The sequence below is a fragment of the Adiantum capillus-veneris genome, chromosome 10, assembly GCF_014529385.1.
Source record: "Adiantum capillus-veneris isolate H3 chromosome 10, ASM1452938v2, whole genome shotgun sequence".
Lineage (NCBI taxonomy): Eukaryota > Viridiplantae > Streptophyta > Polypodiopsida > Polypodiales > Pteridaceae > Adiantum > Adiantum capillus-veneris.
The window spans coordinates 83,378,900-83,523,078 of NC_140940.1; the positions used below are offsets into that span (position 1 = coordinate 83,378,900).

Sequence of the window (144,179 nt, forward strand, 5' to 3'; positions counted from 1 at the left end):
ACTGTGTGCTAAATGAAAATAAAATTGACTACTCTAGAGTGACCTAGAGATAGCTTCAGATAACGAACCTAAGTATGTGGTTTTTTCTAGTCTAGCTTGCCTCATCCTCAACAATGGCGCCAATTCTAACTCGGGGTCACTCCAACTTGCCTATATCTTGTTGGAGTAAAGTAGAAACCATAAACAAAATTGCCAATACATGGGACATTGCTGGCCCGAGTGGTGCATGTATACTCCTATTATGTCTATCTATTGTTGAGATGAGTATTCTAATCTAGATATCCATTGTTAGTGGGTGGTTATTTTTATGTGATTGACTTGGACATAGTGTAGGGAAACATAGTGTCAACTATTGCTAGGATAGCCTTGTCAATTGTTTGGTCACATTGTCGAATAACTACATTGTTGTTGGAAAGACCTATTGTTGAGTGTCATTGTCATAAAGTTTATGTCAAGAGGATAGTTGCTAGGGGCAAGCCTTGCTTATGGCTCCCCTTGGGTGTATGTCCTCTAGCCATGTTAATTGCTACATTGATAACCTGGGATAGGCATGTGAAGCCATGTCTAGAGTCAAAATCTCTAGAAGGATGCCTTATGATGTCAACAAGCATTTCACAAGATACCTCTCTCTAACCTATATATGGAGGCTCATCACATACACATCCTCAATCTAATGAAATCATTATCTTTGATCATGAATGCATCTCTACCCTGTCACCCCTAAGCAAACACATCTCACCAAATACAAAATTTAGAGGAACACGCCCTTCCTCCACTTCCAACCAAATGTTGAAGGTGACAAAGATTGCCAATATTGCAAATAAGTGGTTATTAATCTTGACACAAAACTTAATGATACTATTTGCATTCTTCACCATACTCCAAATGGATGCAATCTATGTAGCTTATATGAATGCAATGTCTTGAATATTGTGAAGGCCTACCTCGTACCATGCAAGGTTTGCGTACAAACATACTAAGAACTGCTTGTGGCAATGAAAGCTACATGATAATGTGGCAGGCACTGACTTTTAATTTGTGGGATATACTTGACATTGAGAGAGAGAGAGAGAGAGAGAGAGAGAGAGAGAGAGAGAGAGTTCTTCTATGTATGTTATGGATATATGTGCATCTTTGAGTCATAAGTTCAAGACAAGTACAATGACACATATTTTACCTCGGCATGAGAAAGAATAAATGCCACCCTTGATCTTTATAGAAATGAATACATACTTGAAAGGAGTAATAGATGAGCAAATGGCATGTTTGCACATATGATCACAAGTTCAAATGAGGCCTATTTCTCATTTTCTTGAACACTTTTGGTGGAAGTTCTTACCTTGAAGTTTAATAAAAAATTCTAAGAGCTAATAGCATTAGTTTCTCAGAAGGCAGGCCTCCTGATCTTATCACTTGTTGAGTTCCATCATTTTCAAAGAGGTTGATAGTTGAGATATTTGCTTCACTAAGGCACAATCTTTTTGAAATATTTTTGCCTCTACAAGCAAGTAGATTGATTGAATGTAGGTTTTGGACACCGAGGAATGGTTTTCTTCTGCCTTGCAGCACAATGTGCAGATGAGGGTACAATGATAGGAAGGAGCCACAAGTTAGGCGATGCTCTCGAGCACGGATTAGTGCAACTATATCTTAAAACTGTGACACAGCCTGAAACAATAGAGTTGCCTCACTAAGCTGAAAACAGAGTAGGTACCAAACCGGAGGCAAATTACAACTAAGCCTTGCTTGTGAGCATGCATGAGGCTTAGTTACTCAACATGTAACTCGTATCTACGCCTCAAGTGAGCATCACCTTAGCTATGAGCACTTGATCAAAAGTTTTGATTCAAGTGCTAGAATCACCTCCGTGGCCATCAATATAAGTACACTTACCGCAATGGTACTCCTGGATTTTGTTGGAGAGAATGGAACCCACTACACTTTCACCTTGAGGAAAGAATGAAGCACATGTTTAACCATTACTGAAGTCTTCCTTCCAAGTCCAATGAATAACTCATGTCGCACCCACTAGACTGCAACAAAGATGGTGAATAATTTGAAAAATTGGCGACGTCCTTGAAAGGCCGAGGAGGATTTTTAGGCACCTCGATGGATCCTTCAAGATATTGCACGACCCGACTCATGCTTGGCCTTAGGAAGGGGTCTTCTTGGATGCACCACATGGCCACAAGAAGGAGATCTTGTACCTGGAACATTAATCCAAAGATGGTAATAATCTTCAAGGTAATAGCAACATAACAATCAAGTTTGAATGGTGCACTTCCTTTCAGCAAAACTTCTTCTTTAAACGAAAAATTAAACCACAAAAGAACGTGATCTCCTTGTCATTTCATGTCCCCCCACCCCCCCCTCTCTCTGCGCACGCGCGTGTGTTTCAGCACGAAGCTGCCACTAGCTTTCTGCTGCGCCCTGCTGTAAGCTTGTCGTTTGTAGATAAGTCCCTTCCATGTTACTTCCTTTCTTTTAGGCTTTCTTTGTTTTAGAAAGCCAACGTGAACCTTTACCTTGTTTCATACGCAGATAATTAAGTATGGTCACATATGAAATTGGTTTTCATACCCGTGCCTCAAAAAAACAAGGTGAAGAGACGCTAAGGCTTGCTAAGTTAAGGGGGGATGGGATTTATAGAGAGTAAGTTTAAATAAGTGCTTACAATCACATGGATTTTTTTGGTGAAAATAATATTCATATACATATATACATAATCACAAATGGTTTATATATAAGGAAAGGTCCCACTTAAATAATAAGATGAAAGGTGCACATTACACATTATCATTTATATATATATATATATATATATATATATATATATATATATATAATAATTATTTATTATATATCAGTTTATATATTAGAAAAAGCTCCACAAATAATAAGGTGAAAAGTGTACATTGCACATTCTCATTTGGAAATTAAAAAAAAAAAACGTAAAAAGTAAAATAAAAAACACATTGAAAAACTAAAACAAACGAATATTTTAACGTCTTCATGAAAAAGGAAAATTTAATAAGCATAGAGAATAATAAAACCATTTAATAAAATGAATCTTTTGTGAAGAAACACTTTACATCATGTATAAAATTTCTATGAATATAATCTTTTCTCCTTTGTTCTCTAAAACCTTTTTCAGCATACTAAAAAAATGATGCAATTTTGGGAAATAGCATTTGAAAGGACATGACTTGGGAGTGTTTGGTTGTATGCTTGAAAAATACTGTTGTTGGAACTCCCAGCCCATACCTAGATGGTTATACGGGAGGAGTATTAAGAAGTCAAAGCAGTGGTTACTCTTAGCACCTCCAAACGACGCATGCTGCGGTTTGGGTGGCGTTTGGTTGTAAAAGGCCTTTATATCTCCCAGCCCGGACCTTTTTACATTATGCGGGAGGAGTGATGAGGGAGTCGTTGAATATCTCCCGGCCCGAACTTTGTTAAGTTATGCGGGAGAAGTGTTCGTTGGCGACTTTATGTTTCTATGTCTTGTAACATGCACATGTGAGCATTTCTGTTGCATTGTGATGTGCCAACCATTGAATATTCCTAATTGGATGATATTTCCTAGCTATGTAATTTTAGTGCATCAAGACACTCGTGGAAAATCAGTGCGGTCTGGGTGTGATGGCTAATTTTCAGAATATCAAGAGTTCCGATCTGGACGAAAGTAGAAGCCAACTCCTTGATCAAAAGAGCCGAAAGGAGAGGCCAACTCCTTGATCCAAAGAGCCAAAAGGAGAAGCTAACTCCTTAACAAAAAGAGCAAACTAATTGTCTCTCGAAATGTCCCTCGGAATGACCCTCGGAAATTTTTGAGCTAACTTGAGTTGTTTTGCAGATATGGTGCAATCCGGACGATTACTTTCTTTCAAGAAGGGGGGATGTCACAAATTGCTGACGTGTCAAGCCCTGAAGAATGGAGCCAACTTGCGGATCACGGCCAAAGGCCCTAAACCCTAAGAAAAACAAGCAACAATAGAAGAAGAAGTCCTACCAACTTAAGGGGACTCCGTCCGATGGGGCCCTAGTGACATAAAGGAATTAAAATAAAGCAGAACCCACCCACACATACACGTGTAGCTGATGACGTGGCAGCAGTACGGACACTCCGAAAATTACGTTGACAGTGCTGGCGTGGCAGGCCGTACGGATTTCCGCGTTTTGTGTTGACTACGGACGTGGCAGTTGTACAGATTTTTGTAAATTCCATTGACAGCTTTTTGGCATTGCTTTTGATCCAAAAGCTTTTGAGTTTGAAGGCTTTTCATGTAAACTGCTTTTCATAGGCCAAGGGCCTTTGAATATGAGGTTAGGGCTCATTCTCTCGCATCCTTCCTGGAGAAGGTGTAGAGTCTGGAGTACCGGCTTGTACTGTGTTGAAAGGGGCACCAAGGTTTGGGGCCAATACTTTCTGGGGTGGAATTCTGCCACTCCATGTCGCGTGTTGTCTCTCTATCTCTCTCTCTCAGTTCAATTGTTATTGAAGTGCTAAAAGTTTGTTCAGTTTGTTCTTTTCTATTGGCATGTGGTGCCCGTCTTGTGACAAAGGAATTCGCCTCCAAGGAAAGCATAGTTATTCAGCAAGAAGAGGATTCTGAGAGCAGAGTAGGAAAAGAGTCGCAGGGTTGCCATACCCTGAGTTTGGAAGGTGAAATCCAGAGGCGAGAACCTTGATTCTCAAGGATTCGGATTTTCCACGGAATAGGATTCGGCCCTAGGAATGGGAAGTTGAGGCTTCCAGGAACCATCAATTCTTATTCTAGAACGAACGTAATAATACGTTCGGTTCAAGTGCTTGTATAGACTTCTCCTCAGTAATAAAGATACTATTACGGGAGGGGACCAGGCAATCTTCTGGTCCCCAGTACTGTGTCATCTTCTCACTCACTCTCTATCTATCTATCTATTTCTCTCTATATCCTCTGGCTTCAGTATTAAGTGATAAATTCTATTTACCCAAGTATATTTTATAAGATTATGCGCTCCTGTTTGTGACATCTCCCCTTTCAATGTCATGTACATGTCATCACGCATACTGAGCATCTCTATGTCCAGCTCTTTCCTTATATATGTATACATAGCAATTCTATAATTCTCCACAGATGCATACACACCTATTTCTCAATGTCTCCCCTCATAAGGTTCAACTCCGTCTTAATCATCACCTGTACCTTAGGCCATCCTTTACCCTGGATAGTTTTCCGGCTCTAAGAGAACCGGCGACAATGTGTTGTCTCGACTTTTTCGCGTAAATGTAACCTTTGCTTTGGGCGGGGTTTGACATGCATCTGGATCTCCGGTATTGTCTGGTAGGGTCCATCATCTGTGATATGTGCCAATCAAACTCTAGGCCTATGCGAGCAAGTACGCCTGATGCCGACACACAAGCGGCCTCCCAAACCAAGTTCCCCCCTTGCTTGCAGTAACCAAGCACCCCCCTGTTTGCTTTATTTGTAGCTTGTCAAAACAATCTATGGCCTGGATAGAGAATCTGGACCTTACGATTGGAGCAGCCTTTGTCGCGCACGAATGTGGAACCTTACACAAACCATCTAAGATGGGGCAGTGGAGATGTTGCTATCGCTGGCAGCTACGCAGATGTAGGATGTATCTATGTTGAAATTATTTCAGCAGCTTAGGCCTCTGGCGCGATCTGTTTTTGCCAATTTCTGTGTTGCGTTCTGTCCACAACGAAGGCTCTTGGCTGCATGCAGGGCTGCACTCTGCGCCCCCTGTTACATACGGTTGCTGGTCATACCCTCTTCTGCTCAGTTCGTCGAAATGCCTGATGTGAACTTGTGTGTGTGTGTGTGGGGGGGGGGGGGGGGGGATGCTATATTAACGTCTTCAGAAGGCCAAAATGACCTATGAGACCACAAAGTTACAACAAGTACAATGTCTCGGTAAAAAAGAGTGGGGTGCTGGAAAAATTATCAAAAATCCCTACCTACTAGATGGTGATTGGTGGGGGGGGGGCTCATACAAAGGTTGATACAGGGCTGAGACAGAAGTGATACAAGGGCATATACAAGAGTGAGCATGATATTCAATCCTCATCAGGATCACAGTAAGTCCATCATCGGTCGCTGGCGGATCTCATCAATCGCCTCCATGGTCAATAGTATGTTCGGGCTTCGTGCATATCGGGCCGAATCTTACCCGAATCTGCTGATGTAGTCTCCGCTGCTGTTGTGTAGTCCTCCTCAGCCGTGGGCGCCTGGATCTCCCGAGCTCAGTCGCTTGGTCGATCAGCGTGCCTCTAGTGTGAGGAGAGTATGAGCTCTGTTGTGGTCGCTGCACCTCCGGCTGCACGATATCTTCTCTATAGAAGAAGTCTGTGATCCGTCCCTGAAACTGCTAGCCTCTCCTCTCAGCAAGCTCTCTCTGTGTCTTCGTAGCTCTAGCAAGAACAATCCCAGACATCTCTGGTCCTCCCCATGACTCTAGAAAGCGGTCCAAAACCCTCTCTGAACAAGCAATGGAAACTGGGCAATGGCATACATAGTGCAACTCTGTCTCAGCCTCCGTATGACATAGGGGACATGTCCTGGCCTCTGTTGACACTCAGATGTATCTGCCAATCTCCACCCGAAGCTGGTGCGAAGGTGTGCATATCTGGTCAATAGCACGCCGTATCCTGTGAGATAAGTGGGTGTCCATGTACCTGGGCCTCACCACCAAACCATCCTCAGTGAGCTGGAGAAGATGCTCCCTATAGAAAGCCATCTTCGTGCCCAATTCTTGTGTCGGCTGAATCCAAGTCCTCCTGATATCCAGCTGAGTTATGTCTTGGCGAATGAGCCTGGTGATCTCGGACTATGTAAGAGTCAGAGAGGGGGCATCCAATGAGTACTGGAAGGGGGATAGTCTGTCCATGTTGAATCCATGTAGCTCAAACCATGATGTCATCTCTCCATACCAGCATGTCATGTCTCCCTGCAAAGCTAATTCTCGAGAGGACTCAAGTGCTAAGCGGGTATATCTATCTTTGGGAAGGTCCCACAAACGGTGTATAAAGGAGACTGATCTCGTAAGCGCCTCAACCGCTATGGGGGGGGGCAGCTAGCTTTGCTCGAATAATGTCATGGCTCGAATAATGTCATGTGGTACTGAAGCCTTGGCTCTAATAAGCCATGCAGTCATAGAGACCAGAGGCTTCTCCATACCTCCCTATCCATTAGTGCAACCTTTCCTCCCGTGGTGGTCCACGGTGATGAGCGTGTGGCGGTGTGTGCAAGTGATGGAGCACGCGAAGATGTGCAGTGTGTGTGCAGAGAGGGGTGGCGAAAGCCAGCAGGAGCGGAAGCGCTCGCAGAACGAAGAGGGAGAGAGAGAAAGCTCACGTTTTTGGGGAAAACTCAATACCTGAGTTTTGGGTTTTCCCACTTTTATTATAAGTGACCTTTAAAAAATGTGTCCACGTTCAATATGAATCTGAACAAAGTATAAAAATGTACAAAAAGGGGTTATTTAGGCCTTTAACGCAACAACCTCCCACTTAAAGGCTTAAATGACGCCTTTAAGTTAACCAACTCCCACCAGCTGTATGCAATGCTCATGTTGAGCCTTAGCAAGACTCTTGGTGAGAACATCTGCACGGTTATCCTATGTATGGATCTTAGTCAAGTTGACTAGACCATCCTCCAATACCTATCGTATGAAGTGGTACCGCACATCTATGTGTTTGGTACGTGCATGAAACATGGCATTTTTGGCTAAAAAGACAGCACTCTAGCTATCACAACCCCGGGTGTATGAGCAGGCATGCCAAAGTTCTTTTACAAGTCTGCCCAACCAAATGGCCTCTTTTGAAGCCTCTGTGGCTGAAATATATTCAGCCTCAGTAGTACTCAATGCCACAATTTTCTGTAACCTAGAACACAAAGAGACTGCACCACCAGCAATGGAAAATACATATCCACTTGTAGATTTCCTGGTATCCATGTCACCTGCCATGTCTGCATCACAATATCCCTGCAACTTTAAGTCACTTTTGCCATAACAGATACACTTTGATTGTGTACCTTTCAAATATCTCAGAATGCATTTGACAGCTTCCCAATGCGCTTTGCTAGGATTCAACATGTATCGACTAACAATTCCCACTGCATAAGCAATGTCGGGACGAGTGGCAACCATAGCATACATAAGAGAACCACAAGCTGATGCATAAGGGATTCCCTTCATTGCTTTCAATGTTACCTCATCCTTTGGGCAATCTGCTTTGCTAAGCTTAGTGTATGGAGGTAAAGGTACTCCAAGAGGCTTAGCATCAGCCATATTAAACCTATCAAGTACTTTTGCAATGTACCTTTCTTGAGATAAAAACAACAATTTTAGCTTTCTATCTCTTTTAATACGCATGCCCAAAATATGTTCTGCATCACCCAAATCCTTCATAGCAAATGTTGCATTTAGCTTACGTTTCAGAGCATCAAGACTAGTCTTATGTTTCCCGGCAGGCAGCATGTCATCAACATAGAGAACAAGTATGATGGGACTACCATCTTCATCCCTTTTCGTATACAAACAATGATCTGCATGGTTGCGTTTAAAGCCTTGAGACAGCATAAAAGTGTCAAACTTCTTATACCACTGCCGTGATGATTGTCTCAAACCATACAAAGCCCTTTTCAGTTAGCATACAAGTTTCTCACGTATAGGAACTACAAAACCTTCAGGTTGTTTTATGTATATGTCCTCTTCAATGTCACCGTGCAAAAACGCTGTCTTTACATCCATTTGATTCAATTCCAAATCAAGCACTGCAACGAGAGCAATAAGGACACGTAAAGTTGTAAGCTTTACAACGAGAGAAAAGATTTCTTGAAAATCAATTCCTTCTTTCTGTGCATATCCTTTTGCAACCAATCTTGCCTTGTACTTGGGTTTTTCATCCACAATCTTAATCTTGTATACCCATTTGTTAGGAAGAGCCTTTCTCCCTTTAGGCAATGGCACAAGATCCCAAGTATCATTTGCATACAAGGATTTCATTTCCTCTTGCATTGCAAGCTCCCACTTACTGCTTGACTCACATGTCTTTGCCTCTTTATACGTAAGAGGCTCTCCCTCATCTGTCAACATAACATGGTGTAAAGAGGGCTCAAAGCACTATATCAACCTTCTGACACGAGTAGACCTGCGTACCCAATGTTCTACATTCTCGAGCACACGTTCTACATCAGGAGGCAACTCATTTTCAGCATGCTCATGCTGCTGAAAATCATTTTCAGCCATGACAGGTGGCTGTCCATCCTCATTTGGAGCAGCTAAATCATGTCCTACCTCTTCTGGCTCAAGGTTAACCGGCTGATTATCAATTTCAGCTTGCGTTGACGCATCCTGAGGCTCTTTTTCAACGTCAATAGGTGGCAAGAGAGACTGAAATTCGACCGATTTCTTGTCAATTTCAGAAGATGTAGCATTTTTCAGCAATTTAGCCTTATTGAACACTACATCTCGGCTGCGTACTACCCTCTTAAACTGAGGCAACCATATCCTCTACCCCATTTCACCCTCTTCCCCATAACCTAAGAAGAGTCCTTGGATAGACTTGGCATCTAGCTTTGTCCTCATGTCATTACGAACATGGACAAAAGCCTCGTAGCCAAACACTCTCAAATGATCATAAGAGGCAGGTTTGCCAGACCAAACCTCCTCTGGAATGTCATTTTTTAGGGTACTGTTAGGAGAGCGATTGCATACATGAACTGCAGTTTTCAAAGCCTCTCCCCAAAACCCATGAGGGAGATTAGCCGTGGACAACATGCAACGCACTCTCTCACATAAAGTACAGTTATACCTCTCAGCCACACCATTAGAAGATGGATGATAAGGGGCTGTCAACTCCCTTTTAATCCCATATTCTTCGCAATAATGCTGAAATTCAGCAGACGTGTACTCCGCCCCATTGTCAGATCTCAGACATTGAAGCTTACTACCCTTTTGCGTGGTCACAAAAGCATGAAACCTCTTAAATGCATTAAATGTCTCACTCTTATTCTTTAACAAATATGCCCAGCCTTTCCTAGTGCAATCATCAATGAATGTAACAAAGTATGATGCACCACCAAAAGACTTAACAGGCATTCAACATACATCGGAGTGAATTAAATCAAGAGCATTAGCTTTGCGCGAGACACCAGAATAATAAGAAGACTTCCTTTGTTTACCATACAAACAGTCACTACAAAAATCTAACTTGGTGCCCTTTACATCAACCCTCTTCAAAGAGGAGAGCACACTAAGTCCCTTCTGGCTCATATGGCCAAGTTTTTTGTGCCACAACTCAAAATGAGAAGCAACTTTGGCCACTGCAAGAAACCTGTCAGGCAAAGCTTTGCCATGTAAATAGTACAATGTACCACTCCTGCATCCCTTGACAATGAGCATTGATCCCTTAAGCAACTTCCATGAACCCCCAGCCAAAATGGTTGTATAACCCTGTGCATCCATCTGGCCAACAGACAATAGACTCTTGTTGATGCCTGGTACATACCTTACATCTTTAAGCATAAACTCTTGGCCATTGTTTAATGCCAAGCGCACAGTGCCCATTCCTTCAATGTCAGAAGCATGGTTATACCCAAGGTAAACCTTGCCATACTTGCCTGCATGATAAGAAGCAAAACACTCCACAGATGGAGTCACATGAAATGAGGCACCCGAATCTACTATCCAAGACTGTGTAAGGCCATCATTTGCACTTAGCAATGCATCAACCACATCTCTACGTGAGATAAGCATGTCTTCTCCATTTGCTACAACAAAATCTGAGGGGCATGAAGCTGCAACCAAGATCTCCTCACTGTCGGATAACTCTATGATAACCACACTAGAGGATACATTGACATTCTCCGAATCCTTGGAGGAGGTACCTGCTGATTTTTCCCCTTTCTTATCCTCTGTCTTCTTCTTCTCCTGTGATTCCTTCTTTCTTTCTTGCTCTTTCTTGAAATACCTGCAATCTGGCTTCTTATGGCCTTTTCTGCCACACTGATAACAAGTCACATCCTTATCCCTAGACTTGCTTTTGCTCTTGTTTTGAGTCTTGGTACCTGTATTTTGCTTCTGACTTCTGCCTCTCGCATTGTAAGCAGAACTGCCACCTTCCCCACCACTAGACTTGCGTCTAATTTCCTCATTTAAGATGGAGCCTTGGACTCCATCATATGTGAGGTTGGGGCTATTACTCAAAGAAACCACAAGCGTTTCCCAAGAGTCTGGCAAAGTCATCAACAAAAATATGGCTTTCAACAGGTTGAAGCCCAGTATCCTGTAGCTGACTCATAACACTGGTGAAAGCACTTAAGTGCTCAGAAGCCGACTTGGCTTTGTCAAGCATCATGTTCACCAGTTTGTGCATCAAATGCACCTGATTCACAGGGGTGGCATTCTGATAAGTGGCCTTTAACTTATGCCAAATTGCATGTGCACTGTCCAAGCCCTTTATGTCCACCAGAATGTCATCGGTCACACCCATTTTGAGGTAGGCCTTTGCCCTCTTGTTGAGCTTGGCCTAATCCTCATCCGGCATATCCTCAGGCTTTACAGCCAAAAGGGCGTCCTCACAATCCTTGAGGAACAAAATCCCCTGCATCCTGTTCTGCCATAGGTCGAAACCTGTATCGTCAAATCGCTTGATTTCCATCAAGCTCTTGGCATCAGACGACGAGGAAGTAGAGGCCATTTGCACGGATAAATATGCAGTAGAAAGTGTCTACACAAAATCTGAAAATTTCTAGTAATCACAATGTACAGCATGTTGCATACAATGTGCTGAAAATTTCAGCAATTAACAAGTATCCCCAATGCGTACTTGCATAAACCCACAAAAGACGTATATAAACCTCAATTTAGTGAGTTTTGGGTTTTCCCACTTTCATTATAAGTGACCTTTAAAAAATGTTGAACCTGGACAAAGTATAAAAATGTACAAAAAGGGGTTATTTAGGCCTTTAACCCAACAACCTCCCACTTAAAGGCATAAATGACGCCTTTAAGTTAACCAACTCCCACCAGCTGTATGCAATGCTCATGTTGAGCCTTAGCAAGACTCTTGGTGAGAACATCTACAGGGTTATCTTGTGTATGGATCTTAGTCAAGCTGACTAGACCATCCTCCAATACCTGTCGTATGAAGTGGTACCGCACATCTATGTGTTTGGTACGTGTATGAAACATGGCATTTTTGGCTAAATAGACAGCACTCTGGCTATCACAACCCAACACGGGTGTATGAGCAGGCATGCCAAGTTCTTTTGCAAGTCTGCCCAATCAAATGGTCTCTTTTGAAGCCTCTGTGGCTGAAATATATTCAGCCTCAGTCGTACTCAATGCCACAATTTTCTGTAACCTAGAACACCAAGAGACTGCACCACTAGCAATGGCAAATACATATCCACTTGTAGATTTCCTGGTATCCATGTCAACTGCCATGTCTGCATCCCAATATCCCTGCAACTTTAAGTCACTTTTGCCATAACAGATACACTTTGATTGTGTACCTTTCAAATATCTCAGAATGCATTTGACAGCTTCCCAATGCGCTTTGCTAGGATTCAACATGTATCGACTAACAATTCCCACTGCATAAGCAATGTCGGGACGAGTGGCAACCATAGCATACATAAGAGAACCACAAGCTGATGCATAAGGGATTCCCTTCATTGCTTTCAATGTTACCTCATCCTTTGGGCAATCTGCTTTGCTAAGCTTAGTGTATGGAGGTAAAGGTACTCCAAGAGGCTTAGCATCAGCCATATTAAATCTATCAAGTACTTTTGCAATGTACCTTTGTTGAGATAAAAACAACAATTTTAGCTTTCTATCTCTTTAAATACGCATGCCCAAAATATGCTCTGCATCACCCAAATCCTTCATAGCAAATGTTGCATTTAGCTTACGTTTCAGAGCATCAAGACTAGTCTTATGTTTCCCGGCAAGCAGCATGTCATTCACATAGAGAACAAGTATGATGGGACTACCATCTTCATCCCTTTTTGTATACAAACAATGATCTGCATGGCTGTGTTTAAAGCCTTGAGACAGCATAAAAGTGTCAAACTTCTTATACCACTGCCGTGATGATTGTCTCAAACCATACAAAGCCCTTTTCAGTTTGCATACAAGTTCCTCACGTGTAGGAACTACAAAACCTTCAGGTTGTTTCATGTATATGTCCTCTTCAATGTCACCGTGCAAAAACGCTGTCTTTACATCCATTTGATTCAATTACAAATCAAGCACCGCAACGAGAGCAAAAAGGACATGTAAAGTTGTAAGCTTTACAACGGGAGAAAAGATTTCTTGAAAATCAATTCCTTCTTTCTGTGCATATCCTTTTGCAACCAATCTTGCCTTGTACTTGGGTTTTTCATCCACAATCTTAATCTTGTATACCCATTTGTTAGGAAGAGCCTTTCTCCCTTTAGGCAATGGCACAAGATCCCAAGTATCATTTGCATACAAGGATTTCATTTCCTCTTGCATTGCAAGCTCCCACTTACTGCTTGACTCACATGTCTTTGCCTCTTTATACGTAAGAGGCTCTCCCTCATCTGTCAACATAACATGGTGTAAAGAGGGCTCAAAGCACTATATCAACCTTCTGACACGAGTAGACCTGCGTACCCAATGTTCTACATTCTCGGGCACACGTTCTACATCAGGAGGCAACTCATTTTCAGCATGCTCATGCTGCTGAAAATCATTTTCAGCCATGACAGGTGGCTGTCCATCCTCATTTGGAGCAGCTAAATCATGTCCTACCTCTTCTGGCTCAAGGTTAACCGGCTGATTATCAATTTCAGCTTGCGTTGACGCATCCTGAGGCTCTTTTTCAACGTCAATAGGTGGCAAGAGAGACTGAAATTCGACCGATTTCTTGTCAATTTCAGAAGATGTAGCATTTTTCAGCAATTTAGCCTTATTGAACACTACATCTCGGCTGCGTACTACCCTCTTAAACTGAGGCAACCATATCCTCTACCCCATTTCACCCTCTTCCCCATAACCTAAGAAGAGTCCTTGGATAGACTTGGCATCTAGCTTTGTCCTCATGTCATTACGAACATGGACAAAAGCCTCGTAGCCAAACACTCTCAAATGATCATAAGAGGCAGGTTTGCCAGACCAAACCTCCTCTGGAATGTCATTTTTTAGGGTACTGTTAGGAGAGCGATTGCATACATGAACTGCAGTTTTCAAAGCCTCTCCCCAAAACCCATGAGGGAGATTAGCCGTGGACAACATGCAACGCACTCTCTCACATAAAGTACGGTTATACCTCTCAGCCACACCATTAGAAGATGGATTATAAGGAGCTGTCAACTCCCTTTTAATCCCATATTCTTCGCAATAATGCTGAAATTCAGCAGACGTGTACTCCGCCCCATTGTTAGATCTCAAACATTGAAGCTTACTACCCTTTTGCGTGGTCACAAAAGCATGAAACCTCTTAAATGCATTAAATGTCTCACTCTTATTCTTTAACAAATATGCCCAGCCTTTCCTAGTGCAATCATCAATGAATGTAACAAAGTATGATGCACCACCAAAAGACTTAACAGGTATTCAACATACATCGGCGTGAATTAAATCAAGAGCATTAGCTTTGCGCGAGACACCAGAATAATAAGAAGACTTCCTTTGTTTACCATACAAACAGTCACTACAAAAATCTAACTTGGTGCCCTTTACATCAACCCTCTTCAAAGAGGAGAGCACACTAAGTCCCTTCTGGCTCATATGGCCAAGTTTTTTGTGCCACAACTCAAAATGAGAAGCAACTTTGGCCACTGCAAGAAACCTGTCAGGCAAAGCTTTGCCATGTAAATAGTACAATGTACCACTCTTGCATCCCTTGACAATGAGCATTGATCCCTTAAGCAACTTCCATGAACCCCCAGCAAAAATGGTTGTATAACCATGTGCATCCATCTCGCCAACAGACAATAGACTCTTCTTGATGCCTGGTACATACCTTACATCTTTGAGCATAAACTCTTGGCCATTGTTTAATGCCAAGCGCATAGTGCCCATTCCTTCAATGTCAGAAGCATGGTTATCCCCAAGGTAAACCTTGCCATTCTTGCCTGCATGATAAGAAGCAAAACACTCCACAGATGGAGTCACATGAAATGAGGCACCCAAATCTACTATCCAAGACTGTGTAAGGCCATCATTTGCACTTAGCAATGCATCAATGACATCTCTACGTGAGATAAGCATGTCTTCTGCATTTGCTACAACAAAATCTGAGGGGCATAAAGCTGCAACCAAGATCTCCTCACTGTCGGATAACTCTGTGATAACCACACTAGAGGATACATTGACAGTCTCCGAATCCTTGGAGGAGGTACCTGCTGATTTTTCCCCTTTCTTATCCTCTGTCTTCTTCTTCTCCTGTGATTCCTTCTTTCTTTCCTGCTCTTTCTTGAAATACCTGCAATCTGGCTTTTTATGGCCTTTTCTGCCACACTGATAACAAGTCACATCCTTATCCCTAGACTTGCTTTTGCTCCTGTTTTGAGTCTTGGTACATGTATTTTGCTTTTGACTTCTGCCTCTCGCATTGTAAGCAGAACTGCCACCTTCCCCACCACTAGACTTGCGTCTAATTTTCTCATTTAAGATGGAGCCTCGCACTCCATCATATGTGAGGTTGGGGCTATTACTCAAAGAAACCACAAGCGTGTCCCAAGAGTTTGGCAAAGTCATCAACAAAAATATGGCTTTCAACTTGTCATCAAAAGGTTGAAGCCCAATATCCTGTAGCTGACTCATAACACTGGTGAAAGTACTTTAGTGCTCAGAAGCCGACTTGGCTTCGTCTAGCATCATGTTCCCCAGTTTGCGCATCAAATGCACTTGATTCACAGGGATGGCATTCTCATAAGTGGCCTTCAACTTATGCCAAATTGCATGTGCACTGTCCAAGCCCTTTATGTCCACCAGAATGTCATCGGTCACAGCCATTTTGATGTAGGCCTTTGCCATCTTGTTGAGCTTGGCCCAATCCTCATCCGGCATATCTTCAGGCTTTACAGCCAAATGGGCGTCCTCACAATCCTTGAGGAACAAAATCCCCTGCATCCTGTCCTGCCATAGGTTGAAACCTGTACCGTCAAATCGCTTGATTTCCATCAAGCTCTTAGCATCAGACGACGAGGAAGTAGAGGATTTGCACGGATAAAAATGCAGCAGAAAGTGTCTACACAAAATCTGAAAATTTCCAGTAATCACAATGTACAGCACGTTGCATATAATGTGCTGAAAATTTCAGCAATTAATAAGTATCCCCAATGCGTACTTGCATAAACCCACAAAAGGTGTACATAAACCTTAATTTGTGTACATAAAATTAGTCCAATTCTGAATTTTCTGCAAATTTACTGTTTTGGCGCATCAATTTGCATCAAATGGACCTATTTTGAGTGGAAAAAGCAAGGGGCATTCACGGGAATCGATTTAGAACACCTGCGTTTTGCTGTTTTGACCTATAATTTTTTGGTTTTTACCTGTTTTGACCTAATTTCAGCCTATTTTAGGCTGTTTTGGAAACCCTAATCACCCTAGGTGACACCGGAAGCAAGGGGCTTCGCGATGAAAGCGGAAATTTGACGCGAGAGAAGCCTTTCACCTGCTGTCCAGCCTCCTGCGCAAAGCTTCTGAAACCCTAATCTGGCTCTGATACCAGTTGATGAGCCCGTGGCGGTGTGTGGAAGTGATAGAGCACGCGAAGATGTGCAGTGTGTGTGCAGAGGGGTGGCAAAAGCCAGCAGGAGAGGAAGCGCTAGCAGAATGAAGAGGGAGAGAGAGAGAGCTCACGTTTTTGGGGAAAACTCAATAAGTGAGTTTTGGGTTTTCCCACTTTTATTATAAGTGACCTCTTAAAAATGTGTCCAGGTTCAATATGAACCTGGAGAAAGTATAAAAATGTACCTTTAACCCAACACACGGAATGCCCCCATATCTTAACTCCGTATAACAATGCAGAAGCCACCAGAGTGTCAAAAAGCCAGAGCTTCGTCCAAGGCTCCTGAAACTAAATCTGTGAACACATCCTCTCTAATCCACCCAATGCTACATAGGCTCTGGTCAATCTAGTCTCTGTTGCTCTCCTCAATGAAAATATAGGCCCAATAAAGATCACCCCCAATTAAGTATAAGCATCTGTATACTCCACTGTCTCATGACCGTATGTGAATGCCAGTGCTGATCTCCTAATCCACTGTGGGTGGTGTTAAACACCATAACCTTCGTTTTGCCAAGGTTGACAGACAAACCACTATCATGAGCAAACTTGTGCAATGCATCCAAATGACACTGCATCCCCTCTAGAGAGTCAGAAAGCAACACAATATCATCAGCATATAACAATAGTGGAATCCATGTCCCTGCCAACTGGGCACCTCTATCACCATCTCTCTCAATGTAGTCTGAAACCTCATCCACATACATACCAAATAGTGTAGGGGAGAGAGAGAGAGAGAGAGAGAGAGAGAGAGAGAGAGAGAGAGAGAGAGAGAGAGAGAGTCGAATCTGCCAGGAATAGCAAGAGGCGGCGCCTAGTTTTTGCCCTTTTTAATAGCAAATGGCTGCTATTAAGTAGACAGCCGGGTAATTTTCAAAAATGGTGTGAACCTCCATGAAAACTTATGAGATGAAAATTATGCTTGCACAAGCACAATCCACGCGTCCTTGGAGATGCGATGCAGACATAGAGTCCTTTACGAGAAAGCATCTGCTTTCTTCGAAGCACTCAAAAAGCAATGCAATTCCTCAGCTTCTCAAAACCCATCGTCATTCAAGTGCTTGCATCCTACGCATAACTCATCGTCAGTCCAGATTTCCTACTCAAAGTGTAGAGTATCTCCTACTGATGCTCCCATCAACCATCCTGTGACGCATCGGAAATATCCCACAAGTCTCTCATCTACCGAACTTAGGGAACAATTCCTTAGCGATCATATGTCACCCAACATATGACGAAGATGTCTGTTCCTAATGGCTTACTCAAACTTGAATATCTACAGTTCCTAACTTAACAGTTCCTTTTTTTTTTCCGAGAAAAAGATCCTTCTATTAGTTAATGAAACTGCCCATAGGGCTACAACCACCTTTGCGAGAGAGGGCTAAAACAAGCATGATGGGGAGACTCTCCCAATGAAAAAACATCAACTGTACAAAGAGGCTAAATCAAGAGATGGGAGGAGAGAAAAGCCACACAGGTGGTCGGTAGTGCCATCTAAGTACACCCTGGACCATGGTGTAGAAAGGCCCAGGACACCAGAGTCGAAGGAAAGCCTCTCTACGCTCCCGCATGCGGTCGGAGCTGCCCTGTAGTCTCTCGAGTTGTCCTCTGAGAGTGTGGATCAGCTCTAGGCAAAGATCGCGAACAGTCTTTGCGGGTGGCACAGGGCAAGCCTCAAAGATGCGGAAGCAACGGGCCCGCCAAATGAACCAGAGTGTCAGGCCACTGATGAGCTCCCAACACTCCTCTCTCTCACTGCACCACTCCTGTGGAGTGAGCTCTGTGGCAGGCTGGAGTGTAGGTCGTCCCCCCTACATCACTATCATCCTGCTGGTGGCAGATAGCTCAAACTGAAATGCCGGGCCCGTGAGGGTGGACCAAGCAGCTGCTCCCCAAGTGTACTGTTGAGCCGTGGCAAGAGCGAGCATCAACTGAAGAACACGAAGCCACACCTGCTGTGCCCAAGGACAGTCCCAAAGACAGTGACGCTGACTCTTCACAAGATGGTCACAAGCTGCACATGCGGCCGAGAGACCACTATGCACTAGCCAGCTCCCAACTGCTGTAGCTCTGTGTGCGACCAGTCATTGAAACAAGGTGACTCACCTCGACTGTCAGGAATCCCACAACCTCTCCCAAAAGACTGCCGAGAACTCAGCTGTGAGACCCTCCTCCTGCCAATGAGGTGCTACAGCGGGGCGAGCCTCTCTCTCTGTCTTGCTAGTATGTGACGTCCCAATCAAACAGTGTACTGAAAGAAAGGGACGCCTGGGTGGTCTGTAGAAGAGAAAGGGTCCCTCCAAAGCCACTCTCCAGGATCCCATTGTACTCGTGCCAGTGGACAGCACTCCCAAGCCCACAGTCTCCAATGTCCAGTCTCAAGAGTTGCTCAGTCAGGATCGATGACACAAGTCCTCCCACGATGCCCACCACTCGCATCCTGTGAAAATAGCACTCTGCCACCTGCGGGGCCTCTACTGCAACTCGCTGTAAGCGTCCCTCACCCTGTAACTCGAAAAAAAGGGAGGGAACAGTCTCTGAGTAGGCCATGGACTGAGATGAGAACCTCCACTCGTGTGAAGGCTCCCATCCACCTGGGTGCTACTGGCTCGAGAGGTGTGAGCCACTCAGCTAGAACTGCCTCTGAGATGTCCTGGCACATGCTCTGCACCCCTCTCATGCCCTGTAGCTCGAAACCCTGCAACTCCTCTGATAAGCCTGAAAACTCTAACCAGTCACCTAAAGAGCGCGCTGGATCCGCTACCATGGGACCCCAGGAAACATGACGCCGACTACCAACCAAGTGGCCTCTCTGAGTGCTAACCATGGGGTTCCGAACAAGGGGCTGTCGTAGGCGCTCCTCCGTGGAAGTAGGCTGTCGCTGCTCCAGGCCTCACCGCAAGTGCTCCCAGATTGAAGCAAACTCACAGCGAAGCGGTCCTCCAGTCTCCTGCTCAAACCAACTCTGCGCATCTCTGTGAAGATCTATCTGGTCGAAGGTCGCCAGGGGCCTCCAGCCTGAGGCACCCTAGCACGAAGCCACTGTAGCAAGAACTCCTTCCAGGGCTCCTCACCTGGAAGAAGTCCTTTGACTATGAACTTCCCAAGAAGGGCTCTGCTCTGCTATGCTCTGTTGGGTCAGTGATCCCAAGCCCTCCTTGTGAACAAGGAAGAGTGATGACCTGCCAAGCCACTTTGGCTCGGGCTATCTGAGTGTCACGTCCTGACCAAAGAAGTTCCCAATCAGCCTCTCTACCTGGCTGATACAAGAACTCGAGAAGATCTAGCAAGAAGTGATGTACCACATAGTCGCCAACAACATCTGGTTGGCCACTACTACTCTGCCAGCCAAAGAAAGTCGTGTTGAGCTCCAGTGTAACAACTTCCTCCTGATAGATAGGAGGAGGGGAGCAATCTACTGCTTGGGAGACAAGTCCAGACCAACGTGACAGCCCAAGTACCGAGCTGCAGTCCCTGGGGGAATCCACCTGAAACCCTCACCTGGCATCCAATCGGGCACAGGAGCACTACCAATCGAGAAAGCCACTGTCTTTCTCCAGTTGATCAATGCGCCAGATGCACAACAGAAGGTCTCAAGAGCCCGCTTACACCTGTGAATGTTGGCCTCCTGGCCATCCAAGTACAAGGCTGAGTCATCAGCAAACTCAACATCCAGTAGCTCATGTCCCCGAATAGGAAGTGCTAAGCCCCGCAAACCAACCTGTTGCGCCACCAAAAACCTGCTCATCGCCTCAGCATAGAACAGAAAGAGGAAGGGGGCAAGAGGGCAGCCCTGTTTGACTGAACGTGTGAGCATGAAACGATCGCCTCTACCTCCTGACAAAAGTACCTGACTGTGTGCTCGTCTGTACAAAGCTGACACCTCTCTGAGAAGCCCATCCTGCATAGAGTGCCCTCCAGAAAGTCCCAGTCAACTCTGTCGTAGGCCTTCTCAAAATCGAGAAGAAGAATCACAGATCCTCACCACGGAGCCTCGCTAGGGCAGAAGCCTCCCAAAAAGTAAAGATGTTGTCAAGGATACTACGCTCCTGACAAAACCAGTCTGGGTCCAATGTATAAGGCTCTCTAGAAGTGGCTGGATCCTCAAACTTAGAGCCTTGGCAAGAATTTTGTAGGCTAAGTTGAGGATGATGATGGGGAGCCACTGTCGAATCTCATCCAAGGAGCCACCCTCCTTGGGAATGAGGTAGATCAGACCCTCACTCATGCTGTCAGGCATCTCTCCTGTGTGCAAGATGTACTGGAAAGCACTACAGAGATCAGGGCCAAGCAAGTCCCAGTACTCCAAGAAAAAACTGGGAGTCAAGCCATCCTCACCTGGACAGCTACCATGGGGGAGTGCACTAAGAGCTGTGTGCAACTCCTCAAGCTGAAGTGGAAGCTCAAGTCTCTGGCGCATCTCCTTAGTCACAAGGCAAGGCATCTGTGCCAATACCTGCTCCCTGCATGCATCCTGACTCTCTGACTGAGGCTCTGTAGATAGTAACTCACGGTAAAAGTCAGTCAACTGCATGCATGTCCCCTGGCTCAGAAGCAACTGACCCGTCGGACCTCCTCAACTGACTGACCTTGACATGCGTATGCTGAGGTCCCACTACCTCGAAGAAAGCACCAGTCACTCTGTCTACCAACCTGCGTCCACTGAGATGCCTGTCGGTGAAAAGCAAACTCATGGTGCTGCTCCTTTGTGCTAACAAGCTCTTGGCGAGCCTGCTATAACTGCTCCTCCAACCAAGGACTGTCTGTATGCTGCTCCTGCATCCTCTACAAGGAAGCAACGCCCCGTCTGAGACGCTACTCCTCCTCTCTCGTTGCAGTCAGGCGAGTCAAGGACTCTTGGAGAAAGAAACGACTAAGCCGAGCTAGTCCTGAGGCCACTCTGTCAGCAGGAGAATCCTGCATGTCCAAGCTCTCTGTCCAGAGAGCCTCTACTCGCTCTCTGAGTGCAGAGTCCAGCAAGACCCTCTCAGGGATGCGTAGCATCGTGCTCCCCCGCCTCTGCCTATCTGTCACTGTGAGGATCACTGGTGCATGGTCCGAGAAGGAAGTCCCTGCCAGGATGCCAACTATCCCACCCAAGTCACAGAAAAAGTCACTAGTGTAGAAGCGATCTATCCGCGATAGATTCACTCCTCCCACTCTGCGGTCCGAACGAGAGAAGGCCAGGCTGTCTGGGGGCCTCACAAAGCTAGAGTGCTGCCACACATCCGAAACTCTAAGTCATACAAAACCTCTCCCAAGCTGCCAGCTCAACTCCCTGCACAGTAGCGTGGCTACCACCAATCCTGTCAGAACGGTCCTCCGACATGTTGAAGTCACCCCGAATGCACCACTGCTTTGCTTGCGGCAGAGACTCAACAATCTGTGACCAAAACTCTGCTCCTAACTTAACATTTCTATTGTGTACAAACGTAAATAGTCCTAATTTCATTGAAATGAAATAAGAAAATAGCCAATTTAGCAACAGATGTAGTCATCCCACAATATGATGAATGAAGTAGTCGTCGTTAAGTGCAAGTAAAATGATTGCAAATGGGCGACTCAACTGGTGGCGGTTGTGGAAGATTTAGAGTGATCTGCATGGCAATTTCTTGCTTTGCAGGGTCTTTCCCATGGCTTTACCTTGCCGAGGTTGCCAAGCTATGGCCGGCTAGGGCTAGCAGGGTACTCTGATACCATGTTGGGTAGCATAGCCCCAAGGCTGAGGAAGATGAAGGAGATCAGAACACGAGCAAAGATAGAAGAGAAAGAGGTTACGTACAAGCAATGATAGAAGAGAGATGTATTAACCAAAACTTTACATATCTCAAGAGTTATGGTGTCCGACCACCACTATCTGCATGTGATCCTAGCCTCTAACCTGTTACATGGTTGAATTGCCAAGGGTATGGGCTCTGCTCCATAAGCACGCAAGCAAGTGTGGGTGCTAAAACACATAGTATTTGACACACACGCAACACTCTCTCAATAGGCAGTCAACTAAGTAACAGTCCAAGCATCTGTAATTTGCGCAGCAAATCACAGCAATGTTCGGACCAATGCTGATGTGGCAGTGTACGGAGTTTTTGGCGTGGCACACCTTATGCTTTCTGGGGGACAGTTATTGATGCAGGTGCTTTTGAGCATAGCAAATGACTCTTTAAAGTGCTTTTCGGAAATTGTAAAAAAACAATTGATTTTTTAACTGCTTTTGACCTTGCACATATACCTCACACACAACAATTGTAACCCATTCAGTTTTCAATAAAGTAAACAAAACTTCCGAGGCTGCCTATTTAGGCCAAACAATTTCCAAAGAGGAACTCTGCCTCTTCAAGTGTTGCCTCTAGTAAGTGTTCAAGCATAAAGTCCTCGGTTGTTTCAGTATTTTTCCGGTTGCTTAAGTCTTACAGTGATTTTCCCGTTCCACTTAGCGGTGTTTTTCATCAAATGGTTGCCGAACCTGACTTGCACCACCTCTACCAGTGGATCTGCCTCCACTACTTCCTCTGCCTTTGCCAAGGCTATTTCAGATCTTCCACAACTATGATTACTGCCCATATTATCCGCAGTAGGTGGTCCCTCTTCCTCAACCAAAGACTTCAAGGATGCTGGGTCTACAATAAAGTCCTTCACCTTCTCGAGTGGTCGCGAGAAAGAAAGCTCTTCAATTCTTCAGCAGTTTAACAACATCTACTCTCTTGGCAATTATACAGAAGAATCTAAGACCTCATGTGCTGCAGCTTTTCTGCGGTGGAGAGCTTTATCAACCAAGCCTCATGCTCCACAAACATGGCAAGGCTCTTGCATCTCCCTTTAACGTACAACTACTTGCCAATTGGGGCAATTTAAATATAGTTTCCAATGACACTCTCGACGATTATAATCAAAGATTTTGGTATGTATAATTGCTAGTTTCTTTCTTGAAAAATCTAACATTGTAAGATCACTGTGAGCGTTACACTATTAATTTACCTTCACCATGACAAGAGTATTGTCTCTCCAAAAAGATCACCACTATATAATAACTTATGAACCGTAGCTTCCTCACCTCACTCCAAAGCAAAGGGAAACTCTTCAACACGAAGGCTTTGGATATTTCCAGACAAGTGTCAAATTTTCCTTGAATAGAGAGCTTGAGGAGGTATGTGTGGAGCAACCTCTTGGTTTCATAGTGCCGGGCTCTTGTGACAAGGTTAATAGTTTGTGGAAGGCTCTCTATAGTCTGAAGCAGGCCAGACGAGTATTCACTCTCTGTATGCGTTTAATGCTTTTAAACATAGAAGAGCTGCAGTCAATATAAACTAGGTGCCCAGGGTGTTGAGCCTGAATATTTTCCATAGCTTAGCCTTGATCATGAAGTTGTAACATCACAAACGTGGTATAGTACAACACAGTTGCCTGAAAAGTAAACTGAATTATAAATTCTTCCAAAAAAGGAGTAGACTACCTGTTGGAGATTTGATTGGTGCGCAATGCGATGATCAAGAACTTGAGCAGGGGAAGCAACATTTATGAAGGCCCAGAAAGGAAAGTAGGCTTGCTCAGAAGGCAGCTCCTCTTTGAAGTTTGGACGACCGGCCACAAGCTCGAGAGCCACCATGCCAAAGCTGTACACATCAAACTTTGTGGAAAGACTGCCCTGCCTATTTTCCCAAAACTCTGGGGCCACATAACCAGGGGTACCCTTTAAATTACTCACAACTTTGCTCTCCTCCCTCTTGATAATCTTAGCTAGACCAAAATCTGATATTTTCGGACAAAAAAATTCATCCAGCAGTATGTTGTGGGGCTTCAAATCACGATGTATTATCTTATGCAAGCATTCCTCATGTAAATATGACAAGCCCCTTGCCACACCCAAGGCTATATCATACCTTTCCTTCCAGTTCAAAACAGAATCCACAACAAGAGTCTTTCCAGGCCTGTCAAACAGGTGTTTCTCCAAAGAACTGTTTGAGATGAACTCGTACACCAAAATTTTCTTTGTTTTTTCCATGCAAAACCCCACTAATCTAACCAAGTTAATATGATGCAATCTGCCTAAAGTTTCAATTTCTCTCAGAAACTGCCAATCAGAATGCGAAGACTCTTTTAGAACCTTCACTGCTATGACTTCACCAGTTGAGAGTTCTCCCTTGTAGACAATTCCAAAACCTCCTTGACCTAAAATAGCTGTGAAGTTCTTTGTTGCTGATGCCAACGTGGAATATGAGAAGCTAACAGGAGCCCCTGCAAGACCATGAAGCTTATCTAGCTTCACTATGCTGCCTCGTGATCCCTCTCCATTATGCCAAGCAGATCGCGATTTTCGTAAAGCAATGAATATAATGACCATTATTACAACACCACCTACCAGCAATGGCATCACTAAACCCAAAAACTTTTTTGAAGTGCTACACAAGGATCCTATGCAACCTGCACAAGAACCATGGGTTATCATCACTTGATTGCAACAATGAGACAATCTTAGGTGCTTTGATACTCAGGGAAACACTTGAGGCAAACAAAACAATTGTGCAGTAAAACAGAAGCACTTCATTCCTGAGCACATCAAGAGTAACATGCTGCATCTCTATTCTGACATGCACCATCTGCAGAAATTTGAAGGAAGACATCATACAGAACACATTTTCATCTACTGCAGACATAGTGCAGTCTACTAGGACACCGTGGACAGGTTCTTAGGTTCAGTCAACTCCACTCAACAACAAGTGCTCTGAAAACAAGTAATGACTTACTTTTCTGTTTAGAAAAAACTGGGGTTCCCACTGAGCCTCTTGTAGAATCTGCAAGTACAAAGCAAAAGTTAATGAATTGTGTGTTCGGAGGCAAGAGTTTCTTTACCTGGAATCTGTTCACTTAGATAGATAGGTGGCTTACTTATAGATACAGGAGCAGTAGTTACGTTGGATGCAAACTCTAGGATAGAATAGAAAGTGTTATAAGCATCAGTTCTCTGTTGCAAAGAAACAGGTTCAAGGGGCCCACCATTAAGAATGATATTGACTTCTTTGAAGCCTTGACTTTGTGAAAGAATGGCTTGATGACAAGAGTACATTGCTGGAGGTTGCGGAGTCATCCAAAACCATAAGGAACCTCTAAAGCTTAGAACAGGGTTTGTCGCGACCAACTCAGGATAATTGATTCCATCAAATCCTAATGCAACTCCCATTGGCCCATAATTTTCATTCCTGGAAGAGGCTTGGCACTTCAGAATTACATACTCAAAAGATTCAGGAAAAACGCAATGTATTAGAGAATATGGCTCTCTCATTACTAACCAAGCAATCTGTAAAGGGCCTCTACCATAATACTTCTTTCCTGACGCACACTTCCATTCTGAGGAGCTACTGCAGGTTGATGATGACTGGTCTGTCGCCTCAACAAAGCAACCACCTTCAACATAACAAGGTATCAATTCTATATTTTGTGCATCCTGGACAGTGCTTATATTGTCGCTGTTTTCTGTGAAGTATGTGGTAAGTTCCAAATAAGAAAGGCGTTTTAGGTTTTGTATCCCTAATCATTGTCGATCCCACTATACTTATAGACGAAAGTTAATAAGGTCAAAATGCAGCAAGTTATGGAGCCAAAGTACAGAAAGAAAGAAAGAGAGGCAAAAGAGAAGTCGCCTATGAGACAACCATGTACAGGCGTAGATGTGTCAGAGACTGTAGATGGATGTGTGTGGTATACAAGGCATAAAATGGTGAAGGGGGACTAGATGAATCTCTAGTTACTATGGTGCTCAATGCATATCTATGTGCCTAGGAGAATACAAAGGAAAGAGGCTTCCAATGTGAAACGACGGTCATAAAAAATCACAATGTGCATGCCAAAATTCAAGGGTGTTGAAATCGAACAAAAGAACGATGGAATCGAGCACAACGTTGTGAAGGATTTGACAGTGACCTCTATAACACCTCCATATTCATGTGATACTGTGCCATAGCCCCAACTCTCATCATTCATGGAAGATTAAAAAAACACTAAATTTCGGGGAAAAAAACGGAAAAAAAACCTCTCCATTTTTTAGCATAAAAGCTACAAGCTTGACATCGTCTCAACAGCCTTACATATGCAAAATGGGGCTCATAAGCTGCTTCCAAACATGCACATAAACTCATCAAAAACCATTCCAATCAAGACTTATACAAAACTCATAATGTTTAACCAAAAAAAAAAACATGGATAACATGAAAAAACACTCCCATTCACATGTGTAACAAAGGGCTTTTACTGACAAACCCGAGTCGTAGACACACATAAAAGAGAGCTCTACTTTTCACAGCTTTCGTCACTAGACAACTTGAAGAAGGGCACAAGAGAGCTCCCCTTCAGGCAACTTTTATCACTAGACGACTTGAAGAGGGGTGAAAGTGCAGAGGTCCACACCATAGTTACCCAAAACGGGAAATCGAAACGGGAACGGGAAACGGCAACATGCATGAAATGCCATTCCCTGTTTCTCACGGTTGAAACACGGAACGGGGAGCCGGAACGGGAAATTGGGATGGGAACGGGGAACGGGGACCTGAAAATGGCCATTCCCTGTAACTATGGTCCACACCCATGGTCATGGCCCGTTTAAGGAGAGAGAGTCAACTCAAGGAGCGACCCTCGCGCACACACGGGCACCCCTCGAGCACCCACCACCATTGCAGGTTGTAACGACACGGGCTTCTTCCTCCACAACTAAAAACCCAAGCTCACTCATGACCAAAAACTGTTGAAAGTTCGGTTTTCCGTACATTTTTAAAGCCCTTTGTCAATTTTTTGAGTGCACAGACTCAATTGTACAGAAACATCAAAGCAATGTATGCTGTGCAGCTTTCGCTCATGCATAGAAACACCTGGCACACATGGTGGCGCTCTTTTGGGCATGCCTTACATGAGAAGATAGATGCTACTATTGAAATTAAAGAGCTGCTCATTACAAAGTTACAAGGAGCTGACAAAAACAGCCCCTAGAACGCCGAAATGGCATCCTGAGCATATACGGGTGGAGGAAAAGAACAAGAATGGCCAGATGTTCTGGGTGACTACCTGTCACCAAAACGTCGTGTTGTGGAATGGACCGGAAGGTGAACAATTTGTCCAGGCATCTCTCCGGATTAGTCCAGTCGGTCCCAGTTTCTCCTAGGGACAGGCGCTAGGGAGTGGGGGCTGTTTTGTGGCTGTGCCCGGCCAGTGTGAGGTAGGTTTCTCATGTCGTGTTCTGTCTAGCCATGTTTAGCCTTAGGTTTTGGCTCAGTTCCATGGCCATTAGGCTCCTGCAAGGTGGGAGTATTTTTCCCACACCTGCCAGTATTTTTCCTTGTAGCCCACAGGGCATCTGTAGCCTTTTTCACCTATTTTCCTACATTTCCCAGGTCGTGAGGGCTGGCTGTTGGCTGACCGACCTGGTCTCTCTCAGGTATATAGGAAGGGCAGGAGCGCTGGAGGGAGGCAATGTGGTTGCAGGCTTTGGGAGCACAAGGCGCCCCTGGGGGCAGCCCTAGGAGGTGCAAAGGGCAGATGGGGCATGCAGCCCTAGCGTTTTTCTCCCTTGCACCCAGCATTTTTCTCCCTTTGCCAGAGGGTAGCACTCAACCCTAGTGTTTTAGTGCTCAGAGATCTTCTCCACGGTGCAGTACCTCCTCAGGGCAGCCCTTCACATGCCTTGTGCCAATGCAGTGGCAGATTTCCTCGACCGAGATCCACATCTAGATCCTGGCTAGATCTAGATCCACATCTAGATTTAGCCAGGAGGAGATGCACCAGATCTATGCTCTCAGAGCATGTTGGAGGTGATGTCCATGTGGAGACCGTGGCAATGGTCCCGTGTGCAAGAGCAGTTGGCAGTGTCAATGGCAGTCGCAGTTGTGTGCACAGGGAACGGGAAACGGCAACATGCATGAAATGTCATTCCCTGTTTCGGATACTCACATCTCAAACATGGAACGCGGATCCGGAACGGGGACCTGAAAATGGCCATTCCTTGTAACTATGGATACGACCACCTGGATGCTCTGATGTAGCTGATCTAGTGCGGTTTGGACATGGTTGAGAGAGAAGAAGCTTGCTGGTTTTTCCTGTTTTTCTCCAAGTTTGGGGCAGATTTGGTATGTGGAGGCCTTGGATTCTCGTCTACGACTTCCCCATTTTTGCCCTTGATTACCCCGACCTCTCTTCACTGAGGGGAGCCAAATGGAGGCTTCGGGATGTGTAGCAGTGCTGGATTGCTTTTGTTTCTTCCCAAATGGATTCATGTTACTGTGCCTTCTCGCAAGGGGAGCATGCATGCGGTTGTTGGATCCAAAGGGGGAGATATTCATTCCCAGCTTCTTCTTTAGAGAGAAGTGTTTGGACAGCAGCAGGATCTTCTTCCTCACTTCTGGAGGAGTTTCCTATGGATGTGTTTTATTCAAGGAGATGGATTAGCAGATTTGTTGTGCCTTTTGCAAATGCACATCTTTCTTGGAATTGTCGATGGAGCTACCTATCCGATGAGTAGCAAGTTGATGATTTAGATGCACTCTTGTACCAGATTGTGGATTATGGATGACAGAGGGGGATCACTTCCCTTCTTGAAGTAGAGGATGTTCCATGTTTTTGTTAGATTTACACCACTCTGCATAGTCTAGGTTGCTCCTAGTCAAGGCACCCATTTTGTCCGGGCGCCCACATATATTTCCATATATCATTTTTCTGTTGGGTCGTGGGGATTTTTATCAGGCTGCCCTGCCTCCCCTTGGGCACCTATTTATGGGGCCAAGGGATACCCACTTCCACATCTCATCTCACAGAGATCTCAGATCTGATTGTACTGAGGGTTTTCTGCTCATGGTAGTCATGGGGATACTGATCGCCCCCTCTTCCTACATCTTGCGTTTGTGGTCTACTCTTACTCTCTCTCTCTCTCTCTCTCTCTCTCTCTCTCTCTCTCTCTCTCTCTCTCTCTCTCTCTCTCTCTCTCTCTCTCTCTCTCTCTCTCTCTGCCGCACACGCGCACTCACATGGTATCGGACGCCAGTTCACATGGTATCAGTAGCTTCAGGCTCTGTCTGTTCTGAGGTGCTACATCGCATCAGGTTCTTCTCTCAAAGGCTGGATCAGCCAGTGTTTTTGCAACTGGAGCCAGATCTGCCAATGTTTTTATATCAGCCAGGCAAGCACAGAAATGGGAGCCATTTCTGTTGCGAAGGACCTCACCTCAACCTGCGTTTTTTGTAAGAAACATCAGATCTGCTGATTTCCCTGCTAGCGCTACCATTTCTGGACATCTTTGTCGCGGAAAAACCCTCCTGACCCATTTGCATTTTTGACCTTCATCTGCGTTTTTGGGTTTTCAGTCCATTTTCAGCGGTTTAATTGGTCACTTTGTGTCGTTGACACCTTCCACAAGTTGTTGGGCACCTAGGGTACCCATCAAGCCTCTGTTTTATAAGCAAACATAAGGTTTTTGGTGCCAACAAGTGCAGCAAAAGTGGACTGCAAATTGACCTGCGTTTTTGCAGTAGGAGGGCATGCAGCGCTCAGCTTCTGGACCCCAGATCTCGCCACCACCCACCCGGCTTTGCATCTGGAGCATTGCCGACGAGTATCCTCTCCATCTTCATCAGATTTCAGCCATTACCCCATCTCTGTTTTCAGCCCATCTGGGGCAGTGACAGTGATTCACTACCCTTCCCTACACCCTTGGCACCACTCCGGACTCTACTGAGAGTGTACGAGCACGCTGAAAATGTCATGTGACACATCCAACCCTATGTGTCCGTGGACAAGCTACAACATGTCAAGGGTTCAGTCAGTCCAGTCAGTCTAGCTTAGGAAGTGTTCTGGCACTTTTGTGAGTCTGTTTGCAGACCGTGCATGACCAATCACTTAGAGTAGATGCATATCCTCTGGTTGCACACAGCATGATCATCAGCATCACCATCAGAATCCATCAGGAGAATTTTCCAGCGCATTAAACCTATTTTCCTTATTTTTGACATTTTTCACTTATCATTTTTAAGTGACTTTTGTTGGAAAGTAGGTAGGGCAAATTTATTAAGTTTGTATAAGTAGAAACCTAGCGCTAGCACTTTCTGACAGAAGAGACAGCAACACCATTTCTCACAGGCAACTTCTCAGCAGGACCCCAAGGACCTCTAGCGTTTTTGCTCCACAGCAGATTGGCTAGCGTTTTTGGACAAGAACTCAGATCAGCCAGCATTTTTGCTTTTGCATCAGCCTGGCGACTAGACCATTACAAGGCCACCGGTAGCAGCAGAAGACAGAAACCAGCCCTAGCGTTTTTGGATCAGCCAAAAACCAAGCGTTTTTGCAGATCTTCGCGACAGAAGCAACAGTAGCATCAACGTTTTCAGTTTTCAGCAGTCAGACATCGCAGTAGAAGTCCCGAACCTCGCAGATCTCACCTTCCTGCAGCAGATCCTCGTCGCACGGTCAGATCCAGCGAAGTTTACAGATTCAGCCCGGAAAACGCAGATTTCAGCATCTACGTTTTCAGCACGTCATCGCCGCATCGTCGCCATCGACATCGTCATCGACATAGAGTCAGAATTCAGCAGATAAAGATTTGCAGATTTCAGCCCTTGGCATTTTCAGATTTCAGCCCGTCTCGTCGTCGTTGACATCGTCGGCAAGTCCAAGCATTGTAGAGATTTGTGCAATCATAACTAGACCGCTCTCGCCATAGAGAGTGGGGCCTTTGGAGGAGGGTTTTGACAACATTCTGGTGTCGTATTCTCTTCTCTCTCTATCTCTCAGTCTCATGCACATTCGTTCACAGTGTTCATCCACTTTGTTTGTGTCCATTGCACTCTCTCACTAAAGGAACAGAAGGCTCTCCCTTCCGTAAGTAAAAGAAACCCTTGAGCACAGTTCGGAGCATTCATCTTGAGCAACGTTCAACATTCATTCCGCTGCACCTAACAATGATATCAGAGCTTTGACAGTGTTCTGTATCACTCAAGGAAAGAACCACAAGAACCACATAATTTTTTTTGCTTGTTGAGGTCGCAGGTAACCCAAGTCCTATTGGGCGTGTCGATTCCTAATCGTGTTTTTGAAGAGTGACAGGAAACCTAGGAAAGAAGGGCTTGTCCAGCCTCCGCTTGTGCCTCTTTTCACTCATTGAGAGAGGACCGTGCACTTAGCGGCAGGCCAATCGACGTGAGGCGGGAAAAAGCAACCTTGGTGTGAGCCCAAGGCCGCCAAGGGGTGCGCCCGCGGAAAAGAGCAGAACTTGGGTGAAGAGAAGCAAGCGAAAGAAGAACCTCAAGAACATCAAGACCTCAAGACCCTCAAGAACCCACGAACCCAAGACCCACAAGAACCCAAGTTCCTCGTGAACTTAAGAACCCAAGACCACAAGAACCCACAAAAACCCTCGACTTCAGTGGATGGTCATCGCTTGGAGGTGATGAGCATGAGAGAGGCGACGAAGAATTTTCCCCACCAGGAGGTTTTTTTGACCCTCCCCCTTCCCCATCTACGCCAAGGATTGCACTAACTCCTATGGAGGCTTTCGACAAGATGATGATGGACAGGAAGTTAGAACGAGAAGCAAGAAAAGCAGAAAGAAAGGCCGACGTTGAGCGTGAGCGCGAGCAAGCACACTCGGAGGCCGCAGAAAGAAAAGCAGAAATAGAGTGTGAACACGAAGAAAGAATGGCAACCATAGAGCATGAGCACAACGAAAGGAAAGCCGTCTTGTTCCGACTCTTTTCTCAAGTGCAAGCACAGATGCCAGAGATTCGGGAAAAGGAGACTCTCTCAGTCTCTTCTTCTCCAAAGCAAGACGCATAGGAACTACATGATTTGCATAATTATGATAAGCATGATGATTTGAATGATTATGATAAGCATGATGATTTGAATGACAATGATAAGCATGATGATTTGGATGACAATGACAAGCATGATGATTTGCATGATCAAGATGTGATTTCTCACAAGCATGATGATTTGCATGGTGATCAAGATGTGATTTTTCACAAGCATGATGATTTGCATGAAGATGATGTGATTGTTCACAAGGATGATGTGTTAGTTGATACTTTCTCTAGCGAAGCTAACCTCGTTTCAGATTTGATCAATCAAGAAGAACCGATCTTGGCTCTCGAGCCGAGGTCCACAGAACCCCCTCAGGAAGATTCGATCAATCACGAAGAACCGATCTTGGCTCTCGAGCCTAGGTCCAAAGAACCCTCACAGGAAGTACTATGTATTCGAATGATTAGTCAGCACGCATTGTTTGAGTGTTTCATTCGTGATCGTTTCCTGTATTTTAGTCAGCGTCTTTATGTGATCCCTTTTCCTAGGCATGACATATTGTACATTGAGCACGTTTCACTCATGAATGAGCACAGATGTATGCGGATTATTCATGAAAAGCTGAAAAGTATGCATTCAAGGAAGTCACATTCCATGTCTCTTCCTTGGCACGACCCAGTTGTAGAAAGAGCACAAGAAAGATCGAGCATCAAGCATAGGCATTTCCATTGTGTTTTGCCACAATTGATTGATTTAGATCGGAAAGACAAGACTCGATATCATTGTTTGCGTGTGTTTGATGAACGGTTTGGCACTCCGTCTCTATGTTCATCTACATTGCATGCATAGTCTTTAGAGAAGACGAGTTTTTCCACTCACTTTACATGGAATAGGTATGTTCATGTTTTTGTGTTGGAAGTGGTTTCGGGAATTTTTAGCCTCAGAGATTCTTGAAGATGGTAGGCGCATGACTATGGACAAAGATGAAGCATCGAAGGAGCCACAGAAGACTTTGTATCGCTTTCGGCGCGGCCCAAAGAAGCAAACGTTGCAGACCTTTATGAAGTTCAAGTATTGCACAACCCACACCTCAGAGTGGGCCGGCGAAGAGTCCTTTCGAGGATTCCGGATGTTGTTGGCAATCTCCCTCGACGCCATACATTTCGGTACTAGTATCTCACTTTGAAAAGGAGGGGATGTCATGTGACACATCCAACCCTATGTGTCCGTGGACAAGCTACAACATGACAAGGGTTCAGTCAGTCCAGTCAGTCTAGCTTAAGAAGTATTCTGGCACTTTTGTGAGTCTGTTCGCAAACCGTGCATGACCAGTCACTTAGAGTAGATGCATATCCTCTGGTTGCACACAGCATGATCATCAGCATCACCATCAGAATCCAACAGGAAAATTTTCCAGTGCATTAAACCTATTTTCCCTATTTTTGACATTTTTCACTTATCATTTTTAAGTAACTTCTGTTCAAAAGTAGTTTGTATAAGTAGAAACCTAGCGCTAGCACTTCCTGGCAAAAGAGGCCATAGGAGCATTGCTCACAGGCAACTTCTTAGCAGGACCCCAAGGACCTCTAGCGATTTTGCTCCACAACAGATTGGCTAGCGTTTTTGGACAAGAACTCAGATCAGCCAGCGTTTTTGCTTCTGCACCAGCTTGGTGACAAGACCACAGCAGATCAGCCTAGCGTTTTGCATTACAAGGCCCCCGGCAGCAGCAGAAGACAGAAACCAGCCCTAGAGTTTTTGGATCAGCCAAAGACCTAGCATTTTTGCAGATCTTCGCGACAGAAACAACAGTAGCATCAACGTTTCAGTTTTCAGCAGTCAAACATCGCAGTAGAAGTTCCGAACCTCGCAGATCTCACCTTCCCGCAGCAGATCCTCGCCACACGGTCAGATGCCGTGAAGTTTACAAATTCAGCCCGGAAAACGCAGATTTCAGCATCTGCGTTTTCAGCGCGTCGTCGTCGCATCGTCGCCATCGACATCATCATCGACATAAGAGTAAGAATTCGGCAAATAAAGATTTGCAGATTTCAGCCCTTAGCATTTTCAGATTTCAGCCCGTCTCGTCGTCGTCCTCATCATCGTTGACATCGTCGGCAAGTCCAAGCATTCTAGAGATTTGTGCAATCATAAGTAGACCGCTCTCGCCATAGAGAGTGGGGCCTTTGGAGGAGGGTTTTGACAACATTCTGGTGTCGTATTGTCTTCTCTCTCTATCTCTCAGTCTCATGCACATTCATTCACAGTGTTCATCCACTTTAATTGTGTCCATTGCACTCTCTCACTAAAGGAACAGAGGCTCTCCCTTCCGTAAGTAAAAGGAACCCTTGAGCACAGTTCGGAGCACTCATCTTAAGCAAAGTTCAACATTCATTCCGCTGTACCTAACAGAAAATCGCTGGACAGCAACGTTTTCATCCCTCGCAGTTGTATTTTTGGGTGGACAGCAACCACATGGTTTGTGTTTTTCACAAAGGATGAAGTTACCTCCTGCCAGGACACCATCTGGTGGTGATCCGTGCGGTGTCTCTGTGACTATTGCAGCACACAGTATCTTCGACATCGGCTTGATCATCTACGGGCGTACGATCCTTGGGAGATCCATTCATTCCAGCCATCATTCGCCGGTTGCGCTGTCACGTGACACATCCAACCCTATGTGCCCGTGGACAAGCTACACCATAATAGGGTTTCCATTAGTCCAGTCAATCTAGATTAGAAGTGATCTCGCACTTTTTGTGAGTCTATTCGTAGACCGTGCATGCCCAGTCACTTAGTATAGATGCATATCCTTTGGTTGCACACAGCATGATCATAAGCATTCCCATCAGAATCTATTAGAATCAGTTAAGGGATTTTTCTAGTGCATTTAGCCTATTTACCTATTTTTGATATTTTTCACTTATTATTTTTAAGTGACTTTTGTTGGAAAGTAGGTAGGGCAATTTTGCTAAGTTTGTATATAAGCAAACTAGAGCTAGCACTATTTGGCAGAAGAGGCAACAAGAGCCAAGCTCAGCAGGTAACTTCTCAGCAAGACCAAGCCTTGGTGGATCTTCCCTCTAAGTAGCAGATCCCCCTTCCACTAGCGTTTTTGGAAAGCATCACAGCCTGGCGTTTTGCATCATCACACCATTGCCAGCAAGTCCCAGCAGATAGCGTTTTTGCATCAGATCTCCCTGCAGACAGCAGCCCACAGCACCTGGCGTTTTTGTCATCAGCATACCTAGCGTTTTTGGGAGCCCATGACTGGCATTTTCAGCAAATACCACCCACAGTAATGCAACGATTTTCAACAATGAAATAGTTGCACATTCAACCCTCAAAGAGTAGCAGATTCAGCCCGGAAAGACCATCAGTTTTCAGCCTTGAAGAACCTCAGTTTTCAGCCCTAAACCTGCAGATTTTCAGCGACAAAGACCCACAGAAAACAGCCCCCCAAATCAGCGTTTTGGACTAATCTCAGATTTCAGCCCATAGCGTTTTTGGACAGCAGTAGAAAGATTGCAGATTTCAGCCCTTAGGTCGACTTCATCATCACCGTCGTCATCGTCGACATAGCCTAGACTTGCATCAATCTCATGCATTCCATTTGTACCAGATTGTGCAATCATAAGTAGACCACTCTCGCCGACAAGAGTGGGGCCTCCGGAGGAGTGTTTTACAACGTCTCTGGTGTCGTATCTCTCTTCTCTCTCTATCTCTCAGTCTCATACACTTGCACGCACAGTGTCCATTCACTTTGTTTGTGATCATAGCATTCTCTCATTAAGAACGGAAGGCTCTACCTTCCATAAGAACAAAAGGAACCTTGAGCACAGTTCGGAGCACTCATCTTGAGCAAAGCGCAAACATTCATTCCGCTCCACCTAACATTGGTATCATAGCTTTGGCAGTGTTCTGTATCACTCAAGGAAAGAACCACAAGAATCACAATAATTTTTATTTTTATTTTGCTTGTTGCGGTCGCACGAACCCAAGTACGCTTGGGCGTGTCGATTCCTAATCGTGTTTTTTTTAAGAGTGACAGGAATCCCAAGAAAGAAGGGCTTGTCCAGCCTCCCCTTGTGTCTCTTTTCACTCATTGAGAGCGGACCGTGCACTTAGCGGCCAGCCAATTGACATGAGGTGGGAAAAAGCAACCTTGGTGTGAGCGCAAGGCCGCCGAGGGGTGCGCCCGCAGAAAGGAGTAGAACTCGGGTGAAGAGAAGATCCTTCTTAAACACGGTTTGCAAGCGAAAGAAAACCTCAAGAACCCAAGTTCCTCGTGAACTTAAGAACCAAAGATCATAGTGCATGGTCGTCACCCGAAGCGGAATGGATACTTCGCTCGATCTCCATGGCCACTTGAGGATACATCTCGCTGAGAGATTCTAGTTCCTCATGATAAATTGTTGTTAGTGCATTGATCTTTAGACGCCTAGAGAGAGCATCTGCAACTGCATTCTTCGTTCCAGAAGTATGTAAAATCTGAAAATGGAACATTGAAAGAAAGTTGGCCCATCTCATCTGCTTTTCTGATAACTTTCTCTGTGTGAGAAAGTAGCGAAGACTTTGATGATCTGTCTTGATAATAAAATCAGCTCCTAATAGATAGTGTTTCCAAATGGAAAAAGCATGAATTACTGCCATTAGCTCTTTCTCGTATATGGAGACATGCAACTCTGCATCTTTAAGGCGCCAACTTTCATAGGCTATCGCGTGACCCTCTTGGTTCAAAACTACTCCTACACAATCTCCAGATGCATCGCAGTATACCTCGAAAGGTTTGCGAAGATCAGGGATGGTGAGAACAGGTCCGTGACTGAGTAGATACTTAAGCTTTTCGAAAGCTTGTTTTTGTCCAGATCCCCAATGGAATGGAATCCGCTTCTTTGTCAGGTCACGGAGGGGACCTGCTATCGCGGCAAAAGCTCGAATGAAACGCCGATAATAGGAACAGAGGCCAAGGAAACTTCGTACATCATGTACTGTAGTTGGCGTAGGCCATTCTACAACTGCTTGAATCTTATCAGGGTCCATTCTCACCTGATTGTGAGATACCATATGGCCCAAATAGTGGATTTCTTTTAGAAATAACTCACTCTTCTTAGCATTCACAAATAATTTGTGTTTGCGTAATTCTTCAAACACTAAGGCGAGATGCTTATAGTGTTCGTCTTCCGTCTCTGAGAAGATTAAGACGTCATAAAAAAAAACGCCTGTGAAGCTTCTATATGAGTGGAAGATTCTATCTATCATTCTGTTGAATGTGGCTGGTGCATTAGTGAGTCCAAAAGGCATCACTAAGAATTCATACAACCCGAAGGTTGTTCTAAATGAAGTCTTATGCACATCTTGAGGAGCTATGCGGATTTGATGATAACCGCTCTTCAAGTCTATACGACTAAAAAACCTTGCTCCTTGTAACTTTTCAAGAATGTCGTCAATCCGAGGGATTGGAAATCGATTCTTGATTGTGATCTTGTTTAGAGATCTATAATCTATGCACATGCGGAATGTGCCATCCTTTTTCTGTACTAGCAAGACAGGTGAACAATATGGGGAAGTACTAGGCCTTATTAAGCCCTTCTCCAAAAGTTCGTTAACCTGCTTGAGAATTTCCTCTTGCTGCATTAGACTAACTTGATAAGGGGGCTGATTTGGAGGAGAACTCCCTGGGATCAAATCAATTGTATGATCCTCAGGTCGCGAAGGTGGGAGTTCATTTGGAAGTTCATCTGCGAAGCAATCTTTATAACTTTCTGATAACTTAAGTCTTTTTTGCTCTAAAGAGGAAGAAAGTTGTGAAACAGACACATCTCTCTCTCTTGCAAAAATCAAGTACGCTGAAACACACTTTTTCATTTCTTTCTTGATGGCAATGTGATTGGCGATAGGAATACGCCAATCACCTGCATCTGCAAGTACAAGATACTCATTTCCTTTATGAGCAAAGGATAAGGTTTTTTGAACATAGTCCGGAATGGGATGCATCTTGTAGTGCCAAGGCATTCCCAAGATAACATCGCATCCTTCAAGTGAAGCTAGTAAGAAAGACCCTTGATCTTTGTAGTCGTCGACCTTTAGATTCAACTTCCCTATGATTGGAGTAGAGTTTGAGTTCTTCCCTTTGAAAGCAGATTGTGCTTGAATAGAAACTCCAAAACGGTTGGGCTGCAAGTTCAGGTCATCAGCTAGCTTGGTAGAGATGAAGTTGTCTGTACTGCCAGGGTCAAACAAAATGAGAGCCCGTTGGTTGTTGATGCTACCCCATGCTTTAAGAAGAGCTCTTTCTTTTCCATCCTTGGTTGTATTTCCCTGTACATCTGGGACTGCATTGGAAGAGGGTGGTTGTGGAGGTTTGGTAGGACAGTCACCCTTTATATGACCAACTTGTCCACACTTGAAGCATCTTTCTTCACTAATGTAAGTTCGCAACTCAGCAGGAGAGAGATATCTCCCTTTCTTGGGCTGATTTGGCTTTGCTTCTGCTTCGGAGGCGGTTCTTTTCTTCTTTTGAGAAGAAGAAGTAGAGGTAGGCTGCTCATGGAGAGCCTTCTGCTTGGCATGGTAAGTGCTTTGCTCCATCTTCCTGGGAGTACCCTTGTCATGTATTCCATCAGCTATGCGGGCTGATTCCATAAGTATCTGCAAGTTACCTCGAGGGTAAAGCTTCATAGTCTTTTGCAAGGCTTCATGCAATCCTGCTTCAAACTTGCGCATCTTTTCCGAATCGTCAATCTTCTTGAATGGAGTGACTTTCAAGAGAACGTCCCAAAACCTATCCACATAGCGTAAAATAGTTTCGTTCTCCGACTGTGAAAGTCGATCCCATTCTTTCTTTACCTCTTCCTCATAGTCTGGAGGAAGGAACTGTGCGTAGAACTCCTTGAAAGCAGTCCAATCTTGGGGTTTACGATCTTCCAGGATAAGGGTTAACCACCAACTGCAGGCGGTGCCTTTCAGGTACATATTAACATGGCGAAGCTTGGATCTTTCTTTAAAATTCCCTTCAGCAAATGCAACTTCGAATTGGCGGATGAAAGCCAACGCTTTGTCATTATCACGCCGCCCATTGTAGGTGTCTTTGTCTCCCGACTTGAATGTTTTCTGCCTGTGGTGCTTCTTCTTATGATGCTCCTTCTTTCTATGCTTAGACTCCTTATGGACAGGAGTCTTTTCCCTTGAATGCACTTCTTGCTGCGACGGATCTTCCAGGAACATGTCTTCCGGAGCAACTATGTCATCCAGATCCTTCATGAAAGAGACTGAGGGGAATCAGGGGGATCCTGCTCTTGAACCTTTGGGTTAAACGGCACATGACGTTCTGGAGGTTTCCTGTGCCTCTCGTGCATGCGGGAGGTTCCAATCAAAGGATCTTTCCTTGGTTCTGGCGCCTTTGGGTTCTGCGGGATTTCTCCCGACCCCATCGGCATTTTCTCCTTCCCTTTCTCAAGAGTATGGAGAATCTTTTGGACTTCTGGATGGGAGAGAGCTTTTTGCAACTCTTCCACCTGCTGTTGAAGGAGAGAGAACTCTATCTCGCGTCCTCCCATTTCTGCAGTCTGCCAAGAGTCGTCAATCCCTTAAGGAAGAGAGAGATGACCTTGCTCTGATACCATTGTCACAAAAATACGGAAGCGAAAACTGACTGTTAAATGCAATTTATATACTCAAGAGACTTTGGAGAGAAAGAGAGAAAGCTTGACACATCATTGGGGACCAGAAGATGGGCTGGTCCCCCCCCCATAAAGAGAATATCTTTATTACTAAGGGAGAATTCTTTACAAGCACAGGAACGGGGCGAAAGCCCGTCCTCTATTCTTTCTTGTCCTTCTTCTTCTGTTGACTGAGAGAGTAGAAGAACTGCTCTCCTGACTACTAAGAGGATCTTTCCTCTTCTGTGAGATTTTGGGAAGCTCTCGTAGAGATGAGAGTCTATCACATAGTTACCCGGAACAGGAAATCGGAACGGGGAACGGGGAACGGCAACATGCATGAAATGCCATTCCCTGTTTCGGATACTCATGTTTGAAACACGGAACGGGGATTCGGAACGGAAAATTGTGATGGGAACGGGGAACGGGGACTTGAAAATGGCCATTCCCTGTTACTATGGTCTAAGATCCACAAAACTCATCGAAAGCTCTCAAAAACGAGAGTCTATCTTCCGCTAACTATGTCTCTTCGGACATAATCATTCCTGCAGTCAACCCACGAAGAAAACATGCAAAACACACGCACACACGCTTGCTGTAATTTTCTGCACATAACCAGAAATTGTTACCTGAGCGCATTCCAATGCCGAAACGGAGGTCCTTTTCGCAACGGAAATGCTCCAAAATTTGTGTGTGTGTATAGTAGGTAGAGAGGAATAGTTTCCTACTAAAGCTTTGCTAAAATTCACCCTAATACAAGTGATTAGGGGCTGAAAACAGAGAATTTACAGCAGCTAGTAGAGAGAGAAAAAGAGTTTTCTACTACTTTACGCGATGAAACTTCTCCCACAGCTGCCTATGCCCATGAGAGGCCTTGTTCTAGGCGATGGGTGCACAGAGGCTCCACATACACCACAAGGTGCTGCTCTCAAGCTTCAATGGAGAGCTTCACTGCGTAGAGGACGTTCAACTTAGGGGGGGTAGTGCACTGCCAACCTGGCAAGAGAGGGAGGGGCTGCTCTCTTATAGCCTCCCAGAAGAGGGGGCGCTAGCATGAAGAGAGAGAGTGAGAGAGAGAGAGAGAGAGAGAGAGAGAGAGATTGCATGGGAAAGTGTGCCAAGTGACACACTTACTTTAAAATTTAAAAACCATTCAACTTTTGACTTTAAAAATCCTATGCTAGTTAATGAAATGTGCAATTAAGTGCACAACTGTACACATAGATGCAACCAATTAAATTGTTAGCTGCTCCCGAGCGCAATGCCGTACCGACATTGCTCTGGCATTACCTGTTCGCACTTGTCCGGACATTTGGTCCAGCGTAAATCATTTAAGAATACTTTAACTAACTTATCCTAAGGCCGTAAAATAATCAGGCCTTAGGGTTAATATTCTAAGGACCCCATCTCATTCCTGTGCTTGCACTAGCGCGCGTAATTTTCTGAGCCTGAAATCTGAGGCTACTATCTACCCCTCATTGAAGACCCAATTTCCCAATCGCTAGGGCTTCAGGGTATTTTCTGCTAGGGTCTCCCTGAGGTACACTGGCCCAAACTTGGGCGCACCTGAGGCCCCAAAACTGCACACAACTAATTAGATAATTCTTTTCTCGTAAATAAATTAATTATTTACAAAGTCCGACTTAATTACAACTTGCCTCGAAATCCGAACCAGCCAAAGATCGGGGGAGTTCCTCAAGTGGCGCAAGCCAAGATGCGGATTCCAACCATCAAGTCACAGAGAAGTTGACTTTCAGTAAGTATGATGGTAAGATGGATGCTACGGTTATTCATTCTTGGTTGCATCAATTTATTGCTTATTTTGCGACAACTAAGAAGACAAGAAATAGCAAAGTTTTTACAGCAGCCATGTACCTTACCGGTGATGCCATTAATTGGTACCACGCATTGCAAGAGACACAGTTAGCCGTGCACCTAGAGGAAGCCGACAAACTCACGCCCCTTTCCTTCAATTGGGCTGATTTCCAAGACAAGCTTAAGGCGCGGTTTATGCCGACTCAGTACCTCGCACGATTGAAGGATGATTGGTGCGCTCTCAAGCAAAATGGTATACCGGTTATGTCTTTTTCTAATCGTGTTTTGCCATTAGGTACCCAATTACGCAAGTCGGATGATGAACGTAAAGAGGCAATCCTTTATGGATTGGACGAGTATATCAAGTACGATGTCGAGGTGCTCGATCCAATCGATCTCAACAAGGCGGTAGTGATTGCTCTCGCAGGGGAGATGAGGCACAACAAGGGAAAGCCTAAGGAGAACGACTTCCACAACTGCCTCGCAGACTTCTCAGAATCCTCAGAACGGTAATAATGGTAAGAATGGTAACTCTTCTAACCAATCTTCCAACATTCTCTCAGAAAAGAATTCTTCCAATGAATCTAAGGGTAAGGCTAACACAATTGCTAAACCTAAGCTTACTCCATATGAAAAGGTAGCACAAGGAATTGTAGGAGGATACATCACGTCGGAAGAGCAAAGCACTTATTCTAAGGAAGGTCGTTGTTTTCATTGTCACATTAAGAGTCACATAAAAAGAACATGTCCTAAGCTTGAATCGAATGAATCTAAAGAATCCACAAAACCGACTTCCTCTGTCAATGTAATTAATGATAACACGAGTGTGTCCCAAGTTTCTCATGACCCTCCCATTGATGATTCTCTCATTAAATGTTATGGTCATATGACGGGGCAGTGTTTTGTCATATTGTTTGACCCAGGTAGTATGCATGACGTGATCAGTCCCTCTCTTGTTGAGAGAGCCCGCCTAGAAGTTAGTCAAAGATCTCCTATCAAGGTCTCTGGTTTTGTTCCCGGTATGGACGCTCTCATCACGGAGGAGTGCCTTGATGTTTTTTTTTTGCAATTCAACAAGCTGCCTTCACTAGAAGATTTGTTGTCTCTCCTCTCTCAGGATGTGATATGATTTTGGGCATTCGATGGTTTCGTGATGCTAACCCTCTCATTGATTGGGAGGCTAACACTTTTACTCTCAATGCCAAAAGTGATCCTCCCATTGTCATTCATGGAGAGGACATTGTTCATTCTCCATCTCTCATTGCTAATATGCATGACAAGATTAAACGGATTCATGAGAAGGAGACTCTCTCGGTCTCTTTTTCTCCAAAGCATGACACACAAGATTTGCATGATTGTGAGCAGCATGATGATTTGGATGATAAAGACAAGCATGATGATTTGCATGATCAAGATGTGATTTCTAACAAGCATGATTGCATGATCAAGATGTGATTTCTCACGAGCATGATGATTTGTATGACCACGATGTGATTGTTCACAAGAATGATGGGTTAGTTGATACTGTTTCTAGTGAAGCTAACCTCATTGCAGATTCGACTACTATAGTTTTCAGCCATAAACACGTGCTGTTTTTTCCTCTGTTTTCAACCCACCTGGGGTTGTTACTTTGATTTATCACCCTCCCAAAACCCCTTGCACCGCTCAGGACAGTGCCGGAAGCGTACGAGCACACTGAAAACCGCTGGACAGCAGCCTTTTCATCACCTCGCAGTTGCCTTTTTGGGTGGACAGCAGCCACATGGCTTGTGGTTTTCACAAAGGATGAAGTTAGCTCCTGCGAGGACACCATCCGGTGGTGGTCCATGCGGTCTCTCAGTGACTGCTGCAGTACACAGTATCTTTGGCATCGGCTTGATCGTCTATGGGGTGTACGATCCTTGGGAGACCCATTCTTTCCAGCCATCATTGGTTGCGCACTCTAGAGGGGGTGGTGACTTGTAGTTTGCTATGGAGAAACCTATGCACTCATCAAAGGAGTTCACATGAGATATGGCCATGCTCATGGCATATGGAATTCCGACATTCCCAGAGAAGACACCACCATCTTGGGTGGACATACACTTACCACTTGACCTCAACACGTCAGATCACTTGCTTCCACATGAGCATCTACATGGACTCAAAGAGAGGATCATGGATCTCTTCTTGGACAGGTTCATTGCTTGGATCTACAGACTGAAGTGGGACTTCAGTTCTTTGGACTCTCTTAAAGAGTTTAACTGCAAGATGCGGGTGATCAGGCATCATGCGACTACATCCGGAGTCACCGGGAGCCTGGCTTGGATGGTAGTGCAGTTGCTCTTCTACACTCCTGATCATTTCGATTGCTACCTTCAGAGTTGCTTACACTCACCCTCGGTAACCTTACAGCAGACTTATCCCCCGACCTGGGCAGTAGGCCACTCCCAGCTCATTCACATTGAGAGCCACACCGACAGGCAGTTTGGTGGCGGCGTTTGCACGGATTTTGTTTTGGTTGACACTAGAGGATTGGAGGGAGGAAATACAGGCAAGACGGCGCAGACAAATTGGTCTGGCCTTTCCTCTTCTTAGAGGATCTTCACAACGTAGACTGCTCAGTCTGGCTTCCCTACTTCTAAATAATGATTACGGTGCAGACAGCTTGGTCTGACCACACCTCTTCTCAGAGGCCCTACACAACGCAGACTATTGAGTCTAGCTTTCCCCTCATCTTGGATTACCCTACCTACTAACACGACACCATCCGGTGGTGGTTCGTGCCGTCTCCCGGTGACTAATGCAGCTTACGGTAGCTTCTACAGTCCAGACTGTTTAGTCTGGCTTTCCTTGTTTCGGAGGGCGTTTATGGCGCAAATTGCTACATCTGGCCTTCCTGGAGTTTTACACACCTTAGCCACGTGGCCACACTGGTTACACGTTCATGCATTGACAGGCTTCCGGTCATTCTCATGACGACTCCAGAGCTTCTCCATTTTCTCCAAACGGTTTGACTATAGACACCACAGATCCTATTATTGGGCAGGACACTTGCAGGTCTATTGGCACTTCTTCACACTCAGCTCGGGACCTTCACGCAATATCTTCACCCTGTATCGGTGGAGTACAACAGTTTTCTACACTGTTCGTGACGGCACTTTACCATGGAGATCTCTCGAAGGTTGGGACACCGCAGATTGCTGTAGACAATGCATCATTTGCCTCACATCTTCGACTTCATGCGGTTTGTTCAGCATCAGGTGCTGAGAGGGGGTGTTAGATTTACACCACTGTGCTGCTTCGCACAAGTCTAGGGCACTTCCATGTACGGCTAGTATCTCCGGGCTGGCCACCCATAGCATAGGTTGTACCTTGTCTGGTGGCCCGAGTTTGGGGCCGACCGCCCACTTGAGTTGGGCGCCCACCTTGGGCACTCATATATATGGGGCCAAGGGGTACACATTTTATTATCATCTGATGTATTGAGGGTCTCTTGCTCTGGTAGTCAGTGGGAGGCTGATCTCCCCCTTTCCCCATCTCTGGGAGTTTGTGTTCTCTGTCTCTCTCTCTCTCCTTTCTCACGCTTCCGCACACATGCACTCTCACCTTTTCTCTCGCAACCCTCGCTCACTTTCGTCTCCCCCCTTCCCCCTGAGCCCGGCTCAGGGCCTGTTCCTCGGCCGTCGTTTCAGCAAGAGTTCGCCCTTTTGCCTTCGCCTTCCCTCGCTGTAGCAGACATAGTTGGAGGCTTGTGCTTCAAAGGGACTCAAATGAAGTCCCCTCGCCCGACCCCGCCAACCTCACCATCCAACTTACTCTATCGTGAGGAGAGCAAGCGAGCCTCGTAGTAGAGGTGGAGCACCTTCAAGCCACCTCTGTCATCTGCAAGATTAATGGCAGTCGTCCCAGTCGAGGAGAGGTACGCGACCTCTTCCAGGCCCGCCTCCTAGCAGAGGTGGGGAAGATCATTGATATCCAACTTCTCGGGCGAGGATGCTACCAGAGAGATTTTGAGACTCCCGCGTTGGCTGCCAAGGTCATCTCAATGAGCCCGTTGTCCATTCGAGTAGTCAGAGCCCATTTCCGACAGTGGCGCCATGGATTCAATCCAGCATCAGATATTCTTCTCAAGAAGGCAGACTTGCCTATTTAGGTTTGCTTTCCTGGCCTATGGAGGGAGTACCTACCGCTTCTTTCCAGGATTGGTTCCGATGGCGCCATGGATTCGATCCAGCATCAGATATTCTTCTCAAGAAGGCAGACTTGCCTATTTCGGTTTGCTTTCCTGGCCTACGGAGGGAGTACCTACCGCTTCTTTTTAGGATTGGTTCCGAGATCGGGACACTCTTGGAGACCCCGTGCACGGCAGCTTCAGTTGCAGCCAAGGATGCCGGTGTGCCTTCAATTCACGTTCTGGTTCGTGACACTCAACACTCTCCCTAAGGTGGTCCTTCTACCTAGGGTGAGTGCGGGATGGTTACGCCACAGGGTGGAGTATTTGGGACTCTTGAACCAGTGCTTCATTTGCGGGCAGATGGGCCACTTAGCAAAGGCCTGTCGTCGCAGGAGATCTCGACCCATAGCACTTTGCTGGTACCCCAACAAAGACTAGCGATCCGCCAAGAATGGGCTCGCCACACTGCCCCCCCTGTTTGCCGACCTCCTGCAGCTCAACAGCATTGGGTTCCGACAGGGAACCGTTTTGACCCCCTTCAGCAGGAACCCCCTGAGGAGTCCCCCTCCACCTCAACTCCACCACCTCCCCCCCCCTCCACCTTCAGACTCCTCTGTTCCACCGCCTCCATCTCCACCCCCACCTCCATCTCCTCCCCTTTCCCAATTGGGACCCTCAGACTCATCACCCGACCCCCCTCATACTCCTCCTCCGATGCACGGGATTGGACACACATCCACAATGAGACGATCTCTTGGTAGTGATTTCCCTACGAGTCGCATGGCTCGAGAGGGACGGCCCACCTGAGGACGCCACTTCTGGTTCAAACCTCTCGTTTTGCAGCAATCCCTTGCGGTTTGACCAGCTTTGATATTCGCAAACGATGGGACTTCTTCGACTACAGTTTCACACGTTTCCTTGGTGACCCCTCTTCCGACCTGGAGGAAGCTTGCTTTCGAGTTCACGTTCTCTTTCTAGCAGCCCGAGGCACTGAGGCTCTGGATACAGTGGTAGGTTTCTCCTTTTCGCTGTGCGGCAGGGATCGTACACAGTGGACCATGCACACAATTCTTGACTGGCTCCAGGTCCAAGCTGTTGAGTTTTGCACCACACAAGGGACCTAGGGGTGACAGACTTGGTACAGACACATTGGCCTCTAGCCAAGTTCAATGTGACGCCGCCGGATGTAGCAGGATGTAGACACTTTGTGGTGCACTTGTTTGCTGACACTCAGAGGCCCCCTTGCTATGTATTTGTACATGAGGATTCTTGGACAGAAGATGTAGCCCTACGGACTGCATGCTCTGCTTGGGGTGGGACAATTACTTCATATGCGTTTGTCTAGAGGTCGCTCGGATGCAGATTACTCCCTAGCCAAACCAGCCTCAAAGATAGCAAGATTGGTTGTTGTTATAGCATCGGTCTTTCTCACTGACCCCATGAGGATTGTCTCATGGAATGTACATGGTTTAGGTGGACCTCCAGAGGGGCTGCTTGTGACAGGAGCTTCAGAGATGCCTTGTCGGTGGTGAGATTGATATTCTTATGCTACAGGAGCACCATCTCTGTGAGAGCCGCGTTAGACAATGTGGTCAAATTTTGCGTGGTCGCTATGAGACATTTTGGTCAGCTGCATTTGGGCCTGGATGTATCCAAGGAGGGGTATGTATGACTATTGCGGACTCATGGCAGCAGGCCATTATGGACATAGGTATTATTGTGTCATCAGGGCTCACTGGATTACTATGCAAGTTCAAGGATACCTCATGGGTTTCTTGAACATATACGCGCCCACTGTGCCAAATGCACGAGTAGAGTTTTGGTCTCATACTGTAGAGTTTTTGCCGCATGCAGAGCAATGGTGTGTTGAGGGAGACTTCAACATGTTGGAGGACCCCTCTGACAGGATTGGAGGTGGCCATGCTACTGTGCAAGGGGCAGAGTTGGTAGCTTGGGAGTTTAGTATGACTTTGAGGGTTTCCGATGTTTGGCAGCGCTCAGGCTTTGTGAGGCCCCCGAACAGTTTGTCTTTCTCTCGCTCTGATCGTAGAGTAGGAGGAGTAAATCTATCTCCAATAGATCGCTTCTACGCCAGTGACCACATCTGTGACATGGGGAGACATGTCTGCACTCTGGCAAGGACTGTAACAAATGCGGAATACAATAAGGATCTAGTAGCAAGGAGAGTAGAGAGATATACGATGCAAAGTAGATTAGTGGCAAATCAAAAACTTTCGATTAGCACACTATTACAAAGTGATGGCGTCATCCACCCATGCACTCTCAAGGTAGAGCTTAGATGGCGATTTAGACAACTAGAGCAAGTAGGAACACAAGGGACTAACAATCCTTATATAAGGATGTGTTGTGTGCATCAAGTGTACACACCATTCTGCCGAATTACTAATGAGAAGGCCTCTTATATAGATATAAGGGAGCCTCTAAACGCCCATGTGCAGCCATCCTTAGATAGCCAAGTCCAAGTAGGACTCTCCCATGCGCCCATGTGTAGCCGCTTTTGGGTAGACAAGTCCTCCTAGAAATCGGCCATCGGTCAAGGAAATCCGGCCACCGGCCAAAGACCATCGGCCACCGGACAGCCATTTTCCGATTGTCTTCCGGCCGTTGTCCGGCCAAGATATTCCAGCGAAAAGGAATAATCCCCCAGGGTTGCCCCTGAATTTGCTCCGTACCATCCACGATCACAAATAGAGATCTTATCAGCGTACAAAGCTGGAATCCACCAAATATATGTGCACCATTGGCTTCTCCTCATATGGGGGCCTTACAAACTGTGCAACATATATTGTGGTGGCAAAACTGAGAGAGGTGGACATTGCAAGTATACCAACAAGGACTACTTTTTCTGACTATGTGCCAGTGATTCTCACTGTGACTGACAGACAGAGGAGGGGGAGTGCGATGCTATGCATCCCTTAGAGAATCTTGATGGATCCAGAGTTTAGAGAGCGTGGAGGCACTTTGGACAGAGAGCTTGGACACGCAGGACACCCCTGCTAGTAGAGTGGCCCCTCAACTGGCTGAGCTTAATCGCTTCTTTCTCCAGGAGTCTACAGCTCGCTTGGCTACAGCCAGGGAGGAGGAGAAGCGCCTCCGACGGGGCATTGTTTCCTTGCAAAGGATGCAAGAGCAGCATCCAGACAGTCCTTGGTTGGAGAAGCACATGCAACAAGCTAGATAGGTTAGCTAGCATTGAGGAGCGGCGTCATGAGTTTGCCTTCCATCGGCAGGGATCTCAATGGACCCAGGTGGGTGTCAAGAGTTACTGGGGAGTTTTTTGAGACGGTGGGGCCCCGCCATGCGCACACCTTTGTCAACCAGTTGAGGAGACCCGACGGGTCAATTGCTTCAGAGCCCGAGGATATGCGTGCAGTTGCTACTTTTACCGTGACCTGTTGTCAGCTGAGCCTCAGCCAAAGCGCCAAGATACATGCAGAGAGCAGGTTTATGCACAAATGCCTTGCCTTGTTACTGAGGAGATGTGACAGAGACTTGAGCTTTTCCTCCAACTAGAGGAGCTCCATGAGGCCCTCAGAGCACTCCCCCGAGGTAGTTGTCCAGGGGAGGATGGTTTGACTCCTAGCTTTTTCTTGGAGTACTAGGACTTGCTTGGTTCAGATCTTTGCAGCGCATTCCAATACGTTTTTCACACTGGAGAGATGTCTGACAGCACGAGTGAGGGCATGATTTACCTTATTCCCAAGGAGGGAATAAGGCTCCTTGGACGAGATTCGACAGTGGCGACCCATCACCATCCTCAACTCAGCCTACAAAATTCTAGCAAAGGCTCTGAGCTTGAGGATTCAGCCACTACTACAAAGCAAATGGGAATCATGATTCCAACGACAACCAATCTATTGAGGATGAGTCTGACGATCTTCTAGATTCTCTCAAAGACGATCAGCAGTCTACAGATCTACACGGCCAATTGCATGTGAGCACTTGTACAAGAGGTTGATGAAGTTTGCACGAGATCCGGCCTATGCTCAATATATGAAGAACCTGCTAGCTCAAATCTTGACATTACCTCTTCCGACGTGAGGCACGAAGAGCTACAGACGCTCAGACCTTGACACTCGTCCTTCTAACGAATCGAATTGCTACACTTTTTGGCGACGTCTTTGACATATCTTGGGGCGGTTTTCAGTGGTCCAGTATTTTCCCTGAGGTGTGCAGTAGATACACGATTGACCAGAGCCTATGCAGCATTGGGGAGCCTTGAGAGGATATGTTCGCGGATTCAGTTCCAGGAACCTCGGACAAAGCTTTGGCTCTTTGACACTTTGGTCACTTTGGCCATGCTGTACGGAGTGGAGATATGGGGCATAGTTACCCGGAACGGGAACGGGGAGGAGGAGGGAGGCGTAGAACGAGAACGGGGCAGGAACGGTCCACCTAAAGTAAGACTTGAATTACCTCCATTCAGCTTAGTCCCAAATAAACTCCTAAACAACCCCAAATCTGCCCCCTAACCTGCCCTCCAAGTGCACCAAATATGTTCTCCGAACAACCCCAAATCTGCCCCCAAAAGCCCTTTTTTTTTCCCCAAATGCCTACTTTTGCCCATTCCGCCCCGCGTTTCGCCGTTCCGCCTCATGTTCCACCTCGTTCCCCCCATTTTGGAACACCGTTCTAGTTACACCCCGTTCCGGAATGGCATTCTGTTCCCATCTCCGTTTCGGGAACGGGACTCATCCGGAACGCCATTTCAGAACGTTTGGGCTGTGTTCCCCCCGTTCCCTGTTACACTGATATGGGGCCCCTTAAATGATGATCATAGCAGAGCTGGCAGTACTGATGGATGGAGATGTATGGAGAAGCCCTTGGTGTCTATGATTTCCCGGATGATTAGGGCCAAGGCCTCAGTACCACATGACATTATTAGGACGGAGCTCGCTGCTCCTCCATTGGTAGTGGAGGCACTCACTTGATCAGTTTCATTTATGCATAGCACATGGGCTCTCACTAGAGACAGATATGCTCGATTAGTACTAGTGTCACCAGCCTGTGACTACTATCTATCCTTTTTGTTGATTTCTTTCTTATTATTTATTCATTTTCACTTGGAAACACCCCTCTGGAAATCTAACTGCCCTGCATTGCATAGCTAGTGTGGAACTGTTCAGAGGGAGTCCAGGCCCGAGGGCAAGAGAGCACTAAGGTTGGACAAGGACTATGGTTAGCCAAAGTGGGGTCATTGACTAGCCAAAGTGAAATCCTTATATATACCTTCATAAGTTCAGAATAGTCTAAACTCACGAATTATAAGAGGGAATAAAGCACTCATAAAACTATAAAAGCAAGGGACACACGAAAAGAAAAGAAAAGAAAAACAAAAACAAACAAACAAACAAACTAAATCACTTTGTTTGCTACGAAACAAAACTAGATAAAACAAAACATTATTAACTTAAAAATGTTTTTAGAAAAGGCATGTGTAAAAATAAGTTGACGCAACTTACTTGGCTTAAAACAAGTACTCAACTTTAAGCAAAAAAAGGATAAGACATCTTAAAAACTTAATCCTAGAGATCAAACTTCAACAACTTATAACGGAACACATTCTTAAGTCCTCAGGTAAGCTAAATATGAAATCGAAAAATGAATACTACTACAAACCTACGAAGAGCAAAGAACCAAACTTGACAATATGTGATCTCAACTTCACTGCTTGTCCAAACAGGAAGAATAAGATTATCACCTTTATCATGCATAGCTTGGACAACAGCTATGACATCCCTACTCACGTCGTCGGTGCCCAAGAGTAGGTGCAGGTTTATATAGAGGCCATTCATGCTTTGAACGTACTCTACAAAACCAACGAGCTCAGTTTCTATCACCCTCCAGAGGTGATGGGCATACTCAGCCATGATAAAGGCTAGCAATTGTCAAGCTATAGTGAAAATACTAGAAGCACTAAAGATCAAAACAACAACATAAGGTGTTATTAAGTCAAACAATAAGTGGGCTTTTTAGCTCCCCACTTCTATTGAATTTACTACTGATTATCTTGAACATTCCAAAGGAAGAAACACTAAAAATAAACTTACTACGATGCAAAAATGAACGAACTTTTTTCATGATTCTTTTGAATGAGTATCCTTTTTCAACTAGTAAAGAAATAAGATGGCAAGATTGAACAACAAAAGTAGATTTACTAGAACAAAGACGAGAAAATCTAAATAGTTGAGAGCAAATGACACCATACTTAGCTAAAAGAGAAATGTTCGAAGAAATGTGAGGCATGCGGATGATTTTTAGATTGGCATATTCTGGTTCAAGGCGCTTATCATAGATATCTACTTCTAATCCCAAGGGAGTCTGAAAAATCTTAAGGTCTAAAAAGGCACAACAATCACTATTTGTGGTACAGTTAAGTTCACAAAACTCCTTGGGATAAATTCCTCCTCCTACAGAACTCGAATTCAAGTACATAAAATCTTGAAAAGAAGGAACGTCAGGGACAAAAAGATCATCTACAAAGCGTCTTACATTGCATAACTTGTGCAAAAATATTGGGCAAGTGTTAGCAAGGACAAGATGCTCCATAAAATCAAACTCATAAGTAAAAAGATAGAAATTAGCAAGAAAAACGGCACAATTGGTGCCCATAGGGATACCAATTCTTTGCTTGAAAAGAGAGTCGCCGATGGTTATATATAAATTGTCCAAAAGAAAATCTAACCAAGATATGATGTCAATGTCATCTACAATCCTAGTGAATCTCTTTCTTCCTTTGTCTACATCTACATTCTTATTTTTCAGCCATAAGAAATCAAAGTTCAACGTTGACTTTTCTACTAGCAATGCCTTGTACCTATCCTTCTCAAGCTTGTACGCAAAAACTTTTGAAATAAGAGACTTGATTCTAAATTTAAGGTCCTCCAAATTTAGCTTCGTGTATAGCGTTGTAAAGTCAAAAGTTTGGAGACATAAAGGAGAAGATTTCTCCTTAAGGCTTCTTGAAGAGTTCAAAAACTTTAAAACAGGAATCACGCCTACTGAATCATTTAAAATCCAACTTGAATCGGTAGGTACGTCTGCTTCCTTTAGCATATTATTCCACAATTCATTTACGCTAGGTAAAATGGCTTTGAAACAATAACTAAGCCATTTGGAAACCTCGGTCAAAGAGGTGTTACAAGAAGCAGCTATAAATCTAGGCTTTATAGGGTTCTTGTGGAACTTCCAAACGGTATATAAAAAAGGTAATTTAGGCTGGCACTTGAAACCAAAAGACTTACAAAAGTCTTGATGTTTCAAGATAACCTCTTGCATTGAAAGATCACAATCACTGTAAGTCTGAGAGTTTACTTCACCTAACAAGCATTCTAAATAGAACTTTTTGCACGTAACAACAAAGTTATTAGAGCACTTATCTACATAAGAGATTACAAAATCATGATGAAATTTCCTAAGAGCATCACGATCAGAAGAAGATAAGCTATACCTTCCTGAAAAAAAGTTCCGAGAGCAAGATGCTAATTTCAAAGAAGCTTTCTTGAGGATTACAGACTTCCAATGGGTAAAAATACCTTGAACTCCTAAAGACTCCTCAAACTTTACTACGAAACTAGAAATTCCTTTTTCTATGGCTTTGAGAAGGCAAGAGTCGTTTGAAGAAGGGAGCCTATATTTAGTACCTCTTGAGAAATCCTTTGCTACAGAGGCTACATTTCAGTTCTTGGTGTGGCTGCAGAGTACAAAGAGGGTCAGATGACCTAGAAAGACACAATGGCAGCATCTCCTAAAATTTAGGGAACTGCTATTATGGACCTGAAAATGTGTTCGCGTCATTACCTCCGGAATGACAAGGGGAACATTTTATTATTCTACTGTGAAGTCAATTGGGCAACCGGTCGGGACATTTTTAGGCGGCAACCCCAAAACGGGAAATAACCTGTAAATGTGCCAAGTGGCACATTTCTGTGCACTTTCCTCATGTAGGAAGAAGTGGCACTGATTTTAGAGGAAGGAGGGCTCATTTTCAGTTTTCTGTCACAGGTTGAGAGCTATGGAGTGCTTCCTTTCCGTCTTATGTACAGTGCGGTGTGAGGAGTGATGCCTTGTACACTACGCCCTGCCCTCTCTCTCCCCTATGGCAGTATGTTATGCCCCTCTAGTGGGCTTTTCAATTGACCAATGTACAGTTGTGTGGGTTCATGCGCGATTGCCGAGGCAAGAGCCTCTTGCACAGGTACTGGATTAGTTAGCGGCTAATCCCCCGCATGTACATGTGATTCGGAGAGGTTTCACGTTCGAAATCTCGTCCGATTCAAAGGGAAAGTAGCCCTACAAGTGCGGGAGCTCGAGGACTTGCTAGGATGCGACCGGCACGCAAAACGGAGCCCGAAACAGTGAATTACAGCCTGCTGTGTACTTTTTCAGGTTTAGGGTTTTGGCCTTAAACGGACCCTAATACCCCCAGGAGGTTCATACCCCCAGGAGGTTCGGGGACGCGAGGGGACCGCTGTACAGGTGATATGGCGCATTTTTGGGGCAGAAAACAGAGAATTCAGTGTGCTGCAGATTCTTGCCAGGTTTTGCAAAGTGTCCGTATGCGTCGGGAAAGTCATCCAATGCGTGGGAATACTGACTGTGAAGGGTCCTAGTACAGTTATGCTGCCGAAATCGGGCCAGAACAGTTGAAATTCAGCCAAGGTTGTGCGGGGCAGCTTGTAGGGAACCACAGCGTTTATTCCCTCTTCTAAAGAATAAAGAAATACCGAAAGGGGCACCTATTTAGGGGCCAATCTGGTGTCGGTCTATTCATACAGGTGCAGTCTAGCAACCTGTATCCCTTTCCCCTTTGTTGTGTCTTGAAAGTACAGGTAAAGTGGGCGACAAATTAAATGGGTGAAAGCAAATAAGGATTAAGTCTAAGGTCTACCGCCCTTTTTGGATTAAACAAGCCGGTTTCATGGTTCTATCGCCGGGGATTAAATCACTTTTTCCCATAGAAGTGAGCCTTGGTCAGTTTGGGCTTGAAGACACAGGGGATCATAGACTAGACACAGGAAATTGCAATTATGGCTGACTGATCAGATGATGTGACTGAAGAGGTTTCCTCTTCGCAAGGTCAACAGACACATGAAGTGGGTGAGTCTTCAAGACCACCACAGACGGATGATGATATATTCAAAACCCAGTTGGCTACTGTTGTGGCTATGTTCACACAAGTAATGCAGAACCCGAGGTTTTTAGCCTTTCTGCAACCTCCTCTTCCGTCTCAGCAAGTTGGGACACTGGATCATATTCAAAAGCCTGTTAAGGCTCAAGCACAGGTGATTCATACTGCAGAGTCAATGGAAACACCTGTACACTTGACGGAGAATATGCAGTCTCCACAACCTGTGCCTAAGGTGCAAGAACAGGTGGCTGAGATGCCAGTCTTTCAAGCTGCACCAGTTCAGCCAGCCACTTTTCAACAGCCTATAGCTGGTTCTAATGGGCAGGGAAGCAACCTACAGGCTATGCAACAAGTCTTCCCACCACCTTCAGTACACCCTGGCTATTTTGGAGGTGGATTGGTATTCCAGAGCATGGTTGGTCATGCACCTGGAAATTAGTTTTACACGCCAGGAACAGTGTTCGGGGGTGCTCAAACAATGATGCCTAACCCCATGTATGGTGTCACGGGCATGCTACCAGGGTTTCAAAGCACTCAAGCCAATTTGGGATGCCACAGACAAATTTTGGTATGGCTAGAATTACAAATCAACGGCCAAATATGGCATTTCCAGGTCAACTTAATAGCGGTCAAGGAACACAGATGAACCCTAACAGTGTTCCCATGTTTCAGTCACTTCCATATGACAACTTAACGACGCTGGAGAAGCCAACTCCGTACAAAGAAGGTGGCAAAGGTGTGGCATTCACGACCTTTACAGGGTTTGATGATAGGAAGAAGGCTCTCTCATTCCTCCAGCAGTTTGACGAGGCCTATGCAGGGGGGAACTTTACAGAGGCTTCAAAGGTCCGCAAGGCAGCCACTTTCTTGACAGGGAATGCGGGACAATGGTGGACAACTTTATTGCTTCAAGGCAAGCTTCGTCCACATGGATTTACTTCAAGCAGATTTTTGCAGCAGCATGGTTATCTGATGACTTTGAAGCAGATGTCATGACAGAATGGCATCAGCTTAATGCTGCTACTTGCAAGAATTTGGATGACTACAATCGGAAGTTTTGGAAAGCTCTACTTCCAGTAACTTCCTATAGGTTTGTGCCATTGACACAACAGATTGAAAAATACTGTTGTGGCCTACCCAAAGGATTGAGAAAGTACTGCACGAAGACCAAAGTCACTACTTTGACGCAGCTCATCGAGGTAGCAAACACCGGCAATGGTTTGCTCAAGGGAGAAGATTGTGAATTTAATACTGGCGTCAAGGAAGGATCGGCCAAGAAAAATTCAGTGAAGAAGTACGTTCCCAATGAGGTTCCTAAAGCGACTCAGGAGCCAACCAACGCAGGGAAAGACAAAGCTACGGCTGAATCAGAAAAGGGACCAGCAAAGAAATGGAAAAGACGTTTTCCTCGCAAGTCGGAAGAGCAAAAGAAGGTCCTGAGGTCAGAGAACAAATGCTTTATCTGTGAGAGCCTGGCCACATTGCTTACAATTGTCCTCAAAAGAAAAGGCCAGCTGATGAAGACAAGGAGAACAGGAAAGGAAAGAGGCCCATGGCTGGTCTAGTGCCAGATATGGTGGGCGACAAGCCAAATTCAGATGCAAGTAAGCTTTGCAGAGCATGGGGAAAGGTCAGGGATCAAACAGTCCTTATCTTCTTTGATCCAGGTGCCAAAGCGAACTTCATTTCCCCAGAATTGGCTTCAAAGTTGGGAATCAGACCTGAAGAGATGGGGTATACAGCAGAGGCAGGTTTGGCATGTCCTGGCCATACAGAGGCTGTGACACCCATCATCGGAAAGTTGCGCCTACATATCAAGTCCTATGTAGATGCTGAAAAATTTTACACCATGCCACTGGACGGATGTGATGTGTTGCTAGGTATTCCTTGGTTGTTTCGTGTACAGGGAATCATGGATGCCTACAACAAAAAGATCATTGTACAGAGCAGGGGAAAGACTCACATTTTGGATGTAAAGCTTAAAGGGGAGTCTATTCCCACTGTATCAGCTTCTGCTATTACTTCTGTAATGAAAAAGCATCTTTCTGCGTACTTGGTTTTTGCACGTGAAGTGTCAGATTGTGATGAATCAAATTTATCTGTGTTAGATAAAGAAAGGTCAATGTTTTTACAACAGTATAGTGACTGTTTTTCCAATTCATTACCGTCTCAATTACCGCCAGAGAGACACGAGGACCATGGGATAGATTTGGTGCCAAGCAGTAGCCCACCAAATAAGCCTCCGTACACGGTTAGTGAGGCTCAGCAGAAAGAGATAATGAGCCAAGTACAGGAGCTGTTAGAAAAGGGGCTGATTCAGCCCAGTTCATCTTCATTCTGTTCTCGAGTGTTGTTGGTGCAGAAAAAGGATGGCTCATGGCGTATGTGCATCGACTACCGTGCACTGAACAAGAATACCATCAAGAATAGGTTCCCTATACCTAGAATTGATGATATTCTGGACAAATTAGGAGCAGCTATGTTTAGCAGGATAGATCTAAAGAGTGGGTACCATCAGATCCGCATTAGATCGGAGGATGTGCACAAGACTGCTTTTAGAACAATGTTTGGCCTTTACGAATTTTTAGTGATGCCCTTTGATCTCACAAATGCTCCTGCTACGTTCAATAGGATGATGGACAGAATTTTCCGTCCACACCAGCAGTTTGTTGGTACATTCTTTAATGACATGATAGTCTACTCAAAGAATGAAGAGGAGCATAGGCATCACTTGGCCATTGTGTTCAAAGAGCTACGCAGCCATAGGTTGCTCATCAATGCAAAGAAAAGTGAATTTTTTCTGGAAGAGATTCACTTCCTGGGACACATTGTCTCAAAGGATGGTGTCAGAATGGATCTTGCAAAAGTTGAAGCGATCAAGTCATGGCCAGATTTGAAGACGGTGCACGATGTCCGAAGCTTCTTGGGACTATGCTCCTATTACCGAAGGTTTATCCGAAATTTCGCTGAGATTGCTTCACCTTTGATCAATTGACTGTGAGCATATACGACATAGATGCAAACGAGGACGTTTGAGATTTCAAGAGGGGGGGGGTGTCACCAGCGTGTGACTACTATCTATTCTTTTTGTTGATTTCTTTCTTATTATTTATTCATTTTCACTTTTTGGAAACACCCCTCTGGAAATCTAACTGCCCTCCATTGCATAGCTAGTGGGGAACTGTTCAGAGGGAGTCCGGGCCCGAGGGCAAGAGAGCACTAAGGTTGGACAAGGACTATGGTTAGCCAAAGAGGGGTCATTGACTAGCCAAAGTGGAATCCTTTGCTACAGAGGCTACATTTCAGTTCTTGGTGTGGCTGCGGTGTACAAAGAGGGTCAGATGACCTAGAAAGACACAATGGCAGCATCTCCTAAAATTTAGGGAACTGCTATTTTGGACCTGAAAATGTGTTCGCATCATTACCTTCGGAATGACAAAGGGAACATTTTATTACTCTGCCGTGAAGTCAACTGGGCAACCGATCGGGACATTTTTAGGCGGCAACCCCAAAACCGGAAATAACCTGTAAATGTGCCAAGTGGCACATTTCTGTGCACTTTCCTCATGCAGGAAGAAGTGGCGCTGATTTTAGAGGAAGGAGGGATCATTTTCAGTTTTCTGTCACAGGTTGAGAGCTATGGAGTGCTTCCTTTCCCTCTTATGTACAGTGCGGTGTCAGGAGTGATGCCCTACACGCTACACACTCCCCTCTCTCTCCCCTATGGCAGTATGTTATGCCCCTCTAGTGGGCTTTTCAATTGACCAATGAACAGTTGTGTGGGTTCATGCGCGATTGCCGAGGCAAGAGCCTCTTGCACAGGTACTGGATTAGCTAGCGGCTAATCCCCCGCATGTACAGGTGATTCGGAGAGGTTTCACGTGCGAAATCTCGTCCGATTCAAAGGGCAAGTAGCCCTACAGGTGCTGGAGCTCAAGGACTTGCTAGGATGCGACCGGCACGCAAAACGGAGCCCGAAATAGTGAATTACAGCCTGCTGTGTATTTTTGCAGGTTTAGGGTTTTGGCCCTAAACGGACCCTAATACCCCCAGGAGGTTCGGGGACGCGAGGGGACCGCTGTACAGGTGATCTGGCACATTTTCAGGGCAGAAAACAGAGAATTCAGTGTGCTGCAGATTCTTGCCAGGTTTTGCAAAGTGTCCGTATGCGTCGGGAAAGTCATCCAATGCGTGGGAATACTGACTGTGAAGGGTCCTAGTACAGTTATGCTGCCGAAATCGGGCCAGAACAGTTGAAATTCAGCCAAGGTTGTGCGGGGCAGCTTGTAGGGAACCACAACATTTATTCCCTCTTTTAAAGAATAAAGAAATACTGAAAGGGGCGCCTATTTAGGGGCCAATCTCGTGTCGGTCTATTCATACAGGTGCAGTCTAGCAACCTGTATCCCTTTCCCCTTTGTTGTGTCTTGAAAGTACAGGTAAAGTGGGCGACAAATTAAATGGGTGAAAGCAAATAAGGATTAAGTCTAAGGTCTACCGCCCTTTTTGGATTAAATTGGCCAGTTTCACTAGAGTCTTCGCGACAACTGGCATTGCAAGGAGATAGATCATGTTGGTATGCAGAGATGGCATCTTGGTTTCAGTTACATGGCTTTAGTATGGATCGGCTACCCCCATTTCAATACTCTTCGGATGCACCCTCCATCTCCCTCACTAGGGTAGAGATTACCAGGCTCATCAGACAGGACTTGATTCAACTGGATACGAAGAGGACATGGATACAACCTACACATGAGCTAGGTACAAAGATGACTTTCTATAGAGAGCATCTTCTCCAACTCACGGAGGATGGTTTTGTGATCAGACCAGGATACATGGACACTCATCTATCCCACGGGATACAATGTGCTATTGGTCAGATACGCACATCCTCACATCAGCTAGAGATCGAGATAGGCAGATTTAGAGGAGTACCCGCTGAGTCCAGGATTTGTCAGGTGTGCCAGATAGAAGTTGAGACAGAGCTACTTTACATATGTCATTGCCCAGCATACTATGAAATACGAGGCCGCCTTCACTGTCTATTCAGAGAGGGTTTTGGGCCACTTTCTAGAGTCATGAGATACCAGGATCAGAGATGCCTCGGATTATACTTACTAGAGATTCGCAAACACAGAGAGGACTTCTTGAAGAGGGGCACAACGAGAGAGATCTAGGAACAACGGAAAATTACAGATTTCTTTCAGTCACAGAGGAGTCCGAGAAGCCCCAACAACATAACAACACTAGAAACAGGCATACTGCTTGATCGGGCAATAGAGTTGGGGCGGTCCCGTCGCCCACGGATGAGGGGACCCTCTCGACATCGATGCAGATTGCGACAGAGGATCCATGCCATACTGGTGCGACATAGGAGCCGTCCCGACAAAGTGCCTACCTTGGAGGACATTGAATCTCTATAGCCTTTTGGATACTGATGTATATGTATATGATGCCTCGACTGACAGAGAGCTCCATTATTGTATCAACTCACCCTTTGTATTCTCTTTGTATCAGCTTTCACCCCACCCCTACCCACTATTTTCTTTTCAGTTCTTTGTACTTTTTGTACCCAGACTTGGTATTAAATTCACCACATGTAACCATTTGGTCTCATAGGTCATTTTGGCCTTTTGAAGACGTTAATATTACATTTCATTTCATTTCTCTCTCTCTCTCTCTCTCTCTCTCTCTCTCTCTCTCTCTCTCTCTCTCTCTCTCTCTCTCGCGCGCGCGCGCTTTTTCTCACCTTGGTCTACACGCTTCTGCATCGCTGACTTTGACAGAACTTGGGTGAGGTTCAAGAAGCTATTCTATTCTCTTTAGCTGACTCCTCAGTCTAAGGTAGATGTGTTCACCGTTGATTGCTTGGAACCACTTACGGATGAGAGAAGAAGATACTAGCTCCACCTACAATCAGCGAACTGGGATACGTTTCTACCAATTGCTTCTTTCAAGAAAGTCTCTTTGAAGGAGTAGATGGAACGCTATTGTTGTGGACTACCTAAAGAGAGATTGCGATTTTGTCTCAAGCAACACTCTTTTAGCATTTAGCAACACATGGAATATGTAATAGAAGTTTTGCTTACAGACAGGGTCATTGCCTTATCCGACGGATGAGCCAATGACCAAGGCTGCAGGACAAAAAGAAATCCAAGAAATCTCAGAAGAAATCATCCTCTATCCAGCAGATGTTTGTGGGGCAAAGTGCAGTACCAAGAAGCGCTCATCTTCTTTGACAACAGAGCGAAGGCCTACTGTATTCTGGTAGAGATGGCTGCTCAATTAGGGATAAAGCCTGAAGAAATGAATGGATGCAGTTTTGGTAGCACAAGGACATGAAGTCGCGATAACGCCCGTCATTAGGAAGCTGCGCTACATTGTCAGTGTTACTTAGGGACCAAGGCACGAGGACTTCAACATCATGCCTTTGGAAGGCTGCAATGTTCTTTTAGGGATATCGTGGTACACGTAGAACAAAGTGGTCATAGACTATGGGGCAAAGAAAATTCAATTGATGAATAGTATATCAAGACATCTATAAATGCTCAGTGCAGTCTTGTTGTGATGGCTAAATAAGTCATAATGATCACAGTTCATGTCTAAGATCCCAATGGGATGGTATTCCTTAGTATATGTAGCATGTATATATGTGCATAGACATGCATGTATGCATATAACAATCTATGTGTATTTTGTGTATATGTACACATGCATGCATACATGTGTGTGTGTGTGTGAGTGCGCATTCTATTGGTGAGTAAGTGAAAGTTATGTTCTTGGTGTAACTGCCAATCCTCAAGTTGCCATATTTTGATCTACTTTCATGTGCTTCTTTTTGTAATGCATGAAGATTTTTGTCAACAGGGAGGGTATCCATGCTTCTAAAGCTGATGGGAAAATCAAAAAACTAGTCCTTCATACGTCTTTCCTATGGTACACACAATTGTATTTGCACTAATGAAATAGAAGTATGAACTCAGTAGCAATGGCATATACCGTCAATGACTTGTGAGGAGTAAGAAAAAAAGGCAGCGAGTTCCCGCTTGGAAAAGTCTGAGCCACCACTCGTGCCAAACTCAGGAAAGGTGGAAGCAGCTGCAAGAAAGGAGGAACGGTTGTAAAATCCATTTGCAGGACATTCTGATCGGAGACGGTTGAAGAAAAACTGGTCGAAGACATCATCCGTTATAAGAGAAGAGACTGCAGTGTTGTCGCTTCCATTAATGCTTTGAGAGCTTGAACTGTTTGCTTGATCTGGGCACAGGCTTAAACATCCGGCCCCGCAGAAACCTGTGGTGTTTCCGCAGAATCCATATTGGCTGCAACATGAGCCATTTGGACATGCTTGTTTGGTCCCACATAAAGTCGCCTCACCATAGGGGTGGAATCCAAGCAGGAAAATAATGGTGATAATGGGGAAGTTGCCGCACTGCATAATAAGATATTTCTGTGTATGATGAGAGAAATGACAACATGCAGACTGAGAGCTTGATGCCGAAATGCAGCTCGTTAAAGCTCGACTTTCTGAATCTCATGTAGTCTAGGCTAGACACTTTCTATGCAAATCTCTCTCTCTCTCCACACACACACACACACACACAACATACCAGTACAAACCTTTCAATGCGCCACAGAGTCCCGTGAATGAGTGCGCCTTTGAGCCTTGCAGTCACATCTCGCTCCCCAAGGTTGCTTGACCACGTTGTGATCAAGTCAAGGAGCCTATACGCTTTTCGTCCGTACCAAATAAATTATTGGTAGCTTCGAAATGTTATACAATGAATCAATCGTTATCGAGATTCCTCCCTAAAAACCTTCTCTCTCCGGAGATGATCACCTCAAATCAAGCAAAAGTCACCATGATTTTTTGGCCTGGGGAAGGCCATAGGGTTTTAGGTGCAAGATTGTTGCAATGCTCAAGGCCGTTCTTCCCCATAGGGTTTTAGGTGCAAGATTGTTGCAATGCTCAAGGCCGTTCGATATTCTTGTTGGATGACTGCCACGTGTTAAGTTTACTAAAGCTTCATTGGAACGATTAGCAAACCCTTTTCATGCTGCTCCTGGCAGATCTTGTCCTTCTTGCCCAGCTCCTAGCAAAGGAGGTGGCGCGTGCAACTAATCTCGTCCTTTTTGCGCTGCCCCTAGCAGAGGAGGTGGCACATGTAGCAGATATGAGTCTTTTCGTGCTGCTCCTGCCAGAGGATGTGGCTCAAACAGGTGTTCGATACGGCAATCCTGCTTGTTTAATGCCGAAGGCGGACGGTGTCTGGATCGTTTTCAAGATTGTTGAATCGCATGCTTTCACGGGCGACTACATTCAATGGCACCATTGTGTAGCCTCAGGTGGTGAGCGTTGTTCGTGTTCGTTCTTTATGCTTGAGAGCACGTGTTGAAAGACACTCCAGAATGTAATGCTTCTATGTCAAAGTCAATTCCTGCACGGTGTTCTCTCTTTGAGATCTCATACAGAGCAGTCCACGTGCTTATTGTAGCTTATATAAAAAGCAAGAAAAATGCAGTGTAACCTCTCCCAAAAGATTGTCTTGTGCAAGCCCTTATCTCAGTTGGTTGTGATTATACTGTGTCGTGCTTTTGTAGATGTGGCAGCAAGTCTCAATCTTTGTTTTGATGTTTGAGCTTTTGAGCTATCATTATCTTGTGGAAGATTCTCTCTCTGTCCTGCTTTTGTAGATGTGCCAGCAAGTCTCAATCTTTGTTTTGATGTTTGAGCTTTGAGCTATCATTATCTGGTGGAAGATTCTCTCTTTGCTATTCAATTTCTCTGTCCTGATATGCTACAATTTCAAATTTACATCGAGTCGAGTTACCATATGCAAACCTGTGGTTTCTTTTGCCAAATGCTGTTGAAGATGTTGTTGTCGCTTGTGAGGGGTTGAAACTTGCTGAGCGTTTGTTGTGGATTAGTTTGAGGGCTTGTGTGTTGTGCCTTAAAGTAGCTGCATCAACAATTGTTTGGAGGTCCTCTATTATCATGGCATGTGATGGTGGCATTGCTGGTGGTGGTGAAGGGAGTGCAAGCAATGCCTCGCCCAACGATGGTGAGAGCATGGACTTCTCTGGAGATTTGTTTCTTTGGCTCGTCGACGGTTTCTTGTATGCTTATGTATGGTGATAATTGATCTACTTGCCTTGTGCTGGTGTTGGTTTTAATTTCAGGTCATGGTTTCTTCTTGCCTGCGAGCGACACACTCGAGAACATTGTCATGTGTTGGTGTTGTTCTCCCGCTCTTAGTGCTTGGTTTTTCTTCTCCCTGCAGGTGATGTACTCGAGACAGTTGCAGTGACATCATTTCCTCCTTTTTTGAGGTGGTCTTGCCTATCGTGGTCTAGTGTCGCTCCATTTGCTTCTGTTGCATTAGGAGCATCACTGATTGAGCTGGTTGTTTGTCCTCTTGGTGGCCAGGTTTGGCATGTGTTGACCCTTTTTTTGAGCTTAAATGCGCGTTCGGTCATTGCCTCGTCGACGGTCTCTTGCAATGCTTACATGTGGTGATAATTGGATTACTTGCTCTATGCTAGTGTTGTGTTTTGATTCCTGGTCCTAGTTTCTTCTTGCTTGCATGCGACGCATTCGAGAACATTGCCTTGTGTTGGTGTTGTCGTCCTAGCTCCTGGTGCTGGTTTTTTCCCTGCTGTGTAGGTGATGCAACCGAGATGGTGGCAGTGACATCGTTCCCTATTTTTTGCGAGGTGGTCCTGCCTGCCATGCTCGAGTGTTGTTCCGCTTGCTTCTGTCACATTAGGAGCACCACTGGCTGGGCTGTTTTTTTTCCTCTCGGCAACCAGCTTTGGCATGTAGTGACGTTGTTTTGAGTTGAAATGCGCACTCGAGGAATGCTTGTTCTGGTTCACAAACCTGCTGCTGCACAACAATCTTTTGCAGGTTTTGTTCTTGAGCCGAAGCGTGCAGGTTGTTGTCTTCGATTGATGGGTGTAGCCACCGCTTAGCGTGCATGGCGAGAAAGGTTTTGCCGGTCTGCTGCATTATGGTGATGTGTGTAAGAGCTTACTTTGCTTGGCGTTGTAGAGCAGCGTCTTCTGACTGGCTGAGCCTGTTTTCAGCGTCAAGTATCCTTGTTCCAATCCTGCGTGACAACCAATACTCTGGTCCCACGTCCACCGGGTAGCATGGTTGCCGCAAGTTGCTTCAGCTAATTGACCATCATCTACCTTATGTGTCAGCATGTCCTTTCAAGGAATATTATCCATGAGCTAGATCTGGAGCATTGGTCTGCGTTTTTTGTTATGATTTTTGCTTGGGGTCGACGTGCACAGGGTCCGCTATACGGGATTGTCCACGCTCACTCCCAGGTTCTGGTTTTGCTCTAACTATCTTGTGCTTCGCAGCAAGCAGTCAGCCAGTGCCCTTGGTTTTTGTCGCTTGGGATTCTCCACCTGACATTCCGGCGTGCCGACGCAAGCTTTTCCACATCCTTCCAAGATCTTCGTTTTTGCGTCTCATTCTTCCTTGGCTTTTACGAGTGTGCTGCATGCTGGTCGTTTTTACGTCCTCTTTGCTCTGCTCAACTAGTCAATGTTATGCTTAATTTGTTGCTTCCTTTTCTTGTCCTCCTACAGAACTGCGCAGGTTCGTTGAGTCTCCTCCATGTCCTGCAAGCAAACGTTCATCGCACCTGGTGCTGTCGAGCTCTGCTGAGTCGCCCCCAAATCCGGACTTCGAGGAAAGCGCAGCTGGGAAGAGGTGTAGGCATGCCTTGCTTCAAGGAAGCCCTGCTAACCATCCCGCTGTAGCGCAAGTATGGCCAGCGTGCACATTCATTCTTTGTGGAACATGCTTGACGTGCCTGCGATGTTCTCTGCTGCAATGCACTCTTGAGTGTCGAACTCCATTAAGATGGTGCTCTGCTTTTTTTGCAGGCAAAGGATACTCTCCACTGGGAGGAGTGCGCACATGCACCGTCTTCGTCTCAAAAGCACCTTCCTTGCCCAGCTTGCGAATTAAGCAAGGCTGCAATCTCATTTTTTGAAGCTGGCCAATCTTCAGCTTCCCACAATGTCTTGGACAGTGGCAAGCTACTGGACAAAGGGAAAAGCCTGATATTCAAGGAAACCTTGCCGCTATTTTTGATTAGCGATATAGATGAGGGCAGTAAACCTTTCTCCATAGAGGGGAAAATCTTGAATTGGTACGGCACCTACCGTTCCATCTCCCTTGGGCAAAAGGAAAATGCACGTTACTTCAAATTCAACATCGTCGATGCTGTTTGCACCAACACGATCACAGTCATCGTTGTAGATCCCTTCATTGAAACCTACACTAGGGAGCTCAAGATCGGCGTGTTTGTCAGGATTGACTGTCCTCTTGTGAGGGTTAAAAACCATAATGATGTTGGGTCAGCTTTGTTCTCCTTGCATGTCGATGCGACGACAGCCATTCGACCTTGTGAGCCATTCCCTGTGTCTTTAGCTTTCTATCCTGAGACCAAGATAAGCACATTTCTTGCTGACATTGCAATTTCTGAGACTACTAGCCCATGTTCACCCTTGACGACATTGGCGTTTGTTGTTATGCAAAGTCGTAATTTCCATGAGAGAATTGGCACTACATTCGGGGATTTGGTTGTTGCTGATGGCTCGACCCCAGACGACAAAGCAGTTGTATGTATCAGAAACATTGGCTTCAGTGTTCCTTTCTTTCAAAGTTGACAAACCTTTTGTCATATGTAGGTGAGCTTTGTCAACTCTTGAAAGCATGACTACGATCGAGTCATGGCCCAGATGGCTAGGGAGGACATTGTTATGTTTGTGGCTAGGAATATTGGCCTCTTTGTTGGCAAGGTGCGCACATTGTTTGTTCTGGACGTCACAACTTTGGTCCCTGTGCGAGGACCATGCTTAAAACAAGAATTGACCACAACGTTTCATAGACAGTGTGAGATTCTCGGCTACAATAGAGAGGTGACTTTGCATGCTTTGTACTCAACTAGATAAAGACATTTTTAGTGGTCTTTACACGTTTGTTTTGTAGGTTGTGGGGACTTGCGCTTTGTGAACTTCAATAGAGCTCTCTTGCATTCCTAGTGCTCAGTTTGTGACTCACCAAAGGTGAAGAAGGTTGAAGGCCGGCTGTCACTACAAGAGGTTGTGTGCTCTTGTGACGCTGTTAGCGACGGAAATACATTGGGTTTTTATAACCCCCGGCGTCGCTAAAAGCGTCGCTACGAGCGTCGCTACGAGAGCGTCGCTATAAGCGTCGCTATAGGCGTCGCTATATGCGTCGCTATATAGCGACGCATATAGCGACGCCTATAGCGACACTCATAGCGACGTTTACCCAGAAGACTATAGCGACGCTCATAGCGACGCTACAGAGCCATAAATAGCGACGCTTATAGCGACGCCCGAGAGAATATTTTTTTGGTGGCAGGGCATTGAATGCCCTGCCACCCATCAACCATATTGTACTTGATTCACTTTTTAAAAAAAATGCAAAGATAGATAATAGACCCAAAATAGTCACCCACAAGACGCATTGTTTGCAAAATTGACAATTGTACACATCATAGGCAAAATGAATTGATTGGCAAATGTAATAATGACAATTGTACAACATCATAGGCATAAAGAATTGATTGGCAAAAGAAACTGCGGTGACAAATGTAATAATATACATGGTTCAAAAAGACGTATAAAATCCGTCTCATGATACATAAGCTATGAGAAACCCTAAACTAATGCTATCTAGCTACGGCTAAACTGACGTCGTTTAGTCAGACGTCTCATCGCGTCCAAGCGGCGTATCTGTCGGATTCTGCAAAAAAAGACAATAAGACAGCTTTCAGTAAGTATAAACATATAACGACATTTATAAAACAATACAAAAAATAAAAAAGAGTAAACCCTAATACTAACCATGCCGCCGCGAGAACTGAGAATGTCCATCAGGGCGTTTAAGCCCTTCCTGCCTGCGTACTCGCGCTCGTACGGTGTGGGATCACGTCCTGTCATTGACCACTGTCAAAACATACAAAGATCTCATTATGTTAGAACTAAAAAACTCATAAACCCTAAACTATCGAACATGCATAAAGAGCAATGTGAAAAGACTTACAAAATCGGCCTCAAATGATGCCCATCCACCGCTCCCCAAGTGGTGCGAGCTCCCTGCCTCTACTCGCGCTCTGGCTGCATCCTTTTGTTGCTTCCACTTGTCGGGATTCTCGCGCGCTGCTTTCTTCGCATTCTTCCAATCTTCTTTGGCCAGCCAATCTGGCCTATTCCACCCATTCTTGATTGCTTTTTGCACTTCGGAACGCTTGTGTTTGCAGTATTCGCGCATTCGAATCTTCATCAGGTCTTCATTGAAACGCTGATCCCGTGTTGGAACGGGAAACTCATCATGAAGTATGCTGATGACTCTGTTTTTTTAAATCACTTGGTACTTCACTCCATTTGTTTAGTATATAGTGTCTAAACAGCTGAGAGCAAAGACCACGCATGCGCGAGATCACCTTCTTGCCGTCATCATCCATGATGATGCCGCCGCTGATGTCGACGGAGTAAGGCAAGCCCTCTGGCCGGTGACGCGTGAACCTGGGTGTCCCGGCAGGGGTCTCTAGCGGCGTGTCGATGGGGGTACGGACGTCAGGTGTCTCCACCGGCGTCTGGGCCCCGAAGCGAGGAGTGTCGAGTGGGGTGGCTCCTGGCGGAGTAGGTAGAGGTGTGTAGCTTCTAGGAACAGTCAGCCGTGCAAAACCTGGCGTAGATGGCGATGCTGTGGCTGGTGTGGGGGCGGGCAAAGAAGGGGAGGGTAAAGAGCCTCGTCGAACACGAGGCGGTGTGGAGGCATCGGTGGCGGAATCCCCACAACAACCGCCACCGCCACCACTAGAGCGCCGATGTCTAGACGAGTGTGAAGCTCGTCTCGTCGACGCCGAAGCTTCGGAGCGCGCCGAATGCTCCGAAAGAGAGGGAGATGCGGATGGTGTAGGAACGCGCGATGATGCGCCAGAGCGATGACGCTCCACGTACCACTGTCTCTGCTGCGGTGACAAAGAAGAAAGAAACTCCTCATCATCCATACCTGCATTAAACACACGAATATTTAAACTTAATATTGAATGAATAGAGTAGACAATGACGCAAAGACCATTAAATACAATGACGTAATGACGCATATAAATACAATGACGCAATGAATCGAGTGATAGAAGAGGCAAGTCGAAAACTCAGAATTTTCAATCAAAAGATGTGAGCGCGAGTAGAAAAGAGCGTTATACACCATGGAAGGTACTTAGAGAGCCAGAGCTTTTACAACACGGATCAAAATTGTTCAAATACAATATTTGTGGCTTTAAGAGATCTCTCTCTCATCCTCGCATAACTCAGCATAACTTCCTATATCTATATAGAGCTCTCCGTTTAAACACATATCCTCTGTTTCATTTTGTAGCTCCTCTGCATGCACCCCATATAGAGTAGTAGCATCTTGATGCTCGTCTGGCACCACCGCAGCGGCTTCTGATTGAGCATCTTCTCTGATCTCCTCCATTGATGTCGTTGTGATTGGCACATGGTAGCCTTCATACGTCCTTGCACTACGAGGGGCTACCTCTATGACGTACCACCAGTTTGATGTAGACTTTGTAGGATGAAATACTACCTGCCAGAGCCACATAACTTACATGAGAGCTTTCAAGCACATAACTTGTAAAAGGGGGATGTTAACTATTTACATATTTACTTGTTCACAATGCTCGGGTAGTACGAAAGTGTCTCTTAGGTCAGTCCATTTCTTAGTAGAATCCACCTCAAGAAAACCAGACTCTCCTCTACGCACAGTAGCGTTGCGACCCTCCATGATTATCTTGAACCATTGCACGTCGAACAAGTCGACAAAAAATCCTCTGTAATCGATCCTCAAAATCTCTTGCAGCGTGCCGAAGTAAGTGAGTTCCGCCACCACAGGATCTGCATCAGAGGAACGTCGTCGACTAGACTGTTCAAATTTTGCCATGATTCCACAATCTTGAGTAAAACGCTTTTTGTCGATTCGTTCCACCCTAAAATGTCGACCTTTACACCATGCTGCTGTGTATGACTTATACTACAACGAACAAAGATTATGAGTGGCCGTTCAAACGTTTATAAATAAAGTCACTTGCTAGTCGTACATTGCAAACTTACCTTGGTCGCGCAACCCCGAGAGTACTCCCACTCTTCTTCAGTCACTTCGTCACCGCATTGTTGTGCGCTTTTCAATTGGTTGTGCAACCATCTTAAGCTCATGAAGGTTGGTAGGCTCTCCAGAACCGCTGGATAGTGCATCGGTGGTCGTCTTCCCCGTCTCCACTCGATTCGTGCCCTTTGTCGCTCTTGCTTTGCATCCTCATATTGTGAAATCCACTTTTGCATCACTGGATTGTGAAGCATGCAAAATCGGTTGATTTTAGCCTCTAGATCTTCCGTCATCTTCTTCTCAACACCGAGATTGCACATGACAATCCCAGATATGCGCTCATCATCTATGGTTCGCCATAGCGTGTCCCGGGATTTATCAAATCCGTCTAGCCACTCTCCAATGTACACTAGGGACTCTGATACCAACCAACCTTCTGCCATGCTATCCTCCGGACGTGCCTTTTGACGCACATATCCCTTAAGCGTTTTCATGAAACGCTCTAAGAAGAACATCCATCTGGAATGAACTGTGCCAGCTATTTCCACCTCATCAACTATGTGAACAAGAAGATGCACCTGAATGGTTAGCATTGTAGTAGGAAAATGTTTCTCAAACATGCACACAAGCTCCGCAGCATTTAGTTTGGCGAATGGTATGGAGTCTACGTTGATCTCCTTTTGTGAGATCCATTGCACCAGCTTTGCAAGTTTGTGATTGTGTTACGGATGTCGAGAGACAAACATCCCTCAATGGCAACCGGTAAAATAAACTGTAAAGTATGTGCAGCAATGATATTAAAGTCCACATTTTATGCAATGATATTAAAGTCCACTATGAACGTACCTGACACATTTTATGCCAATCGTGTGACTTCAAACCGGTAAGCTTTCCTTCTTTAGTGAAACACGTTCGGAGCGAGTGCATTACGCCAGTGGGGGTCCGCAAAGATCGAATGGCCTCTTTTACTTTGCGTTCTTGGGCTCCTGTGAAAATCCATGGTGCTTTAGGGAGTTTTATCGATCCATCAGACGCTGTTTGCGGCCAATATTGCTCCATACGATCCACATTTCTAAGGTCAACTCTGGCTCCCAAAGTATCTTTCTTGCCGGTCAAATGGTCCCATAGTAGATTACCCACATTCTTGAATATGTGCATTGGATCGAGCAAGTGATTGATCATGAGTCGGGGCCAGTATGGTAACTCGTACCATAGAGATAGTCTCTTCATCCCTGGAGGCAATCCGTCATCGCACATCTCCTTCTGCTCTAACCATGCTTGTGCAGACATCCTTGGTGGCTCTCTTCCCAAAAAGCCGTCGCGTAACACATGATTCTCTGGAAGATACGCTTGATGACCTTCGTAGATTTGCTTCTTCAGTGAGGGTGCCCTACGTGCATTCAGTCTAGGTCCACATGTGACACATGCTCTATATCCGCTTGTTTGAAGCCCTGCATGTATACACATGATAATAGATCAACTATGGGAAAAAACAATATTTACAGTGTCTGAGTGAGGAGTGTCAATAGATCACCTGAGCATTCTGTTAGCCCGGGATAGTCATGCATGGTCCACATTAGAATGCCTCTGATCAAAGCATTCCGTCGTCCTGTGTGTCGGCTCATATCCACCACCTCTATGCCAATCCACAATTGTTGTAGCTCTTCCAATAGTGGACGAAGATACACATCCATATTCCCCACTTTATATCGCCCTGGCACAATCAAGCTTAGCCATAGGTGCCCCTTCTTCGTAGTCAACCACGGGGGAATGTTGTAGTTGACGATGACAATGGGCCATACACTGTAAGATGTTGATCTTTGACCAAATGGATTTACGCCATCCATAGCCAGGCCTAAGCGCAAATTTCGAGCTTCCCTGGCAAAATCCGACCATGTTCCATCTATATGTTTCCAGGCTGCGCAATCTGCAGGAATTCGTAGCACACCATCCGAAGATTTATTCTCCTCATGCCATGATGCTAGGGCGGCCATGGACTTACATTCGAAGAAATGCTTGATGCGAGGAAGCAAAGGAAAATGTCGCAAAACCTTTTGTGGAATTTTTGTCCCATGGAGATCTACTCGATATCTTTCGGAATCACATTTCGGACACTTCTCCATGTCTGTGTATTCCCCTCTGAAAAGAATGCAGTCATTAGGACAAGCGTGGATAGAATTGTAATCCATTCCCAAGTTTCGGAAAATCTTTCTTGCTTCATCTCGGGAATCTGGCATCACATTGTCAGCTGGTAGTATGTGCTCTTTTAGCAATCTACACAACATAAAAATATGATACAGTCGTGTAAAAATCTATCAGATCAGTATACATTTAGAGTTCTATTAAAGTAAACTAACTGTAATAGATCACCTGAAAAGCGTTGTGACGCTAGTGTCAGTCCATCCAAACTTTGCCTGCATGTTGAGAAGAACCAGGAGTGCTTTCAATGTAGACATACGTGCTCCATTATACAATGACATATCGGCTTCACTTTTCATATCATCATAGATAAGCCTTTCTGAATCCATGATCGTCTCGATCATTTCATCAATCTCGGGCTCAAACATTGCCTCGTTGGGAATGTGCTCTGCATGATCATCCCCCGAGCTGTCAGAGGCTACATCTTGTGGCCTCACATATGCTGCTTGTTGACCAAAGCGCCTGCGAACACGTCTATTGGGTTGCAAGATTGCTGCTTGTTGGCCAGCGTCAGAGTCCGACGAGTTATAATTGGCAACAACTCGATCTATAATAGATGGATCGAACTCGCCAAATTTGCGAACGTGCTGCAAAGAAACACGTCTTGTCCGTCGCACAGCATGCTTGCATTGATTACAAGGACATAAGACCCTCGTTGAGAGATAGGTGTTTCGGTTGGACGGTCCCACATCCTCGTCGCTACTCATAATAAGGATAAAAAACTTATAACCTGGACAACAAATTTAATATTCTATTGGCATTCTTCATCTTATCTCTCTCTCTCTCTCTCTCTCTCTCTCTCTCTCTCTCTCTCTCTCTCTCTCTCTCTCTCTCTCTCTCTCTCTCTCTCTCTCTCTCTCTACCTCACATTCTCTAGTCATGTCCAATCCCCGCACACCTCGGTCTAGAGGTGCACGGAGATCAGAACCACCGGGTTATAATCTCGTCTTTATTGGTCAATACCTATATTTGTGGGTACAAGAAATCTACACACCCACGTACGTCTACATGATACTGCATGTAGTGGACAAAATCCCTTTGCCTCTTCTCTAGCTGTAGCACTTCACTTCATCTTAACATCTTTTCACAGTAGATCTTTTCACTGTTCGTCTAACTCTAAACCCTAAACCGTAAGTAATTCTTGCGTGGACTCGATCTAACGTAAATAAGCGTAAATCTAAATAAACGTAAATCTAACTAAAAATAAAGCTAAATCTAATTTAACGTAAGTCTAATGACTAGAGGTTGTCTAGATGGTCATTGTGTCGGGGATGTAGTGACTCTTGCCGCCCTGAAGATCCACCTTCTTCCCTATCTTCTGAAGACATTTCACCAGTACTTTTGGATCGACGGAGCCCACCATGAGTGAAGGCAGCAATACCCTATATTCCATTGAGGGCTTTCTTCACCCGCTTCATGCAGGCATCGCAGTCTATGGAGACCTAAATCTAATCTCATATAACGTAAATCTAAATCTAACTTAAATAAATGTAAATCTAGTTAAAAATAAACCTAAATCTAATTTAATGTAAGTCTACATATAACCTAATCTTTAACGTCTTTTAAGATAGTTTCCTACGACGTTATAACTCTCTTCTTCTTGTGTGTGTGCGCGTGTGTGGATGTATGTGCCAATAAAAAGAGATAAATGGTATAACCTTTCTATCACCCATGCCAAGTATGATAGATTGATTATGCCATTTCCCTCTTGAATAATAGGTCTTCAGTTCAACTCCTCGTCGGCTAGATCTTTAGGTCTTTTAATTTTAATTAGTTTCCTACGACGTTAAATTAGTTTCTCTCTCTTTCTCTCTCAATGTGTGTGCGTTTTTTTGGATCGTATGCATGTTTTCTCTCTCTTTTCCTCTCTCAATGTGTGCGTTTTTTGTTTATGCATGTTCTCTCTCTCTTTTCCTCTCTCAATGCGTGCGTTTTTTGTTTATGCATGCTCTCTCTCTCTTTTTCTCTTTCAATGTGTGTGTGCATTCTTTGTTTATGTATGTGAGTGTGCGTTTTTGTTTTTGTTTGTACTCTCTCTCTCTCTCTCTCTCAAAAACACTATGTGTGTGTGTGTATGTGTGTGTGTGAGAGAGGGAGAGAGAAAGAGGGGAAGGGAACATGAGAATGAGGAGAGGGAAGGAGCATACCTGGCTCTCCTTCCTCTCCTCGTGTGTGTGTGTGTGTGTGTGTGTGTGTGTGTGGAGAAGAAAAAGAGAGAGAGAGAGAGAGAGAGAGAGAGAGTGAGGGAGAGCGTTACCTGCTCCTTGCTTGAGGGCGCCGAAAAACTCAGATCTGAGATCTGAGTTTTTGGGCGCGCTCGGTTATTTTTTTACACCAGTCGGCGTCGCTATGAGCGTCGCTATAAGCGTCGCTATGAGCGTCGCAAATTTACAAAGAAATTTGCGACGCTCATAGCGACGCTTATAGCGACGCTCATAGCGACGCTTATAGCGACGCTCATAGCGACGCCGGGAAATTTTTTTTCGAGCGTCGCTGTGTGAGCGTCGCTAATATGAAGAGCCTCTTGTAGTGTGTGTTGTTCTCTTTGCGATAAAGAGCACATCGTCAACACGACCCTCATACTGGAGGCACAGATCCGAAACAGCATTGACAGGAGTGATGTGACGGTTCAAGTGTCAGGGTCTATGGTGGATCGCCTTCTGGCCTTGCCAAGGAGCTTTAAGAAGATCTACATGGAGAGCATTCCAGACGTGAGGGATATTTTATCAACATCTGCTGTCGAGGGTGTGTTCAAAATTGGCACAAATGGGTCTATGATATCTTTCATTCCTCTGTTCGAAACCTAGATGCTTTGAGAGCATGGATTTCCATAGCTTTTGGCCTTTCACCACGAATAACTATGCTTCCTTACCTAGACCCCTCTACAATCGGTGAAATTTTGGCTTGTCCATTGTATATCCAATTCCATAAGAAAATGCTTTCCTTGTTTTGGGCCTTGTTGCCGTGGTGACTCTCCATAACTCGCTTTCTACTCTTGCTTCCTCTCCATCTTTTCAACCTTCCAAAGCAAAGACTTTCTCTCTCTCTCTCTCTCTCTCTCTCTCTCTCTCTCTCTCTCTCTCTCTCTCTCTCTCTCTCTCTCTCTCTCTCTCTCTCTCTAACATACACACACACAAACACACAGGACGACTGAATATTTACAATGTTCGCTTGCCTTTGCAATGACTCACTTAGCCGAATGCGATGTTGACACCGTTTTCGCGGCACAATTTTTGAACAATTCAGACATCTTCCTCGCACTACACTATCTCCAAAATTCGACAGGTGCATCGCATGACCTTAGATCAAATGTGCTCAATAGCTTGTTTGAGAGCTTCTTGCTTGAAAGACATGCTGTCCCAGGTGCATGCCTGCTCTTCCCTGCTGACAGGGCCACTAGCGCAATGACGGCTGCATAGTTCTCATCTTTGTATTCAACATGCACCAATTCACTTGCCCTTAACCTTGACGTGTTAACGGCCTTTTCTTGCTTTGCAAGCTATAGGTCAAAAGTGTATTTGAAAAGAAATGGAAGCATGAGAACAACGATCTTGGGGATGCCATCGAAACCGTTTCTTGCAAATGGCATTCTGCTCTCCGAAACAAGCAATGGCATCGCATACCTTCCCATCTTTGCAACGTGCTCAAGACGTACACGTGTTGCCTGGAAAGAAGATGAGGTGGCCACTTTGCATTGGCTATCCTTGTTGAATGAGGCTTTGCCTGATGTTGAGGTGGTCCACATGTTCTAGGATAAGCACCCGCACACGTTGCACACAACCTAGGCCGTGAAATGCAAGCTTTCATGCCTGAAGAAAGAGAAGAGCCTGGTCACTGGTGCTCAGACACAACGCACCCATGCCAGGTTAAGCAAGCCGATTAAGAGATACAAAAAAAGCATCAAGGACACGGCCATTACACCTAGCAGAAAATGTGGCCTATTGCTATTCCGACGCCAGCTAACACTTGAGCTTCTGCCTTCAACTGTAGAATCCACTTCGAGGAAGCGAAGACGCTATGGGGATGTGTTTACCTGCACCCAGTGCAAGAAACACTTGGCAAGCGATAGAAATTGCCTATGAGCTTGCAAGAGACAGGGTTCAATCCAATGCTTCCCTTTGTGTCGGATATAAACCCCATAGAGGCACGCTTGGTCTCCCATTCGTATCCCCTTCGCGAAGATATGTAAACTGACATACGATGGTTAGTATGGGCTTAGAGGTAGTGTTGTCAATGTGCTTGCCAACTTGGAGAAAGAATCAGGATGTCCTACCTCTCTTCATTGAGGATGAGGCTTTTGTCCTTGTGGGAATCAAACGGAAACTCACCTAAGCGACGTTGTGCGACCCTTCTCACAATGCGTGCAACCACTACGCTATTGCCCACACCGCTCTACACGAGAGAAGGTGTCGCCATCAACAGCAAGCGGCTTGCACACATTTCTAGTCTAAGTATGGCTCCTGCAAATACCCTTAACGACATTGTGCATGATGTTGAGCTTGAGGATGAACCGACTGATGTCATGCTTCATGGGGTCATAAGTGCGGCAGAGGTTGTCGATTATAGTGGCAAGATTCTTCATGTTGCACCTTGCAAGGTCAATTCACCGTTGAGCGTCTTCACGGACGAGTATTGTGAGGAGTTGAGCTTCCCAACTCTTTTCTTTGGGTCCCCTAGAAGATATAGAGAAGCCGCAACCAAAGATTATCAAACAATTGCAAAGTGGGAGCTCATGAACGTCGACAAAAGATTCGCCTTGGACATCGAGAATTTATTTTTCAAGTCTCTAAAATCATGTCGCGACAAGTTGCTTCCTGTGTTTGGGTTGTGAATGCGCTAGGGAAAGCTAGAAGGTGCAACGCTAACTGCAAGGCAAGTTGTAGAAGACACAAACATAGAGAGGCTTCTCTTGTAGTGTTTGATGAAGTCTCCTTGATAGGATCAAGTGTCTTCTCATTGGCTGACTCACGTCTTCATGCCATCAAGAGAAAACACGACCAACCTTTTGGTGGCCTTGATGTCATACTCTGTGGTGACCTCTGCCAAGCTAGCCAAGTCAAAGACTCTTGGATATTCACAAGCAACCACGCTCTTCTCGAGGCGATTGCACCTTCGTACTGGCATAAGTTCCCTAGGTGCTACGAACAAAAATCACAATGAGACAAACCGATGGACAGTTTATAGAGGTGCTCAACCGAATGAGAATTGGCTCGCACACCAGCAACGACCTTGCATACATTAACAACTCCTTCCACATAGAGTTGCATCCTGACATAACCATATAACACCTATTCTACTCTAACAAGGCAAAGGATGAACACAATGAAAAGGTCTTCGCACAATTGCCTGGTGAGCCACACATATTCAAAGCAATTGATAAGCGTACTTCTTGTTGCAGCAAAACAATAGCAAATCCATTGGATGCCAGGCAAACTGCGAGACTCCAAACAACATTGTGTTTGAAGACAGGCCTAGTGGTCGAGCTATGCATTGGAAACCTAGACATTCTCGACGGCCTCGTCAATGGTGCAAAAGGCATCTACAAGCTCTGGACTACATTCTCCGGCATGACATGCCTTTGGATTCATTTCACCAACCCCAACATAGGGCAACACAAAGGTATGACCACCCCATCTTCACAACCCACTCACATTGGCTGGTTGGATGCCAATTCTTCGCATCGCACATGAATTCCAAATTGGCAAAAATAAAAACTACTTCAACACCCTCACATGCAAGCAATTCCCAGTTCAGCCTGCTGCTGCCCGCTGTTGAGAAATTTGCGGTCTTGCTGGGAAAGCACCGGGCTTATGGCTGTGAGAGTTTGTGAGAGAACTCAAAAAAAACTATATGAAGGAGTTAAACCATAGATGCCATGAAGACTAGGGTTTGGAAGGAAGTGCAATCAAAGAAGCCCCACTCTTTCTCTCTTGCACTCACACACACAAAGAAAGAACACAAAAGAGAGTGTCAAAACAACACAAAGATGAAAACATCAAGGCCATGGTCATATCGTATCATGGGTAGTATGAAATGGTTAATAGATGAGTTAATGGCATTCAATCTTGGCTGACCAAATAGGCTACGAATTGTTCTTTGGAATTGTAGTTTTGTGCTTACCATAATATATATATTTTGTCTAGTGATTGGGATTAATTGTGTGTACAAATCCTCTTGGTTCATAGCAAGATAACTACGCTTACATCAAAAGAAAAATTATAGTCTATGAGAGGTAGTATGATGGGATCCGGTGATAGAAGTATTTCATTGAGTCTTTCTGGGCCAAAGAGAAACACTATACGTTGTTGAAAGTGTATTTTACGGCTAATCCATACGTTAATTCTAATAGATCGTACAGAGTGAAAGCGATAAAAATTATCATCATGTGGATTATTCATCTAGGATAGTATGTGAGAAATGTAGATATGAGAGAAGTGAAGAGATGAGAAGTTTCCCTCCCAAGCCCTATTCTTGCCCGTAGGCAATAAGGATACTGTGGGGAGAGATGTACCTGTAGCAAAGAGAACCTAAAATTTGTAGAGAGGATGAATTACTAAGAATGAGAGAGATAGGTTTGGTTAAGGAGATGAGATTAGATACATATATATATATATATGTTGGATTAGAGATGAAAATGAAAACAACAAGAAATCAAGAAAACATCAATGTAAAACACATCTTACTTGAAACCCTTCGGCACCATTATTGATGGGAGAGAGAAGAAGAGGGGAGAATTTAACGTTGATTGATACGCCAAGTCCAACCTAAAATTTGTAGAGAGGATGAATTACTAAGAATGAGAGAGATAGGTTTGGTTAAGGAGATGAGATTAGATACATATATATATATATATGTTGGATTAGAGATGAAAATGAAAACAACAAGAAATCAAGAAAACATCAATGTAAAACACATCTTACTTGAAACCCTTCGGCACCATTATTGATGGGAGAGAGAAGAAGAGGGGAGAATTTAAGGTTGATTGATACGCCAAGTCCAACACCTTCTTTGATTAGAGTTGATCTTCCAAGGATAGCGTACAAGAATGGCTAGTCTTCCTCTAGGAGAAAGTGTAGGCTTGGGCTTATGTTAATGGCTAAGTACAATTAGGCATTACTACTCACTCCCTCAAGAATTCCTCTCATCAATGGCTTGAATGCTTGAGTTCTTTTCAAGGAAGAAAAGGGCCCCTTTTATAGGTGAAGGGAACCCCCAAGGGTTTACACAAGAAGAGGGGAGCCAGTGTGAACATGAATTGGAAAAGTTGGAAATGAGCTATCCCTTCATGATGTGGGCAGACTGGGGTCCAGTATTTTGATCATATCTCCTCATCGTGGCTCCAAATAAAAAAGTAAAAATATGGGCAGAAATTTCAGCTCATTAGCTATGATTTTCATTTTAAACTCGTTTTCCAATTCGGATTGGAACCTTGTGTAAAAAAATCATCAAAATAGGGCCCATTTCTGGCAGCAAAAGTCTTCATGTGGTCCCCTTAGCCTAGACTTTCATTTGATTCCAAAGGACACCTCATGCCATATGAAAGCATGATATTGCTCCTCGACAAAGTTTTGTAATTATGCTTGCAATAATGCATTAAAATAAGTGTATCTTTGAAATCATGCCACCTAGTGTCCCACTAGGATTTGATTCCCTCCTAGTAGCTATTTAAAAATAAATTAAGAAAAATACATTGAATATATATATATTGGAGTTTACCCTAGATATAGGATCTAGCTAGGGTGTGAGATGATAATGAGATAGTAGAAATAAAGAATCAATGCTTTTTGCCCCAAGTTAAAGAGGCGGAGCTATTGATGCTTTTTCCATAGTATTTTCTGATGGTGGAAAAGTAAGAATAGGTTACCCTTGAGAAAAATAATAGGATGAGATAGAAGGCTTATTATTATACTTAAATATGCATATGTACATTATAGGAAAGATAATTATGTATCTAAAAAATTACAAGATAGATCTTGTAGCATGCGTTCCCACTATGTATGTGTCACAGCACGACATCCACCCCCTCTAAACCTGCACATCCTCCGGTATGTGCCACATTATTTCTTTGTAAGATCAGCCCTCTTGTACATCTTCCTTGCTTTCGTCTTCACTGGATGATTCCAAAGCTTCATCTTCACTTTGATCTTTACTTGTGGACTGCTCTTCTTCCTCATCAACATCTTCTGGATCATTTTCTCCTCTTCTCTTAAACATTTTGATCCTTTTTCCTGCAATGGGAATCTTTACTTATGTACCATCTAGTTCAGACAAGCTGTAAGTAGCATTTTCATGCACATGCTTTACAACATACAGTCCAAACCATCTTTTTGAAAACTTACGCATGACTGTGTGCTGGTTATCAAGGCTACTATCATACACCAAAACCCAGTCACCTTTGTCAATTGCTTTGCTACTGACTCGATGTCGCTTCTCAAAGTAGTCCTTGTTTTTTAACCTTGCATTTTTGCAGCTTCAATGTCTCCAGGTCTTCTCTCTAGCTGCCTTATACGCAGTGCAAGGAGATCTTCCCTGCTAAGCCCCTCTTGCCAAGGTAGTACATTCCATGTGGGAATTGTATCTTCAATCGGCATCATTGTCTTTTGACCATACATTAGCTCCGCAGGCATGTAGCTAGTTACTGAGCTATGTGTTGTACGATCAGCCCATAAAGCATATGGTAACAATTTTGGCCACTCACCAACTCTTCCTTCGCAAGCCTTGGCCAAAGCTTTAATAATAGGAGAATGCCCTCTCTCACTCTTTCCATTGCCTTCAGGGTTGTAAGCTGTAGTAAGAGAAAGCTTGATTCCTAATCTAGAAAAGAACTCCTTTGTTTCTTTGGCATCCAGCTCACCTCTATCTGTAGTGATCTTTTCCACACAACCATAACGGAAAATCACCTCTTCAAGAAGGAATTTGCACACAGCTTTTGTGGTTTTAGCTCTTAATGCTCTTCCTTCAACCTGATTAGTTAGGTCTTCTCGTGCAAGAACCAAGTATCTCATCTGCCAGAGTCCTAAAGGCATTGTGACTAGATCCACAACCCATTTATAGTGCATGGCTAGTGGATATGTAGGGTGCAATCCATCACGATGTCGAACATTTGAATACATTTGACAAGTTACACATGACTCTACAAATTGAGATACATCTTTATACATACCCTTCCACCAATATTTTTATTTCAACTTGGAGAAGGTTGCCCACACACCCCTGTGTCCAGCCCATAGACTCTCATGAAACTCTTGCATGAGCTTTACTTGAGTCTCTTTTTTGCATATAACCCGTTGTGGTGTAGCACCCTTTTGTTTAGGATGCTTCCACAAGTAACCATCCCTCAAAAAGTAGCCATATGCTTTCCTGTGTATCCTCTTGAATTCTTGTTCAGACCAATTATCCTGTTTTGTTAGAGTACTCAAGTAGCTTCCAAAAGAAATCCAATCACCTTCATAAAGATCTTTCAAGAACAATTCAAGTGAATTAGTCATGCAGACATTGTTACCTTTGACATGAGAGATAGAATAGAACTTTGTACTTACATCATCTTCCTCATCAATCATTTGTGACTCATCTTCATACCTTGCCCTTGATAGCATATCTGCCAATGTATTGTCTTTACCTGCAATGTGCTTAAACTCGGGATTTAAGGACTTAATGTAGGCAATCCACCGCAACATAGCAATGTCTGGCATTGAGCAGCTTGTAATCATCCCAAGAAGTGGTAGACAATCTGTTTCTACAACCACACATGCATCAATTAGGTACTCTTTCCCACTTTTCAAGGCTGTAACCATACCCCATAACTCTCTCTTTATCTGTGGATAGTTTCTTTGGCGAGCACTTAGTACCTTTCCTCCAAATCTTACCACATACCTGTGTCCTTCTTTGTCATCTTGCCCTATTGCCCATCCAATCCTTGTAGGATTGGTGTCTACTGTCACAATTACTGGCCTTTGACACTCATAGTCTACCTTTCTCAAAGTCGTTGCTGACTGGAGCAACTCCTTTAGCTTTTTCATGGATTTTACATGTGCTTCTGTCCATTTAAACATTCTGATTCTTTCTAAGTAGCTGATAAAGAGGATCAACTACATGTGCATAATGTGGAATCCAAATAACATAGAAGACACATACTCCCAGAAACCTTCTAACCTTAGTGATGCTAGTGCATGTTTCTTTCATTCTTTGGATGGCATCTACCTTTGATGGACAAGGTTTCCTACCATATGGCCCGCACATGTGCCCCACAATGAGCACTTCTTTGACACCAAACATAGACTTTTTCCCTGACAATGTAAGATTCACTTCTTCCAACCTAGACAAAATTTTATCACAATCATTTATGTGATTTACCACAAACCTGCGACATCCCTTGAGATCCAAAGCTTCATCTTTGTCACTTTCTTCACATCCTTTGATAGGCAAATCATCAATGAAAGGCATTGTGATTTGAGGAATAAAGTCACGTAAGACCTTATTCATCCCATTCATCATATGTGCAACCGAGTTGGTTGCTCCCTGTGGCAAGGTACACATTCTTACCAAACCCAAAGGTGTCCTCATAGTTGTCAAGTCTCTGCTTTCGATTGCAAGCTTAAATTGATCATACCTTGAGTAGAGATCCCCCATTGAGTAGATTGCCCTCCCTGCAAACGCCTTTGCAAACTCATCCACAATTGGACCTGTACCTACATTTCTAATTGTCACCTTGTTCACTGGTTGCATATCTTGGATGAAGCGTAGAGAACCATTCTTCTTTGGAACTGTAAACCACCTGTTTGAGTATGGAGCACAAGAAGGCTCCAAGATTCCCATTTTGATTTTCTCATTCAGTAGCTCTACTAACTTTGGCAAATGAACCTTTGGAACTGGAATAGGCCGCAGATTCCAAGGCACATGAGGTATTGTGAAAATTACCATAGGAGCTACAATAGAAGGATCAACACATCCTATCTCATGTGGCTCAAATGCAAAAGCCTTACCATGCTTTGAAAGCATTTCTTTGAAGCACTTTGTCTCCTCTTGTGTTAGAAACTCCTCGCAACCAATCTGCAACTCTTGAAAAGACTCCTTTGTGAAGGTATGCCCGATCTTTTTAGGATTCCTCAAACTTGGTTGTAAAGAAGCCTGCTCAATCTTTTCCCTGTTGTTGGGTGGTAAGGGTGAAGCTACTGGTTTCACCTTCTTTGCTACACTCTTGTATTTAGTTTCAACATGGACTTCTGGGCCAACTGTTCGGCTTTCTTTAAAGGCTTCTATTACTTGATACATTTCCATAGAGCAAACTTCCACAACTTCATTTTCAAGATGCAAACTAGACCTCATTATAGCATCAAGCTCACCCATAGTATCTACAAAAGAAACTTGTTCACACAAACCCAAAAAATTTTCAGTAGGCTTTAGCAACCCACTCTTTTTCATGCCTATTTGTACATTATGCACATATTGCCTCTCACATCTCTTCAAATCTTCAAGTTTTGTAAAACATACTGATCCATTCTTTGTTACCAAGGAGCTCATTGAGAAAGTTTCCTATTTTTGGATCAAGCGAGACCCTTTTTCTTTCTGTACCACTGCAATCCCGCTTTACAATGGTACTTGGCCAAAACCCATTGGCCAAAACCCATCATTTCTCTATGATCATGAAACTCTTTTCTTACCTTTGGTAGAGGATGTTCTCTGAAGTTGTCATGGTTTCTTTCATGGTTTACACAAACTTTGAGAAATTGGACAACTTGTTTACCATCTTTGCTACGTATCCTACCATATGCTGAACCATCATCCATTACCTTTGTTTCCATTCGAACTCCCACAATGTAGGGCTGTCCAAGGATGAGATGATATGAAGATGTATCCTGTACAAAGAAGTTTTGGTCAATCTTTACATCACCTATTGTCACCTTCACACCTGGACATGCTGTATACAATTCACCGGATGAATTGTTTGCCACTTTTACCATCCAACCATGGTCTGTGTCCATCGGCCATTTGCACTTGTTGTAGAGACTCTTTGACATTATTTTTATTTCTGAACCATGGTCAATCAAGGCAACAAATGGCTGTTCAAGATCACCTACCTTGACCAAAGTTTATGTAGTAACCCTTGCCCAGTGACTTCGTGAATAGTAGCTCCTAAGAATATCTTCAACTTCTTCATCATCATTTGAGAAATGCACTTGCTTCACTCTCCCACTAGATTAGTAGCATCCTACCACAGCTCCATCATCCTCCTTATTTAGCAGCTGCATCCCTTGTGTCTTTGAGGTTTCCCCTTCAACCTGTGGACGAGAAACTTCAGCAAGGGTTTGCCTCTTCCTCTTGATGATGTCAATGATCTCCTCATGGAATTCACGCTTTGCAATGCCAAGAACTTCTCCCAGAGTAAACTCAATCTTGCTATTCAAGATCCTTTCCTCCAAGAATTTCTTTAAATCTGTAGCAACCTCAATATCAGATTGTAGTTTATAAGTTGGGCCTTTTGTCTTACCTTTTGTTGGCTCTTTCTTCTTTCCTGTTGTAGACTCCTCCATGAGTACTTCATGTGGAGATGCTCCTTGTGTCGAGGGTGTTTGAGAAGGCTTTCAGTCGCTTCTTCCCCCACTTCTAGAATCTCTTTTTTTGATGGTCCTTCATCAACATTCTCACGTCTGCGCTTCTCTTCTACAATTGCATTTTGTAATGTAGGCATGCACTGACAATGAGTCCACTGGATCATTCCATCCTGTTTCTAGACGTATGCAATCACCTGCTTCATATATGTAGAATCTCTTTTGTAAGCTTACCCTTTTTAGCTAATTGCATGACATTTGGCCAAATTTGACCATGATGGTCAATCACCTCTTCATCACAAAAATGCTCAATTTTGACTCCATAAGTAGCTGTCTCAGCTGAAGAGCTAGCACAGTTAGTTGCCATATCTTCAACTAAGGTTTGCATTCCCCCCTTTCCAAAGTTAGTTCTCAAGGGTAGACCTGTCTCTCTTAAGTGGATTTTACCATCCTTAAAAAATCATCACAATCCCTTCTTACATGGTCTATACTATCACACCAAATACATCTATTACCAAACCCTTCTTTGGGCTGTTATCTTTGCCTAGGAAGTGGCCCTGATGGTTGGCCTTTTTCTTTAAGCTTTGCAAGCTTCACCTTCAAGTCACGCATTCCGTTCATAAGCTCATCTAGCATGGACTCATCAAACTTAGGAGCGATAAAAGTAGGCTTTACCATTTTGTCAGAAGTTGAGGTTGAAGGACTTGTAGTGTTTACTACCATCTTGTCCCTTCTTCTTTGTCGTTTGGCAAGCAAGGAGACAGCACCTTCAACTTCATTCCAGTCGGTCTTTAGTCCTTGCTCAGCATCTTTATCTTCAAGAAGAAGCTCCAAATTTTCTTGAAACTCTTTACCTGCAACTTGTAAGAAAAGATCTGTCTTCTCTGCATCTAGTCTGGATCTTTCTGTCCTTGTGAGTTGTGCATAGCGCCGCTCAAATTCCCTAAGTAGCTCTGTTATTGATAGTCCTTGCTTTGTCTTGACTACCCATTCTAAGAATGTCCTTTTGGTTACTCTCTCAGAGTCCTCCATGAAATATTCCTCCTTTAAAGCTACTTTGAGTTCTTCCCAATTTCTCCCATGCCCATCTTTAATTGCCCCAACATGCTCCCTAATTTCTGGAGCAACAACTAGCTCAAAGCTTTGAATCATCTCACCTTCTGACACGCGATGCAGCTCCATCTCCTTCACATACTCGCATAAGTACTTGGTTACATCTTTGCCATTGAATTGATCCATTCTATTGACGACCGCTTGTATGGCCTTCATTGCTGAAATCTCCCTTCTTTCAGTGGCATGTTGTTGTTGCATGAACATTGCAAATGCTTGAAACATTTGCATTGTTGTTGCGTCAAAATGCATACCCTATTGCTCAACATGATCACCCATGGTTACGCACAGACTCTCACCCTGGCAGTTTCACGTCGGGTTCACCAAAAACATGTCGAGAAATTTGCGGTCTTGCCGGGAAAGCACCCGGCTTATGGCTGTGAGAGTTTGTGAGAGAACTCAAAAAAAACTATATGAAGGAGTTAAACCATAGATGCCATGAAGACTAGGGTTTGGAAGGAAGTGCAATCAAAGAAGCCCCACTCTTTCTCTCTTGCACTCACACACACAAAGAAAGAACACAAAAGAGAGTGTCAAAACAACACAAAGATGAAAACATCAAGGCCATGGTCATATCGTATCATGGGTAGTATGAAAGGGTTAATAGATGAGTTAATGGCATTCAATCTTGGCTGACCAAATAGGCTACGAATTGTTCTTTGGAATTGTAGTTTTGTGCTTACCATAATATATATATTTTGTCTAGTGATTGGGATTAATTGTGTGTACAAATCCTCTTGGTTCATAGCAAGATAACTACGCTTACATCAAAAGAAAAATTATAGTCTATGAGAGGTAGTATGATGGGATCCGGTGATAGAAGTATTTCATTGAGCCTTTCTGGGCCAAAGAGAAACACTATACGTTGTTGAAAGTGTATTTTACGGCTAATCCATACGTTAATTCTAATAGATCGTACAGAGTGAAAGCGATAAAAATTATCATCATGTGGATTATTCATCTAGGATAGTATGTGAGAAATGTAGATATGAGAGAAGTGAAGAGATGAGAAGTTTCCCTCCCAAGCCCTATTCTTGCCCGTAGGCAATAAGGATACTGCGGGGAGAGATGTACCTGTAGCAAAGAGAACCTAAAATTTGTAGAGAGGATGAATTACTAAGAATGAGAGAGATAGGTTTGGTTAAGGAGATGAGATTAGATACATATATATATATATATATGTTGGATTAGAGATGAAAATGAAAACAACAAGAAATCAAGAAAACATCAATGTAGAACACATCTTACTTGAAACCCTTCAGCACCATTATTGATAGGAGAGAGAAGAAGAGGGGAGAATTCAACGTTGATGATACTCCAAGTCCAACACCTTCTTTGATTAGAGTTGATCTTCCAAGGATAGCGTATCAAGAATGGCTAGTCTTCCTCTAGGAGAAAGTGTAGGCTTGGGCTTATGTTAATGGCTAAGTACAATTAGGCATTACTACTTACTCCCTCAAGAATTCCTCTCATCAATGGCTTGAATGCTTGAGTTCTTTTCAAGGAAGAAAAGGTCCCCTTTTATAGGTGAAGGGAACCCCCAAGGGTTTACACAAGAAGAGAGGAGCCAGTGTGAACAGGAATTGGAAATGTTGGAAATGAGTTGTCCCTTCATGATGTGGGCAGACTGGGGTCCAGTATTTTGATCATATCTCCTCATCGTGGCTCCAAATAAAAAAGTAAAAATATGGGCAGAAAATTCAGCTCATTAGCTACGATTTTCATTTTAAAATCATTTTCCAATTCGAATTGGAACCTTGTGTAAAAAAAATCATCAAAATAGGGTCCATTTCTGGCAGCAAAAGTTTTCCAGTGGTCCCCTTAGCCTAAACTTTCATTTGATTCCAAAGGACACCTCATGCCATATGAAAGCATGACATTGCTCCTTGACAAAGTTTTTTTGTAATCATGCTTGCAATAATGCATTAAAATAAGTGTATGTTTGAAATCATGCCACCTAGTGTCCCACTAGGATTTGATTCCCTCCTAGTAGCTATTTAAAAAGAAATATAAGAAAAATATGAAAAATACATAGAATATATATATATTGGAGTTTACCCTAGATATAGGATCTAGCTAGGGTGTGAGATGATAATGAGATAGTAGAAATAAAGAATCAATGCTTTTTGCCCCAAGTTAAAGAGGCGGAGACTTAAATATGCATATGTACATTATAGGAAAGATAATTATGTATCTAAAAAATTACAAGATAGATCTTGTAGCATGCGTTCCCACTATGTACGTGTCACAGCACGACACCGCACAGTTCACCGGTCACAAGGGCTTACACTTAACACACTGGCTTACACATACACTGCTCTCACATGCATTCGTGACACTGCAAATATATATTTGGTAGATAGCCTGCTACCCTACAACATTCACATCAACACATGTCTCCTCAAAGAGCTCCACAGGTTGAGAACAGAAGCATCTTATTCCCCCATCGAAAAGCAGCTGCATCTCCACCAAGATACACATTACATTGTTCAATCATTGAATGTCGTCTCCCTTGGAAAGCATGCAAACGATATCATCCACGACAAAAGCCTAATGGCCTCCGACGTCCTCTGCCTGCAAGAGGCTTGACAACATGCGACAACCATTCCAGGCTTCCACAACATATCCTCAACACAACTACACGGCATCTCCATTCTCCATAAAAGCAACCTAATACCTACACAAATACACATATGCATAAATCAAACAGTTGAAATGATCCATGCAACTTTCCATTGCGCCAACAAGTGCCTAGCCCCTGGGGGATTCACTCTATATACAAAACGGTACGCCACCTACGAGCGGATAACTTTGATAAAAGTGCTATATACGACTCGTATTAGGAAATATTACCCCCCTTTCTACGCTTATACAACAATCAATGAAGAAACTAGCATACCCCTATCTTACATATAAAATTTAGGTCTCACATGATCTAATTAAGTAAGAATAGTCAAAGAGTTTGTAGCATAGTGACTGGCAACATACTAAGGAACCATTTGTGTTGATAATTAGATGTACCATCAAATCAGTGTTAGTTCTTGCATGTACCTTTGTAGCTATTCAGTCACAAGTTTGAGGGCAGACTCTTTTGGGAATCAATGATTTTGAAACACAAAATATTCCTCTTATTTTTTTTCTTTTCTCACTTCTCTCTCTGTCTCTTCCCCCCCCCCCCCAAATATGATACCCCCTCCCTTATTTTCAAGATTGGGAGTTAAATTATTGATGGCCTGCCCCTAGCTTATACGCTTATGTAACTTGTAAAAAAACCCCCTCCCTTGCACTTACATGGTACGGTAAGTTTTCCATGGTGAATCCCCCGGGCCCTAGCCACAGTCTTCTCACTCTATAGAGCACCGACATCATCACTCCCACGGTTCCTGGAGAGCATCTCCAATCTTCTCGATTCAACCTGCACCATGCGACCACTAATCATAATGGGAGATTTCAACATTGATGCACTTGAGAAGACTAGCATATACAGAACCCTCTCCACCCTCATTCTCCAGCACAGGCTCCACCAATTGATACACCATCCAACCAACATGACACAACTCTATGCTAGACCACATATGGATTAGCAATGACTTGCCGCAAACCATGTCTGGCACCAACTACAACTACTGGTCCAACCACTCCACTATATACCTCCTCATCGCCAAAAACTGACCTTCTCTTGCTTTCTGCAGGACATCGTGAGTTCTCACCTTGTTTTTTTGGCCTGAAGAAGGTCATAGGGAGGTGGTGGAGAAATGGTGCAATTTTTGAGCCGTTGATGCAGAGATTACCAACGGTGAGGTTGTCGATGGTGGATATGTGTCATCTTGGCTTGAACATAAAATCATTGTAAAAATTATATATTTCTTTTAGATTGGAACTGTCTTTACATCATTGTAATTTGGTATCTTCATTTAAAGCTTCCTTGACCTTTTGGCTTTTCTAAAAGAAACCCTTAGTGTTATGTTGGGGAGACTTTCATTGTTTTCAGTGCATGATGGAGACTTACCTTTCATTTCACATCTTGACATGTCTTTACTTTTCTTGCATTCTATTGTTTTAGAATGTTAAAGTGAATCTTCACCTTGCATAATTTTAGTAAATTTTACATACACACACATGTTTTTTTTTTTTTGCCTTCTATTGTTTTAGAATGCTAAAGTGAAGCTTCAGCTTGCATAATTCTAATAAATTCTATACACACACACATATATTAATTAGTTCTTTTTATTTGATCTTTCATTCCACAACTTCACATGGCTTTACATTTCTTGCATTTTATAGCTTGATTCCAGTCAGTGTTAATGTTCGAGAAAGTCTCTTTTATTAAGCGGTTGCTGATCGAGTTTCCTCCTCACAAAGAAGAAAACCGAAAATACTAGCAAATTTTTTGAGATTTGCAGAATTTTTGGATGACTTTCTCACATATTTCATCAATTTTTCTTTCGTTTACCATGGTTTACAGCTAGCTAGTCTCAATTTTCAATCAGCTCAAGACTAAGCTGAGGCAATCCTTTCCCAAACACTGATACCAGTTTAATTCAACCTAACAATTTTATTACTTTCTTATTGTTTTTGAAATCCATTGTGACCCTTTCACTTTTTGCTTTCTAAAAGAAACATTAGTGTTGTGTTGGGTTAGAGAGACTTTCATTGTTTTGAGTGCATGATGGAGACTTATTTTAAATGTTTATTTCACTTTCATTTCATTTCTTGATTTTTTTTGTATTCTAGTTGTTTTAGAATGTTAAAGTGAAGTTTCACTTGCATAATTCTAGTAAATTCTATGGATACACACACACACACACACACACACACACACACACACACACATACATATATATTAATGAGTTTTTTTAATTTCACATGTCATTTCACGCCTCACATGGCTTGACTTTTCTTACATACTATAACTTAATTCTTGTCAATATTCAGGAAAGTCTCTTTTATTAAGTGGCCGTCGACTAAGTTTCCTTCCCACAAAGAAGCGAACCGGAAATACTAACATAAATTTAAAAATGTACACGATTTTTGAACTATTTTCTCACATATTTCACCAGTTTTTCTTCCCTTTACCATAGTTTGCAAGCAAGAAGTCTTCATTTTCAACCGGCTCAAGGCTAAGCTGAGGCACACTATTTTTGTAAATTTGAATTTATTTTAGAATGCTAATGTTATCTTTTCACCTTGTTGTTTAAGTGGGCACACTGTAGCAGACAAGTTATCTCTACTACTTTTTCATGGAGCTTGGAAAAACAAGTGAAAGGGTCACGATTGCTTTCTAAAATGATAAGAAAGCGTTAAAATCATTAGGTTGAGTTAAGTGGAATCAGTGTCCGAAAAAGGATTGCCTTAGCTTCGCCTTGAGCCGGTTGAAAATCAAGACTGGCTGGTTGCAAACCATGGTAAAGGGAAGAAAAACTGATGAAATACGTGAGAAAAATGTTAAAAAATCATGCAAATTTTAAAATTTTCTACTAGTATTTTTGATTTGCTTCTTTGCAAGGAGGAAATGCGGCCGATGATCTCTTAATAAAAGAGTCTTTCCCAAACAGTAACTAGAATTAAGCTATAGAATCCAAGAAAAGTCAAGTCATGTGAGATCGTGAAATGAAAAGAACTCATTAATAAATAAATAAATATATAAATATATAAATGTGTGTGTGTGTGTAAATATAAATATAAATAAATAAACATATATATATATATGTATGTATGCATAGAGTTTACTAGAATTATGCAAGGTGAAGCTTCACTTCAGCATTCTAAAACAAGTTAATATTGTAAAACTGACATAACGTTTAAATAAGTCTCAATCATCACACTGAAAACACTTAAAGTATGCCTAACTCAAATCTCCTCTAAGGCTTCTTTTAGAAAGACAATAAGTGTCAACTTTAGGGCGATTCCACTTTTTAAAGTTTGAATGTCATAAAAAAACTCCCCTTTTCTTTCCACATTTACACAAACTTTAACCTCACTATTTGTTGACCATTTCACCTCTATGTAGATGTATGTTTATTTGTGTGTGGAGTAGGGACGAAGGAAAGTGCATTTCCCATATCCATAATCCATCGTCGAAAGTAGTGGTGAGGGCTAGACAAATTGGTAGGTCGATTTGGAACCGCTAATTTGTAATTATGTGTGTATATGGACAATACAATCTTATATTAAAAAAATACAATTGCACAACTGATTAAGACCTACTTTCGATAGATCTTCTCCCTCCCTCCTTACCTTCAGCAGGCCATCATGACTCCTCACCTTGTATTTTTTTATTTTTTAGCCGTTCGAAGCTTCGTTTTGACTAGTTTTACGGGATTGCATCCACTCACCCAACCCCTCTTTTTTATTCAAACTTTGGTGGCCGAACTAGAAATGGAAACTCGTGTGCTAACCATCGAATCATACTACCATCGTTGAAGGAACTATTATCATCTCAATATTTAAAAAAATGAACCATGTCTCTTCTCCTCTAGTACAGAAATGCTTACTGAATTGTTGCATGTCTGAACTAGCCTCCCCTCCTACCTCGTACAAAGTGCTCCTCGCACTCGCCACCACCTGCGGGCCCATGGCTCCTACATCCTTCGCACTCGAGAGCACCCAAAAGCGAGGTGTGATTCACCGGTCGAACGTGTTGTTGGATGCCTATCCATGCCACACTCGATATTGGTAACATCCCCATTCTGCTATTCAGTCCTAATAACCCTTTTTTAAAACATGTACAACATATTCGCTCACATACACAAAAACTAGTGTGCCATGATTACTTCATAGTGAATGGTCTAAAACGATCCATAGTGTGCCATGATTACTTCATAGCGAACGGTCTAATTCGAGCCACATTCATGAGGTAAATCACCATCGAATATGCTCCAAAGCGCTTGTATAGAGTTTAGCAACTGTTCAAACCACCTCGTCAAATTGAAAAAGTTGGGAGCTAGGATGTGTCAATACTAATCAAAATTTGGTAACTTGGTTTCCAAAAGATCATGATCAATGCATCATGTGCTCGCATGTCGTGCTCGTAAAAAAATAAAATAAAAACCATACATGCGTATGGCGGAGAGGTGGCACCATTCTCACCCAAAAATTATAAATCGTAGGGGACGTGCCCTTCCCTCATATACTTGTTTCCTCCTCCAATGTTGAAGGGTCATGACATGCTTTTCCTTCAATGTTAAAGGGCCAAATTTCTTCCTGGAGGAGAATCGTTTTCTTTTTGCATCTACAATGCATGAAAATAAATTAATTACCTTTAGGCTTTTAGAAATGGTGACATCAAGATGGTCTTTCTTTGAATGGCATGTGGATGCAATCATAGCTTGGATAGCAAGGATTGTGCAGGCTTGCATAGCATTAAAGGTGAAGGTAACTAAAAACCTTACAGTAAGTATCAACTCTCCCATTCTGTTTGGATACCGACAAAAGGCTTCTTGTGTAGACAAGCCCTATGTGTGGGTCATAGATCTCCTTTGTGTATTGTTGATTCTATTAAGGCTAGAAACTATCCATAAGACTGTGTGTTTAAACTCACATTAGTCCTACTTGGCTTTTGTACCTCTCTGCTACCATTAGATCCTAGCTACTACCCCAACCTTCATTCCTTTCCTTATGTTGCATTGTGTTCACTTATGCAATCCATCTTTCCCACCCATAAACGCTCGAGCATTACTTAGTGTAACATGATATTGCTACAACTCGTCTTGGAATGGAATCATGGATTTTCTTTAGACCTTGCCAAAAATTAGGATATATATTCACAAGGGCAAAACCTAATGCAATATGTTGCTTCAAAAACCTTCCAACTACGTCAGAATCGCACCTCCGTTCATTGTTGCTGCACCTTTCTACGTCTTTGATATCATCCGATAGCATCTAGTATCTCAACCTCCATTCCTTGCGTTTTCTACACTACTTGTGCCACTTGTTTTTGTTGGCCCTCTATTGACTCATCATTGTTTCAACTATCACGTTCGCTCAAGAAATGCATGTTCCCCACTTGCCTAGATTTCTATCACAGAGCCCACAAAAAGATATGCAAAGCACCCATGATTCATGACACATGAAACTCTACCTCGTTAAACATTGAAGAGCTCAAGTTCCTATGGTTGATACCCTTTTCAAGTGCTAGAATTTCTATCATCTCGATCCCTCCACCTTGTGGTTTTGCGTTCATCATCATCATCGTGCTCTCTATGAGTCCTTCGTTCATCATCTCTCTGTCTATGATCTCTTCTATATTCATACTTTTTGTCATGGTCTCTTTGTCTTTCATACCTTCTCTCATGTCGATTGGGATCTCCATCATCATGTTGATCATGTTTACTATGCAATCTTTAACATATTTGCTTCTGCAATATCTACCATCGTGTCAACTTTCACATTCAACGGTGATGCTCTCTGCATGTACTACGATCAACAGCCCTCTGGCTAGAATCTCTTCTATATTAATACTCTCTATCGTGGTCTCTTTGTTTTCATGCCTTCTCACATGGCGATCGCCCTATCCACCATCATGGAAATCATGTTATTGTGATCATCATCATCATCTCTTCTGTGACATCTATGATCGTGTAAATTGTCACATTCAACATCAATGCTATATGTAAGTGTTATGATCACCATCCGTTTGCCTACAATCTCTACTATATTAATCCTCTCGATCATGGTCTCTTCATCTTTCATGCCTTCTTGCATGGCGATCACCATGTCCATCATCATGTTGATCATTTCTATTGCAATCTCCATCATCTATTCTACCACTTCTGCCATCATGTCGCTCAACGACCTCCATCTCTATCATCATGTCAATAATGTCTACTACGATGTCTCTTCTACCACTTTTGCCATTGGGTTGATTGTTGCTCTGGGTTTTCTACTGCTGTTTGCTATCCTTGCTTGAGCGATCGCCATCTCCATGATCATGTTGATCATGTCTATTGCGATCTCCATCACCATCTCTTCCGCCACTTTTTCCATTGTGTTGACCATCGCTCGAGTTCTTCTCTACTCTCCACTACAGAGTTGGAGTCACTATGCTTGAATCTTCTATTGTTGTTTGTTGCTCCTTGCTTGGGTGACTACAGACCTCCATCCTCATGTCAATCATTTCTGTTGTGATAACCATTATCATCTCTTCTGCCACTTTTTCCATAGTGTCAACCATCGCTCGAGTTATTCTACTACTGTTTGTCGCTTCTTGCTTGGCTTCTTCTTTGTTGTCTGCTACAGACTTGGAGTTGGTTTGCTTTAATCTTCTATTTTTGTTTACTACTCCTTGCTTAGGTTCTTCTTTGGTGTCCGCTGTTGACTTGCAGTTTCTTTGCTCCAGTATTCTACTATTGTTTGTTGCTCCTTGCTTAGGACTATCACTCGGTGTTCTCCGTCTCTATCATCATGTTAACCATGTCTACTAGGATGTCGCTTCTATCATTTTTTCCATTGGGTTGGCTATCGCTCCGGGTCTCTATTATTGTTTGTTGTCATTGCTTGTTGACAATCACCATCTCCATGAGCATGTTGATCATGTCTATTACAATCTCCATCATCATCTCTGCCACGTTTGCCATTGTGTCAATTGTTGCTTGGTGTCAAGCCTAAGGTAGGACCAAACATGCAAAGGGCCAAGACGCACATGTGAGGTGATAGGGGGCCTATATTTAGCACGACCAAGGGCCTATATATGGCAGGGTTGGGTGGAGAAGGGCATGTGTCAGTCCCCGTCTCTTACACTGGTATCAAAGCTCAAGGCAGCCATGGAGGAGGGGGAGAAACATGGAAGAGGTGTGGAGCATGGTTCAACTCTCTCTCTCTCTCTCTCTCTCTCTCTCTCTCTCTCTCTCTCTCTCTCTCTCTCTCTCTCTCTCTCTCTCTCTCTCTCTCTCTCTCTCTCTCTCTCTCTCTCTCTCTCTCGTACTGCGGGGTTGACAAAGGCATGAAAACACCCTCCCTCGATGAGGCTGATTGTATAACAAATTTTGAAAATTGAATCATACTCCCTTGTCAAGCTGAATGAAAGAAAGTTGACTGTCAAATTAGACAACACTTTTGGAACACTCAAGAACTCTACCTCATACTTCCTTCTTGAATCCGATTTGATCCTCCACACCTGTTTTGACATAATTGGACTTGTAAAACCTGCTTCACATCCTTTAAATATCTACACTTGACATCCTCCAAGTTGAATGCTATCAAAACAACTTTTGTCAAATAAATCTGAACCCAAATCTATCAAGTAGTCAATTTGATCACCAACTTTCTTCACAATGAAAACATCTTGAAAGTTAGACTGAACATTTCGGATCCACATCAAAGATTTAGATACTTCAAAACCAGATTTTTGACCCTCGACAACTTTTGTAACTTCCCACATAAGAGTTTGACATTCCACTGACTCCTACTTTGCATCCGTATCTACAATCAACTGTGCTGTCTTCTCGTCACATTCCTTTCCAAGCTCTTTATCATCTTCAACGTGTTTATCATGAACCTCAGTCAACAAACTGGTCCTTTGCATCATCCCTTCCTACCTTTCTGCTTTCACTTGCATTTCCAATTCTACAACCCTTGTCTTTAACTTAACATTCTCCACCTTGATTGTATGCTCTCCTGCAGCCTCCAACCATGCTTTGTATTTGTCAATGGGCATTGCTAAATGCTCTTGGAACAGTCCAATATCTTGGTTCTAAATCTCTTTAGTGTAGTCAAACACCTCCTTCAAATTGCTATGATGTTTATACACTCCCAAATCCATGCCTTTTAGGTCAGAATAATCCCAAGTGAATACATCAATGAACTCTTGCAACAACTGCTTAAGATTCTCCTTAAATCTTTGATCTATGTTGACACTGACTTTGACAACCTTTGGGTTAACTTCAAATCCAGCTTTAAATCTTGCAAATCATCCTATTTTACTCGTGAAACCTTCTCCATCATCTTATCATACAAGAACTCAGCTCTAGTGATTGCCTCCTTTGGTGTAACCTCCCCTTCTAAAAAATCCAAATCCTCCTTCATCTTAGACCTATGGCTGACTTCTGACTACTGAATTGAAAGTGCACTGGGTTCTTGATTTCAAAATCTATTTATGGGGTTCATGTATCAATTTCGCAACATGGTCTGACTGCAAATCCTCTTGTGTGGATATGTTTAGTAGAAATTCCACAGTCACTGCATGAGCATACTCTAGTGGTAGGTTAGGAGTAGCTAAGGGCTCTTTAAGGATCTCTTGGTCAAGCTCCTTTTGCACTTCCTTCTCCTCCATCTTTGTTACTCCCACTTGGTGACTTTCAAACTCCATGCCAATCCAGATGTCATCATCATCACTTGACTCCCTCTCAAACTCATCCTCAGATGTATCTCTCTGTTGGAATTAGGGTTGCAGAGAAATGCACACAGCTTGGAGAAGACGAAGGAAGCTCAAGGCACACAATAGAGAGTGTATTACTTAGTGTGAAATGGAAAGATAGATAGCCCTAGAGTGATGGGCGTATATACAATGCTTGTGGGAAAAAACCTCGTAAAGAGGAAAAAATGCCCCGGCGGTCCTAGTGTGTTCACACACATCACTACCACATGTATATAGTAACAAATCCCCCCTGGAGTGATGCGGTGAACGAGAGCTGGCACATGAGTAAAGGGAAGTGCCATGCCCTGAGGACATGATCAGTCCACAAAGGGGACTAAGCCCAAAGCTTTGCGAAAAGATTCAAGCTTCTCACGAGACAATGCCTTTGTGAAAAGATCTGCAAGGTTGTGCTGTGTTGGCACATAAGCCAAGCTGATCTCTCCTGCTGAGAGCCTCTCCTTGACATAGTGGTACTGCACCTCAATGTGCTTTGTGCGAGCATGAAAAACTGGGTTTGTCGCAACTGCCAATGTGCTCTGACTATCAGTGTAGATAGTGTTGACAGTGTCCTGTCCAACACCCAAATCAGCCATAAGGCGTCTGAGCCATACACACTCAACCGTAGCTGTGAAGACTGCCCTGTACTCAGCCTCACAACTTGAAGTGGCCATAGTAGGTTGCTTCTTGCTCAACCATGATATACATGAACTGCCAAGCATGAAACAAAAACTACTTGTGGACACTCGCGCGTCAAAACAACCAGCCCAATCTGAGTCCGAAAAAGCATGTAAGTTTGGTGGCAATGATCCCCCCTTGGGATAAAACAAGCTAAGATGTAAAGTGCCACTAAGGTAGTGGAAAATCCTCTTGACAGCCTGCCAATGCTTAGACCCTGGGCTATGCATAAATCTGCTGACCTGTGAGACTGCAAATTGAATATCTGGCCTCGTGTTGCATACATAAATGAGGCAGCCAACAACAGTTTGGTAAAGAGTGACATCAGCAGGATCGCTAGCATCATGTAGACTCAACTTCAAACCTGTTTCCATGGGAGTGGCAATAGGTTTGCAATCCTCAAGTCCAAACTTACATAGCAATGTCTCTATGTAACTTTTTCAAACACAAGGCAATACCACCATCACACTGCTTAAACTGTATAACCAAGTAATGATGCAACAACCCCAAATATTTCATCTTGAAAGTAGCATTCAAATCAGCCTTAAATTCAGCAATATGTCTCTCATTTTGTCCAATGATTAGCAAATCATCGACATAAAGAACCACAATGAGAAGTACATCACCCTCACGCTTTACATACAATGTGCTTTCTGTTGGACTGTTATGAAACCCTTGTTTGACCAAATGAGTGTCAGCTTTCTCATACCAAGCACAAGGAGATTGCCTCAACCCATACAAAGCCTTCTTACATTTGCACACTTTGTCCTCTTGTCCTGTTATGACAAAACAGCGAGGCTGCGCTACATAAACTTCCTCAAATATGTCACCATTCAAGAAAGCAATAACAATGTCTGATTGATGTACATCCCAACCAAAACGAGCTACCAATGTACATAGAAAACGCACAGTAGTCAGACGACAAGTAGGAGGAAAAGTCTCTTCATAGTCTATGCCTTTTTGCTGTGCATAACCCTTTGCAACAAGTCGAGCCTTATGGCGATCGATCTCACCATCCGGTTGTGTTTCAACTTGTAAACCCACTTCATGCCAATGGCCTTTTTGCCAGGAGGCAAATCACATAAAGTCCATGTGTCATTTTCTATAAGTGCATCATATTCTGATTGCATGGCAACCATCCAATTTTCTAAATTCTATGCTTCATCAAAAGACAGAGGCTCCTCAATATCATGTAAGCTAGACACAGCCAAAGCATAACAATCCAATGCATAAGATGCATGGCGAGATCCTGAACGAGTACGACTAGACAAAGGTGCATCCAATTTATTGCCATGCAAAGTGTGCACCAGCCATTTTGGCATACCTCTAGCCTGCTCATTTTCAGCCCTTTTCTCATCAAGTACATCATGTACATCTGCATCAGTAATAGGCTGATTTGTAACATTTTCAGAAACCCCCATAGACTGTACATTTGCCTCATTGGAAATTACAGTCGTATTTCCACCACTGAAAAGAGGCAACAAAGTGTCATAAATGTCCTGTGAGCGTACATTACTATCTCTAGTACAAAAACATGGTTATAAATTTGTGTTGGGTTCTCCGTGTAACTTTGCATCTATACAAGCTCTTTATAGCTTTCATCCCTCAACAAATGAACTATAATCACAAAACAAGAAGCTGATATAAAGCAGTGCTAGTTCTTGCATGTATATTTGTAGCTATTGACTTACAAGTTTGAGGGAAGGCTCTTTTGCGAAGCCATGATTTTGAAACACAAAAACTTCCTCTCATTTCCCCTCATCCCCTTGAATATGATACCCCTTTCCTTATTTTGAAGCTTGGGAGATAAATTATTAGGGGCCTGCCCCCTAACTTATACGCTTATGTAACTTGTAGAAAAACCCCCCTCCCTTGCACTTACGTGGTGCGGTATGTTTTTTATGGTGAATCCCCCTAGGTAATTGTCCCCATCCAACCTGTCCTCAACAACAAACATCTTGAACACATCTGTGTTGTTGTTGTTAGCCATGGTAAATGCTGCAGCTGATGTGAAAACTACCCGAAAATAGGAGAAACGGAGCGGGAACAACACGTGCTATATAGCACAAACCGTAGAAGACTGTAAGGCACTTGTTATGCAGAAAATGGCACTGACAGAAAATCTACACAAAATGACAAAATTGCCTATGCAGTACTTCTTGTAGTGGAAACGGAGGCCGAAACAAGCCTGAATAAAAAATATGACCAGACTATGCTCAACGAGCTCTCCCGAAATATTTGTCAACCTACGAACGCTTGCCAAAGCTCATTGAAATCGGGAAAGGGAGCAGGCGTGTGCTGGAGTAGCTGGCGACTGAGCCTGGGAGGACGCAACCTACTCTGATACCAATTGTTGGAATTAGGGTTGCAGAGAAATGTACACAGCTTGGAGAAGATGAAGGAAGCTCAAGGCACACAATAGAGAGTGTATTACTTAGTGTGCAATGGAAAGATAGATAGCCCTAGAGTGATGGGCATATATAAAATGCTCGGGGGGAAAAACCTCCTAAAGAGGGAATAAATGCCCCGGCGGTCCTAGTGTGTTCACACACATCACTACTACATGTATATGGTAACACTCTCAACTTCTCACATGCTTTTTGTAACCACCCAATTATTTTCCTACTTAAACATGACTTTTGCATGTCCCCTCTATGATTATCCAACCATTCATATGCATTCTCCAAGTCATCCTCAAAATTAGCTAACCTTTGTAATGCATTCTTCATTTCCTCCCAATCTGATGCTTTATGCACTTTACGGATTATTTTATGAAACTTTGTGCATAGACCAACCATACACCATTTCCTACATGCATCTCCCTTCAAGATCTCATCAACTGCACATGGACAATCATCCATTTGATTCTTCCTACTCATGCAAATCTTGCACTTCTTCTTCTTCTTCGTACCCCCCATTATAATCACGTCATTAAAATACAACAATCATTTTCAGCTCTCTCAAAAAAGGTGCACCACACCAGTTTGAGACCCATTAAACTTGCTAAACGGAGAGCCACGAATGCTGTACTGGGATCCACAAAGTTCATTTAATTGGCTGCTTAAACCATTTGAAATTTTTTAAGTTAATGATACTTTGATTCTTCTTAAAAACCTTGCTAAAGAAAGTTACCTTGTGGTTGTAAATCAGATTCCATCTCTGCAAATCAGATTTGTCCTTGTATTTTGATCATCTTTCTCTTTCTACTTTGCAAACCCTTTGCCTTCTTCCTGAGTCTGTTCATCTTCTCTTTATTGTAAGCCTTTCCTTCTTGTTAGTCACCTTAACCGTCATCATAACTGCTGCTCGGAAATCTTCTCGGCACTCGTCAATCCCATTAGAGAGAGCAAATTCGATGAACACCCATCATAAGCACCGTGATTGCACCAATGTATAACGCACTTGAGAAAGAAAAATTTTCATTCCCAAACTCTGACAACCCTATTTGACTTCCACTTTCACAAAACCTTGAGTTCTAGCCTACCAAACAAACATTTCTTCAAACCACACACACTTTGAAATACACATTTTCACATTTGCTTCATGTACAAAAATGAGGAATTCACAAGATGACCAGGACAGAGAAGAAGACAAAGAATAAGACAAATGATCTAACAAACTACATCTTCATCTAGAAATCCACCATTGCTACACATAACTTCTGCCAACACCATCACACTAGATTACGGCCTAATCCTCTCTACATGAAAGACCAAAATGACATTCTAACTTCTCAATATTTGAAAAGTTACAATACTAGACTAAGGTTCATACATATGTCAAAAAGTAATCCTTCTAAGTATTAGCCCTTAAACACCGACGGAGAGTAGGGATGTGGAAACGGCCACTTGGGGTGGGAGATACGCTTGACCCGAACAACACCAAATAGGATGGGAGATCCTCCAAAGAGGAGCACCCTTAAAAGCTAGGAAAATTTTGTTGCTTTGGCACTTGTAAATGGGCAGCGCACTCGCCATGCGAGTGCATCTTCCCCATGGATCGTTTTTGGCACCATCGCTTGTGCAATTCACGTTTTTTTTTGTTTCACGAGGGTAGCCAAAGGGCCCACTCTATTTTTGGACACCCCTTCCAATATGTGAGGGGATGTCCCATGCCCCATATCCCATGTCCCATGGTACAGGTCGATCAAGATTGGCATGCATGATGCATGAATAATCATGCATGCATAGATCGGTTTCTACAACAACAAAGTGCGATTTCTTGGAGAAATTGACGTGCTCTATAATGGAAATGGCCTATGAACTTTAAGAATAGTGGACTTAAGAGAATTATAGTGAGCACTTTTCTAAGACTACTTTGAGAACATAGAGGGTGAACTTAATTAGCGATAGCAACATAACCATTATACTTAATTAACCTGGCATGAACAATACTTTTGCAAAAGAGAGAATTAGAGAACATGACAACAATTGAGGACCGGATTTATGTGGAGCCTGTCCCCCCTCCAATAGGATTTTGTATTATATATTCTCCCATAAGGAGAGAATTGGTACAATACAATCTTTGTGTTCCTTGCAACTTGGTGATGCAATGAAGATGGAAAGCTTCATGCATCATGAGCATAACAGAAACTTTGTAAAAGAATTAACCATCCCCTGCCTCAGTCCCAAGGCCTCAAACACCTTCAAAGGTGGAGAGAGCTAGTGGGGAATGAGGGTAGGGAAGAGGAAGAAGAAACATTCGCAGGAGAAAGAAATAGTTCCTCACTTATCATTACTCTTCTTGGTTAGCATAGCATAATAACATAGTAATGAAGATGAAGAAGATGGCAAGCTTAAGTATTGGAGCATGGATCTTGGTTGGATTTGCATTCCATAGCCAAAAGTGTTGGTGTAGGCTCTCAACTTCCCAACAAGCTTGGAGAAGGAGATAGAGCTCTTGCACTTTGCACCTCACACTTAGAGAGAGAGAGAGAGAGAGAGAGAGAGAGAGAGAGAGAGAGAGAGAGAGAGAGAGTATACCTCCCCAAGCTAGCCCCTAGCTTCCTTGGTCAACCCCCTATTGTACCTCATGCTAGAAGTTGATTGGACCCCTACAAGCCTAGCCAATCACATGCAGAGTGCATATCAAGCAACAATTCTAGCCTTTGGACAAGTGTCCCCCTTTCCCCTTTGAGAGAGAGGACTTGAAAATCACATAAACAATTAATTTAAATTAGCTAAATTATCATTGGACCCCTTGAGAGGGCAACCAATGGGCTTTAGGCACATTATGAGGGCAATATGGAGAGGAACTTAACATGTGTGCCTGTTGCTTCTTTAGGAAAGGATCAACTTGTGTGAGGGTGTGTGTGTTCTCTCTCATGCTCCTACAATGAGGGCTCACCCGCCAGTGAGTAGGGATACTTATTGACTTTTGGAACACCTTGAGCCCCTCAAGAACCTTAGTCATGGAACACCTTAGCACCTTATTCATCAAGCACCTCAAGCACCTTAGTCAGCAAGCATGACAAGCACCTCAAGCTCGGGCCGAGTTCCCACCTCAAGCACAGCCCTAGCTTGCCTAAGGTCAAAGGACTTTTAACACTAACCTTTGGAGGCATTTAATGAAGCTAACCCTAAGGTCTTTAAGATCCATTAGCTAGCCTTTCTCTTTGACATACCATCTCTCATTTGGACCCCTTTCACCTTGGCCCCGTGTTGAGATAGATCGATAAGCACATGTCAATATTCTTACCCTAATTTGTGTTTATTCTCCCACAATAAATGATCAGTTAAATATGAGAAAATTATTTGGTTGATTAGATGTTAGATTTTATGACATTATTTTTTTAACTTAATTAGATACCGTCGGATAATCTTACCATATCGTAGTACCTTGTCTTCATGCCGAAGGATAGCTTCGGGTTGTAGCACCTCTTCTTGGTCTTTGATTTTTGAAGGGTTTTCAATAATTGGTTCTCTTGGTGGCTCTCCCTTGTAGGGCTTAAGTAGGCTTACATGAAAAGCATTGTGTATGAGCCAATGGTTGGGCAACTTGAGTTGATAAGCCATGTCATTGATTGGCTTCAAGATATCTTTTTTAGCATAATACTTTTAATGGCCCATAGGATTTTTTCCTGTCATTTGCCTCAATCGAGAGCCGTGGGAAACTTAAGTAATGCCTAATCATTTTCTTTGAACGCTAAGGCCCTTCTATGCTTGTTAGTAGCAGCTTTTTGCCTTTGTTGAGAGATGGATATCACCTCCTTAATCTTTTGGAAAGATTCTTGTAGGTGACGACTATACTCATCGGTAGCGAAGATCTTCCCATGTAATTTAAGTAGCAAGGGATGTTTTAGTCTTCCCTCTATGATATCAAAAGGTTCCTTTATCCCCCCTCCAATAGGCTTTTGTATTATGAATTCTCCCATAAAGAGAGACTTGGTACAATATAATATTTGTGTTCCTTGTGACCTAGGTGATGCAATGAAGATGGAAAGCTTCATGCATCACGAGCATAACATACACTTTGTAAAATTATTAACCATCCCCGGCCTCAGTCCCAAGGACTCAAACACCTTCAAAGGTGGAGAGAGCTAGCGGGGAATGAGGGTAGGGAAGAGGAAGAAGAAACATTCGTAGGAGAAAGAAATAGTTCCTCACTTATCATCACTCTTCTTGCTTAGCATATCATAATAGCATAGTAATAAAGATGAAGAAGATGGCAAGCTTAAGCATTGGAGCATGGCTCTTGGTTGGATTTGCATTCCATAGCCAAGAGTGTTGGTGTAGGCTCTCAACTTCCCAACAAGCAATGAGTGTGTGTGTATGTGTGGGAGAGTATACACCCCCCCCCCCCCCCCCCCCCAAAGCTAGCCCCTAGCTTCCTTGGTCAACCCCCTGTTGTAGCTCATGCTAGAAGTTGATTGGAACCCTACAAGCCTAGCCAATCACATGTAGAGTGCATATCAAGCAACCATACTAGCCTTGGAACAAGTGTCCCCCTTTCCCCTTTGAGAGAGAGGTCTTGATAATTGCATAAACAATTAATCAAATTAGCTAAATTATCATTGGAACCTTTGAGAGGCCGACCAATAGGCTTTAGGCACCTTATGAAGGCAACATGGAGAGGAACTTGATGTGTGTCCCTGATGCTTCTTTAGACAAGGCTCGACTTGTGTGAGGGTGCATGTGTTCTCTCTCATGCTCCTACACTGAGGGCTCACTCCCCATGAGTAGGGATACTTATTGATATTTGGAACACCTTGAACCCCTCAAGCACCTTAGTCATGGAGCACCTTAGCACCTTAGTCATTAAGCACCTCAAGCACCTTAGTCAACAAGCATGACAAGCACCTCAAGCACCTTAGTCAGCAATCATGACAGGTACCTCAAGCACCTTAGTTAGCAAGCTTTTACAAAAGTCCTTGATGAGCTCTGTCCCAAAACTCATTTGAGTATTTGAGCTCCCTTGTTCACATTGATTTGAAATACAACCATCTCACAAGGGTTATCACCCCTTGCAAATCCCTTGCAACCCTTATTTCCCAATGAGCCTCAAAGTTCATGAAAACAATCTTTCGGGAAAAATCCCACCAAATGGTGCAAATCTCATCAGCTTACAAATCCTTGACTTTTCAATAGTTATTGCACAAGTGGAACACCTAGCAATATTAAACATGTATCAGCCTTGGCTCCAAAAAATCCTTAACAACTGGGAACATCCAATACAATGTTGGGAGCCTCAAGGCCCTCAATGAGCTTACAACCTCCTTATTGGCAGTATTCTTGATGGCACAGGCAAGGTTGATGCTCCAAGGTATGCAAAATTTGCATCAAATACATTCACAGGGAACATTTTGTTGAGCATAGGTAGGCATGTTCATCTTGATTTCATTATTGACCTATCTCAAGACCTATTTAAAGGTCTTGTTATAGAACTATGTCATTGCATAATTCATTGGATAATCAATATCTTTGTGCAGACACTATCAACACCTCTCATCCAAGTTTTATGGGAGGACTAACGAGTTTAATTACTCTCAATAGCTCCCATAAGTAGCTAAATGGAGAGACTTCCCAAAATTGTGGCTCGTTAATGTACTTAGAGAGCCTAAGTCTTTATCAGAGAATGACCTCTTCCATTCTATCTGAGTCTCTAGGACATTCCTCTATTTGTGGCCAATCCACCATCTTCTCAATACTTCTAACAACAAGCTTGAGGACTCCATCCTTGAAATGCTGACCTTACAAAAGTTGTGGACCTCAAGCTTTGGTGGATATCTTATGTAAAAGTTTGATTTACAGACTTCCCCCCCTGACACTACCACTTATAGCCGAGCTTCCCAACCTCTTTGCCCCACATGATGCCATAGCCCAAGCTCAATCTCACAAAGGTGCCCTCTTTGGTAGAGACTCTACTTTATTTCTTGTCAATGGATCCACTCGTGGAATCCATGCTGCCATTTGGTCCACATGCCTCTCTCGCCATACCATCACCCTATCTTGCAACAACCACATTTCTACCTTTTCAGGTTTGGTTCTATACAATGAAAAGCCCTTGAATAAAATGCCACCTACCTAGTTATGATATAGCAGTGGTATATTGTGCATGGGGTGGACCTTGCTCATGTAGGGGTAGCCTTTGCAGAGGTCAAGTGGCAAGGAGATCATCTGAAGATTGGTGCTCTTCTTATAACGTCGTCTACCTACTTTGGAGGTTGCAACGATGAGAGTGGGATAGTTGATGTTTCCCATAAGCACAATATGCCTCTTATTGTCAATGAAACCATTGGGCTCATTTTTGGTTTCATGATGAGCCTCTGCCACTGCTTAATAGCTAGGTGCATACATTGTCATTCAATCGATCCATAAGGTTTTGACTTCCCTCCCTTAGTCTGCACTACTTCATGTGCAAGGGAACATGGTCGACTCTCCTTTCTTGGGAAACTGTGTGCAAATTCTTTAGATTTCTAGCTCTAGCCATCTACATTTGGCCTCTTTGATTGCTGCAAGAAAGCATGCGAGTGAAAATGTCATTGCTGCATTCACTCATGCAATTCAACTTGCAAAGGAAGCATGGCAATTATTGGAGCAGGTAGAGGGTTTGAAGGTTTTAAGTTTCAATGGTCTACAAAATAGAGATCTAAGAAATGAGGAGGCCATGGATCTGATACACATAATCACAGAGGAATTCTTGTTCTACACCTCTCTGAAAACATAGGTGCATTGAATGCACCGCAAGAACTTTCACGACGACGACAGAGCGTGCGCAAAAAAGACCAGCCGAGCACGCGATGAAGAAGACAACAAATGGAGGCCATGTACGGAGAAAAAGACATAATATTTAGAAAACACTTCACTTTCAGGAAAAATGGACACGTGTTCAACATTGGCTATGCTACCATTTACATGTGGTAGTGGTGTGTGGAAACACACTAGGACCGCCGGGGCATTTTTTCCCTCTTTAGGAGGATTTTTCCCCCGCGCATTGTATATACGTCCATCATTCTAGGGCTATCTATCTTTCCATTGCACACTAAGTAATACACTCTCTGTTGTGTGCCTTGAGCTTCCTTCATCTTCTCCAAGTTGTGTGTGTTTTCCTGCAACCCTAACTCCAACAATTGGTATCAGAGCAGGTTGTGTCCTCTCGGGGTTAGTCGCCAGCAGCTCCAGCATACGCCTGCTCACTTTCTCCAATTTAAGTGAGCTTTGGCAAGCGTTCGCAGGTCAACGAAAAATTTGGGAAGGCTCGGAAAGCTTAGTTTGCTAAATTTTTTGATTCGGGCTCATTTCGGTCTCCGTTTCCACTACAATCAGTACTGCACAGGCTATTTTATCATTTTGTGTAGAATTTTTGTCCCTGCCATTTTTTGCATAACAGGTCCCTTACAATCTTCTATGGTTTGTGCTATATAGCACGTGTTGTTCCCTCTTTGTTTCTCATCTTTTTGGGCAGTTTTCACGTTAGGTGAGACATTTACCATGGTTGACAACAACACCGATGTGTTCAAGATGTTTACTGCTAAGGATAGATTGGATGGGGACAATTACCTTATGTGGACTTACGTGATGCAGCATGTTCTTGTGTCAAAGGGTGTCTGGAATGTTGTGTAGGGCATTGATGTACGTCCTGATTCTGAGGATGTATGCGATGTTGAGGATATTGTAGGTCTTGCTGCTATTAGAGTTGTTTTGTCTACGATAGAGCAAGCTCGTTGGGATGTAAAGGATGCACATGCTCATGCATTGATTATGTTGTCAGTGAAGTGCACCATTAATCCTCACATTCGTTCTACGAAATTTACAAAACAGGCTTGGGATATTTTGGATGATCTTTATTCAAGCTACAATGAGGCAAAAATTGCATTGCTGCGTAAAGAGCTGGAGTCGAAGATTATGCATGAGGAAGATGATATGGACACTTTCCTTGCTGGTGTCAAGGATATCAATGAACAACTTATTTCTACAGGTGAAGTCATTTCAAACAGTTCCCTTGTGTAGACTGTTCTTGATGCCTTGCCAGACTCTTACCAGACTTTTGCTAGTGAGACTCATGACCCAAGGAAATCCTGAAGTTGTCAAGTTTGATGCATTGTGCACATTGCTGTTACAAGAGTCACTTTCTAGAAAAACTAGGACTAGACAGCGTGTAGTTGAACACGCTCTTATTGCTGCTCAAAGAAAGGGTGTTAATAGCAATGCAGCCACTGAAGGAGTACGAGCGGAAGTGCGACGCGAGAGAGAGTGCGAGAAGAAGAGCACGACGATATGGTGAACTCGCTCTACTGTAATGTGTAGAGCATAGTGAGTTCTTATTAGGTTTTTACAAAAGAAGATGTGTACATACCTGGCGACCCGCCCACTTACCTGGGTGACCACATTGTGCTTTATACCCCAACAACCTCCCACTTAAAGTCCAATGTGGTACTTTAAGTGTGAGAGAAGCTACTATACAAGAGATGTAGAGAAGTGATGTACTACCCTACACCTAACTGCTTGCGAAAATGCGCAAAGCTCTCTGAGGGAAGTCCTTTTGTAAGTAGATCAACAGGATTTTCTGTGGTGTGAACTTTGACAAGCTGAAGTTGCTTATCCTCGAGCATTTCCCTGATGAAATGCTACTTCACATCCACATGCTTTGTCTTTGAGTGATAAACTGGATTGCGAGCCAATTGTATAGCACTTTGACTATCACAATATAACACAGGCATCTCTTCTTTGATTCCCAAATCTGTTACTAGTTGATTAAGCCAAATTGATTCTTTGCATGCCTCTGATGCTGCAACATATTCAGCCTCTGTAGTAGATTGAGTAACACAATCTTGTAATCTAGAACGCCATGATACTGCTCCACCAGCCAATGTAAAGACATACCCTGACGTAGACCTTCGGTTGTCTAAGTCACCTGCATAATCGGAGTCTGTAAAACCCTTTACACGTAGCTCCTGACTCCCATAGCATATACGCATACTCTTTGTAGCTTTCAGGTATCTCAATATTCCTTTCACTGCCTCCCAATGTTTCTTGCCTGGGTTTGACATGTATCGACTTACTACTCCCACTGCAAATGCAATGTCTGGGCGAGTAGCAATCATTGCATACATCAAACTACCCATTGCAGACGCATATGGAATCTTATCCATTTCAGCCTGTTCTTCTTCAGACACAGGACAATCTTGTTTGCTAAGTTTCACATATGGTGGCAATGGAACACTCAGTGCCTTTCCCTTCTCCATATTGAAACGTTGCAAAACCTTGCCAATATACTCTGTTTGAGATAACCAAATCAACTTCTTTGATCTGTCTCTCTCAATGCGCATACCAAGTATATGACTTGCCTCACCCATGTCTTTCATGTCAAACGATTTTGCCATCTTTGACTTCAAAGCTGAAATTTCTTCCAAGTGCTTGCCAGCAATCAACATGTCATCCACATACAAAATAAGGATCAGCCAACTGCCATCCTTAGCCTTCTTTGTATATAGACAGTGATCGAACTCACTACGTTTGTAGCCTTGAGAAAGCATAAACTTGTGGAATTTATGGTACCATGCCCTCGGTGATTGTTTTAAGCCATAAAGACTCTTTAACAACTGGCATACCCAATCTTCCTTGCCTTTCTCAACAAACCCTTCTGGCTGCTGCATGTAAATTTCCACATCTAAATCACCATGCAAGAACGCTGTCTTGACATCCATTTGGTGCAACACCAAATCTAATATGGCAACCAATGCAAGAAAGCATCTCAATGTAGTCATCTTGACCACCGGAGAGAACACTTCATCAAAGTCAATGCCTTGTTCTTGCTTAAAGCCCTTGGCAATAAGCCTTGCTTTGTACTTTGGCTGACTATCATGAGTGGTGATCTTATACCTGTAAACCCATTTACAAGGTAGAGCCTTTTTGCCCTGTGGTAATTTAACTAGCTTCCATGTCTTGTTTTTATGCAGAGCTGTCATCTCTGACTGCATGGCCAATTGCCAATTCCCGGAGTCCTTCATTTACACTGCTTCCTTGTAACATGAAGGCTCATTGCAATCAGTCAACATGACATAGTTCATAGATGGAACAAACCTATCAGGAGGTCGCGTGACACGTCCAGATCTACGCACATTAGGTGGCTCAGGCTCTGGCTCAGGCTCAGGCTCAGGCTCAGCCACAACCTGTGGTTCCACTCTATCCTGTCCTTGCTCCTCTTGAGCCCCGACATTTTGTCTTGCACCTGCAGGTCCATCTTCTTGGAAGACAACTCTTCTAATCTCCTCAACCCTCTCTGGTTTAGAATGATATTTGGATTCATTAAAGTGAACATCATTGCTGCGGACAACCTTTCTGGATTCGGGATCCGAAAGTCTGTACCCCATCTCACCAGAATTACCATAGCCTAGAAAGATGCACTTTCTTCTCTTTGGCTCAACTTTGTTCCTAAATTCCTTTGGAACGTGAGTATATGCCTCACAGCCAAAGACTCTGAGATGCTTGTATGAGGGAATTTTGCCTGACCATACCATCTCTGGCACTGAATCCTTCTGCAAAACCTTGCTAGGAGATCTATTTACAAGATGAACAGCTGTTGATACAGCTTCAGCCCAAAACCCATTTGGCAGCTGTGCATTAGACAACATACTTCTGACCTTCTCTTGTATGGTCCTATTCATCCTCTCAGCAACACCATTTTGAGGAGGATTGTAAGGAGCAGTAAGTTCACGTTTTATACCTTTTGACTCACAAAAGTCCTGAAAGGCCTTTGAAACATACTCTCCACCATTGTCAGTGCGTAAGCATTTAAGCTTCTTGCCACTCTGATTCTCCACAAGTGTCACAAACGTTTTGAAAACACTAAACGCTTCATCCTTGTGCTTGAGAAAGTAAACCCATACTTTCCTCGAGTAATCATCTATAAATGTCATAAAGTAAGAAGCTCCCCCTAGAGATAGGTTAGGCATAGGTCCACACAAATCACTATGAACAAGTGCCAACTGTGTATCTCTTCTACTGCTTCTATGCTTATGGGGTTGCTGTGTTTGCTTACCATACAGACAATGTTCACAGAATTCAAAATCATTAAATGAAAATCCAGGCAAATAACCAGAATGAGACAAGATTTCCATTCCCTTCTTGGACATATGTCCTAACCGGCTATGCCACAAAGAAACGTTCGGCTGCTCGGTTACATTGATTACATTTTTAGAGACATTTGATACATAAATCATGTAAAGTCCTCCAGACTTTACTACATGTGCTACTGTCATAGAACCCTTGGATATCTTCCACATGTTCTGTGCAAAAGTGGTGACGTAGCCAGCATCATCAAGTAAACTTGTGCTGATCAAGCTCTTTGTAATTGCGGGAACATTCAGTGTGAAAGAAGAGCCATTATGAAACTTCAACTGTACATCTCCAACACCTAAGATCTCACATGTCTGCCCATTGCCTAGCCAAACATGATCTTTAGTGGTCACATAAGAGGTAAACCACTCCTTGTTTGGAGACACATGAAGTGATGCCCTTGAGTCTATAATCCAGTCACTCAGTGCATTTCCATCAGATGCTGTAAGAAGAGCTGAGTCCATTGTATTCTTCAAGAAGTAGATGTCTCCTGACACTAGACTGTCATCCTCTGCAACAGTGTTTGTCACATTTATTTCTTGAATCTTCACTGAGGACTTGTTCTTCTCACCATGGTCTTCAGCTTTCTCTTTGCCTTTTTCTGCTTTCCATTCTCTGCAGTCTCTTTTCATGTGACCCTTCTTGCCACAATGGTAGCATTCTATGTCACTCTTGCCTTTAGCACTGTGGGACTTGCTACGAGACTGATTCCTCTTTCCACCTTTGTACTTTTCTTTGGTCCTTCCTCTGACAACTAAGGCTGTTCCTTTGCCTTTGTCCATTGTCTTTCTATTGGTTTCTTCAGTAAGCAGACTTCCTTCTACACCTGCTATGTTCAAACCATATGGAGGTGCAGAATTACTCAAAGCTGTGCGAAAAGTGTCCCAACTTTCCGGCAATGTGATCAACAGGAACATAGCTCTAACAGGTTCATCAAACTTGACACCTTGAGCTGACAACTGACTATAGATTGTGTTGAATTCATTCAGATGATTGGACATAGGTGTCCCTTCTTTCATCTTCAAGTCAACAAGCTTCTTAAGCCAGTATACCTGTGAAGCTGCACTCTGCTTCTCATAAAGATCACTCAGCTTAACCATGCTTGATAAGCCGACATCTCGTCTGCTACATTGAAGTAAACGCTTTCTGCCAAAGTCAGCATAATGGTAGAAAGTGCCAATTCATCCATTTCGCTCCATTCATCTTCGTCCATATCTTTTGGTTTTATCCCCTTGAGCTTTATAGGTTTTATCTGCTTCTTTTGTACCAACACGTGCCAAATCTGCTTCTTCCACAATGGGAAATTGGTTCCATCCAGCTTCTTGATATTGTAAAGAGTAGTGTCCTGTGATCCAGCCATAGCTACGCTTCACAGTAGTTTACTTTCCTGGGAAAAATTCAGCAGAGTTTCCCCTGTAAACTGACCTCTGAACCAATATCAACCTGTAAAATGAACCAAGAAAGCTTCAGATTCTGCAGAAATTTTGGCAGAGTCTCCTTTGTAAAATGGCTCTGGTGTACTAAAAACATACCAAAAACAGCTCAAAAAACCACTATCTCTCTAACACTGTAAGCTGTGGGTAAACTTGTCCTGCACCTGTACTGTCTCTGACCGTCCTGTCACTGTCCTGTAAGCATAGACTGCGACAATGCCTCAACGGCATTAAAGCAAAGATGCAATCCCAACTGTCTAACTCACAGTCAATACATCCTAGCTGCCTATCTAAGGGTGCTAGAGGGATCGCTCCAAGACCTGTATCACCGAAAGGATCTCAACATTCGAGAATCCCCCAGCTCAATAAAACCTCACTCGACCCTCAACAAAGTCTGCAGTAAGTCTAATAGTACATAGACTTCCCACAAAGTCATACATCCACAAATTTCCCACTGTATGCTGTAACCGCTGCGGCGGTTGTTTGCTGCGTGACTCACAGCGAGCAAAGCCTCAACAGACATACATCATCTCTGACAATACATCGCATGTGGAAGTACCTGCAATGTCAGGATGAAATCTGGAATATCAAGCAGCAAAGACAAGCTACCTGATGAACTAGTGGATGTCGCCTATAGTCTGTGTGTAGATGTGCCCGTGTCATATGTGACACGCCTCCAAGAACTGTGAGCCGTCCTTCGATGTGTAGACAGCCACAAATCAACGCTCTGGGAGTGTCGATATCCTCAACACCTGCACTCGTAGGCCGAAAACCCCAAATTTGCAGAGTCAGATCTGCACCCGCTGAGACCACGTAGTCGAAAATGGCCTGCGCAGACCTTTGTCGAAGCTGAACGGTGGCCGAGATGACCTCTGAATGAAATTCTGACAACATTCCTGACAAAAGCTCGAGCATGATACCATCCCACCCTAGCAGCTTCTCTTTACCCAGTTTTTTAAGAGTCCTCCCCCAATATTCATGCAAGGTGAAGGGCCTTTCCAGATAGTTTGCTCGGTCATGATCTACTAAAGTTGGGGTGGTCGAGAAAATCTTCACTCTAGCTTCTTTGATTATGGGAGAGGGGGAATCTTCCTTCTCAATGATTTGGCTGAGGTGATCGCTTTACCCATCTCATTAGGGTTGCTGATCTAGGCTCCTTGTTAGTCTATCAAGGAGGAGATGGCAATCTGGCTCTTTCTTACCTTGATTACTATGAGTAGGGAGAATTTGTCAACATCCTCAATTTTGGTGTGAATTTCCCCGTTTAGTGTGTTCCTGATCCGATGCCTTTCCTTGCACTTTTTTTTTGGCCTAGCTCTTCAAATCTAGATTTGCAGATTGATATTGTGTGGTTGCTATTTCTTTTTAGCATTGGTCCCACTCTCTTGATTGCAGATTGGATTTTTTTACTAAATCTCTTCCATGAGTCGGTCCTTTCCTTGATGATGACCTGGTTAAGTACTTCCATAGCTTGAGACACCATAGCCTTGAAGTGAGCATTTTTAAATAGACAAGGTGTTAAGCATTGAACATGGGACAAGCTGAATTTTGTATTATTTATTATGTCAAACGCAATGTAATTATTTTTTGGGACTCAATTGAGTTTCCAGATTGTAATATACTAAATAGGCAGATTAGCCGAACCCATGGTAGAAAGTAGGAGATGATTCTGATAAGTTTGAACCTCCAAGGCTGAGGTATAAAAACCAATTTCTGTAACCCTTAGGGCAACTTTTAAATTAATCAACTTTTGAGCTCAATTAACTGTGCCGTGAGTTTTGTGTGAGAGAGTGAGTGATCTTATTCTACTCTCTACGCACACTACAAATGCTACATTGTGAAGGCATCTTCACCATCGTGTTAGCAACAATGAGAGCTACATGCCAACACCAAGCTCACACAGTTTTGGTCTCTACGCGCAAAGAGCTCTCCCACAAGCTTCGACATGAGTTTTCTCTCTAATCGTGCATTCGATTAGAGATTGCTATATGTCATTGCGTTCACGGCGAGTAGAACTACACATTAGGCTTAAACACGTTTAGAATCGGTGACATGTAATTTTTGTCTTCATATGTGATTTTTGCACCAAGTGTTTACAGGTAGTGAGTTGGGTTAGAGACTTTAGGGTAGTGTCCTTTAGGTGTGTACAGGTCATCCCTTGAGTCTTGTGTTGATTTGACAATGTTAGGTCTTGTTTTAGAGAGCGTAGCCGTCATAGATAAGATAGATTTTGTGCAAACATAGTGTGCTTTGAGTTGGTTTTCCTTGTTAGTGATTGTCCATAGAAGGTAGAGTAGATGATTGACAGCCATCTATTTATTTCCATGCACCTACAGGTCAAGATCCATCCTTCGTTGACATCTTGTTTGTTGGCCTAGTTCTCACTTTTCTAGCAACTGCGAGCAGCAAATCTACCCGACAAAATTGGCGCCATTGTCGAGGACAAGAGCCCTAGGTAGATGACCTTAGCCTAGTCCTATGAGGTGAGAGTTCCTCTGGTTTGCTGGAGTCGTGTTATTTTACTCTAGGTAATATTTTATACATGTGGTAGTGATGTGTGTGAACACACTAGGTGCCGGGGCATTTTTTCCCTCTTTAGGAGGTTTTTTCCCCAAGCATTGTATATACGCCCATCACTCTAGGGCTATCTATCTTTCCATTGCATACTAAGTAACACACTCTCTATTGTGTGCCTTGATCTTCCTTCATCTTCTACAAGCTGTGTGCATTTCTCTACAACCCTAATTCCAACAATTGGTATCAGAGCAGGTTACGTCCTCCCGGGCTTAGTCGTCAGCTGCTCCAGCACACGCCTCCTCACTTTCTCCGATTACAGTGAGGTTTGGCAAGCATTTGCAGGTCGACAAATATTTCGGGTAAGCTCGTAGAGCTTAGTCTGCTCAGATTTCTGATTCGGGCTCATTTCGGCCTGCATTTCCACTACAGGCAGGTCTGCACAGGCAATTTCGTCATTTTGTGCAAAATTTCTGTCAGTGCCAATTTCTGCATAATAGTGCCTTACACTCTTCTACGGTTTGTGCTATATAGCACGTATTGTTTCCACTCCATTTCTCCTATTTTCAAGCAGTTTCACGTCAGTTGCAACATTTACCATGGCTGACAACAACAACACAGATGTGTTCAAGATGTTTGCTGCTGAGGACAGGTTGGATGGGGAAAATTACCCTATGTGGGCTTATATGATGCAACATGTTCTTGTGTCAAAGGGCGTCTGGAACATTGTGCAGGGCATTGATGTACATCCTAGTTCTGAGGATGCAGGCGATGTTGAGGATGTTGCAGGTCTGTTGGAATTAGGGTTGCAGAGAAACACACACAGCTTGGAGAAGACGAAGGAAGCTCAAGGCACACAATAGAGAGTGTATTCCTTAGTGTGCAATGGAAAAGATAGATAGCCCTAGAGTGATGGGCGTATATACAATGCACGGGGGAAAAAACCTCCTAAAGAGGGAAAAAATGCCCCGGCGGTCCTAGTGTGTTCACACACATCACTACCACATGTATATGGTAACAAACCCCCCCTGGAGTGATGCGGTGAACGAGAGCTGGCACATGAGTAAAGGGAAGTGCCATGCCCTGAGGACAGGATCAGTCCACAAAGGGGAGTAAGCCCAAAGCTTTGTGGAAAGCTTCAAGCTTCTCACGAGACAATGCCTTTGTGAAAAGATCTGCAAGGTTGTCCTGTGTTGGCACATAAGCCAAGCTGATCTCTCCTGCTGAGAGCCTCTCCCTGACATAGTGGTAATGCACCTCAATGTGCTTTGTGCGAGCATGAAAAACTGGGTTCCTCGCAACTGCCAATGCGCTCTGACTGTCAGTGTAGATAGTGTTGGCAGTGTCCTGTCCAGCACCCAAGTCAGCCATAAGGCGTCTGAGCCATACACACTCAACCGTAGCTGTGAAGACTGCCCTGTACTCAGCCTCACAACTCGAAGTGGCCACAGTAGGTTGCTTCTTGCTCAACCATGATATACATGAACTGCCAAGCATGAAACAAAAACCACTTGTGGACACTCGCGTGTCAAAACAACCAGCCCAATCTGAGTCCGAAAAAGCATGTAAGTCTGGCGGCAATGATCCCCCCTTGGGATAAAACAAGCCAAGATGTAAAGTGCCACTAAGGTAGTGGAAAATCCTCTTGACAGCCTGCCAATGCTTAGACCCTGGGCTATGCATAAATCTGCTGACCTGCGAGACTGCAAACTGAATATCTGGCCTCGTGTTGCATACATAAATGAGGCAGCCAACAGCAGTTTGGTAAAGAGTGACATCAGCAGGATCGCCAGCATCATGTAGACTCAACTTCAAACCTGTTTCCATGGGAGTGGCAATAGGTTTGCAATCCTCAAGTCCAAACTTACATAGCAATGTCTCTATGTAACTTTTCTGACACAAGGCAATACCACCATCACACTGCTTAAACTGTATACCCAAGTAATGATGCAACAGCCCCAAATCTTTCATCTTGAAAGTAGCATTCAAATCAGCCTTAAATTCAGCAATATGTCTCTCATTTGGTCCAGTGATCAGCAAATCATCAACATAAAGAACCACAATGAGAAATACATCATCCTCACGCTTTACATACAATGTGCTTTCTGTTGGACTGTTATGAAAGCCTCGTTTAACCAAATGAGTGTCAGCTTTCTCATACCAAGCACGAGGAGATTGCTTCAACCCATACAAAGCCTTCTTACATTTGCACACTTTGTCCTCTTGGCCTTTTATGACAAAACCGCGAGGCTGCGTTACATAAACTTCCTCAAATATGTCACCATTCAAGAAAGCAGTAACAATGTCTGATTGATGTACATCCCAACCAAAATGAGCTGCCAATGCACATAGAAAATGCACAGTAGTCATACGACAAGTGGGAGCAAAAGTCTCTTCATAATCTATGCCTTTTTGTTGTGCATAACCCTTTGCAACAAGTCGAGCCTTATGGCGATCGATCTCACCATCCGGCTTGCGTTTCAACTTGTAAACCCACTTCGTACCAATGGCCTTTTTGCCAGGAGGCAAATCACATAAAGTCCATGTGTCATTCTCTATAAGTGCATCATATTCTGATTTCATGGCAGCAATCCAATTTTCTGAATTCTGTGCTTCATCAAAAGACAGAGGCTCCTCAACATCATGTAAACTAGACACAGCCAAAGCATAACAATCTGATGCATAAGATGCATGGCGAGAGCCTGAACGAGTACGACTAGATAAAGGTGCATCCAATTTACTGTCACGCAAAGTGTGCACCAGCCATTTTGGCATACCTCTAGCCTGCTCATTTTCAGCCCTTTCCTCATCAAGTACATCATGTACATCTGCATCAGTAATAGGCTGTTCTAAAACATTTTCAGAAACCCCCATAGGCTGTACATTTGCCTCATTGGAACTTACATTCGTATTTCCACCACTGAAAAGAGGCAACAAAGTGTCATAAATGTCCTGTGAGCTTACATTACTGTCTCTAGTACATGACAGCAAGGGTTGAACAGAATCTTCCACAAACACTACATCCCGTGAAACCAAAATACGTTTTGTTTGCGGATGATACAACCTGTAACCTTTGCTTTCAGCACTATAACCAACAAAAATACATTTGACAGCCTTATCATCCAATTTTCTGCGCTGCACTTGTGGCACCAAAGCATATGCCAAACAACCAAAAACACGCATGTGCTCAATAGAAGGTTTTCTATCATGCCATGCTTCATATGGAGTAATAGACTGCAAAGCTTTCGTAGGACACCTGTTAAGTACATAAGTGGCACACATGATGGCCTCAAGCCAAAAAGAATGCGGCAAAGCTTGACTTTTGACCATACATCGTGCCATTTCCGTTAGTGACCTGTTTTTCCTCTCAGCAACACCATTTTGCTGAGGTGTATAAGGCACTGTACATTGGTGTTTTATCCCACGACTAGCCAGAAATGCATTAAATTCATGAGACATATACTCCCCCCCTCGATCGGAACGGAGGGTGCCCATAGTACATTTTGAGACATTTTCAGCCATAGCCAAAAATTGTTTGAAGCACATAAAAACTTCGGACTTCGCTTTAAGCGGAAATACCCACGCATGCCTGGAGTAATCATCAATGAAAGTCACGAAGTACAGGTAATTGCCCAAGGACGGAGTTTGCATGGGCCCACAAACGTCACTATGCACAAGCTGCAACCTGCATGTGGCCCTAACTGAACCATCCTTTGGAAACTTAGAACGCTGCATTTTACCCAGAATACAGCCTTCACAAACATGTTTGATAGGTGCTTCAAGAGGCGGCAAAGAAGCAACCATATCAGATTTCTGCAAACGCAGCAAACTGGCAAAATTCAGATGACCAAAACGTGCATGCCAAAGTTTTGCATCTGAAATAGCCCTTGAATCTGCAACAGCATTTGCAAAATTTTGTCCACACTTGTCATACAAAGTGAGCTTATACAGCCCACGGCACAAAAGCCCAGATGCAACAATTTCATCACCAAAACTGAGATCATGAACTGTACATCTGTCATCCACAAATTTGACTACAAGTCCAAGTCTAGCAAGTGCGGATACAGACAAGAGATTCTTCTTGATCCCAGGTACATAAAGTGCATCAACAAGTGTGAAGGAACTGCCATTAGCAGCAGTGAGCACAATCTTTCCAACTCCCTGAACTGGATAAGAGGCGTTGTTGGCACAAGTGACTGAATTCCCATGAGGGACAGACTCGAGAGAGGTAAACAATTCACGATGTGAGGTAATGTGCTTTGTAGCACCACTGTCGAAATACCACACATGTGAATCTGCAGCAACTGACAAGCATGCATCATGGACAGCAGGATTGTAAGTGCACTCTGCGCTAAAAGCCCATTCTGCATCAACATGAGCATCACAATCTCCTTTCACAGAAGACTCAACAATGGCTGCATTTGTAGTGGAACCAGCATTTGCAGTGGAACCACCCTCTTTCTTCTTAGCCTCTTTGGCCTTCAACTTAGGACACGACTTGATCAAGTGATCATTGGCTTTACAATAATGGCAACGCATCTTCTTTTTGCCCTTATCACCAGAATTGCCAGACGAAGTGCTGCCAGCAGAAGCATTAGGAACAGAAATTTTGCCACTCGCAGCAGAACCATAAGAAGTGGCTGCATTACTGTTACCACCCTTTCTTTGAGAAGCAATAAAAGCCTGTTCAACTGCACGCTGCCTAGTCCTGTTTTTTCTAGAAAGTGACTCTTGCAACAGCAATGTGCATAATGCATCAAACTTGACAACTTCAGGATTTCCTTGGGTCATCAGTCTCCAAGTACTAGCAAAAGTCTGGTAGGAATCTGGTAAGGCATCAAGAACAGTCTGCACAAGGGAATTGTCAGAAATGACTTCACCTGCAGAAATGAGTTGCTCATTGATATCCTTGACACTAGCAAGGAAAGTGTCCATATCATCTTCCTCATGCATAATCTTCGACTCTAGCTCTTTACGCAGCAAAGCAATTTTAGCCTCATTGCGGCTTGCATAAAGACCTGCTAGAATATCCCAAGCCTGTTTTGCAGATTTTGCTGAACGGATGTGAGGAATAATGGTGCGCTTCACAGACAACGCAATCAATGCATGAGCCTGCGCATCCTTAACATCCCAACGAGCTTGTTCTGCTGTAGGCAAAACAACTCTAACAGCTGCAATCCTTGCAGCAAGACCTGCAACATCCTCAATATCGCCTACATCTTCAGAACCAGGACGTACATCAATGCCCTGCACAATGTTCCAGACACCTTTTGACACAAGAACGTGTTGCATCATATAAGCCCACATAGGGTAGTTGTCCCCATCCAACCTGTCCTCAGCAGCAAACATCTTGAACACATCTGTGTTGTTGTTGTCAGCCATGGTAAATGCTGCACCTGATGTGAAAACTGCCCGAAAATAGGAGAAATGGAGCGGGAACAACTTGTGCTATATAGCACAAACCGTAGAAGACTATAAGGCACCTGTTATGCAGAAAACGGCACTGACAGAAAATCTGCACAAAATGACGAAATAACCTGTGCAGTACTGCCCGTAGTGGAAACGGAGGGCGAAATGAGCCCAAATCAAAATTCTGAGCAGACCTAGCTCTTCGAGCTATCCCAAAATATTTGTCAACCTGCGAACGCTTGCCAAAGCTCACTGAAATCGGAGAAAGTGAGCAGGCGTGTGCTGGAGCAGCTGGCGACTAAGCCCGGGAGGACGTGACCTGCTCTGATACCAATTGTTGGAATTAGGGTTGCAGAGAAACACACACAGCTTGGAGAAGACGAAGGAAGCTCAAGGCACACAATAGAGAGTGTATTCCTTAGTGTGCAATGGAAAAGATAGATAGCCCTAGAGTGATGGGCGTATATACAATGCACGGGGGAAAAAACCTCCTAAAGAGGGAAAAAATGCCCCGGCGGTCCTAGTGTGTTCACACACATCACTACCACATGTATATGGTAACAAGGTCTTGCTGCAAGGATTGATGCTGTTAGAGTTGTTTTGCCTATGGCAGAACAAGCTCGTTGGGATGTTAAGGATGCGCAGGCTCATGCATTGATTGCGTTGTCTGTGAAGCGCACCATTGTTCCTCACATCCGTTCAACAAAATCTGCAAAACAGGCTTGGGATATTTTAGGAGGTCTTTATGCAAGTCACAATGAGGCTAAAATTGCTTTGCTACGTAAAGAGCTGGAGTCGAAGATTATGAATGAGGAAGATGATATGGGCACTTTCCTTGCTAGTGTCAAGGATATCAATGAGCAGCTTATTTCTGCAGGTGAAGTCATTTCAGACAGTTCCTTGTGCAGACTGTTCTTGATGCCTTACCAGATTCCTACCAGACTTTTGCTAGTACTTGGAGACTGATGACCCAAGGAAATCCTGAAGTTGTCAAGTTTGATGCATTATGCACATTGCTGTTGCAAGAGTCACTTTCCAAAAAAAACAGGACTAGGCAGCGTGCAGTTGAACAGGCTTTTATTGCTTCTCAAAGAAAGGGTGGTAACAGTAATGCAGCCACTTCTTATGGTTCTGCTACGAGTAGCAAAACTTATGTTCCTAATGCTTCTGCTGGCAGCACTTCGTCTGGAAATTCTGGTGATAAGGGCAAAAAGAAGATGCGTTGCCATTATTGTAAAGCCAATGATCACTTGATCAAGTCGTGTCCTAAGTTGAAGGCCAAAGAGGCTAAGAAGAAAGAGGGTGGTTCCACTCCAAATGCTGGTTCCACTACAAATGCAGCCATTGTTGAGTCTTCTGTGAAAGGAGACTGTGTTGCTGATGTTGATAAAGAATGGTCTTTTAGCGCAGAGTGCACTTACAATCCTGCTGTCCATGATGCATGCTTGTCAGTTGCTGCAGATTCACATGTGTGGTATTTCGACAGTGGTGCTACAAAGCACATTACCTCGCATCGTGAATTTTTTACCTCTCTCGAGTCTGTCCCTCATGGGAATTCAGTCACTTGTGCCAACAATGCCTCTTATCCAGTTCAGGGAGTTGGATAGATTGAGCTCACTGCTGCTAATGGCAGTTCCTTCACAATTGTTGATGTACTTTATGTACCAGGGATCAAGAAGAATCTCTTGTCTGTATCCGCACTTGCTAGACTTGGACTTGTAGTCAAATTTGTGGATGACAGATGTACAGTTCATGATCTCAGTTTTGGTGATGAAATTGTTGCATCTGGCCTTTTGTGCCGTGGGCTGCATAAGCTCACTTTGTATGACAAGTGTGGACAACACTTTGCAAATGCTGTTGCAGATTCAAGGGCTATTTCAGATGCAAAACTTTGGCATGCACGTTTTGGTCATCTGAATTTTTCCAGTTTGCTGTGTTTGCAGAAATCTGATATAGTTGCTTCTTTGCCACCTCTTGAAGCACCTGTCAAATATGTTTGTGAAGGCTGTATTTTGGGTAAGATGCAGCGTTCTAAATTTCCAAAGGATGGCTCAGCTCGGGCCACATGCAGGTTGCAGCTTGTGCATAGTGATGTTTGTGGGCCCATGCAAACTCTGTCCTTGGGCAATTACCTGTACTTCGTGACTTTCATTGATGATTACTCGAGGCATGCATGGGTATTTCCGCTTAAAGCGAAGTCCGAAGTTTTTATGTGCTTCAAACAATTTCTGGCTATGGCTGAAAATGTCTCGAAATGTACTATGGGCACCCTCCGTTCCGATCGAGGGGGGGAGTATATGTCTCATGAATTTAATGCATTTCTGGCTAGTCGTGGGATAAAACACCAATGTACAGTGCCTTATACACCTCAGCAAAATGGTGTTGCTGAGAGGAAAAACAGGTCACTAACGGAAATGGCACGATGTATGGTCAAAAGTCAAGCTTTACCGCATTCTTTTTGGCTTGAGGCCATCATGTGTGCCACTTATGTACTTAACAGGTGTCCTACAAAAGCTTTGTAGTCTATTACTCCATATGAAGCATGGCATGATAGAAAGCCTTCTATTGAGCACATGCGTGTTTTTGGCTGTTTGGCATATGCTTTGGTGCCACAAACACAACACAGAAAATTGGATGATAAGGCTGTCAAATGTATTTTTGTTGGTTACAGTGCTGAAAGCAAAGGTTACAGGTTGTATCATCCGCAAACAAAACGTATTGTGGTTTCACGGGATGTAGTGTTTGTGGAAGATTCTGTTCAGCCCTTGCTGTCATGTACTAGAGAGAGTAATGTAAGCTCACAGGACATTTATGAAACTTTGTTGCCTCTTTTCAGTGGTGGAAATACGAATGTAAGTTCGAATGAGGCAAATGTACAGCCTATGGGGGTTTCTGAAAATGTCATAGATCAGCCTATTACTGATGCAGATGTACATGATGTACTTGATGAGGAAAGGGTTGAAAATGAGCAGGCTAGAGGTATGCCAAAATGGCTGGTGCACACTTTGCGTGACAGTAAATTGGATGCACCTTTGTCTAGTCGTACTCGTTCAGGCTCTCGCCATGCATCTTATGCATCAGATTGTTATACTTTGGGTGTGTCTAGCTTACATGATGTTGAGGAGCCTCTGACTTTTGATGAAGCACAAAATTCAAAAAATTGGATGGTTGCCATGCAATCAGAATATGATGCACTTATAGAAAATGAGACATGGACTTTATGTGATTTGCCTCCTGGCAAAAAGGCCATTGGTACGAAGTGGGTTTACAAGTTGAAACGCAAGCCGGATGGTGAGATCAATTGCCATAAGGCTCGACTTGTTGCAAAGGGTTATGTACAGCAAAAAGGCATAAATTATGAAGAGACTTTTGCTCCCACTTGTCGTATGACTACTGTGCGTTTTCTATGTGCATTGGCAGCTCATTTTGGTTGGGATGTACATCGATCATACATTGTTACTGCTTTCTTGAATGGTGACATATTTGAGGAAGTTTATGTAACATAGCCTTGCAGTTTTGTCATAAAAGGACAAGAGGACAAAGTGTGCAGATGTAAGAAGGCTTTGTATGGGTTGAAGCAATCTCCTCGTGCTTGGTATGAGAAAGTTGACACTTATTTGGTTAAACGAGGCTTTCGTAACAGTCCAACAGAAAGCACATTGTATGTAAAGCGTGAGGGTGATGTACTTCTCATTGTGGTTCTTTATGTCGATGATTTGCTGATCACTGGACCAAATGAGAGACATATTGTTGAATTTAAGACTAATTTGAATGCTACTTTCAAGATGAAAGATTTGGGGCTGTTGCATCATTACTTGGGTATATAGTTTAAGCAGTGTGATGGTGGTATTGCCTTGTGTCAGAAAAGTTACATAGAGACATTGCTATGTAAGTTTAGACTTGAGGATTGCAAACCTATTGCCACTCCCATGGAAACAGGTTTGAAGTTGAGCCTACATGATGCTGGCGATCCTGCTGATGTCACTCTTTACCAAACTGCTATTGGCTGCCTCATTTATGTATGCAACACAAGGCTGGATATTCAGTTTGCAGTCTCACAGGTCAGCAAATTTATGCATAGCCCAGGCTCTAAGCATTGGCAGGCTGTCAACAGGATTTTTCGCTACCTTAGTGGCACTTTACATCTTGGCTTGTTTTATCCAAAGGGGGGATCATTGCCGCCAGACTTACATGCTTTTTCGGACTCAGATTGGGCTGGTTGTTTTGACACGTGAGTGTCCACAAGTGGTTTTTGTTTCATGCTTGGAAGTTCATGTATATCATGGTTGAGAAAGAAGCAACCTACTGTGGCCACTTCGAGTTGTGAGGCTGAGTACAAGGCAGTGTTCACAGCTACGGTTGAGTGTGTATGGCTCAGACGCCTTATGGTTGATTTGGGTGTTGGATAGGACACTGCCAACACTATCTACACTGACAATGAGAGCGCATTGGCAGTTGCGAGGAACCCAGTTTTTCATGCTCACACAAAGCACATTGAGGTGCATTACCACTATGTCAGGGAGAGGCTCTCAACATGAGAGATCAGCTTGGCTTATGTGCCAACACAGGACAACCTTGCAGATCTTTTCACAAAGGCATTGTCTCATGAGAAGCTTGAAGCTTTCTGTAAAGCTTTGGGCTTACTCCCCTTTGTGGACTGATCCTCTCCTTAGGGCTTGGCACTTCCCTTTACTCATATGCCAGCTCTCGTTCACCGCATCACTCCAGGGGGGATTTGTTACCATATACATGTGGTAGTGATGTGTGTGAACACACTAGGACCGCCGGGGCATTTTTTCCCTCTTTAGGAGGTTTTTCCCCCCGTGCATTGTATATACGCCCATCACTCTAGGGCTATCTATCTTTCCATTGCACACTAAGTAACATACTCTCTATTGTGTGCCTTGAGCTTCCTTCGTCTTCTCCAAGCTGTGTGTGTTTCTCTGCAACCCTAATTCCAACACAAATAATTTCTAGCTATGGCTGAAAATGTCTTGAAATGTACTATGGGCACCCTCCGTTGTGATCGAGGGGGGGAGTATATGTCTCATGAAATTAATGCATTTCTGGCTAGTAATGGGATAAAACACCAATGTACAATGCCTTATAGACCTCAACAAACTGGTGTTGCTGAGAGAAAAAATAGGTCACTGATGGAAATGGCACGATGTATGGTTAAAAGTCAAGCTTTGCCGCATTCTTTTTGGCTTGAGGCCATCATGTGTGCCATTTATGTACTTAACAGGTGTCCTACGAAAGCTTTGCAGTCTATTACTCCATATGAAGCATGGCATGATAGAAAGCCTTCTATTGAGCACATGCGTATTTTTGGCTGTTTGGCATATGCTTTGGTGCCACAAACACAACACAGAAAATTGGATGATAAGGTTGTCAAAAGTATTTTTTTTGGTTATAATGCTAAAAGCAAAGGTTACAGGTTGTATCATCCACAAACAAAGCGTATTCTGGTTTCATGAGATGTAGTGTTTGTGGAAGATTCTGTTCAACCCTTGCTGTCATGTACTAGAGATAGTAATGTAAGCTCACAGGACATTTATGACACTTTGTTGCCTCTTTTCAGTGGTGGAAATACAAATGTAATTTCCGATGAGGAAAATGTACAGCCTATGGGGGTTTTTGAAAATGTTACAGATCAGCCTATTATTGATGCAGATGTACATGATGTACTTGATGAGGAAAGGACTGAAAATGAGCAAGCTAGAGGTATGCCAAAATGGCTAGTGCACACTTTGCATGACAGTAAATTGGATGCACCTTTGTCTAGTCATACTCGTTTAGGCTCTCGCCATGCATCTTATGCATTGGATTGTTATGCTTTGGCTGTGTCTAGCTTACATGATGTTGAGGAGCCTCTATTTTTAATGAAGCACAAAATTCAAAAAATTGGATGGTTGCCATGCAATCAGAATATGATGCACTTATAGAAAATGAGACATGGACTTTATGTGATTTGCCTCCTGGCAAAAAGGCCATTGGTACGAAGTGGGTTTACAAGTTGAAACGCAAGCCGGATGGTGAGATCGATTGCCATAAGGCTCGACTTGTTGCAAAGGGTTATGCACAGCAAAAAGGCATAAATTATGAAGAGACTTTTGCTCCCACTTGTCGTATGATTACTGTGCGTTTTCTATGTGCATTGGCAGCTCATTTCGGTTGGGATGTACATCGATCATACATTGTTACTGCTTTCTTGAATGGTGACATATTTGAGGAAGTTTATGTAACATAGCCTTGCAGTTTTGTCATAAAAGGACAAGAGGACAAAGTGTGCAGATGTAAGAAGGCTTTGTATGGGTTGAAGCAATCTCCTCGTGCTTGGTATGAGAAAGTTGACACTTATTTGGTTAAACGAGGCTTTCGTAACAGTCCAACAGAAAGCACATTGTATGTAAAGCGTGAGGGTGATGTACTTCTCATTGTGGTTCTTTATGTCGATGATTTGCTGATCACTGGACCAAATGAGAGACATATTGTTGAATTTAAGACTGATTTGAATGCTACTTTCAAGATGAAAGATTTGGGGCTGTTGCATCATTACTTGGGTATACAATTTAAGTAGTGTGATGGTGGTGTTGCCTTGTGTCAGAAAAGTTACAAAAAGACATTGCTATGTAATTTTGGACTGGAGGATTTCAAACCTATTGCCACTCCCATGGAAACAGGTTTGAAGTTGAGTCTACATGATGCTGGCAATCCTGCTGACGTCACTCTTTACCAAACTGCTGTTGGCTGCCTCATTCATGTATGCAACACGAGGCCAGATATTCAGTTTGCAGTCTCACAAGTCACCAGATTTATGCATAGCCCAGGGTCTAAGCATTGGCAAGTTGTCAAGAGGATTTTCCACTACCTTAGTGGCACTTTACATCTTGGCTTGTTTTATCCCAAGGGGGGATCATTGCCGCCAGACTTAAATGCTTTTTTGCACCTAGATTGGGCTGGTTGTTTTGACAGCGAGTGTCCACAATTGGTTTTTGTTTCATGCTTGGCAGTTCATGTATATCATGGTTGAGTAAGAAGCAACCTACTGTGGCCACTTTGAGTTGTGAGGCTGAGTACAGGGCAGTCTTCACAGCTATGGTTGATGAGTGTGTATGGCTCAGACGCCTTATGGCTGATTTGGGTGTTGGACAGGACACTGCCAACACTATCTACACTGACAGTCAGAGCGCATTGGCAGTTGCGAGGAACCCAATTTTTCATGCTCACACAAAGCACATTGAGGTGCATTACCACTATGTCAGGGAGAGGCTCTCAACATGAGAGATTAGCTTGGCTTATGTGCCAACACAGGACAACCTTGCAGATCTTTTCACAAAGGCATTGTCTTGTGAGAAGTTTGAAGATTTCTGCAAAGCTTTGGGCTTACTCCCCTTTGTGGACTAATCATGTCCTTAGGGCATGGAACTTCCCTTTACTCATGTACCAACTCTCGTTCACCGCATCACTCCAGGGGGGATTTGTTACCATATACACGTGGTAGTGATGTGTGTGAACACACTAGGACCGTTGGGGCATTTTTTCCCTCTTTAGGAGGTTTTCCCCCCCTAGCATTGTATATATGCCCATCACTCTAGGGGTATCTATCTTTCCATTGCATACTAAGTATCACACTCTCTATTGTGTGCCATGAGCTTCCTTTGTCTTCTCCAAGCTGTGTGCATTTCTCTGCAACCCTTGATCCAACAAGATTTGGGAGTAGGACTCTTGAGATTATAGAAATGTTCTAGGGAGCATGTGTCTTGCCTGGGTCTTTCACGATAGACAATTTTGGTTAGTTTTGTATAGTTGTGATTGTTGGTGTTTGAGTGGTTGTGGTGGTGTGAAAGTGTTTACTAGTCCCTGTGTGGCAGTAAAGCATGTTTCCACCCACGATTGCAAAAACCCACATGATTAATAGGAGTAGTTTTAGATAGGACATGTGATTGTGATCTAGAGCAATCCATAATCGATATTATTTTCTTGTATGCTTGCTTGCATATGTAGTCTTTGAAAAGTTGAGCTTTAGAGATAACTTGCAATAAACAAGCTTCAGTATTCATTTATGCATGGTTGAGTGACGCTCAGCATAAAAGAATACATATGCAAGAGATTTGGATGAAAAAATTGTAATTTTTCATTTGCATACATCATGCACGTATGATGTCTTAGGGCCTAGTAGGAGACCAAATTTGACAAAACAAACTGCACTAGAGTGTTCTAAAGGGGTATTTTATCCTAAGTACACCTTGGGACTAAGGTTTTAAACAACATTTGGTCCCCAAAAGACAAAAGTCGAGAATATATAAACTTGTGATTTATTCATATTTTTGCATTGAAAATTTGTAAGAGTACCTTGGAAGCAGTGTTGAACACTTGGGGAATCCTGTGCTTAAGTTCTTGACCAAATCTTCCCAGTAGACATCACACACGTATGATGTCTCAAGGTTAGAGTTGGCAGTCAAACAGGGCATTTGACTGGACACCCATAGTCTACATATTATATAGAGCACATACACTAAGTTTCATCTCATTTGGGCATATGAGATGAGTATTGAAGAAGTTTTACTCTTTGTGAGAAGCTTCTTGGGAAAAAGTGGTGATAAGGTGCAATTTTGATATCCAAACTTTGCTATGAGCACTTGTGCATGCTGTACACATCAAGGGGCACCTAGGAAAGAAACAAAAATTCATTCTGACAACTTAGACATCATACACATGATGTTTGAGAGGCCAGATTTTGGGTAAAAGGGTGCATTCTTCTAAACCATTGTGTTTAAGAGCATCCAAGGAATAAATAGGCCAAGTCTGACTTTGAAGCAATTTAATGCTAATAGAGATCAAGAGACGGTTTTAAGCAAAGTGAATGTTTGAATTGACCTTATTTAACACAATAGGTGTTGAAATTACATTTTGCAAGAGGCACTGAGTTTCTTGTGTGGTGGAGATCCTCTAGAATGAAATTCATTCCATTTTGACAAGATAGACATCATACCCGTATGATGTCTCAGGGGCATATTTAGTGACCAGAATTGCCAACAGAGCTTACAAAGGTGTTAAACATCTCAAGGCAAGCATAAGGACCAAGTTTCATCCAATTTGGATCAATTTTGACATAGTTAACCTCTTGGATAAGCTGACAATGACCAAGGCCTACATAGGAAAAAATAACCAACCTACAAGGGATATAACTTCAAAGTGAGCCTAGGTTTGGATTTAAAAAATCAAGGAGAGAGCACGGTTCAAGTTTGAGTCAATTCTGAGGGAACAGACATCATACGCGTATGATATCTACCGACCAGTTTTAGTGCTCAAACTGAGAATCTACTGCTCTAGAATCCTTTGCTGATATCATAACAAATCCATTTGTCTTATCAAATTAGGATTTGAAGCTTATATAAGGATCTTATATATATATACAATAATAAGTGAGATAATTGATTTGACAAAGAATTGCACAGACAAAGTTTTTTACAGATAGCCAGAACCAAGGACCCTGCAAGTTGGTAATCAATTGAAATTGTAAAGTACTCTACCAGTTCAAAAAGCGACTTGAAAGAAAACGAGGACAAAGGAACAACTACAAGCAGACTTATAAGTTAAGTGGTTTGGGTTGATAGTTGTTTGTATAAATAATTTGAGATCCGAAAGATGTATTCAAAGAGAGAGTGGCCGAAGATCAGCTTAGCTTAGCGTCGACAGAAGAGAGTGTAAACCAAGAAAGGATAGATACTTGAGCACCTATCATAGAAGAGGGCAGTGATACAGATACCTCTTCCAAAGGATCATATCATTGGATCGCTAACCGACAACTTGGAGGTTTCTAGCAGCAAGGGACCATGGGGGGTAGCACGTCTCAAAAACCCTTAAACATGCCAAAATACATTGCAATTTTTCTTAAGGGAACCAATGACCATGGGGACCTAATGTATGCTGATGTTTGAGGATGTCAATGTATATGTATTGAAGAACAGCCAGTGAGGGGATTATCAGTAATCATGGTAACTAACGATGGTGATAGGCTTTGCGGTGAGGAGGGAATCCACAATCTCATTGTCAAAGACCCTAATAATTAAAATGTAGCAAAAGGGAAGATGGTTTTGGAGACTCAAGAGATACCTCCTAAATTCACTCTTTTTGGAGCCTACTACATTCATGACAAGAGAGTTGGAAGAATGGCAATGATCCATGAGAACATTGGGATTTACAAGCACGAGGAAGAAAGAGTCACCTCTTACTACCGATGCATGGAACCCCATGTGAAGCAGTTAAGCATGGACAAAGTCATGTACGTGTTTTCATATGAAACCATATATATTTTGTCGATAAGTATGGAGGAGAATACAAGCCAATTCACCCAAGCGGTGCAGGGAGAGTGACAACACTAGAACTAGTGGCACCGGCTTTGATAGGGAAGCAAAAGCCCATACAAACTCAAAGTAAGTCTACAAATCCCTTCTCAGATGATTACAACACCACATCACAGTCGAATAAACAACCACCACCTAACCTATGGAAAGCCTTTGTGCATATCATCACCTGAAGAGGAAGTACTAGAATTTTCCAGACAACTCGTAGGATTTGGGTTAACCCTAGAGGAGGATGCCGCCACCTGGTTCGACTCTGTTGAACGCAGAGATTTTGAATCAATTGAGGAGGTATTTGACGAGTATCGAGGAATTCTCTCAAAGAGGGATAGCTCATAATACAGTCTCACAAATCCATAAGTTCAAGCCAAAAGAGGGAGAATCCGTGAGAAAGGCAGTCGTAAGGTTGAGACGCTACGTAAAATTTTTCCATGTGGAAGAATTACCAACTCAGTCCCAACTCATACTGATATTTATCCAAGGACTGAGAAATGCTTATCTTCAAAAGGATTTGCATATGAAGAAGAGCTCAACTCTAAACGAGTTGACCAAGGAGGCTCTATACCTAGTAGACAAGTGTGTTGTCTACAAGGAAGGCAACGACAAAAACTTAGATGATTACTCATCATCACAACAAAGCGGGGCCAACTCTATAAAGTTAGCACATGTGAGGTCCCCACCCTGCCGTCTCAAACGGCGGATCTGATGGTAAACCTGGTGGCCACTAGATCTATAGCGGAAGCAAACAAAGTGGTTCAAGATTCATCTAGCGGACGATCTCTCATCACAAAGTGAATCGAGTTCGAGCCTGCTAGCAACGAGATCTAGCTCCACCTCGCAGAGGAAGCATGATAACCTATCTAGTGATCCTAAGACCCACCTTCCAAGAGGAGAGAAATCCCGAGTGCCTTTTCCCCCATGTTTCAGAGGCACGTACACTTGAGACATCGCTGCTCTAGGGGCAATGAGTAATACTAGTGTCGATTTAAGCATTACGGGGACGGAGAGTTCCCGACCAATCGGGATCACCCTTCTCATAGGCATTGGAAACCTGAGCCAAGCCCCCACTTTCCACCCCCACACTCACACTTATTTGTGTGTCCTAATTACTACCACAATGGTTGTTCAACATATAAGTTCCTTGATTAGGTTCCAATTCACAATGTTCGTTAAGACAACCCTTCAATCAGTATTGCAAAGCGGCACCAAGACAATATTCTAGTAAAAATTTTACTCAAACTTATTCATTAAAATTCCAATGTTCTGGAGGTACAACATCCCCCCTCCAACGAGAGTTTACTCCTCCTGTTGTCGCCTAGCTGTCCATACAACTAGGTATGTCCACCGCATAGAAAGCACGACATGGACATTCCCAGTGCATAGAAAGAAAGACATGGGTTCCCACCGCTTAACCAGTAGACGTGGATTCAAGAGCCCTTAACCAGGAACTCCGCCCCCTGATCAGTAGGGGGATCAAGACTAGTTCAACATTGGAAATAGAAATGAACATGCCGAGCTAAATTTTCCCTAACAGACATTCTGTCCTATTTCAAACAGTATATCCATCAACCATTCTTTCCTACTTAGAATTTAATATACAATTGAATTCAAATGCCGAGGTTTCCGTCGGATTTCTCCAACATTTTTAGGGATATGTTCTTTCCTAACTTATCGTATGCAATGTTAAATTAAACAACTTGAATTAAAAATGTGGCCTACCTCCTCCATTTCCTCGTCATTGGCCCGTGAGATGGCCGGTATTTGGCCGTCCATGGGAGCTTTCCCTTTCCCGTTCACGTTGCTTGTTTCCGCCTCGCGGTCGTGGGTACCACCGAAACGAGTTCTCTTTACCGGGGCCATTTTATACTCACTACTTAATTGACAAACTTGGAGAAAAAGAACTAATGTCCGAGAGTACCATAACAATCAAGATGACAGATTAGAATCACTGAACAATTCATTCTATACGAGGGTTAGATTTCCTTCAAGGCATAGTAATTTATGGATAGTACCTTACTTGTTCTATGGGAATTGGCTCTAAAGTTAAGCACTGGGTTTAGGTAATTAGAATTTTCAGATTTTACTTGATCAATTTATTAGAGGGGTGAATTAGATGTGCTCAATCACCTTCCTAGTGTAAGTAGATGCAGAATTACCGTATGCATAGGTGAGAGAAAATTTTCTTCCTAGTGGATTAATGACAGATTAATTTCAATTAAATACTTCCTAATTTATGAACAGATTGAATCTAATTTAGCTACTCAAACATTGTGTGGTAATAGGATGAAAATGACCAATCCCACATCATTACCGGCTTGATAATTATTTACTATGATGACTAGCGGGAGATTTCTTCTTACTAATCATGCATTAATCTATGATTAGGAGAGGTTAATTGTTTGCATGATTAACAATTGGATGATTATTATGTAATAGACTAATGATATGGAGAATTAGAGAACAGCTATTGAGAAATATAGCTAGGATTAAGCATAATAGTTGCGAGAGTAGAAGAATGATAGAGAGATTTGTAGCAAAGCATAAATCAAATCGATATTACCGTGATTAGGGGATAAATTCTACTCGAATTTATGATCCAATGGAGTTCTCAAGACGAGAATTGGTAGCACTTCCCTCCCTTGCTTCTTCTCCAAAAACTATGTGTGCCGGCTCCAAAACAAGACCTAACGTTGTCGAATCGTCACCAGACTCAAGGGATGACCTCTACACACCTAAAGGACACTACCCTAAAGTCTCTAACCCAACTCACTAAAAATAAACACTTGGTGCAAAAATCGCGTATGAAACGGGCCAAAAATTACAGGCACCAATTGTAGACGTGTTTAAGCCTTATGTGTAGTTCTACTCGCCATGAGCGCAATGACATATAGTAATCTCTAATCGGATGCACTATTAGAGAGAAAAATCACCTCGAAGCTCATGGGAGAGCTCTTTTGAAGAGACAAAAACCGTGCGAGCTTAGTGCTGGCGTGTAGCTCTCATCCTTGCTAGCACAATGCTGAAGACGCCTTTGAAATGTAGCATTCATAGCGCGCCTAGAGAGTAGAAGAAGATCACTCACTCTCTCACAAATTTCACAGCACACTTAGCTGACCTCAAAAGTTGCCCTTAGGGCTACAAAAATTGGCTTTTATACCTCAGCCTTGGAGGTTCTAGCTTATCAGAATCATCTTTCTCCCACAAAACTCACAGTACACTTAACTAACCTCAAAAGTTGATTAATTCAAAAGTTCCCCTTAGGGCTACAAAAATTGGCTTTTATACCTCAACCTTGGAGGTTCTAACTTATCAGAATCATCTCCTACTTTCTACCATGGGTTCGTCTAATCCACCTCTTTAGTATATTACAATCTAGAAACTCAATCGAGTCCTAAAAAATAATTAAATTGAGTTTGACGGAATAATCAATAAAAAATTGGGCTTTTTCTGTGTTTAGTGGTTAACACTCCCCCCCTCTGCATCCATGTCGTCCTTGACATGACGAATCTTCGTCTTTTTGGCTCTCATGTCCTGTTGTTGACAGTCTTTTAGGTGTTTGCATCAATGGAACCCGTGAGGCTTCAACACCTTTAAGTATGACCCATATCTTATGTTGCCCAAGGTGACTGGAAGGCCAAATATCCTGCTCTCATAAGTGAAGAAGCCGGTGTAGAAGGCTTCCTCAAAGGCTTGCATATGATAACTTGGTAGGAACATTAGCCTTTGGTAAAACAAGTGTAGAACCTCCGAGGATGGCTGCTTTGACAAGTCATATGTCATCATGTTAACAGTGTCACCCATCGATAGTAATGTGGAATCCATTGATTTTGATGGGGCGAACACTTCAAGGCAGGCCAGGAGGACCTTGCATATTTTTTGAATCACCATGCATGTTAAGTTTGGAGAGCCAGTGAAAGTCTTACTGGTTCCCTTTAGGGTTTTCACCATATAAGAAACACCTATTCTCTCTCCCTCCTTAGGTGGTGGCATTGATGGGTAGTTGAGCCAGGTAGTGTGTTCTTCAGTAGCCTAGCATGGTTTCCCCAAGTGCGTATGCGAGGTACATGGAAAAATAAATTGTTATCCCTTATGTTCTTTGCGGCTTCCACCAAGTATTGCAAAATCTTAGGTACTTGAGGAGCCACCCTTTTCTACATTTTGGTTGGGAATCCACTATCTTCTTGGTAGCCTCTGGGTCCTTGAGATCCCTTTGTATACTTGCTCGATTGCTTCTACTTCCACTCTCTTCTTTATTGCCAAAAGGGATGGCTATACCCACTCTTCCCTAAGTACATATGTGGCCAGCAGGCCTTGGATTCCAACAGAGTGAATTATTCTCTTTTCCCATTCCAAGGCTACTTTTTGGTCCTCCTCTGTGGATTGTTCAATTAAAGTCTGGAGGTGTGCCTCCTCTTCTACTGTCAATAGGCATTCTCCTTCTCCTTGTGAGTGTAACTATTCTTCTAGGTGTTGTAGGTCTTCTATACCTTTGGGGCTCTCCATGGGCTCACTTTGTGCATTGATGCCCAAGTTTCTAGGTCCTTCCTCCGTCTCTTGTGTTCTTGCCTCTTCTACTTCTTGTTGGAGCTCCAACAGTTGTTGTTGTACAAGGCTATCCCTTCTTGTGGCCTCCTTTGCTTGATCTACTAACAACTCTTGCAGATTCTCTATCTCAAGTTTGAGCTGTTCATTTCCTTTTTGTAGATCTTGTTGAAGGGACATCAATCTCTCTTCAGCGACTAGGAAACCTTCTGCCATGTGAAGTTTTTGTCTTTGTTCTAGGTGTAATTCCCTTTGAAGTCTTGCAACTTGGGCCTCCAAGGCTTGTATAGCCTTGTTGTCTGCTGCTGCACTTGCTTGTGCAACCCTTGGGGTTGCTCTACGTCTTTAAATTGTCACATCTTGGAGATCTAACTTGGCTTTTAGCTCCATTACTTCATCTTTAGCTGACTCTAAGAGTAGATAAATAACTTGGATGGACATGCCATGAATTGTCTTCTGGAGTCAATGACCTAGAAAAACTAGATGAGCTTTGCATGAAGGCCATAGCCTCTATCTACGCTCAAAAAAGGTGACAAAAGTAGTTTTTTGATAGGCATGTACGCTCAAAAGAGTTTAAAACAGGAGACTATGTCCTGATTTACACATTGAAACAACGTGCAAAAAAAACTTAAAAAGCGGGGGATGGGACCCTTGGTGATCACCGTTATATCGTCAAGTGGAGCCGTCAAGCTTGCTACATTGGAGGGTGAAGAAATGCCGAATTGGATTAGTGGTTGTTGCCTTAAAAAGTATCATCTACCACTAACCCATAGCATGCTTCATGCAGAAAAGAAACGATCTCAAGAAAAGCAACTGGTAGTCAAAGAAGCTCAAGAAGAAGCTAGGGAGCACATGGCATTAAAACAAAAGCTTCTATGAAAACAGCATCAGCAGCACAGACCACAACTGTGGATCAATGTGACCAATTTTGAAGAGGAGATACGGTGGATCCAACCATAAAAGTCAAGCTCAAAGGTAATCAAGTGGAGACCATGGTAATCCTAGATTTTGGAGCTCATGGAAATCTCATTTCATATAGCCTTTACTAGCAGTTGACACTTGAGGGGCACCTTCAAACAACACAACATGATATTCGAAGTTATTCAGAGCACTCAATCAAGGCATTGGGTTGGACAATGATACATAGGCATATTAATCAACACCTCTATCCGCATAAATTTTATGTGGTAGAAGATAAATCAGTACAACATGCATTATTGTTTGGTCAGCCATGGCAGCAAAAGTACAATGTACATATTGATTGGAGCTCTGATATAGTCAACCATCAACATGTGCAAGAACACATGATTCCATTTGCAACAAAACCAAATCACAAACCGGTGGTAACGGACTTAAAACTTAAGGACAAAAACCTTTCCCTACACCAGCTCAGCAATGGATTCCAAAAAACAACACAAAGGAGATTGCTACTATAGAACCAAGCACCAAGAATAGTTATCCGACCGCTACTGCAGTCACAAAAAGCACCTAAATATTGTTGGGTTAAGAAGGTAGAGGTTGCAGAGTTTCCACAAACCAAGCTTCTAGCTACCAAATCAATGGTACATTGTAAACCTCGGCCAAAAACCTACTCAAAAGTACAATAAGGTATGGGTTCCAAAGAAGCTGATTGTTGCACAATGTCATCCAACACAAATTTGGATTTCAAAGTGATACAACAAAGCAATCCCTTTAGTACAAGCCCCTCATATCCATCCCAAACCATAACCCAATGACAAAAACCCTAATGTGAAGCATATCTAGGTACCCAAGCCAATATAGAAAGCTCAAAAAGACCACACTCGAATTTGGGTGATTAAACAAAGGCCAATACAAACGCCATATGTGGATCTTGGATTCAAACAAGATTGTCAACAACAACACTGGTAACACATACTAGAAATAACAAAGCAACCATTGTCAATCAAACAGGGAGTGGCACACTTAGAATGATTCTTATTTCATCGCTATCTTCTTGGTAGTGACTTAACAAAAAACCTCAACATGAATGTCAATAAGCACATCACTTATACCCTCCTCTTGCACGTTGTTAACTTTTCCTATGCATTGACCGAGTATGCATATAGAGCCACATTACATGGCCAGCATTAGCACCGCTTGGTAACCTCTACACAACACATACCCTCAGATGATACACTGTTGTCCAGGAGGACTCCGACTAGGAGGGGGGAAGGCATTCTCAATGCGAACCCAATAGACTAATAAAAGTATTAAAAGGGCATTGTTTTCTATGTTTTTGGGTTTTGATTGCATTTGATTGCAAAAATTTGGTGAAACCAAGTATATATGCCCTTATTTGCTGTGATTCTATAGAGACATGAGGACAAACGCCAGTAAAATGAGCCTCTAGGTGTGTGTGTGTGTGTGTGTGTGTGTATATGTAAAAATAGCAATTTTTATATATCAAAGTGAAAAAAATGGAGCAATCGGGCCAAAGATATTACAAATGATTGCACATAGCTATTTATTATGTTTTTTATTTTTATTTTGATTTATTGGTATTTTCTGAGTTACTTTAGTTATTTTCCTTCTATTTTTGCTTATTTCTTGGAAAAAATAAAGAAAAAAACAAAAAAGCAAGTGAGATGGAGTCAGAACGACAAAAGAAAAATATAAGAATGATTAGTAAGCAAAGGACATCATAGAGTGAAGCCTGGGCACAATTATGGAAAAAAGTTACGGAAGCCCCCAATCCAGCTAGTTTTTAAACGGAAGGGCAAAATATCTAGAAATGGGTCAAGCGGAGTCCAAATGGAATTTTTTTTGAGCCTAAAGTTCATTTTAGATGTCAAATTTCATGACAAGTGGTTCGACGACCCCCAATATAAGATATTTTGGGCCCCACTTACTATCTCATTTCTACTATTCACGTTTTGAGAGAGAGCTAGAGAGACCTAGAGCGTGCGAACTTCCAATGATACACACAGGACATTGACCAGCACCAGACATGAGAGGTAGGCTCCTCACCATGTGCCCTCCATGTTGTATGCTTACTTCATCGCAAAAAACTGATAGAAACGGTGATGTGGCATAGTGAGAAAGAAACCAAAACGGGACTAGCCCGATAACTACAAGACTTGATAGGGGGTTAACCTGAGACTAGATGAACATGTCTATGACCTCGGATGCTGGTTTAGACTAGCTTAAAAAACCCTAACTTCCTGGAACCTGTAGAAGCTGACCCGAAAGAAAGTTGCCAGAATGCTACCAAATTTTAGGAATACGTGCTCCTTGAGGGTGCCTACAAGCCTATGTAATTTCCTCCAGATTCAAACTACGGGGAGCTGGTCCAAACATCAAGCTAGGCTTTGGACACGCAAAGCGTCATTTGTCTTTCACAGCCAAACGGTGCATCCGTTTGCCACCAAACTTCACGAGCATCATCAACATATCACCAACAGCCAACACATATGGTTAGACACCAAGAAAGATCATCTCCGGAACATTTCCTCCCATAAATACGCTATTTGAGCAACTAATCACCAAAAAGGGTATTTGTAAGTCCAAACGCTAAACCAAAGCCATGGGAAGGTGCCCTTCTGCATCTACAAGCTTGGGTGATTGAGCTCAAGAGAAATCATCCGAATAGTCATCTCCAAGTGAAGGAATCCCTTTCAGAGATTGAAATGACAAACAGGGAGTTTCTAAGCTAAACAACTTAATTTTTAAGATAAAAACTAACTATTAGGCCTTAAGACACAAGCACAAAGCACTTCAAAGCATCATAACCGATTTCTATCAAAACAGACATCATACACGTATGATGTCTCACAACCAGTTTTTGCACAGGAACTACTAATTTGAATCCACCACCACATTGTGCATATTTTCAATATGAAATACACAAACTTTCATAAGATTTGGAGTTGGTTAGGGTGTCCAATGCCCAAAAAATGCAAAGTATATGCATAATCCCACAGTTTGTACTTAGACCTATCAAAAGTGCTCCAAACCCCTGGGGAGGTCACCTAATAGAAATGTAACCTATCACGTGAGTTATTCAACAGAAGGGTATTTAAAGTTCTTGAAACTTACAAAAATATATATACAGAAGGGCATTATTTTTTCAAATTTGAATAAAAATTACAGATTTTAAAAGAAAAGGATACATTATATTCTTAACAAAATTCACAGATAAGGGGTTTTACAAACATGTCTTGAACGCATGTGATATGGTAGTTTTACACATAGTGAACCCCCCGAGTCCAAACCAAGTGAAATTTGACACAAGGCAAGCGCTTAGCATGCACATCATACCCCTATGCTCAAATAACCATTTTCCAAGATTAGACATCATATGTGTATGATGTCTAAACCTATCACAAAGGAGTTATGTCAACATTTCGGGCATCCAAATTTATATAGCATGGTACATATGGCCTCTACACCAAGTTTGGGCACCTTTGGGCATGTTTTGATCATCATCCTTATCATTTTCCAAAACAAAGTGTCCTAAACCCCTTCTATGGCCTTGGCACATAAGCACTAGTCCAAATTCATATGTTCACACATCAAAGCTACACACACATCATGAGATACCTTTGCACCAAGTTTGAGCCAAAAATGTCAACCTAGACATTATATGCGTATGATGTTTAGACCCTTTGAATTGACATGTTGTTGTGAGGGGATTAGGAACTCCAATGGAAAGATCGCATTAAGGCCAAACACCATGTTGTACGGTGTTGTCCCAATCAAGGTTTTGTATGCTACCCTATAAGCCCACAATGTGGCGTGTAGTTGTTGGTCCCAATCTGCTCTTGAGTTAGATACTAACTTGGTCAAAATAGTGCATAGAATCTTATTGGTCACTTCAACCTGTCAATTAGCCCGTGGCACTTATGGAGAAGACTTCATGTGAACTACCATGAATTCGTTCAAAATATTTTTGATACCTTCATTAAGGAAATGTGTGCCACGATCATTGTTGGGATGAGAGGTTTTGTTGCATTTCTTGTATGAACAACCAAGTTCCACATAGAAAAGCCTTATGTGTCAAGACACGTGAAGAAACTCTTACAACCTTTGTGTAAAGCACTACCACTTGTATTTGTGCATTGGTAGCCACCTGTGCGCTCCTTGCCGCACTGTCGAAGCAAGGGACTTGCCAATACACCGTGTGCGAGCCACGAACGGCTCCAAGCACACAACAAGCCTAAACTAGCAAGCTCAAGAGAACAAAGGGTGTGTCACTCACCGCTCTACGCTCACCTTTGTGGTGGATTCCTCGCCGCGATGAAGAAGAAGCTGCAGTCGTGCCGCGCTCAACCGCTTCGCCGCCGTCGTGCCTTCGTAATGCTCGATCGCACACACACTCTCCCTCTCTCTCTCTCTCTCTCTCTCACACACACACACACACGAGGAGGTGAAGAAGAAGAAGATGGAGATGGAGCAAGAGCACTCTTCTATTGCACAAATGAGAGAATGAGTAAAAATTAGGTTTAGTTGGCTTTTATAGGAGCTCACCCCATTCACACTTGGGCGCCCATGCTTAGCCAACTAATCCCTTGAATGTCCCAGTTAGAGTGCGCCTCTCATTGGCGATCACTCTACCTTTCCCTATTGGACCGACAAGCCCGGTACCTGACTCTAAATAATACAACGTTTATAGATCATAGGGTGTCCGTGTGCCGTGAGGGTTAACATGCCCCCCTTCCTGATGTAGATTCCGTCCTCGGAAGCTATTGAGTTGAAGCTGGTTCGTTAAGGTGGAAGAGCATTTGAGATGAATGTCCTTAGCCTTCTTCAGTCATTGCAAAATCAAACAACATTGGCACAGTAATTTCATTCTCTTAAAAAGCATATGCAGTTTTAGGTAGACAAATTGATTGGTAAAAGAATTTCAAACAATTTGTTAGCAATGAACATTAAATTGCAATGTAATCAAATGCATAAACAGATGTAAAGGTAAAAAATTAAACAAGTCTGGGGTCGCTAATTTGACGGTCGAAAGGCACTAGAGATCGAATATTAATACCATGGGTAAGCTTCTTAATTTTCTGTGGTCAATTAAGTTGTTTAATCGCAAGAGCCAAGTATTCATGTTCGAGGGGTGACTAGAGGCTATACCTAGAAGACTTTGTAGTTAAGCTACCATAAAAGGAATTTCTCATGAAATCATCGCCTGACTGATTACTTTTTCTTTGACCCCCCAAGGTCTTTTCACAGTGATTCAATTATGATGTGTGTGCTTATTTTGTATGCCTTGGGTTTTTTGCTTTTCAAGGAAAAGCGCCCACACTGGGAACCTCTAGGGCTCTAGTACCATAGGCAATACATGTGAGTGAAGTACCAAATCAAGCTGAGATTTCTCTTCCAGCTTAAAATTTTACATTGTGGCACTTTGATTTTTTGTTTGTTCATTTTCAGCATTTAAATTTTATAACTTTGGGGGGTCATATAACACTGTTACCCTCCCCAGGCTCATCACATTAGTAAACTCCCTTTATAAGTCTTAAGCTAAAGGTCAATAGGGTTAAGCCCACTAGAAAGCCCTAGTACATTTCATACAATGGTGCCTAAATCGGATTAAGAACCTAAGTAACCATTGCTTATTAGGAAGGCATTCCCCATGGTATTAAGAGAAGATTTCTAATACCTAGCTTGGTCAAACTAGCTTAGTCGGACTGCTTGATTTTTACACCTAGACAACTGATGATGACAAAAGATTACATTGAATTAAATGTTTGATACTAAGCAAATGCGCTGAATATTATGCTACCAATCACAATCAAAGCAGACAAACATGGATGCAAAAAGATAAGGGCAATGCTAATGGACAAGAAACACCTGTTTGTGTCGATGGTCGCGCTTGATTTGAAGTGTGAACGAGAGAAAGGTTCCATGAAGGTCCAAATCCTATCAATAGCAACACGCTCCTGTACACACTAGGAAACAAAAGGACTACCTCCAAGAGGCACATTAGTGGGAAAAGAGAACTTCGCTAATCTCTCAAATCTAAAACAGAAACACTCTATCGTACTAATCTTACCTACCCTCCATCACTCAAGTGATGAGGATCAAAGGTGTTTTATGGCATAGGTTTCTGTTTCACTGTACCAGATGTGAATGTGTAGGTCTGAGTCAATGTTTTGACTTTTAATGTGCATACTCGTTTGCTAATTGCTCTTGCTCTTTTTTTTTTAAATTTTTTTTGGTGAGTATAAAGCTTATATGTACATTCCCTAAGATTGGGAGATATAGAGGTCAGGGAGAAAGGTTGAGAGGGAAACAAATGAATGATGACTGTCAGCAAACACTCCCCTCTTCCTTGGGTAGATCATACCGTTTGAAATGAGCTTGTCACCCTTTGAAACCAATTGTTCCAGTTGGTAATAGGTGAGGATTTTTGCCAGTAGTTTTCTATTACCCTAGGTGCCTCGTCAAGCTGCAAGGGTGGTAAGGTGCTCTCCCAGGATCGAACTTGAAGTGGTTCATCAGGTGATTCTTGAACACTGGGAAGTGTGGATTCTTTTGTAGCTTCATGGAGGTCCACTACTATAGATGGAGGCTGTGTAGAAGCTTTTACCTCTATGGATGTATTACATGAGGAGCTAGAAGCTTCATGGGACTCCCCCCTTCCTGAGCTAGGTGGAACAAATCGTTCTTTCTTTGGTACCCAAACTAGCCCGGGAGCGCGTGTGTAGCATTCTGCGATTTTTTTCTTTCCACGATCATTGATTCGTTTTGGAGCTACGGGGTGGGGCTCACTTGGGTCAGGTGATAGGTAAGAGCACAATCTACGTTTTGGAACCCAGATTTGATCATTTCCTTGATAGTAGCCTTGGGCTTCCAATAGTCGTTTAGGGATCCATCGCAACATTTTCTTACTTTTCTTGGAGCGAGTGGTACGTTTCTTACAAGGCTTCTGTTTTTTAGCACTAGCTATGGTCACTAAAGAAGCTTTAGGGACCCACTTGTATGTTTTCTTCGCTACATTAGGATGAGTCTTGTCGGAAGCG

General features: G+C 43.4%; 1 protein-coding gene across 1 annotated transcript; it reads right to left on the reverse strand.

The window, feature by feature from the left end:
- Nucleotides 1-1,146: 1,146 nt before the first annotated feature.
- Nucleotides 1,147-63,067, reverse strand: LOC147449159 (protein SUPPRESSOR OF NPR1-1 CONSTITUTIVE 4-like; the record flags this gene model as incomplete). The annotated part of the gene is made up of 7 exons (XM_086521520.1): nt 1,147-2,207; nt 24,228-25,195; nt 25,519-25,566; nt 25,661-25,971; nt 26,062-26,176; nt 62,328-62,760; nt 62,939-63,067. Coding segments are annotated over 7 exons (2,232 nt in total), but the record flags the coding sequence as incomplete, so codon positions are not given.
- Between the last annotated feature and the right edge of the window lie 81,112 nt (nt 63,068-144,179).